The 144,179-nt window shown below is 39.3% G+C and overlaps 1 protein-coding gene across 9 annotated transcripts; it reads right to left on the reverse strand.

Moving 5' to 3' along the window:
* Positions 1-31,705: 31,705 nt before the first annotated feature.
* On the reverse strand, positions 31,706-90,612 carry IL1R1 (interleukin 1 receptor type 1). 9 transcript variants are annotated; one of them, XM_028515597.2, is made up of 12 exons: positions 90,368-90,612; positions 68,604-68,774; positions 64,426-64,492; positions 51,355-51,589; positions 51,062-51,251; positions 50,005-50,173; positions 47,873-47,938; positions 39,584-39,698; positions 38,657-38,808; positions 36,479-36,622; positions 35,528-35,695; positions 31,706-34,974 (listed from the first exon to the last, which is right to left on the reverse strand). In XM_028515597.2, exons 3-12 carry the CDS (start codon positions 64,484-64,486, stop codon positions 34,553-34,555), a joined length of 1,722 nt encoding a protein of 573 aa, XP_028371398.1. In that variant the 5' UTR covers positions 64,487-64,492; positions 68,604-68,774; positions 90,368-90,612; the 3' UTR covers positions 31,706-34,552. The 9 variants fall into 9 exon arrangements, with proteins under 9 accessions (XP_028371398.1, XP_035884247.1, XP_035884249.1 ...); XM_036028354.1 differs by having other exon boundaries at positions 68,716-68,774; positions 90,368-90,606; XM_036028356.1 differs by having other exon boundaries at positions 68,699-68,774; positions 90,368-90,606.
* Between the last annotated feature and the right edge of the window lie 53,567 nt (positions 90,613-144,179).

The raw sequence follows: 144,179 nt of genomic DNA on the forward strand, positions 1-144,179 counted from the left end.
GCTTAATTCACTTAGCATAAGTTTCTCCAGGTCCACCCATGACATTGCAAAATGTAAGCATTCCTTCTTTTTTACTGCCACATAGTATTCCACTGTGTAAATGTACCACAGTTTTGTTTTGTTTTTTTATTGACTCATGAATGATTGGCACTTAGACTCTTTCCAAATGTTGGCTATTGTAAATAGTACTGCTATAAACATAAAAGTGCATTTTTTTTGTATTGGCATTTTGGGATCTTTAGTGTATAGTCCCAGAAGTAGAATTGCTGGGTCGAAAGGGAACTCCATCTTTAATTTGTTAAAGATACTCCATACTGCTTTCCACGGTGGCTACACCAGTCTGCATTCCCACCAACAGTGCACTAGGGTTCCCTTTTCTCCACATCCTCGTCAACACTTGTCTGTTCAGTTACTGATGGTAGGCAATTCTGACATGTGTAAGGAGATATCTCCTTGAGGTTTTAATTTGCATTTCTCTGATGATTAATGATGGCATTTTTTCATGTGCCTACTGGCCCTCAGTATGTCCTCTTTGGAGAAGTGTCTATACAGGTCTTTTGCCCATTTCTTACTTTGGTTGTCTTCCTGGCATTAAGTTGTATTAGCTCTTTGTATATTTTGGAGATGTAACCCTTATCAGATGTATCATTGGTGGAAATGTTCTCCCATACAGTGGGTTCCCTATTCATCTTGCTTGCTGATAGTTTCTGCAGTTGTACAAAAGATTTATAATTTGATGGAGTCCATTGTTTATTTTCTGCTTTGCTTCCACTGCTTTAGGAGATACATCATCAAAAATATTTTTATATTGAATATCTAAGATTTTATTCTCTATGCTTTCTTTTAGGATTTCTATGCTTTTATAATTTATATTCGACTTTTACCCATTTTGAGTTTATTTGTTGTGTATAGTGTAAGTTGGTTTCACTTTATTTTTTGCATGTACCTGTCCATAAACTCATTATATATGAACATATCAGATATTTTATGAAAAATAACAATACTTTCCAAAACAAACAGACTTACTGAGAAAAGTGATATTGTTCCACAAACCACTACATATATTCGGCATTTGGAAATCTCTTCAACGTCCAGCTTAATAAAAGACAACTGAATTCTCATATCTGCTTCTACATTTAATTTCTATGATAGAACATGTCATGTAGCCTCTGTAAAAGTCCTCTATCCATTGGAGAGAACCCCTTTGGTAAGCCATTACTGAAAATCTTCATTATGCTCCCCTCACATCACCATTGAATGAGTTTCTTCTATATATATACATTTTACAACATTGTTACCTCTACCCAAAACGAAGCAAAGATGTTACTATAAAAAATGTCAAGTGACTAGCATTTACAAATATTGCTATAAGCAGTGTTGAAACTTGTTTCTAAATCTTTTTATTTTTGTATTTTTCAGTTTCTACCTTATGAATAGACAAACGTATTCCTTATTTCATGTTTTATGGCTTAGGATCAGTATGTGTGCCAAGTCCAATCAATATCCAAAGTCTAATCAGTTGCCCCAAAATTTATGAAGTTAAGAGGTGTTATCCCAGACCCCCTTCGGCATCTCTCTCTTATCGGACATTTCTGACACTTCACTTTACTGGTGAGGCTTCAGACCTAACACTTATATTTCCAGAGATGGTTTCCACACCAAATCTGTTTCTCATACGTGGAAAGTGAACCACTGGCTTTGAAAACAGAAGTTATTTGAGGATTATGAACTTTGCAATTAAAAAACCGAAACCCAAAATTTACTGCAGATTCTCAATCACCTTGGAAAATTGGAGAAACTGGAGAGAATTGTTTGCTAAGGAGAACAGGGATATAAGGAATTCAAACAGGATTTGTTTATCGAGGTTCCAGGTAAAAACGCTCAGGTTTGCTTTGTTATGAACACAAGGAAATGCTCTTTTATGTTGAAATTTCCTAAATTGAATTACCTTACTTTCTAACTTTCACTTTTTGTATTTTTAAATGTGTATCTTGCAATATTTAAGAGCTAAACAACTCAAAACAAAGCGTTAAGTTATATGAGCAAGACCCAGCCACAGAAATAATAGCAACTTTTCTGTGTATACCTCCCCGACTCCCTAGACTCATTGTCCTAAGCTTAGTGCTTATTATCGTGATGTGTATGTGTGTGTGTGGGAGTGTGTTCCTTAAGTAACAGAAATTATTCATATGTAGGATCTTTTAGTCTTTACATAAAAAGCACTATATACTTGTATAATTTGCCTTTTCTCACTCAACACTATATTTGTGAGATTCAAAAACTTTAAAGAAGTGTAGCTCTCATTCACGCAAGTTCACTATAGTATTCCATTGCATAAATATACCCCATTTATGTTTCTATTTCTTTCCGACATTTAAGTTGTTTCAAAACCTCTTGTGTGGGTTTTTGAGAGGCAGACATCTAGGGTAAGGGCTCTCCTCATACAAGGAACAAGAAAAATCTCTGAAGGAAGAAAGACTTTGGAAAATTCAAAGTAATAGAAATGAAGTCAGTGGAGAAGAGTGAATAAGCAGGAGTGTTGAGTAAATAAAGTCACTGAGACAGGAAAAAGTCCAGTGGCCTGTGGGCAATAACAAGAACATTAGATTTTATTCTAGGCAAAATTAAAAATTGTTAGACAACTTAAAGCCTAAAAGATATAATCTAATTCATTTTAAAAAATACCATGCCAACCATTAAAATCCCACTAAAATGGCTAAAGTTACAAAACCTGGTAATACCAAGTGTTACAGAGAATGTGGAACAACTTTAGTTGACATGTACAACACTTAGGAAAACTACTTGGTATCATATACTACAGCTAACTCCGAAAGAAATTCATATGTATGTTCACCAAAAGAAGTATGTGCTGCAATGGTCATAACAGTAGTATTCATAACAGTCAAAAACTAAAAACTATACAAATTGCCATCAACAATAGCAAAGATAGAATGATGTCATCATCATGGGGAAGTAGGATGACTCTTCTGTATCTCCTCCTTGATCTACAACTGGGACATTTATAACTCAACAAAGTTTCCTCTGCTCAGCATACTGAGTCACCTGATCTACACATCAATACATCTGAAGGTGGGTGTTTTGGCACATGTAATTGAGGCAGAATGGGGGGAGGACAGAGATAAAGCCCATATCCCCAGTTCCCTGGGCTCAGCCCCAGCCCCAGCCCCAGCCCTCACAAATGGTTTAGTGAAGGAGTTGGTGCCCGCACCACAGCCCAGCAAAGGATAAGGAGGACAGCAAGTGTCACCAAAGAAGAATCTGGCTTCCTCCCTTGATTGCAGTAGTGCTCATATCACTAGAAAGCCTGGTAGCAGCAGTAGAGATGAATGTCAAAATTCCTAGCCACAGCACAGTGGCACCAGTGGCCATGGTAAACCAGGTAGCAGCAAGGCAGTCATGCAAACTCAGCTCCTCCATAGACACAACTGTCAGATCCCCACCCCACTTTTGGTTGTGCTCCAAGACCCAGACAACCTAGACAGTAACTGGGTCACCTATCATCCTGGTCACCCAGGCAGCAACTCTAAGGACCACAGGGCGCCATGGATCTCAGAGACAAAAGTAGCACACAGGTAGGAGAAAAGAAAAGGTTGAACTATAGCACCATCTACTGGTAAACAAACAAAAAGACCTTTATTAACCTACTGAATTGGTTTTTTAAAAAATATTTTATTGATTATGCTATGACAGTTGTCCCATTGTCTTCTCCCCTTTATTCCCCTCCACCCTGAACCACCCCCCACTCACCATCATTCCTCCACTTTAGTTAATGTCCATGGGTATTATATATAAATTCTTTGGCTTCTGCATTTCCCATACTATTCTTAACCTCCCCCTGTCTATTTTCTACCTACCATTTATGCTTCCAATTCCCTGTACCTTTTCCCCCATTCCCTCCCTCCTTCTCCCTGCTGATAACCTCCATGTGATCTCTATTTCTATGTATCTGTTCCTGTTCTAGTTGTTTGCTTAGTTCGTTTTTGTTTTTGTTTTTGTTTTGCCCTTCCATTCAAATGATAGCTTTGCTGGATAGAGTAGAGAAAGGTCCTTGCCTTTCATGACTTTGAATACTTCTTCTCAGCCCCTTCTTGCCTGCAAAGTTTCTTTTAAGAAATCAGCTGACAGTCTTATAGGCACTCCTTTGTAGGTAACTCTCTTCTTTTCTCTTGCTACTTTTAAGATTCTTTCCTTCTGTTTAACCTTGGATAATGTAATTATGATGTGCCTTGGTGTGTGCTTCCTTGGGTCCAACTTCTTTGGGATTCTCTGAGCTTCCTTCACCTCCTGGAAGTTTATTTCCTTTGCCAGATTGGGGAAGTTCTCCATTATTTTTTCAAATAAGTTTTCAATTTCTTGCTCTTCCTTTTCTCTTTTTGGCATCTCTATGATTCGGATGTTGGAATGTTTAAAGATGTCCTGAAGGTTCCTAAGCCTCTCCCAATTTTTTTGAATTCTTATTTCCTCATTCTGTTCTGGTTGAATGTTTATTTCTTCCTTCTGCTCAAAATGGTTGATTTGAGTCCCAGTTTCCTTTCCTTCGCTGTTGGTGGTGCTTCAGCACGTGGTGTTGTATGTGGGGGAGGGATCCAAGAGGGAACAATACTGCTTGCTCAGCTCTCAGTGGGTTTTCATTCACTTCCTCCGCTACCCACAAGCAAACTGAGCCCTTCTGATGCTGATTCCCAGGTTGGTGGTTTTGTGTATGTTCTAGGACTCTGTGAGTCTGTCCAACAAACTCTCCTATGAAGCTGAAACCCCCTGCCACCACAACCCCCACAGTTTTTCAGTCAGAGGTTTTGAGGCTTTATTTCCCCACACTGGAACCCTGATTTGTGCTGTCTGTCTTGCTCCCCAATTGTTCCTCCCAGTTTATCAGCACACAAATGTGGAACGGCCCACTCTGCCAGCCACTGCCTCACCTGCCCTGGTCCTCCACCTGCTGCCTTGCTGCTAGACCTCTCTATCCAGCTACCCATCTCCGCTCCTCCTATCGGTCTGGATGAATATATCTTCTCTAACTCCTTGGTTGTTGGACTTCCATACAGTTTGATTTTCTGGCAGTTCTGGTTACTTTTTATTTTTGAATTTGTTGTTATCCTTTTGTTTGTGTGAGAAGGCAAAGTGTATGTACCTACGCCTCCATCCTGGCCAGAAGTTCCTTAGAACCTACTGAATTGTTAAAAACAAAATGGTACCTAAATAAGAAAAGTATTCACTACTTCAAATGCACTCACAGAAGAACAGCAGCACACTGTAAAAAAAAATAAGGTAACATGGATATTACAAAAGGAAAATGACAATTCTCCAGAAACCAAACTCAAAGCCATGGAAAATTATGAGATAAATGATAGAGAATTTGAAATAGCAGTAATGAAGAAACTTAACAGAATACAAGAAAATTCACAAAGACAATTCAATGCACTGAGGAACAAAATTAATAAACAGGAGTCATTTACCAAGAATGTAGAAACTTTTAAAAAAACTAAATAGAAATATTGAAGCTTAAGAACTCAATAAATTAGATGAAGCAGATCATGTGAAAGACAAAATTCATGAGCTCAAAGACAGAAATCCACAATTGATTCAAGTAGAAGAGGAGAGAGAGCTAGGATTTTTTAAAAAAATATAAAGGAACAAATCTGACTCCATTAGAAAAAGGGACTTAAGGATAATTAATATTCCAGAAGGAGAAGTAAAGAAGGGAACAGAGAACCTACTCAAAGAAATAATAGCTGAGAAATCCCCAAACCTGGGAAAGGAACTGGACAAACAAGTACAAGAAGCTAACAGAACACTTAATCATCTCAACTCAAAAAGATTTTCTCCAAGATACATTATATTAAAACTGTCAAAAGGTGGCAATAATGAAAGAATTCTTAAGGCAGCCAGGAGGAGGTGGGGAAAGAGAGCAACTACAAGTGAAACTCCATCAGGCTTTTCTCAGATTTCTCAGCAGAAACTTTACAAGAGAGGAAGTAGAATAATATATTCAAAATATTGAGATAAAAATCACTAGCCAAGAAAACTATATCCAGCAAAATTATTTGTTAGATATGAAAGAGAAATAAAGGTTTTCCCTGACTAACAAAAACTGAGGGACTTTACTACCACAAGTTCAGCATTATAAGAAATGTTGAAAAGGACTCTTCTACATGAAACAAAAATGACAAAAGTACACAAAACTGAGTAAGGTGACAGACAGACAGAAGCAGAAAACAGCAACCCTATTTCGGGATAGGGTGTTAAACACTTAATTATAATCTATAGGTTAAAGGGAAAGAAGCATTAAAATACTATAGCTACTTCAATTTGGCAATAAACAAACAACATTAAAAAAGTTCATATGTGACAACAAAACATATAAATGAGAAGAGGAAAACGGACAACACTTGTACAGATGAATGAAGATAAGATGGTACCAAAAGAAAAATTACTATTTTATCTATGAGACATTTATACAAACTTCATAGTAACCAAAAAAACAAAAATCCATAGACACAAACATAAAACAGAAAAAAAATATCATAGAAAACCACTAAACTGGGGATTCAGAAGATGGAGGTAAGATAGGTGGCAGCTTAACCACGTGCTGGTGCACCAACTGGGACAGACACCTAGCTGATATTCCAAGTATCAGAGTAAACAGCCAACAGAATTCCAGCTGATATGAAGTTTGGAAGCCAAAGGTTGCAGAAGACATTTAAACACAAACGATAAGGAGAGTTTGTAGGCCAATGGGACGATCCCTGGATCCTGAGCCTGTGACCGTGGCTGCTGCCACAGCTTTGCAAAAGAGCTGGATCACTGATTATGTCTTGGAGGATCCCTCCCCTCTCAGAGTGGCCAGTTCACAGACCCATGCCAGGAGATACCTGGATGCTTAAAGTTGCTGGGGGAATAAAGATGCAGTAATGGACACACAGCTGGTGGCATACCCCAGCTGGGACTCCGCTGTCTGGGACAGTACTAGAGAAATTGGAGAACCAGGTTACACCTGGAAATAGGAGAAGAGATGGTCTGCAAGTGACCATGACCCGGTATCTACAGACTGGTCAAAGAGTTGGTCTGTGTGGAAAGCGGGGAGTGCATTAGGAATGGCCTGCCACAAACAAGGGGAATTTGCTCAAAAAGGCTCTCAGTGACTGTGCAAGGACTGCTCACACACTGCAGCTGGACTTGTGAAGAGGGAGGAGAGGGACTTTGATTTGCTCCCACTCGGGACACCTCAGGGATTGATCAAAAAGGGGCAGCAGGGGCTCAGAGAGGTAGCAGCACCAGAGATACTTAATTCAATAGGGGAACCAAATTGCTCTGAAGAAACTTTGTGCAGGCCCAGGTCAACAAAGAGGGAGGAGGAGGGGTACAGTTTGCTCCCACTCAGTGCAGCTCATGGACCAATCAAAGGGTTGAACAATGAGGTGGACCAAAGGTGCTGGCCTGTGCATATGTGCAGTGAACAGTGTGGGCTGCACAATTGTTCTGAGGGTGTGGAATGGAAACTGGACACGTGTGAATATTGTAGCTTAAACTGAGCTGATATTCTCATGGAAACACAAAAAAGAAAAAAAAAAAATGGAGCCCAGCCCACTTCTGCCTACATCATCCAGGAAAACCAGCAAAACCTGCTTGGCAGGTTTAATGTCAGCAGGAGGCTTCCCCCCCACCCCAAGTGTAAGACAGTAAGACCTGGACCTGTGAGAAAACCAAACACAGGTACAAAAAGAAATCAGAAGGCTAACACCAACAGCTGAATAAATGTCACTTTGCTATCCTTTAGAACTTGCATTTTATATTATTTTTAATTTTCATTTTATTATCTCTTTTTAATTTCTCTTCTTTCCATTTAGTTTTTTTTTGTTTGTTTATTTGTTTGATTTCATTGTTTGATTGGTTTTCTTTATTCTCCCTTTCATATTGCATTCTAATTTTCCTTCTTTCACTTCACTCATATTCCAATAACCCACAACTCTTGGTATTTTACTTTTTATTCTTTTTATTCAGATTATATATTGCCTATTGTATTATTATTATTCCAAATCTCACACAGTACTGTTTCCTGGTCTTAATCCATTTCTCCATCTTCCTGAGCTTTATTGCTATTGTGGTTACCTTTATTCTCTCACATACTATGCCAAGTTTCTATCCCCTACTCTCACTATATCTCACCATCTAACCTCACATAAGTGCTCTGATTTCTAAAGTCAGCTCCCACTCTTTTTCCCTTCTGATAGGAGTCTTCCCTTCTAATGAGAGTGTTTTCACCTTTTATAAAAAGTGGCTAGTTGGGCGAAATATCACAGTTACTGCTGTACTTCTCCAAAGGATCTCCCATCTGTTCTCTACTTGTTAGTACCATAGAATACTCTCACACTGTCTTCCTCCAATTTGCTTTGCCCTGCCCCTGATCACATATGAAATAAGGTGGGAGTTGTGAATACCACCCACTGGAGGGGAGAACCCATTAACAAAGAAGCCAGCAACAGATAAAGCCTAAGTACAACAAGAGAGCCCACACGAATGGAAGAAAGGGCAACCCTACAGTATCCAGACAAGTAGATAAAAAAGACTGTGCCACTGAGTCCCACAGAACTCCTACCACAGAAGCTCACACTATGAAGACAGCTGGCAAAGCAGATCATCAGGAATTACAGAAACAAGCAAAATGAGTCACATAAAATGAGGAGACAAAGAAAGAACCCTCAGTTGAAAGGAATGGAAGACTCCCCTGGAAAAGAGCTAAATGAAATGGACCCAAGCAAATTATCAGATATGGGATTCAAAAGAATGGTGATAGGGATGCTCAAGGAACTCTCAGACAACTACAAGAAACTGAGTGGGAATTACAACAGTATGAAAAAAGAAATAATAACTATAAACAAGAATGAGGAAGAAATGAAAAATACAAATTCTGAAATAAAAAATACCCTAGAAGGAATTACAAGCAAGATAGATAAATCAGAGGACCAAATTAATGATCTGGAAGACAAGATAAAAAGAAACACCCAGGTAGAGCAGTTGCATGAAAAAAGACTAAAAAAAAAATGAAGATAGCTTAAGAGAACTGCAAGACAACATGAAATGCAACAACATTCGAATCATAGAAATACCAAAGGAGAAGAAAAGGAGCAAGGGATAGAAACCCTATTTGAAAAATAATGACAGAAAACTTCTTGAACCTGGAGAGGGGAAAAGCAATGCAAGTTCAGGATGAACAGAGGATTCAAATCAAGATAATCCCAAAGAGGCTTACTCCAAGACACAACATAATTAAAATGCAAATTTTAAAGACAAAGAGAATCTTAAAAACAGCAAGGGAGAAACAAGAAGCAACATACAAGGAGCTTCCAATGAGGCTAGTAGCTGATTTCTCAACACTACAAACCAGAGTGGAATGGCAAGAAATATTCAAAGTAATGAAAAGCAAAGGCCTGCAACCAAGATGAGAAAAAGAGCAAGGGACATAAAGGAAAAATAAACAGATGGGGCTTCATCAAAATGAAAAGCTTCTCCATAACTAAAGAAAACATCAGCAAAATGAAAAGGGAACCAACTGTATGGCAAAATATATTTGCAAATGGTACCTTGGACAAAGATTTGATCTCCAAAATATATAAAGAATTCACATGACTCCACTCCAGGAAGACAAACAATCCAATTAAAAAAATGGGCAAAGGACCTGAACAGACACTTCTCCAAGGAGGACATACAGAGGGCCCAGAGGCATATGAAAGGATGCTCAGCATCACTGGCCATCAGAAAGAAGCATATTAAAACCACAATGAGATACCACTTCATACCAGTCTGAATGGCCATATAACCAAATCCACAAACAACAAGTGCTAGCAAGGTCGTGGAGAAAAGGGAACCACTGTTGGTGGGAATGCAGACTGGTGCAACCACTGTGGAAAACAGTATGGAATTTCCTCAGAAAACTAAAAATTTAACTGCCCTTTAAGCAGTCAATTCCACTGCTGGGATTATATCCTAAGAGTACTGAAACACCAATTCAAAAGAACCTATGTACCCCAATGTTTATAGCAGCACAATTTACAACAGCCATGTGCTGTTGTAAAGCAAACTAGATGCCCGTCAGCAAATAAATGGATAAAAAAACTGTGGTACATTTACACAATGAAACACTATGCAGTAGAAAGAAAGAAGGAGCTCCTACACTTCATGACAGCATGGATGAAACTAGGAAGCATTATGCTAAGTGAAATAAGCCAGGTGGTGAAAGACAAATACCAAATGGTATCACCTATAAGTGGAAACTAATCAACAAAACAAACAAGCAAGCAAAATATAACTAGAGACATTGAAATAAAGAACAAAATGACAGTAACAAGAAGGGAGGAGGGAGAGGGATAATGGAGGAAAATAGGGGAAGAGTCATCAAGAAACATATGTAAAGAACACATGGACAAAGCCAAAGGGAGTAGGTTTGATGGTGGGAAGCAGGAATGAGTAGGGTGGGGAGGAATGTGGGGACAGAATGGAGGCAACTGTACTTGAACAACATTAAAAAATTTAAAAGGATAAAAAGGAAGAAAGGAATGGAGAAAGAGAACCACCAAACTAAAACAGAAACATAAAGGAAAAAAATGGAGCTACAGCACAATCAGAAAACAAAAGATAAAATGGCATTAGTAAGTCTTCATATATCAATATCTCTCTAAATGTAAATGAACTATACTCACTGATCAAAAGACCCAGAGTAGTTAGATGGATAAAAAGGAAAGACCCAACTATAAACTGCCTTCAGGGTATACATCTCAGGTCTAAAGACAAACATAGGCTAAAAGTGAAAGGATGGAAGGTGGTATTCCAAGCAAATGATATCAAAAGAAACCGGGTACAGCCATACTTATGTCAGATAACATAGAAAAAAAAAGGCAACAAGGGACAAATATAATAAAGGGGGAAATCCATTGAGAAAACATAACATATATTAATATATATGTACCCAGGTTTGAAGCACCAAAATATATAAAGCAATAATTAACAGACTTAAAGCAAGAAATTTACAGAAACAAAACAGTAGGAGATTTTAACACCTTACTTATACCAATGAAGAGTCAACAAGGAAATATTGGCCTTAAGTTATATATTAGGCCAGATATACAATAGATATCTACAGAACTTTCCATCCAAAAGAAAGAGAATACACATTCTTCTCAAGTACGCATAGAATACTCTCAAGGATAAAACATATGTTGGAATACAGAACAAGCTTCAGTAAATTTAAGATTGAAATTGTATAAAAGTATGAAATTAGAAATCAACTATAAGAAAAAAGCTGAAAAAATCACAAATGTGTAGAGATTAACCAACATGCTACTGAACAGCCATTGGGTTAATGAAGAAATAAAAGAAAAAATCAAGATACATAGAGATGAATGAAAATGAAGATATTACATATTGAAATTTTTTGAATGCAGCAAACATGTTCCCAGAAGAAAGTGTATAACAATACAGGTCTATCTTAAGAAATGAGAAAAATCTCAGATAAACAACTAACATTATACCTTAAGGAACTAGAAAAAGAGCAAACAAAGCCCAAAGACAGTGGAAGGGAGAAAATGATAAAAATAAGAGCAGAATAAATAAAATATAGACTAAAAAGACAATTGAAAAGAACAATGAAACTTAGATCTGGTTCTTTGAAAAGGTAAAGTGGACAAAAATTTAGCTAGACTCACTAAGGAAAAAAGGGAAAACTCAAGTAAATAAAATTAGAAATTATGGAAAAGTTACAATGGATATCACATATACACAAAGAATAATAAAAGAATATTAATGAAAGTCTATATACAACCAAATTGGACAACTTAGAAGAAATAGACAAATTCTTAGAGTCATACAACCTTCCTAGACTGAATCATGAAGAAAGTGACAATCCAATAGATTTCCATTAGTAAGGAAATTGAAACAGTAATCAAAGATATCCCAAAATTCCAAAGTCCTGGACCAGATGGCTTCACTGATGAATTCAATGGAACATTCAGGAGATTTAATACCTATTTTTCTCAAATTCTTCCAAAAGAATTGAAGGGGAAAGAATGCTTCCTAATCCATTTTATGAGGCCAACATTACCCTGACTACAAAACCAGACAAGGAAAACACAAGAAAAAGAAAAGGTACAGTCCAGTATCTGTGAAAAGAAATGCAAAAATCTTGAACAAAATATTATACAGCAATACATTAAAATGATCACACACCACCAGCAACTGAAATTGATTCCAAAGATGCAAGGACAGTCCAACATCTGTAAATCAATTAACATGATATTCCACATTAACAAAATGAAAGGTAAAATTATATGACCATTTCAATAGATCCAGAAAAAAGCATTTGACAAGACACAACATCCATTTATAATAGTAAATCTCAATAAAATGGGTATAAAAGGAAAGTCCCTCAACATAATGAAGTCCATGTATAAAAACACACAGTTAACATCCCAATGGTAAAAATCTGAAAGCTTTTTTCTAATATTGGGAACAAAACAAGAGTGTCCATTCTCACCTCTTTTGTTCCATATAGTACTGGTCCTAGTGAGAGCGATTAGACAAGGGAAATAAAGGCAACCAAATTGGAAAGGAAGAAGTAAAACTGTCACTATTTGTGAATGACATGATTTCACATATAGAAAAAAATCCTAAAGAATCCACCAAACAAGCTATTAGAAATAAACAAATACAGTAAATTTTCAGATATAAAATCAGTATGCAAAAATCTGTTGTTTCTATATACTAATGAACTATCAGAAAAAAATGAAGAAAACAATACCATTTACAATCACAAAAAAGTCATAAAATACATAGGAATAAATTTAGCAAAAGAGGTGAAATACCCATATACTGAAAACAAGACATTATTTTAAAAAATTGAAGAAGACAAAGAAATTAAAACATACTCCATATTCATTGATAGGAATAATTAATATCAGTAAAATGTCTATAATACCTTAAGCAATCTGCAGATTCAGTGTAATTCCTATCAAAATCCCAATGACATTTTTCAAAGAAATAAAACAAAAAATTTCTAAAATTTGTATGGAACCACAAAACACCCCAAATAGCCAAAGCAATCCTGGGGGCAGGGGAACAAAGCCATAGGTATCACACACCCCGATCCCAAACTATACTACAAAGGTATAGTAATCAATACAGCATAGTATTGGGGCAGGGGAAACAAACACGCACAACCCAATGGAACAGAATTGAGAGCCCCAAAATAAATCTCTACACATATGGACAACAAATTTATGACAAAAGAGCCAAGAACATACAGTGGAAAAGGACAGTCTCTTCAACAAATGGTGTTGTGAAAACTGGACAGCCACATGCAAAAGGATAAAACTAGACCACTATCTTACAAATATACAAAATTTAACACAAAATGGATTAGAATTTAAAAAGATTAAAAACTGAATAAAATGGCAATAAATACATACTTTAAGTGTGAATGGATCAAATGCTCCAGTCAAAAGACAAAGAGGTTAAATGGATAACAAAACAAGATCCTTACATATGCTGTCTACAAAAGACTCACTTCAGATCAAAAGACACACACAGACCCAAAGAAAAGGGATAGAAAAGATATCTCATGAAAATGGAAGCAAACAAACAAAAAGCTGGAGCAGCAATACTTATCCTAGGCAAATAGACGTTAAAACATAGCCTATATGACAAAAGTCATAGAAGGACCTTACAATTCCACTTTTGGGTATTTAGCCAAAGAAATAAAAAAGACATATGCACCCACATGTTCACTGCAGCATTATTTTAAACAGCCAAGATATGGAAAGAACTTCAGTGTCCATTAATAGATAAATGGACAAAGAAGTGGTAACTATGGAATATGACTCAGCCATAAAAAAAGAATAAATCTTGTCATCTGCAACAAAATGGATAGACCAAGAGATTACTGGGCTAAGTGAAGTAAGTCAGATAGAGGAACACGAATGCCAAATGATTTCACTTATACATGGAATCTAAAATCAAACAAACAAACAAAAAATAAACAAGAAGAACAGAAACAGGCTCATAGATATACAGAGAACATTTTGATGGTTGCCAGATGGGAGGGGTGTTGAAAAGATGTGTGGAAAAGATGACGGGATTAAGTACAAATCAGTAGTTACAGAATAGTCATGGGAAAGTAAAATACAGCATAGAGAATATAATCAATAAATTGTAGTAACAGTCCAATGGGTACTTGATTTATCAAGGTGATTGATCACATAGTAAGTTATATAATGTTTAATCTCTGGGTTGTACACCAAAAGTAATATAACATTGTATATAACTGTAGTTGAAAAGTAAAAAAAAATATATTTAAAGTCAAATTAAAAAAACACAATAGCATAGATAATATAGGTGTGTTACAATCACATAATGGAACATTACAGAGCTATGAGAAAGAACTACGTACACATCCAGACAATAATAATATGGATGAATCTCATGGATGAATCTCACAAATGAATCTCACAGATAAAGTGCTGAGCAAAAGAAAATATATTTTTTAAAAAGATCATATACAATTTCATTTATACAAAATTCAAGAACAGGCAAAATTAATTTATGTTGCTGAAAGTCAGGATGATGGATTCCCTTGTGGCAAGGGCAATAAGAAACTTGAGGGGGACATAAGAGGGATGCTTCAATGCTGGTCATCTTCCCTTCTTGATCTAGGTGCTGGCAGCATAGGTGTGTTCTGTGAAATTCAATGAAGCTGTTTACTTATGTGCTCTTTTCTAAATAAGAGTTATACCTCTATGAAAAGTGAAAGGATGCTCTGGATGCTGTGAAAAGAATTGTCTGAGGGGTGGGATGGCCAGAGGAGAAATATGGACCCAGTTCCAGTTCAGAAACTACTGCAGCAGACCAAGGAAGAGGTGATGTTGGTAGGTCTAAGCCAATGTCAGTGGAGATGAACATGTAGAGACCTGTTTGGGATCCGATTGAATGTCGCCCTGTTCTTTTAAAATCTTAGATCAAATTCGGAGAATCACAAAATCATAGGAATGAAACAGAACCTAAGGTATGACTATCACTCGGGTACAGCAGTAAGCACTTATACATGGGGCATTGAGGAGTACAGTCATCACCACTTTAAGCCCCCACAATTTAATGACTTTTTGTTACACCTCTAAATATAAATGGCTGTAATAGTACCCCCACCCTCCCCAGCACTGGTGATTTGGCCCTGTAGTTATTCCTGCTACAAATAATATAGTTTAATCACACATCCAGTGTTCATATCTCTTCATGTTCTTGTCAAGAGTTAGGCTTCAAGGAACTTATTTTCACCATTCCGTATTGTGGGCCTGTGAGTTCTTCCTTAAGGGAAGAGGAAATCTCATACAGTTTTGGATGTTTGCTATATATACCTTTAAGTCCTTAGAAGAAGGATCTAGTCTTCCACATTGCCTCACACCTAATGTTGCTGAAGTTCCTCCAGTGACCCTTCTTTCCAGACCAAGTACCTGGAGTCAGAGACTCCAACAGGCCTTGGCCACTCAGCTGCTGGCTTGCCTCTGGTCTCTTAAACATGGAGTTCATGAAACCATTATTTCTCAATTTCAAATGTTAGATTTGTGTTAATATAACCAATAGTCTATTTAGGTTCGTATGTGCTGATTTTGGTTTGTTTTTGCCCCCACATTGCTCGTTCATTCATTCTAGGATTATTGCACACTAATATTCTAAAAAAAAATGTTTTCATTTTTATTGCTGCTAAGCCATAATTTCTCCAACTGTGCTTACACTTTCCTTATTGCAAGTCTCACATTTATCCCTAGTCAGTGTCATCTGGTAACAGTGGTTGGTTAAAAAGATCACTTATCTGGGAATCAGAAAATCTCTGCTCTATTCTCAGGCCTCTTGCTAACTAGCTGAAGGTTGTAATAAATTTAGGGGCAAGGGGTGGCCCTAGGAAAAGTCAATATTAATTGAAACTTTCAACCAAATTATTTAACTTACAAAAAATCAATCATTAAGGATACATTTTTATTTATCAAATTGGCAAAGATTTAAAATGAGTATTACAGAACACAATCAGTCAAGAACCCAAAAAGGTCTATTACCCTCCTACCTACTGATTGTAGTAATCTATGCTAAGCAAATCCTCAGGGAAGTGGACAAAGATATTTGATGACTATTTCACTTTGACCATTGATAGCTAAAAACTGGAAATATGTCCAACCAAAGCAGACAATCTAAATTATGGGCCATCCATTTTGATAGACTTAGTGATCACTCAGAGATCATATTTCAATAATAGTAATATGAGCAAATATATTTACTAAGTAAAAAAATTAGGGTACTATCCTCCAAATGTTATAAAAAGACAATAAAGTGTTAATAATTACCTTTAGTTTGTGAGGTTGAACGACACTTCCCTTCCTTACAGTTTTTAGAAATCTCTTCATTCTCTCCAACTAATAGTGCTTCAATAATACAAAAAGTTTTTTTTCAAGTTATTTAAGAACAATGTTTCTAATATAATCAACTCACAGAGGGATTACTATATATACCAGCTTCCTAATGGCCTCCCTCTCTAACCTTTTACTCCTTCCTAATTCCCGTGCAAAATAGTGCCCATCCAGTCAGCTTTCTTTATTCCCAGTGTTCTCCTATCCATAACCTCCAGTAACTCCCATATACCAATTCCAAATGATAAAATCTACATATTTCAGTCAGGGATTTTAAGATTCTATAACAGATGAGTTTGTTTCCTGAACAACTTTCTCTTCATACTACTCTCTATAGCTAGATTTAAGTTTTGTCTCACCTTGTCTTTTTCTCAGCATCTAGTATAATGCTGGGCACCTGGTTAGGATTTTTTAAACAACTGAAAAGTAAACTTGAGTGTTGGGAACCACCCTGCCTGGTTTCAGAAACTGTAACCTCCCATGGCTAAGGCTGAGACCATAAGACCTTCAGACCATAAGCCACTCAGGCTTTCACAGAAAAATGGGGGATTTGGCATAAAACAGGTACCCCCTATAACCCTACAGGTCAAGCAATTGTTGAAAGAGCTCACCAGACCTTTAAAACATTATTAAACAAACAAAAAAGGGGGAGCCAAGAAACATCCCCCAGGAATTTAACCATGCTAGCAATATATATGTACAGTTTTTTGAATTGTGATGATAATCTGAAGTCACCCATAGACAAACACTTTGTACAAAACAGGCCTGCAGGCCCACACCATTTGGTCTTGTATAAAGACCCATTAGGGGAAGGAAAATGGGAGGGCCCAGTTGAGCTATTAATATGGGGAAAAGGGTATGCTTGTGTTTCAGTTCCCACAGGCCCACTGTGGCTCCTGGCAAAAATAGTGAAACCATACCATACCAGACCCACCCTGACAACAGATGTGGCAGCTCATCAGGATTCCACAGCTTGAACAGAAAGTAGATTGGCTAAAGGAACAGATGGAGCAGATGTCCCCAAGGACTATGGCACAAGAATGACACCACCAGGAAACACACACTCACAAGAGCAATTCCCCAGATCAACCTCAGGGAGCAACTTGGGGTGACCTAAAAACCGTTAAAACAAGAGCAGGGCAGATTATCCAACAATTAAGAGTCAGGGATACTCTAAAGAACAGGTTCCTAGCTTATTTTTTCAGTTGTTTCTTCAAACTTCACCAAGGTGGCCCTAATCTTGGGCCTGATCACCTGCCTCAGAGGGCTAGGCTTAGCCTCTGAAACTGACCATATATATTGGAGCCATATTATAGACCCACCTGTATTTAAGCTCCATACTTGGTGGAATCCTGTGCCTCCTTCATCTAGTAACGATACCGAGTGGACCAGAGGCATCTGGCTCCCTCTGGACAGACCCCTAGAGGAAAAACATCATTTGCTGTCCACCTCAGAAGGCACTGTATATGTCTCTAACCATTTGCCTGCTTGCTTTTCTGTGTTAACCAATACCCTCTGTTTGCCTATGTCTATGTGGTATGCCTATGCAATAACTAATTATACCACTCAGCAGTCTCTGCTTGCAGTAAATCTTTCCTTAGTTGAAGCAATAGGATTAAAGGAGAAAGGCCAGTGATAGTACCAAACCATCCAATCTTCATTTACGTCAAATAGATGGTGGATCTACCAAACCAGGCATTTGGAAATTATGCCATGATCAAGCACCATCATTAATATCATCAGCACCCCACTAGTAGCAGAAAACTGGGGTGCAAAATGGAAGATATATGCCATAGCAGGCTTGGCAACAGTGAACCCAACACCACTCAAAATGTACAATAAACTTAGTTGGCATAGCAGAGGAGCAGGAGCCCCTATTCTCAGAAGAAAAAGTCCTAATCATACTAGTCCATGGCATACTTCTAGTTGGAAGATGGGGCTCCCTTTTGATGACTGTCAGACGGGACAATTTCAACTCATCGGAAGGAGAGATAATGTCTTTGGTTACTTTAACATTTGGAGTATTAAACATACTGGGTTACTGTATGTACTTCTCATCCTTATCTATTTGTAGCCATCCCTGGTACCCCTCAACTTATATATAATGAGACTTCTACTGTATATGCTTTTACTACTACCCCCGGCACTATATATACCAGCTGCTTAAGCCATGCAAATGTCACTCAATTAAATCTTACCACTATATTTGTCATTTGCTGACAGGCTTAGGCCTGGGTTCCTCTTAACCTTACTCAGAAGTGGGCCAATCCAGGAGGATTAAGTGCTCTCAATAAGGCCCTTGCCCATGTCAGAACCCGCCAATTTATAGGCATGCTTATTGCCTCCACAGTTTCTGCTATTGTAATAATTGGGGCCACAACCACTGCATCTGTAGCCCTTACTGAATCCATTCAAACTGCTCAGGCAGTTGATGTTGTTCTCACTAATACTACTCAACAAATGATTCAACAAAGCCAAATTGATCAGGAAATTCTTACTCAACTCTCTGCCAAAGAATCTGCCATTGTCTGGCTTAGAGAGTGACAGGATGCTCTTGCCTTAAGGCAACAGCTTACTTGTGATCCTGGTTTTTCTAAACTCTGTGTTACTTCATTAAGGTGGAATACCAGTCAACATTCCTGGGCAGATATCCATCATTGCCTTCAGGGCACATTCTCTACCAATCTCAGAGGACAAATTGATCAGCTCCAGCTTCACCAGCAGCTCAGTGACATCAAATGCCTAACTGAACAAAAAGTGTTCCAGACTCTACAATAATCTACAATGGCTGAACCCTAAAAACTGGTTTGATGGAATGAATTTATGAGTTTGGGTCATGGCAGCCCTTGGGTGCCTCCTTGTCTTAATCCTTATTTGTGCTTATGATGGATATGGAGATGGTTCTCTCATGATCGCATTTGAAAACAGCAAATAGTAGGTTTCACAGGCTTAACAACTACAACTGATTTCACAAACAGAAAAAGGGGAGATGTTGGAAACCGCCCTGCCTGGTTTCAGAACCTGTAATGTCCCCATGGCTAAGGCTGAATGAGCCACTTTCGGACCATAAGCCACTAAGGAGACAAAGCTTATCTCCTTGGCAGGGGTGCTGCCTCTGTCCCTTTTACTTCACCCTGGCTGGCTCCCAATGCATGATCGGTTAGCAAATGATGGGTAAGATTCCTCAAGGGAGGAAGTATCTAAGACAGGCATGATCAAGGGGCCCCAGGGAAGGACTTGGGGGGCTATAGCAAAAGGGGTTGATGTACCCTCACCCCTTGGCTTTGACATAACCTGAGTCCTCATTCTGCCTGCAAGAAGTCTCCTAATCTCTTGGCTGCCTTACTTCCCCTGCCTGACTTAAGCCTGAAACAATGACAGAGGGAGATGTAGCCCTGGGTAGGAATGGGTGTTCCTCGGACCATCAGGCCAAGGAAGGATACATAAAATCGTATGAAACCTGCTTTGCTAAGAATGCTTTCAATTAAATGATAAGGGTCCAAGCAGGAAATGACTTTGTTTCCCAAAGTTGTGTAGCCCTTTAGCTAACAGACCCTGACTCAGAATAAGCCCTGGTAGTTGTCTGCTATGTACTGTTTGATCCTTAGTGCCTGACAATGATTAATGAGCTTTTACCTGTATTCCTGTGCAAAATGAACCCATCAAAAGCCCATTGAGGAAAAGGGTCTTGGCCCTTCTCCTTTGAGAGATCGGCCACCTTTCCTCCCCAAGCAGATCATGTCTTAGTTGACTTATTCTCATCTCTGGTGGCTGGGGGCACACTGTGGGTGGAGCCCCCAACATTTGAGAACAAAAATATTTCCCCTACACTTCGGAATTTGATGTTGGGAACCACCCTGACTGGTATCAGAAGCTGAAACCCCTGCCTAGGCTAAGGCTAAGGGAACACCCTTGGAACCGTAAGCCAGCAAGGAGACAAAAGCTTATCTCCCTGGCAGGAATGTTGCATCTGCTGCTTTATTCATAACTGAACCCCAAAAAGCTTGGTCGGTTAGCCAATGATGGGTAAGATTCCCCAAGGGGGAAACTACCTAAGACAGGCACGATCACTTGGGAGGCCCCCCAAAAGAAGGACTTGGGGGGCTGCAGCAAAAGGGGGTAATGGACCCTCGCTCCTCGGCTTTGACATAGCCCGAGTTCTCATCGTCTGGGAGAAAATCTCCTTATCTCTTGGTTGCCTTAGTTCCCTTGCTCCACCTAAGCCTGAAACAATGACAGGGTGGTGCAGCTCTGTGCTGAAAAGGGCGGATTCCCCGGGTGATCAGGCCTAAGAAAGAATATGTAAATTACTGTGAAACCTCCTTTGTTTAGAATGCTCTCAGTTGAATGAGAGGGGTTCAAGGGGGAAGTTAGTTTGTTCTTCAAAGTCTTACAGCTCTTTGACCCCGACTCAGAATAGACCCTCAGATTTCCTTGTTTTCTATGGTTCCTTACTTCCCCCTAATGAGTACTGTACTTTACCTGAATTATTATGCAAAATGAGCCTAATAAAAGCAGGTATGGACAGTAAATCGGCGCGCTCCCCACTAGAGGGGGTGGCCATTCCATCCCTACTCCTCCACAGAAACTGGTCTGTCTCTGTGCATGGTTTTTTCTCGTGTGTTTTCGTCGAACCATCCGCAGCATTCCGTGATCACTGCTGGCCAGTGACCCACGCATCAATTTGAAGGTAAACCCAGGGTCCAGAAAGATTTCAGAAGCAATCAAGCATAGTGTAGAAGGCAGGATTATGCAATATCATGTAACAAAAAAAGTGTTCAAAGCCCTGGCTGGCGTAGCTCAGTGTATTGAGCGCAGGCTGCGAACTAAAGTGTCGCAGGTTCAATTCCCAGTCAGGGTACATGCCTGGGTTGCAGGCCATGACCCCCAGCAACTGCACATTGATGTTTCTCTCTCTCTCTTTCTCCCTCCCTTCCCTCTCTGAAAATAAATAAATAAAATCTTAAAAAAAAAAAGTGTTCAGATAGATTACCACTGCCCACAGCCAGAAGGCAAACAAAAACCTAGACTCTGTCACAGAATAAGCAGGATAAGCAATGTACCCGGAGGAGAGAGAAAAGTGTTGGCCAGATTGAATTATCACTTGGGCAAAAAGTGAAGTGGGTTCCCACAAGGACTGTTAAACATGCAATGCTCTCCCACTAAAGACATGGGAGGAATCTCATATCAGCATAAGTTTAACGAGCAAAAACTAATGAACACTGTGGAATGATATCAATGTAACCTGTCCCAGACTCAGAAACATGAACAAGTGACCCTTGGAATCACTTCCAGGTCAAATGCTCTAAGAAAAACAAGCTCGATTGACTTTCTCTCTTGAGTAAATTAAGCTCCCAACTTGCTGAGTGCAGTGCAAGGTAAGTCAAGAGGATCCTGTGAGTCTAGAGTCATGTAGTATAGGTTCAACTGGCCCAACTACTGCAAATTTTAGTAACTGCTGTATTGTTTGGGCTCAGTATTCAATATACAGGGTTTATGTATTCTAAACAGCCAAACCTTAGAAGAAACTTGAGCAATGTATGTTAAGATGGGTATGTTTTTGTTTTGAAAGATTAATATTCATTTTAAATAGTGTCATCTATTTCCTGTAACTCTTGTTCTTCCTAAATCTATCATACACACACACACACACACACACCCCTTCATATTTTCGTTGTAAAATAAATGTTATGACACCAAAAAATTCTTCCCCACCTGTCTCCCCATGTATGTTTTTCAAGTGTAATCTATTTTTCATACATTATAAATACTTGCTATTGTCATGGTTCATTTGTGCATTTTTAGTAAAAAAGAAACGACTTTCCCCTTCCAGCCCCAGATCTTTCTCTTCCCCACCTGCCACCCTCTCTGTGGCCCCCACATAAGCCAAGTCCACCAGGCTCACAGATTCTTGCCTCAAAAGTGAAAAGATTTTCTTCTGAGAAATTAGCTTAAGGAAATCTCTGAATTCATAATTGTACAATGCTTATACTTTAAAATTCTTCAATTAATATTTGGAAAAGCCACTATGTCAAAAATACCAAGATAGATTTGTCCCGCTAAAATTGTATTAAGTAAAAGCTATCACTCTTTTAAATGTTAACACCAAGATTTTATGCTTTGCTCTCCCTCCAAAACCCTAGAATTTGAAAAAAAAGATAACATTTTGGATAAACATAATTTTGTGTTTTATCTGTACTGACAGAGAAAATTAAGAAAATATATTTTGGCCCTGCCAGGTAGCTCAGTAGGTTAGAATATTGTCCTACTATGCCAAGGTTGTGGGTTTGATCCCCATTCAGAGCACATACAAGAGTCAACCAATGAATGCATCAGTAAGAGGCAGAACAAAGCAATGTCTCTTTCTCTCTCCCCCACTAAAAATCAGTTAAAATATATTTTGTTTTGAAATTCTATCTTAATTACTATACAGGGGCTTTTTCACATATAAAAACCTTGAAACATTGGCAGTCCTATTTTACAGATAAAATTGGATTCAAACTGTCCAAATGCTTTGCTCTAGTTTCAAAATTGTGACAATGCAAGAATTTATACTTAGGTCTCTTTCCACCAGTTGGCAAAATTATTCCAAAGACAAATAGTAAAGTAAAAAGTAAAATAAAATAAAAGAATAAAATAAAAGCTGTTCTGAGGAAAAGTTCACTGGTAAAAAGAGGAATAAAAATTCTTATGACAAAAATAAGATATTTAGATGGCTGTTAGTATTGATTTTCTGTTTGTTAAAAAATACTTTAGCTGGCCCTGACCAGTGTGGCTTAGTTGGTTGGTCAGGTCACATGCCTGGCTTGTGGGTTTGGTTCACTGTTGGGGAATACATGAGAGGCAACTGATCAATGTTTCTCTCTCACAGGTTTTTTTCTCTCTCTTTGTCCCTCCCTTGCCCTCTTTCTAAAAATAGAATAAGTAAAACCTTAAAAAACATAGTAGCTGGTAAAATAACCAAAATACTGTCTGGTAAAAGCTCTCTGAACTTTCCCAGTGAAATATTCTGTATGGGCAAGCTTTCATAAGAGCTGATTCTAACAGTTGTATAAGTGCTTATATTTTTATTTCTATTGAAAAGTACCTCAGGAATGTGTTAAAACAAATCTCTTTCTTTATTCAGACCATTAAACATCTTTTAAAGTTGGGGCTGGCAGAGGGTCACTGTGAACATTAGTTGTTGACCGTCGGTGGTCAATGACACAGAAACTCCTGGGGCTGAGGAGAGACAACAGCTCTAAGATTCCTCATCACACAACTTCACCTGGTTATCTTGTACTTTGCCCTTATTTTTAGGATTCCTTTGCTTCCTCCTTGGTGTCAATAGCCACTTCTAGTTTTATCCATTCCTTTTGCAGATTCTACTATGACCTGAGATAACAAGGTTTACTCATAGAATTGCTAATGAAGCTACCATTTTCTGAGGACCTGCTGTATGCTAGGCACTGTGTTTGCCATAATCTATTTCATCTTTTTAACCCTTACACAATGCTATGAATTAGGTATTATATCCATTTTATAGGTGATGAAACGGGGGCTCAAATAGTTTGTCCAAGTTTTCATACCAAGTAAGTGGTGGAGGCAGGATTTATAGTTGACCCCCACCCCAATTCTAAGTTGACCTGCCACCTTAGTAGGTGCCAACAGCATTGTCTGCTTGTTAGAACTGCTATGAGGCAAAATAAAAAGGCACTGACTGTCAGGATGGGCAGGGTAGGACAAGTGGGAATCTAGTCATAATTAGCATTTTGGACTACAAATATGGCCACCATTTGGACTACAAGCAATATGGCAACTGAACTCGGACCCAGAAGAGGTGACTGACATCAGACCAGGAGCCACCAATGCTAAGTTGCTTCTTTGTTCACCAAGACCCAATCCTTGGCTCCCGCTTGAAGTCCAGCCATATAAAACTCCCAGCCTTTCCCTTCTCCCACGTGGTCTTTTCTTAGCCCCTTCTCTGGGCGGGAAAACGTCACCAGGGAGCACAAACTTCCAAAATAAAGCTCATCTCTCTGTTTCCATGGCTAATTGGCTGTTTATTTCCTCAGCGGGGTCTAAGTAAACCTTACATTTGGTGCCGAAACCCAGGAGGAATCATTGTCTCCTGGAGACTGCTCCTCTCCCGGCTCCCCGAGGAGGCCTTATGGCTACCCCACCAGTCTGAGCACCGAATCAGGGTAAGTGCTGCAGTCCCTCAACTTCCTGGTCCCGGGATTTCCGTCCGGGTTCTCCTGTCCTCCGGAGGCACTGGCCTCCTTCCGAAAATAGTGGCGCCACGTCAGGGAACTCTCCGGGAAACACTGGTTCTCCTCTGGGGTTAAAAATCTTGCGGGAGACGTCTTCAGATTTTTGAACTCATCTGTCTGATTTGGTTGGTGGTTTGAGTTGCGGGACGCCAATTCTCAGCCACTAACCTCCGTCCTTGGGACCAGGAACGGGAGGGCAGGGGTCCAAACCAGACCCTAAGTCACCTCTAGGGTGTCTGGCCTTAAACAGAAATGACTGATTTTTCTATTCGATACGGCCTGGCCGTTATATCCGTTCAGTAATTGCAAAACCTGACCCCCCTGAAGGCACTTTCTATTTTGTTTTTGTTACCCTTATTAACTTGAATAGCTTTTGCAGACAGACTGGAAAATAATCTAAGGTCTCCACATTCAGAGCTTCAGAACTTTGTGCTCCCGCCCGGACTTATGCACCCATTGTTCCACGGCACAAGTCCTCTTGCCCCGGAAAAAATGAATCTGCATTCTCTCTCTCTCTCCTAATGACTCCGGAGCTCTCTACCTTCTTTTTCTGCCTCTCCTGAAAATCTTGCTTCCCTCCTCATTCTCCCCCTCCCTCTGAGGGCCTTTATCCCCCCTCCTTTCCCCCCTCCCTACCAGCCCCCACCAGCCAGCAGCCTTCCTCCGGCAGAGGCCTATGCAGGGGAAAAATGCCAAGGCTGTGCCAGAAAACTTAACCCTTTGTCTCCAGACATTTGGAACACAGTGAGTATGATCATCTTCGGAATTAAGGATATGCTGTGCTGTGGGGGTGGGAAATTTTAAAGTGCTAATGTTACAGAACACAACAAGGGGGGCCTGGGATGATATACTATTATTGAAAGAAGGCCCCGGGTCCGTTATGTCCGCCGCTAGAGGAAAGACATCTCTCAATGCCAGAGATTTGTGAAAAGGAAAGGAAATGTTTATTTAATGCTATACTAACTTAAAGTAGTGACCTAATGTCTATCAAAAAATCCTAAAGTCCCTAAAACACCCACAAACACACAGTCCTTCCTTCCTTCCCCCTTTGCCCAGTCCAGAGTACCGTATATCTCAGGAAAGGAAATATAAGTCCATGGCTTAGGCAGTCCTCTGGCTCTTCCCAGTTAGTACTCCATCTCGACTGGGAGACCTCCCTGGGTTCCCGGCACCCTCCGCTGAGTCACCGGGATCTCTGCTAAAACCAGGTGGTGGTTCCCCCTTCTAAAGCTGTGGGGGTCCCCACTCTGCCAAAACTGCATGGTTCTCTCCTCCAGGGCTGCCGCGTGGTTCTCCTCAAAACAGCATGGCTCTCCTCTCAGGGCTGCAGGAGTCTACACTCCATCAAGTCCATGTGCTTCTCTTCTCAGGGCTGCGCATGGCTCTCCTCCCTAAAGCAGCATGGTTCTCCTCCTCACAGTGGCCACCAAGTCTGGGTTTTAAATCCCCGCGGCCAATCTTCTTCTGCAGCCCCATTTCCGACTCCTCCCACACTCGGTTTCACATGCCAGAACTCATATCCTTCCAGCTTTACTGGACTGCAGGGGACCCGCCCCCCTAGTTACATCTGGGTGGGGAAGTTACTTCTGGGTGGGGAAGTTACTTCCATTCCCCTGGCTTAGAGCTGAGCACAGCTACTTAAACATATCTATGCAACCAGTCAAAGGTTATAGATATGCCAAACAACCACGCCAGAGCTTAGCTGCAAGGCTTTTGCTATGCTAAACAGCTCTCAATGGCCCTGCTCCATTTGTCCCTTCCCCCAACCCACACCCTGGGCAGGGGATGGAGACATCTTAAAATCTCCTAGACACCTTAAGTTCTGGGCCCCATTTCAAATGCCTATTTGGGGCCCCCCCTCTTGGCTGCACCCTGTAACACTAAGCCTATCCTCAGAAGTAAAAGCAATAAGATCTGAAATGAGTGCTCTGGTTCTGCCCGGGCTCCGAAGAAAAGAGGCAGCCCACCCCCCACCCCCCACCCCTTCCTCCAGCCCAAATCTTTAAGTGTCCCTGCGTAAGTGGGGGCCTTGCTGGGGTGTCTGAGGTCAATCCCTCAAATGTGCTGGGGCCTCAGGGAATTCCAATCATGGCAATTAAACTCCGGCTGGTCTGGGAAAGTGCACTTAAAGGCTGGTCACCCAGCACTCCAAGCCCCCCTGGCTGTATTAGACAGGGGAGAAACTGAAACATGTAAAAAGTCAGGGATAACCAAAGGAATAACGGCTTTTAAAAGCCCTGCACATAAGCAACACAATCTAATCTATTACTTGGATTCCTTAGCCTTTTCTGCCTCCAAACCTCACCAGAAAAAATCGGTTTCGTTCATTAGCTTGTTGTAAGCTTGCAGCAGCTCTTTCTCCCCAGGTAACTTCTAACAACTCAATTTGTATCCGAATACCCCTTGCAAAAACTGAAGCGGGTAAACAGTGTTATGTCTGCTGGGCAAATGTCTTGCTTTCTTTCTCTCTCTCAAAAAATCGCCGCACCCCAAGGGCACTGGTCAAGTATTTAAAAGCCACAAGGGCACTGGCAGCAACAAAGTAAAAAAAAAAAAAAAAAAAAAAAAACCACTAGGTTTCCCGCCAACTGCAAGCAAATGTCCCCGCAGCTAAAGGCACACTGTAAAAGCATACATGGTCTCATCCCTGTAGTACATTCCCCACTTAGGTGTAGTCTTTCAAAAAACAGCAAGATTTTAGCCTGTAGTAAAAGTTCAGCCTTTTCCAGGCTCTGTTCTCCTAACTGGGTATTTTTTCAAATTTGCCTCAAGTGTTTTCTCCTTGCTCTGACTCCATTTGTATCTCTGGCTACTCTCATGCCTGTCTGCTTTACCAGGTAATTGCTGTGTTTATTTTCTAGCCAGACAGCCATCTAATCTGTAAAACCATGCCTTTGATCCTTATTGCGTGCAGCAGGAGGTGATAATATTCCTTATCTGCCTAACCCAAGCCTTGCATTCAATTTCAGCTTTATATTGGACTTGGCCCTACTATGCCCACATTGCCTAAAAACAAGGGTACAAAAAAATAAAATCTCATTCCATCCTTAACTGTAAAACTCAGAAAGAAAACTGAGGAATTAAGTCTTTGGAGCATTGTAAACTTCTAAACCTAAAAGCTACTGTAGGTCCCCAAAACAATAAAGTAATTAACTGGCCACTCAGAACAGCAGGGTACCTGCCTCTCCAGTGCTGTGGAAAAGGTAACATTTTAAACGGAGGCGTTTTTTTTCCAGCTGTGCCGAAGTCCTAAGCCTCATCTCTTCGGGTTTTTTTTGGTTTTTTCCAGCCTCTGTCCTGAGCAGAGCAGGGGGCGGGGCACCACAGCACCCAGAGTTTTCGTAATGCTGGCAAACAGCAGCTTACGGTAGTTTTTTTTTCCTCCTTTAAATAGGGCCGTACTCGGTTACACGTGCCTTTCTCAATAGCTAATCAACAGCAGTACAAGGGAAGGCTACAAAACTTTTCTAAAAATCCCTCGTAACTCATCAGTAACTTCCGTATTTTAACCCTTGCCTTTAATATGGCCTGCAAAAACCTTTACATAGTTCTAAGTAATTTCAAAACAAAACCCTGCACTCTTCTGCAACAGACTGCTAAAGGCCTTTCAGAAAAACCCTAATATAAACCCATCGTCTCCAGACAGACAGGTGTTAATACGTCAATACCTTATAATTCAGCCCCAGGCATTCAAAAAAAACTAAAAAAGGCAGAAGACAGTGCTCAAACCCCCATCCAAGATCTGGTAAACGTGGCATTTAAAGGTTTTTACTGGGACAGGAATGCTAAGGCTGCTTGCCGAGCGCGCCTGCAACAGAAGGTAGCCCTGCAGACCCAGGCTATAGTAGCAGTCCTGAGGCCAGCCGGAAAACCCAGGACAGCAGCCCAGGGGCCAAGTCAAAGTCCGGGCCACCGAAAGAAACACTGCCAGGAGCCTGTTTCAAATGTGGTCAACCGCCCACCAAACTGCTTCAACTGCTGGCAGCTCGGCCGTTAAAGAGATGCCTGTCCCCTTAAAGGCTCGTTCCTGGCGCCTCTACGCGGGGAACCAGCCAGCCAAGGTGAGGACTCCTCTCCGGCCTTAAAGCTCCTTGGCTTCATGGGCAACTGATGAGGGCCGGACTCAAACACACTCATTACCCTCGTCAAGCCCAGGGTAATGCGGCAAATAGTAAGTCTATCTCATTCCTAGTGGACATGGGAGCTACCTATTCAGCCTTGCCATCACATTCTGGTCCCCTTACCCCTTCCCAGATCTCGGTCATGGGGGTTAACGGAACTCCAACACGCCCCCTATCACTTGTCAGTTTAAAAGCCAAGTCTTTGAAGCATTCTTTTCTTATTATTCCACAATGCCCTATACCACTGCTAAAAAAAAAAACCTCTTGGCCAGACTGGAAAACTATTTTAAAGTTACAGGGAAGCCTCATATAAGGTCCTTATAATTATGCTAGCTTGTAAAGACAAAAAGGAAAATAATATCCCAAAGCAGATTTTACAAAAAATAAATCCCTTAGTTTGGAACCCTGGAGTTCCTGGCCAGGCCAGCACTGCCCAACCAGTCCAAATCTGCCTTAAGCCAGCCCCTGTCTCGGAAAAGTGGTCAGCGCAGTTTGTAGGAAATATCCAAGTCTGCTTTACTCGAACACCAGATTCTCCCGATTAAGTTTTTACTGTTCCTCCTCCTCCTCCTTGCTCACCCATGCCTGTCAGAAACCATTCCTAAACTACAAAGCAAATACATTTGCAGATTCTTCATATGTAAGACCCGTAACAAAGATGGACAGGTGGTTTCTCACCTAGTCACTTCCACGAATTGCCCTCCCTCTGGTTGCTCTACATCCATCCTTCTCTCTGCTTCCATAAGTAGCTTTAAGGGCTAGACTGCTGGACTGCCCCATACGGATGGCATGCTCTCTGTTCCCTCTATGATCAGATGGGTAGTAACTGCAAACTCTGGCTAGACACACATGGAAGGCTGCCCCTACTACTATTGCAAATACCATGAATGGAGTACTCTCCAGCCTTGGCGCTTTGCTATTAATAACCTGTGGGACTCCAAATGGGAGCAGGGAGTAAAGGGAAAACTGTGCCAAAGCCTCTCCTATTTGCATCCCCGGAGTTCCATTGAAATATACTGAGCTCTTATTCCAGGTCCATGGACTAAAACCCTACGTCAAGGTATTTCCCTCCTAAACCTTACTGACACAGGAAATATTACTGTTTCTTATGTGCTTATCTCGACCATTCTCCGATCGCAGCTGTCTCCATCCCTAATCCTCTCAATGTCACTGACTCCCCCTACACCTTTCCTCTTAAAGGATGTACCTCTCCTCCAAGATCCTGGAAGCCAGCTGCAGGTATGTTACGCCACTGATAGCACCTCCTCCTGCAACCAAACTATTCCCATATCAGGAACCACCACCAGCCCCCTGGTACATTTTTTGGTGCAATGAATGCTGCTATGGACCGTTAACTCTGCCTCTGCCTTCCCCTGCTTCCTGACTATGCTGACCCCACAGCTTATGCTTTATAGAGAGGGGAAGCTCAGGGACAAACTAACCAGGCATCAAAAACGGGCCAGTCCTCCTGCTTATACTAGCAGGTATAACCTTCACAACCCTGCCAACAGCTGGGTTAGGCAGTGCTGGGTTAGCGCACAGTCTCCAAGCCACTCGCCAACTATGGGTTGAGTTGGAGCAGGCCCTTAATGCCTCTGCCACCTCTCTAGCATCTTTGCAAAGACAGATAACCTCGGTAGCCCAGGTTGTTCTCCAGAATCGTAAAGCCCTAAACCTACTAACAGCAGAAAAAGGAGGGACATGTCTTTCTGTAGAAACATTGCTGCTTCTATGTGAATAAAAGCAGCCTAGTAGAGAGAAATGTCAATACCCTACAGGATCTCAGGGACAAATTACGCCAGGACCCTACCTCTCTCAAAACAACTCCGTGGTGACATTCTTTACTCTTTACCACCCTGGCCCCGGTCCTAGGGCCACTCATAATAATCTGCATACTATTAATGTTTTGCCTGTTTCCTGAAGTTTCTCCAGGAAAAATTCGTGAAGCCTCCCGGGTTACCTTCAACCAGATGCTGCTTCAGGCCCACACCTACTTGCCCTTGCCTGACGGACCAGAAACAGCCGACCTCTCGCCCCTCCCCTCTGCGCCCATTCTGACAGCACGAAGAAGCCAGATTGACCACGACGCCCCCTTATCCCTATACCAAAGAGGTCGTAATGTCAGGATGGGCAGGGTAGGACAAGTGGGAATCTAGTCATAATTAGCATTTTGGACTACAAATATGGCCACCATTTGGACTACAAGCAATATGGCAACTGAACTCGGACCCAGAAGAGGTGACTGACATCAGACCAGGGGCCACCAATGCTAAGTTGCTTCCTTGTTCACCAAGACCCAATCCTTGGCTCCTGCTCGAAGTCCAGCCATATAAAACTCCCAGCCTTTCCCTTCTCCTATGTGGTCTTTTCTTAGCCCCTTCTCTGGGTGGGTGGGGGGGGGGGGGAGAACGTCACCAGGGAGCACAAAACTTCCAAAATAAAGCTCATCTGCCTGTTTCCATGGCTAATTGGCTGTTTATTTCCTCAGCGGGGTCTAAGAAAACCTTACACTGACCAGGAGGGCGTAAAAGTTTCACTGACCACCAGGATTTGTGTTCTGTAGAGTCTACCACCAAGTCTGCCAATTGTGTTTACCTCCTGGGTCAAACCTTTTGTGAAATATAAAAGTCTATATGAATTTTGTCCTTATTTGCTGGCCTAGTAAAAGGTCCATAATAATATGATGTATATTACCATCCATTTAAAAGGAAGCAAACAGAGTGAGTATGGTTGAGGCCACAAATGGGAGTTAGGGCTCAATATATGGCTAATACCACTGACCTCCCATTGCAGAAGGTGTTCCCCCCATCAGACCTGGGCATGTGTAGGTAAGCCCAGGAGAGGGTGAGCAAGGAAAGATTTTCATGAGAATACTTAATACCAGGTCTTCACAATTTTATTAGAAAACAAGTATAGTCCATTGATCAATGATACATGCTGTGCATGAAATGACATTTTTACTACATAAAAATATTTGGTATCTGCTGCAGAATTATACACATGAGTTTATAAAAAGCCCTTCTTCATTAACCAGTGCAAATATAATTAACCAAAAATGTCCTTTAAAAAACTGGCTCAATACTTTTCCTTTAATTGTAAATAAAAGAGTCAAGAGAATGAAAATATAAATTCTGCTAAGCCAGTGTTGTTAGCAACTTGAAACACTTTAGTGTATGTGCAAACTTCTTAAACACTCAAGACTGACCCTATATATATATTTTATATACATATATATATATATATAAAATCAGAAAATGCAGTAAAATCTAATTAACAGGAAAGTCCTGAAAGGAAAAGCTTAAAAGAGGTTTTGGGGGAAAAACAATAAAACAAAGGAAGTTCCCAGGAGTGTAGCTACTTCCTTCCTCTGGAATCCTCCCCAGGTGATGGGAATGACAGTGTGACATCCCACCTTCCTACTAGGGCCCCTCCTCTGCCCAGGCATATCCCTTAATTCTTGTCCCTCTCAAAATTCCAGGTACAATGCTGGCAATGCCACTGCTCATTCCTGGTTACTTTCCATTCCCCTTACTTTCTGGTCAATTTTGCCACTAATTCTCAGTTTCAAAACTGGCTTTCTGGGAACTACACATGCAAATATATTTTACAGATGACCTACTAAAAATGCTCAGCATGACTTAAAGCTTCTTATCAGCTTTTTTTTGGAGGAGGCACCCACAAAGCTGCAGGGTCTGTATGCTGCCAGATGAAAAGAAGGCACTTTCTTTAAAAACAGCAACTTCGCAACAGAACTGTCACTGAGACTGCTGGAGGGAATCCAAGAGAAAAGAGGTAGGAAGAGGAGAGCCAAGGTATTAAATTCTGTTTCTCTCTAGTTCTTACTACTTTTGAGGGGGGAAGATGACCAAATAAAAGTTTGTGTTCAACAATAATAATAAATGTTAAAAATAACCCCCCCCCCCAAAAGAAAGCCTATCCATGCTCATACAATTTCAGTAAATGGCACATACATGTGGCATTTCAGTTTTCAGGGTTTTCCTCTAATTATCCTAAGGGCTATTATCAAGTTTTTAAAAATATTTTTCTATATCAGAAAAACCCAACTTGTTCTCATTTTTATTTAATTTAACAAGACACATTTATGTTGAGGGAAAGAATATATAAAAGCAGAAAATTTTGCATAAAATCTAACATAATTTTTGTAAATTCCAGCATTCAAAAGTTTGGAATTTGTTTTTTTAATTAGAAGCATGCCTTGACTCAGCCACTATCCTAGAAAACTATCATTTCTTCCAACCAAAGTGCTGGGATCAAGGTGAAAGGGAAATGTGCGGGCCTGAGATCACATCTTCTAAACACCATCCAGAAGCCTGCCCTGAAGATACAAGCCCAGGACAGAGAGTGTAATTGTTTTACCACAGGTCACCTACTCACTATAAAGTCAAGATGATTGCAAATATGAAATAAGGTACTCTGTGGACATTTTTAGACAAAGTACTATACAAATCTATGTCATATGTGCAAATTATTTGTGAAGGCACTGTGGACAGCAAGGCTTCAGGGAGCAGGGCTTCAGCAGGAGACAGAGTGACTTCTCACATAGTGACAGCCAACTATAAGTACCATCAGACTGACTGAGAGGCGTCTGTTGGGAAAACAATTGGAATAAGTTTGAATTCTGGCCAGCTAGGGAAAATTCCAGAAGGCATTCTTCTCAAAGAAGACAGGAAGGAGGCAGAGATAGAGGAGCACTGGGGGCAGGTTCAAAGGCACATGGGCTGACCTGGGAATTCACATAGCAGGTCAGAGAGGAGATGGCTGTGTGGACAGACTGAAGGTTTGGGAGCATTACTGAAATGTTAATGAGAGAACTTGGGCTTTAGCTCCTGAGCCAGGAGAGCCCTGTGGAGGTAGAGCCATCTTTAGCAAGAGTGGGACGCTATGGGGGCAGTGTTTCACACAGGACAGTTAATCTGTGGGCCATGTGTATGACACAGTGGAGACAGGAAGTGACTTGACAGCTGTCCTTCCAAAGAAATAATCAGTCAAATGAAAGGCAGAGAAATAAGGTAGAACAAAATAGTCATTCCAGGGAGAAATGTTAAAAGGGATCAGTTCTATGCTACTCTTATTTTTGAAATTCTCTTTACAGTGGAAAGTTAAGGTTATTTCAAAATCTTAGAATCCTGGAGAGAATCCCTTTGTTCACTGAAATGACAATTTTAAAGGTCTATAAATGAGATTCAGTCTTTGGAAAATGACTGCTGGCTGTAGATGTGTATGAAAAATGCAAGGCAAGTGGAAAGTTCTCCAAGAATACTTCTACATTTTCCTAGGAAGTATCAGTCATCTTGGGACTTCACTGGCCACTCAAGGGACCCTATAATCCCCAGACTGAGCCACAGTCCCACCCTTGGACTGTAAATGATTTCATAAAACTGTCTCTAGACAATATATTTTCTCGATGTTCTTTCCTCTCGTTTGCTCTCCCAGTGCCTTTTCTCAGAAGTTCAAATGTTCACAGAGGGCATTTGTTGCCTTTTTAAAGGCCTTCCCAAGCCCTCTGCCCTGAATTGCCCTGGCCTGCTATTGTCACCACATCCTGCTCCCTTAACAATCAGATTCCAGGTGACCTTGGAGATAAATGATCACACAGGTGCATTTTTTGACCATACAAGTCAGTGGAGGCATGGCCCAAGGTGCAACATCCTAAGACAGGAGTCACCCAAGGAACTCTTAGCCAAGGTCCTCCTTGCTACCCAAAAGGCATGTGCACCTCCCTTTGCAGTTTCTCCTTGGAATCTGGCCTGGTGGCCGAGAATAGCAACTGGGGCTTGGATGAAGAGGGCTGGTGCTGAGCTGGCATGTGGTACCTGACGTTCTTCCAGAACCTGGTCTTTGCAGACTGTGATGTTTCCTCTGAGAAGTCCCCTGACCAGCGTATGGCCCCATGTTTCCGCTTAATGAATTTAATGGATTCTGGCATTTTCTCGTAGTCCTGGATTTTCTCCAACTCCAGTAGGACAACTTTAATTCCATCCTGAATGAGAGCATTGTACATCACTATTTGCTCTTCAGATGAACTCCCCAGCCAGGTGAATCCTGATGTTTCTCGAACCAAAATAATAATCAGCCTTCTGCTTTTCTTTATGTTTTCATTAGTGACTTCAACAAAGTCTGGAAAACATGAAGTATGTCAGAGTAAGTACAATTTCTGTTTATAATCATTCTCTCCAAAACCAAACCTCCAAAAGTTTCATCCCCCATATCTCTAACACTCTTTTCTCTTGCCTTACTTAAGATTAAAGAAGGTTCTCATTTTAGAGACCTGTTCAAAAAAAAAAAAAGACTCACTAAAGCTGAATATTTCACTTAGGACTCAGAACACTTTCAATAGAAATTTAAAAACCTTATTAAACCAGTTGATCTATACCATTCCTATTTATTGTATTGGTTTAAAGCAATTTTCAGATCTAACTGTTAAGTTTTTCAAAATGAAATACAACTCAGTTAATTAATTTCAACAAAACATGAGAAAAGTAAATATTTTACATTAAATAATGTGGAAACCACCATTATGTACCACTGAGGAGGTTCTTAAAATTGTCAAATAAGTGTGGCCTAGACGGCCACAGTTTTCTAGAAAGATGAAATCCAACTTAACCCAAGTAATTTAATAATTAAATTTGTTTCAAAACAAAATTTTTACTTCTTCCCGTTATGTTCATACCTTCCCCAGCGTAGTCATCCCTTCCATAAATGAACAGCTTATATCCACACTGTTTTTCTAAGACCTCAGGCAAGACTTTAAATACAAAAATGTCTGAGTTAGAGGTGGACCCTTCCTCAAGGGTCTTTGGATATAGTATGTATGCATCATAGGTCTTTCCATCTGAAGCTAAAGGGGAAATATTATATATTAAAATCACAAAAAAGAGATTTGGTAAAGTCAATATTACAAAAATGCATTTCAGAATGAATTATTATACAGACAACTGTAATTGAACAGTAAAATAATTTAAATTTAAAAAAATGAGTTATTTTTTCATAAAATGGTATGAATGAAGCCGTAATACCAAATGTTCATACCTTTTAAAAGTGTTCTACTCTTACAAATTTCTACTTATTTTTTTTACTACCAATGTGTTCTTCTATTATTTGATGGTTACCTCACATGCAGAGTTCTTTACCTCTCTGTATGGGAACTATCTTCCAATTCTTATCTTTTTCCCCAAATGCCACAGCACTGAATTCTAGCATTCTCCCTTTTATATGTTATTGTAGTATTCGTTTTTCTTACAAGGCTTAAACAAGAGAATGCTTCTCTGATGCATGAGAATTGAGTCTTATCTTTGATTTGAAGTCAAATCTTGGGTGATCTGTGTCCTACCCAGAGCAGAGAAGGTACTCAACAATGGTTTCTGAATAACTGGACTTATAAACACATGCTCTAAATGCCTGTTTATCCAACCATTACAAACATTAAGGCAGTAACTTGGAAAACAATGCTTTTCAGTCTGTTCAGTTATGAAACTACAATTATATATAAAAATAACTACTATTTTAATGTATATTACATTTCATTTTAAAATTTAAGTAAATCCCTCTTAGTTATCTTCTACATCTCTTAACTAGTCCCTCTCTTCAACAAGAAAACATTCCACTGAATACAAAATTGTACCTTTTTTGGGGAGAAAGTCATAGCAAGAATCCCTGTACCAAAGTACTATGTCAATCTTGAAGATTTTATAAATGAAAACAGAGCTTGTAATTACTACTGTTAACATGGCAAATATACTAATAATGTGCTTCTGGAAATTGGGAACTATAGCAAAAAAGAGAAAAAAATATTAGAACCAAATAAATTAGAATTTGAGCATAACAAATTAAACATCATCATCCCAGAGAAACCATATTTGGGATTAGCCTGCAGTCCCAAATCCCAGATAGTATTAACCCATTCATTATCACTTAATGATAGATATTAATAATGTACAAGGCCAACTAGAATGGATGCTATGTAAAAAAAATGTACTGTATTAAATTTCCACCTAAGTAGTATAATATACAATCTCATAGAAAAATAACAAGGACCATAGGATAGAGTACTTCATAGTAAAATGAGTTAAAGTCACTCAAAAGCCAACAAAAGTTCCTAGAGGTAGAAGAGTCAGAAGAAAAGGTAAAAGCTGGAAGAAAAGGGGGATTAGGGATACCACACAAAATGTTTCTCACTTACATATTCTCCAGGTTTCACTTGCTAATTATTCATTCAGCGACAGATTGCAGAGCAGGTGGGGCAAAGGAGTAAGGTGAAGAGGAGGTAAAAAGGGAGGATGTAAAGAAAAAGAAAAAAGAAGAAGAAAGTGACTTCTAAATGTCAGGGGCCATGCAGGCATCAAGAAGAGAGAATCTAAAGGCTCTCTTATTTTAGTTTTTCAATATAGGCCTTTGATCCATCTGCAATTGATTTGGGTATAAAGTAGAAATCCGGATATACCACTTTCCAGACCAACAATCAATCGGCTAAATTGAAAGTTGATGTTTATAGTCTTCATAACTGTAGCTTCATACAAGATCATGATACCTCTAGTATAAATCTTCCAGACTTGCTGTTTTTATTCAAGACCACTAGGGGTGTCCAACCTGTGGCCCATGGACTGAACACAGCCCAGGATGGCTGTGAATGCAAGCCAACGCAATATCATAAATTTACTTAAAACATTACTAGATTTTTTTGTGTGTGTGATTACATGTCACAATGTATTTAGTGTGTGGCCCAAGACAACTCTTCTTCTTCCAGTGTGGCACAGAGATGCCAAAAGGTTGGACACCCCTGAGAGTATTTTTGGCTCTTTACATTTCCCTATGACTTTTAGAGTAAGCCCACCTAAAACCACATACCCCCACCACCCACATACACCCATACTTGCACAAATTGTGCTGAGATTTTTAGTGGAATGGTTTTGAATCTATAAATTCATTTGGGGACAACTAACATCTTTATAACATTGAGTCTTTCAATATATGAACAATATATATTCCCCCATCTGTTTAGGTCTTTTCCAATTTATCTCAACAATTTTTTTGTTTCTTTCTTTTTTAGTTTATATTACAGAGGTCTTGAACAGCTCTTACTAGATTTATTCCTATGACTTTGACAGTCTTTGATGCTACTTTAAAGGTTATCATTTCAATTTAATTTCTACTGGTATTGGTTTGTTATTGGTACTTACAGACATACATAGTAATACTATGTATATATGTAGACTAGTGTGACCTTGCTAAATTCACTTACAGTTCTAACAGTTTAGATTTTGTTTCATGTATGTATTCATAAATACCCTATTTTAATTTAACTACGACTAATCTTAAAATATTTCACAAATACTCTTAATACTGTGTATAAAGATTATACAACTGATAAAAATCGATGACTTCTGACATCCTCTCCAGAAAGTGGATATTTAGACTTCCCCTGTGCATCCATCATTCACCTGAACACATTCATTAGGTACCTACCATGACCAGACTTAAGATGCTACTAGTTCTGGAAATGGAATAATTAGCAAAATAAATGGTCTATACCATCACAGAATTTATAGTCAAGTAAAGAAAACTAAGTATGATAAATATTGTGATTGGGACATATGGTGCTATGGAAGTACATTTGTTTTGGGAGAGAGCAGGACAGAAAAGCTCCTTAACAGAAGAAATTGTTCAGCCAAGATGAGAAAAAAAGAAGTTATCCAGGTTAACAGGTATCCAAGACCAAGGAAATAGCATTGAAAACTTCAAGGTCACAGAATCTTACCATGCTAAAACAAAATTCCATTCCCAATAAAATTTTGTTGTTTACCTGGGTGTGTTAATTGGATATATGCTGCATTTATACCATATGTATTCCTGGCTACACAGGTAAATGGATATAGATAAAATTTACTTTTCACTTCTGAAATATTAAGCATTAGGATGATTGTATTCCTTTTTTTGAATGAAGGATTTTCCACTCTGTTCAAAAGAGAGAGAGTGAGAAAATAAAGTTATTTAAGTAAACTGCATTAACAACAAATAAGACACATGTGCATGGTTTATCTCTTCATTTGTTGCATAAATTGCAGCAGAAGCAATCACCAGCCCTAAGAACAGGTGTGAAAATCAGGCTGCTAGCCACAATGATGGTAGATGTGATAGCCCTAGGACCACTGTCAATAAAAGACTCAGCAGCAGAGAAATTGAATTAAAATCACCAGCTTTCAAGAAGAAAAATAGAGATATGAGCATGTTGGTCTCCTTGGGGCACAGAGAAAAATATATGGAACAAGAGTAGAGTCAGCAGGTGACTGAGGGTCAGAATGTAATGCTAAGGAGTCAGGAGTTTAGAGAGCTTATACATAGCCACTGGAGACTTGAGAAGTGGAGTGCATGCTTCCTGACCCCATTTAATGAGTCTTTTTTAGAGTACTTAAAAAATAGAATAACATGAAGGTTATTCAGGAAAATTGTTTCATTGGACTGTTGCAACATATATAACTAATTTAAGAAAAAGCCTTCTAAATGGTCCTGAATTTGCACCACAATGACATGTATTTTTATCTTAAATATACAAGACCTCTTAAATTCTGTTTAGCTTTGCAAAACTCAGTGTGGGCAGCAAAGGGATAAGAACCAATCAACTGTAAACTAACTTTTGCTATTAGGTTGAACTGTCAAAGTTATACAAAGTATAACACGCAATTTAGCACCAAAACTTCTCTAATGTAAGGGTGGCTTTCAGCATACTTACGGTCTATAGTCTTCCACAAGCACTGGATCATCATCAATCATTGACCCATTCCACTTCCAATAGACATTGTCACTGAACTGGCCAGTGACATTGCATATCAATTGTAGCTGGGATCCTGCAAAGCAATGTATTTTTAATCATAGTATTAATTGACTTTTTGTGATCTATCAGTATTAACAAATGACTATTGAATAAAAATTTTTAATTACACAAAAGCACAAAGAAAAAGAAAGATCACCCTTAAACCTACCACCCAGAAATGACCACTATTAGTAACATTATTTATCTCATATCTTACCTTCTCTATGCACACATGCACTTTTTAAAATGAGGTATAATGTATATCATTTGTAATGATTATTGCATTGGGAATGCTGACTCATGCCATTAGCCTTTCAGGGCTGCTTAATATTACACAATACAGACACAATATGATTAATTATTGTCCTATTGTTAAATACATTGTGTTTCTAATTTTTCATTACTATGTTAGTATTCCAATGAACATTCTTGTACATCAATATTATACATACCCTTAAGTACTACTTTAAATGAAAATCTAGAAGTAGAATTCAGTTAAAAGGTGATACACATTTGAAAAACTGACCACCCTCTCCCAAATGAGACTGTAAGCCTACACTGTGCCCAGCAGTGTGTGCAACTGCCATTTCCCTCCCCAATTCCCATACCAATCACTGCCAATTCAGAAAAGAAAAAAACTTCATTTAAATTTCACCTGCATTTCTTCAATTAATAGTGAATTGACAGGTTTTTCATAAGTTTGGTGTTCATTTGCCTTTAAGAACTGCTTATTACTCCTATTATCATTAATCACATTCTCATGTTAAACTTACTGATGTGGAAGAGTTCTTTATTCATGAAGGGTATTAATTCTTCATCATACATGAAAACTATTTCAAAAATCCTTCAGCATTAGTCACTTTCATTTCATTTTTATTTATAATTCTTTGGTACAGATATTTTTATTTTTTGTTTGGTCAAATGTATTAGTTTATCTGTTTTTGTTATTTTTTCCCTAAAATATCTACCATCAAATCAGGTAAATATCTATGTACACTTTATTTGGAGCAAATAATACTTTCACTGTTGTACTGTTTTATAGTTTTAAGGGGGCACGAGAATTTTAGCTTTTGCAGTCGTTTGTGACCCTTCAAAGTATCATAGTACATTAATAGATAAACAATATTATCTGTGGTATTAACATGTAAAGAAGATGACGACTAGGGAAAAATGCCTCTTTCAGATCTAAAGGGGAACAACAACACACACAAAAAAGGGGAAATACTGCTCTAGATTATATTGGCCTATATTCTTTTTTTTTAATATATTTTATTGATTATGCTATTACAGTTGTCCCATTTCCCCCCTTCTCTCCCCTCCACCCTGTACCCCCCTCCCACCGACATATCCCCCCTTTAGTTCATGTCCATGTATCATACTTATGAGTTCTTTAGCTTCTACATTTCCTGTACTATTCTTGCCCTCCCCCTATCTATTTTCAACCTACATTCTATGCTACTTATTCTCTATACCTTTTCCCCCTCTCTCCTCCTCCCACCCCCCTGCTGCTAACCCTCCATTTCTGTGGTTCTGTTCCTGTTCTAATTGTTTACTTAGTTTCTTTTGGTTTTGCTTTAGGTGTGGTTGTTAATATTTGTGAGTTTGCTGTCCTTTTACTATACATGTCTTTTCTTTATCTTCTTTTCTTAGATAAGTCCCTTTAGCATTTCATAAAGTAAGGGCTTGGTGATGATGAACTCCTTTAACTTGACCTTATCTGAAAAGCACTTTTTCTTCCCTTCCATTCTAAATGAGAGCTTTGCTGGATAGAGCAATCTGGGATGTAGGTCCTTGTCTTTCATGACTTGGAATATTTCTTTCCAGCCCCTTCTCTTCTGTAAGGTCCCTTTTGAAAAATCAGCTGACAGTCTGATGGGAACTCCTTTGTAGGTTACTGTCCCCTTATCTCTTGCTGCTTCTAGGATTCTCTCCTTCGTTTTTACCTTGGCTAATGTAATTATGATGTGCCTTGGTGTGTTTCTTCTTGGGTCCAACTTCTTTGGGGCTCTCTGAGCTTCTTGGATTTCTTGGAAGACTGTTCCCTTTGCCAGGTTGGGGAAGTTCTCCTTTATTATTTGTTCAAATATGTGCTCAATTTGTTGCTTTTCCCCTTCTGATTCTGGTACCCCTATAATTCGGATATTGGAACGTTTAAAGGTGTCTTGGATGCTCTTAATCTTTTCCTCGATTTTTTGAATTCTTATTTCATCATGCTTTCCTGCTTGGTTGATTCTATCTTCCTTCTGGTCCACTGTATTGTTTTGAGACTCATATTCCTTCCTTTCACTATTGGCTCTCCTCCACGTATCTTCCTGAATCTCTTTTATGGTAACCTGCATCCTTTCATCTAAATTGCGTCCAAAATCAACCAATTCCGTGAGCTTTCTGATCACCAGTGTTTTGAACTGCGCATCTGATAGATTGGCTATTTCTTGGTCGCTCAAAAGGATGAGTCCTGGGGGAATGATCTGCTCTGTTGAAAACATATTTTTCCCCTGTCTCTCCCTTTTTTTTTTTTCAGTCTGGTTGCTCTAGTTATGGTGGGGGACGGAGCCTTAGGTGTTCCCTGGGGCTGGGCACCCCAGTCGCTAGATTGTGACGTTATATGTGGGGGCAGGGCGGGAGCAGGGACGGGAGAAAATAATGGCGGTAGTTCCGTTCTCCTGGATTCAGACCCTTCTCTGGGCTCCCGGGCTGCGAGTTCTGCCCTGGTCCACAATCGCTACCCCTCTGGGTCTGCCAGCTGCAGCTTGCGTACTCAGGGATCACCGCTGCGTTCTTGTGCCCCGGATAGCTGTCGCACCAATTTCGAGCCAAACTTTCCCCAACTTCCGCGCACCGCCGACCCGCGCCAGCTCCGCACCCGCCCAGCTCGTCTTCTCCTGCCAGTCCGGATGAACGCGTCTACTTCAACTTCTTGGCTGCCTGACTTCCATTCAGATAAATCCTCTGCCGGATCTGGGCATTATTCTGACTGTAAATTATTGTTGTAAATTACTGTTGTTCTAATCTTAGTTGTGCAAGGAGGTATGATGCATCCACCTATTCCTCCATCTTGCCGGAAGAAGCCCCTATATTCAATTTTCAATTTTCACATCTTTGTCAGTTTATAACTAAGAATATCTTTATATTACCTTCCTTCATAAATAACAATTCAGCTAAGAACAGAATCCACAGGTAACAAACTCTTATCTTCTAATCTCTGTCTTCATGTAGTTACAGAAAATAATGCTGTATACCAACTTGATTTTTGATCCTCTGATACAAAAATCTGTTTTATATTTATTTTCTTTTTTATTGAATTTATTGAAGGGTGATAGGTTTCAAGTGTACAACTCAATAAAACACTATCTGCACACTGTAATATGTGCCCATTGTCCCAAGAAAAGTCTCTCTCTATCCCAATATTTCCTCCCTTTACCCACCTCCACCTAGCTCTTGCCCCTTTCCCTCTGGCTATGATCACACTTAAATCTGTGTCTATGTGTTATTATATATTTTTTTTTGCTTTAAGCAAAAAATCCCTTCGATTTTTTTCAATCAGTCCCCCCAACCCGGTCCCCTCTGACAGCTGTCAATCCGTTCTGTGTATCCATGCCTCTGTTTCTATTCTATTTATCAGCTTATTTTCTTCATTAGGTTCCATATATTAGTGAGATCTTATGATAGCATCTGTCTTTCTCTGACTGGCTTATTTCACTTAGCATAATAATCTCCAGATCTACTCATGCTGTCATAAAAGGTGAGATTTCCTTTTTGTACAGTCCATTAGTATTCCATTGTGCAAATATACCACAACTTTTATTCACTCATACACTGGTGGACACTTGAGCTGTTTCCAGATATCGGCTATTGTAAATAGCACTGCAATGAAAATAGGGGTGCAAATATTCTTTCAAATTACTGTTTTGGGTCCCTTTATATATGTATTCTCAGAAGTGGGACAGCTGGGTCAAAAGGTAGTTCCATATTTTATTTGTTTTTTTTTTTAGATTTTTATTTATTTTTGGAGAGGGGAAGAAAGGGGGGGGAGAAACATATATGTACAGTTACCTCTCATGCGCCCCCTACTAGGGACCTGGCCCACAACCCAGGTGGGCCCAGACTGGGATGTGCCCAGACTGGGAATCAAACCCATAACCCTTTGGTTCACAGGCTGGCACTCAATCCACTGAGCTACACCAGCCAGGGCCCATTTTTTATTTTTTGATGAAACTCCATACTGTTTACAGAGTGGCTGTACCAGTCTATGTTTCCATCAACAATGCACAAGATCCTCTTTTCTCCACATCCTCATCAGCACTTGTTTGTTGATTTGATGATAGCCATTCTAACAGGTGTAAGGTAATAGCTCATGGCAGCTTTAATATGCATCTCTCACATAATTAGTGATGCTGAGGACTTTCTCATATCTCTTTTGGTCATCTCTATGTCCTCTTTGGAGAAGTATCTATTCTGGTCTTTTGCCCATTTTGTAACTGGATGTTGGTCTTTCTGGTGTTGAGCTGTATAAGTTATTTATATATCTTGGAAATTAACCCCTTATCAGTTCTCCCCTTCAGTGGGTTCCCTTTTCATTTTGTTGATGATTTCTTTTGCAGTGCAAAAGCTTTTTATTTTAATGTAGTCCCACTTGTTTAATTTCTTCCTTTGTTTTCTTTGTCCGAAGAGGTATATAGGCAAAAATACTGCTACAAGAAAGGTTTTTTTTTAATGCTCACCTGAGGATATATTTATTGACTTTAGAGAGGGAGGGAGGAAGGGGCTAGCAAGAAAGAGAGACAGTACAGGGGCAAGACATGTGAGAAAGAAACACCAATCAGTTACCTCCACACACACTCAACTGGGGATCAAACCTGCAACCTAGGTATGCACTGGGGCACCTAGGTACCTTGATTGGGGAATGAACCCACAACTCTTTGGTGTATGGTACAACACTCCAACCAACTGAGACACCTGACCAGGGCAGATGTCTGAACTGTAGCATGTTTTCTTCTAGGATTTTCATGCTTTTACAACTTGCATAAATATCTTTTATCAATCTTGAGTTTATTCTTGTGAATTTTGTATGTTGGTGATCTAATTTCTCTCTCTGTTTTTGCATGTTCCTGTCTAATTTTCCCAACACCATTCATTGAAGTAGTTATCTTGACTCCATTTTATGCTCTTGCCTCCTTTGTCAAATATGAATTGACCATAAAGGTGTGGGTTTATGTGTGCTCTCTGTTCTAGTCACTGATCTATATACCTGTTCTTATGCCAGTATCAGGCTGTTTTGATTACAATGGCCTTTTAGCATGGCTTGGTATGTTATGCTCAGATAATATACCTCCAACTTTGTTCTTATTTTTCAAGATTGCTGAAAACTGGATTGAGATAAAATTGATGTATTTGTTTGTAATAAGATTAAATCTAAAATATCATTTGTGATAAAGCAGTTCCAAGTTTCAAGTTCTTTTTTGGCATGTTTTGCATTTGGTCAAACTAATGAAGTTGACACAAAATATTCTGCAGTTCTTCTCTAATTTGTCTTCTTATTGGATTTTTCCTCCACTTTTTCCCTTATCCTCTCCAAAAAAATACTCTTCATTCATGTCTAAGCCATCTTCACTTTCTTTATGAGAAATATCTTGCTCAGTATCCAACTCCTCTGAACAAACTTCCACAAAATCTTCATCTTCTTTTTTTTTTTAAAGATTTTATTTATTTATTTTTAGAGGGGGAAGGAAGGGAGAAAGAGAGAGAGAGAAACATCAATGTGCAGTTGCCAGGGGTCATGGCCTGCAACCCAGGCATGTATCCTGACTGGGAATCAAAAAATCTTCATCTTCTAAATCACTTTCATTTTCATATTCAACACTATCATTCTCATCATCAGATTCAAATAGAATTTGCTGAAGTTCACCATCTCTTGGACTATTGAACTGATATATTTTTCCAGCCATTTTCAATGGTAAATGAAAAAAAACACACAACACTGACTTCAAAGTTCATGAATAAAACTACACTAACACTGACTTCAGAGTTTGTGGTCTCTCAGATAAAATTTCCTATTGAATATCACATAATCTTATGAAACACGTGATAACCAAATTGATGGCTTAAAGGTATGGCATAACATTAGTCACAAACACACAGCTAGTCATGACCTTGAGTCTATGCACCTGATATATGTAACAATATCTTTAAAAAAGACTTTGTTTGTATCCCTCAGATCAGCTGCAACCACTGCATGGTTAAGGTTATTATTGGTAGGTACTTATTGCCATTTTATTTTTTGCCTGGACTTCCTACAGGCTTATGAAGAAAGGCTGTAGAATGGGCTGGTCATGCCACTCTGACACTTTCTCAAGCTGAAGCCTAGTAGGGCAGGATGACTAGGTTGGGAAGACATGGCTAGTGGGTCCCCTACTTGGGGATAGTGTGGTCAGACACTGAATGGAGAGAATGTGGCTCCTACTCCAGAGCCATACCACACAGTCTCTGTTAGTATCCAACTCTAGCTCCCTCAGGAGGAGCACAATCCGGGTTCAAGTTTGGTGCAGCCAGCCATTCCCACTGCAGGAGCAAGCATGGCAAAACAGGGCCACCACGACTTTGGAAAACAGATCAAGAAAGCCCTTTGTTGGGGGTAACACCAGTGGGGATGTGGGAGGGGGTGAGCTGCATGCTTCCCCTCAGCTTCACAGCCAGGCCACTAGAGACCCTGACAAGGGAGTCTTCTGTTGGGGGTGGCACCTGCCAAACCCTCAGGAGGGGGAAAAGATTGGCTCTCATTCCAAAGCCACACTGTTCAATGAGAGTCTGTAGTTTCTCCAGAAAAAGACCTCAGGTCCCTGTTGGGTGTAGCCAATAATCCTTTCTGCCAGACTTGAGCTCAGCAGGGTGGTGTTGCCAGTATTTGGAGAGTCAGTACACTCCCCTAGCTGGTGCTATAAGAACAGGAGTGCCTGATCCTAGGAGATGGTGCCTGAGGGTGGTGTGGAATAGGGACTCAGAACAGGGACTTCAGCAGCTGACACTCCAGATCTCTATCCAGAGCCACACCACCTAAATCTTCTCTTTATGATTCCTGTATGCTGTGTGTCTCCTTCCTTCTACCAAAGCCCCGTATGAGTGCCCAGAAGAGTGAGCTTCTGTGAGTTGGCCCTTTAAGAGAGCATCTGGATTCTAGCAGACTCCCTCTTCTTCTCAGTAAACAGAGTCCCTGAAGATTTTCACTGCCAGATGCTATCCAGGCTCCTCTTCCCGGCCCTGGTGCTCTGGTTTGGGGGTCATGGTGTGGGGGTGAGACCCCATGCAACCTCGGGGGGGGAACTTTTACAACTTCTCAGCTGCCACACCTGGGTAGAGGGGCCAGCCCTCTCTGCATCTTCACCCTTCTTACCAGTCTCTGTGTAACTTCCGTAAATTCTTGGATATAATACTCCTGTTTAGTTGCCCTTCAGTTGGTCACTCAGATTGATTGCTCTGTAATTTAGCTGTAAATCTGGTTTGGCTCTGGGAACAGGTGTGTGTAGCTTCCACCTACTTCAAAGATATCTCGGATCTCTCTGTTTTTATGTTTAGACCAGTGGTTTCTAACAGAACTTTCAGCAATGGTGAAAATGTCCTATATTTGTATTAATACTGTAGTCACTGGTCACCCGTATCTATTAAGCTCTTGACTGAGACACTAATTTTCAATTGAACTAAGTAATTAATTTAATTTAAATTTACATATACCTAACCATATGTGGCTAGTGCCTATTGTATTGTATAGTGTAGGTCTAATGAGTATGAGATTTCTTCTCATTCTTGAAATAAAAAATGTTCACTAACTTGAAAAAGTATTTTTCTAGAATGACTATCTTTTTGACCTATAGTCTTACTCTTCTGCCTAAAAGCTTAACACCCTGGGCATAAGAAATTCATTGTGTACCAAATAAATTACATTCTTCTTTCCTAGGCCTGTTGAAATTGGCCTTTGGCTGGTGTTGTCACGTGTAATAGGTTTCCACAGAAAAGCAAGGATGGGCAAATCAGACTTGGTTAGAGTCAAGAAATCCAAAGAAACATTTAACATACAATCTATGCCACTTTCTTTCTAAATATAGATATATCCAGTAAACTACTTAAATTTACTACTATGTGTAGTAAAGGTACAATTTATCTTAATCTTGAATTCAAAATAATTATTTCAGCACATCCTAATATGAGGCCACTTACCCAAGACCACTTCCATCGTCTCATTAACTGGACTCACAATCACAGGCCTCATGGGCCTATTTTCCTCTGAAAGAAAAACATCCACAGGGCTTCTCAGTCTCATATAGACTAGAATCTCAAGTGACAACAACACTTGGCTAAATATACCAAAACATACTACACAGCATCCTGCCAGATATTCCCTTAAGTGCCTGAAGCATTTATGACAGGAGACAGAAGACAAGAGGTGAAGGAAGGAGGCTTGAAAGCCATAGCAAAACTATGAATACCCACTAAAATGCCTGCACCCTTCTGAACCCATGGAATTTGATGCTACAGAAAACCACATATGACACCAGGGCTCGAGGCTCCAGACAAGTGCCTCTCTTAAAGTGAATCCAGGAATATGAGCAGTCATAGAAATGTACTTCCCTTGGTGGAGCATTATTCCCTAGAAAAGCCATCCAAGGCTAGATCTGCTTACATTCAGTGCCTTTAATAATGACCCAAGAGTAGTATGCCAAGAAATTTGGTATAATTTATTAAAACAGGCATAAAAATATTAAGTAGCTCTAGAAAGTAACCTGGCTTTTATTTATAAGAAGATTGGTTTCAAGGGGTAACCTGTGGCCAACCCCGGAAAACTATGAACTTGAATGTAAAGTATTAAAAAAAAGGAAGCTCCATCAAGGCAGGATATTGTCTTTTTTGTTTGCTAATATATACCTAGAACAGTGACTGGCACATAGTAGATGCTCAATAAATAATTTTAAATCTGCCTTTAGAAAAAAATTAAAAATGACCTCACCCCTGATTAAGTATATTATTTCTATATAAGGGATCAGAAAAGGAGATGAAGAATATATTTGCTAGTCTAGTTACTAGACAGATGACTAGGTAGATGGATAGATGATAGATAGATAGATAGATAGCTAGACAGATAGATAGACACATAGATAAATACATAGATAGATCCATCTCAGGAAAAACAAACCAGAGCTAGACAATGACCAGATGATTGTGACTACTGAATATTACAATTTACTAATGCTTGTAGGAATTAATTGTGTTCAATAATATAAACTTTGAAAAAAATAAATTACTATTGAATTGAGATAGTTCAGCTATATGTAGGGTGGTCATGTTCTGGGTGACCTGTGATATTCCCTGTTTATGCCTGTTGTCCCAGCATAATTTTTAATAAAAACCTCTTTAACTTTCAAACTCCTGGTTGGAGTAACTCTTTGTATATTAGAGAAAGCTTAAAACTCTGATATTTACAGTAAGATCAAGCATTCTGTCATCCCCAGATAACTTGTCAGAGTGCACTTTGTTGTAAAATAGTTTTTATTTTTTTAAATTTTTTAAGGTTTTTTTTATTTTAATTTTGTTCAAGTACAGTTTTCTCCCTTTTACTCCCATTCCAGCCCACCCACCCTACCCTCCCCACTTCCTTCCCATTACCACCCTCCCCCTAGTTTTTGTCCATGTGTCCTTTAAATTTGTTCCTGTAAAATAGTTTTTAATATGAAACATGCTCAGTAGAGAATTGAAAGCCTCAGGAAATTAACAAGAATCATCATTATGAACCTATTTATTGCTCATCTGTTCTGCATCAAATACATAACCACGTAATTGATCTCTAATCTTCCCAACAACCTAGGAAGGATGTATCATCTTCATACAGAGGAGGAAGCAGGCTTAGAGAGGTAAAGTAATTGGGCTAACAGGGAACTAACAAGAGGGAGATTATGGGGGTGTAACTTATTCCAAAGCCCATTATCATCCTCATCTTCATGCAAATGATCCTCATTGCTAGACATTCAGATTCCCCAAGGGAAGGAGCCCAGAACTGCCTTCATACACCAGCCAGAATCAGCCCGAGTTCTCAGGAAGAACCATTTTTAGCCATCCCAAAGAACAAGTCTCCTAGTTCAATTGGAAAATGCAGCTCATGTTGTCTAATTAGCTCTGCATCTGAAGCAGAAATGAAATACATTTACATAGTATTTAACAACAAATTAAGACAATGTGACCTTTGGCAAGTCATCAAGATTCACGTGGATTTTGTCTCCAAGGACAATGAAGGTAATAGAATTGTAGTCTCTGGGCTTTCCCAGATATAAACTCCTAGGATTGAAACTATGACTCACCTAGAGTTAGAAGTTCTATAACCCGGGAGATGCGATATTGCTTTCCCAAGTATGTGTAGGATGCAAGACAAGTATAGTTCCCTTTATGCGCTTCAGTCACATTCATGATAATGAGCTTACTTGATTCACCAATATAATTTATATTGTCAAGAAGTAGAGGTTTGCAATCCTAGATAGAGGGACAGGATGGAAGTATTGAAAACCAATTAATAACTTGCTCCAGTCAGCCAGGAAAAAAATCTATTTTTTTCATAGCAGCAAATGTTTTATAGATATATATATATATATATATATATATACATTATATTTTATATAAATTTATGTGTATACACAAATATACATATATATGAAAAGAAAGGTTCCTTGCGTACAAGTTTTAATATTGTAATTTTTATGGCAAAAGGCATATTATTCCTAGGATATTAAATGTTTAGGCCTATGAGCCTTGCATTTTGAAAATAAATTTGTATTTGTAAATTAAAAAAACACATTTGAGGAAAGAATGCTCACACTATAGTTTCTCTGTAATGCTGTACTTCCTTTCCTCACTGATGCTATTTATTTTGTGTTTCTTACCCTATACAGGATGATTCTTCCAAGTAAGCTCCAATAACCTAGGTAGATCAAAGGTATCCAAACACAATGTGTTCTCTATATAATGCTAGTCAATCACTTTTAAGACAGTTACATAAACTACTAACTTATTTAAGGACCACAAGATATTTTAAATAAAACACAAAATAATACATTTTGTCATAAACAGTTATCTCTTAAAAACCCTAAATTTATACTCAGTCTTATCTTTAAACTTCTTTTATTCTTACTATATTCTTCTCAACTGTATCTAATTAAATAAAAATAACATAAAGATTTTAGTTAAGCTGCAAATTAAATAGATGTAGTCTTACAACTTATAAAATGTTCCTATTAAATTTTACCACTAAAAAGCAAACAATGTGTCAAATGAAAAGTACTTTTCAGATTCAACATATTGTCTACAACAGAAAGCTATTTTATTTGCTGGAAAAGTAAAATACCATATTTAACATAATATTACCTTATACCACTGTATTTTTGGTAACTCATTGTTTTCATCTTTAAAATAATCCAAATAAGGACATACAAGTTGTCCATCTCCTGCAATAGGCAGTTTCTGTGGAAATATAGCTTGTGCACTGTAACACAAGTTAGGTTCACGTTGTACAAATTTTGCAGTTATTTTAATCTTGAGGCAGTAAGTTGAATTTCTAAAATAAATCAAAATAGGTCAATTAAGCATTATTAAGGGATTTTTCTGTCTTTATTATAGGGACATAGAACATGTTTTTAATACATTAGTTACTTTCTTACCTTACCACACAATAGTAATGTCCTGAATCCTCTACCTTAGCTGGCACAAACCAAAGTTTATCTTTGTGCTGATGAATCCTGGAGTCTCTTTCTGTAGATATGGATGTCTTGCTGTCATTTTTATACCAATTTATAGTGCCTTTGTTTTCATTTGGGTTAAGAGGACATGAACGGACATCTATGTCATATGCAGAAGCGGCTAAAATTATTTTATCTTTACGTTTCTCACATTTACCTTTAAAAGGGAAAGAAAACAAATTCTATATGAAATCTGACAGTGTTTCTTAATATAATATCTACATATAAACTTACCAATTATTCAGTATATCAATTCCTATTTAATATGAGTTTTAGCAGCCTTATTATTAACAACATTATCTTGGAAGTTTAAAAGGTTAATATTCAAATCCAGTTGTGTTACTTACTACCTGAGTGCCCTTGAGCAAGTTATTTAACCTCTTATCCCCTCCTAATCATCTAAACATTGGTGAAAATGTATCAGGTGAGAGACCTACTTGGGTACAAGATGGAGTATCAGGGACTGCATTTACCCTACCATCTGAACAACTGAAAAATGGACAAAATACATAAAACAACAATGTTTAAGACTTTGAACATCAGGAAACAAAGGACAGGAATATCAGAAAGGTAGGAATCAAAGGAGGTGAGCCCTATAATATTCCCAAATTACTGCCTAGAGAGATTCAAGACCATGGCATCGCAAGAAGGAAATGTAAGCAAAGTCCATTGTTCTCTGAGTTGAGAAAATGGAGCTGGAAATTCAGGTAAATCAAAAGTTCACAGGACAGAGCACCAAATAAATTAGCACTGCACAGAGAAAGAGACAGGCAGGAAGAGGGAGATGGAGAAAGAGGAAACAAGTGCTTTGAAGATCACCAGAGAATCTCCCTCAAGTTTTCAGCTGAGTTTGATTGGTGTTAGGATATAAGAAAAACTACCCAAGGCAACAGTGAGAACTGCCATAAGGATTAGAGTAAATAATCTTTGGCGTGCACACACTTCTGGAAATATTTTTGTTGATAACTAATGTGGAAATCCTCATTAATCATGGGGCATTAGGTAGAATACCCAGAGGGATTTGACTTAGTAAATGGGGAAAATTAGGCCTAGAATAACTTTTTTTCTGAACATGACTAATAAAATTTAAAAGCAAGACCTGAAAAGATCAACTACTTTCAAGTAACAAACCTGTGACAGAACAAATGAAGAACATTTTTAGTAATACAAAAATATCCAGCACCCATCATAGTAAAAATCACAATGTCTGGCATCTAATAAAAAATTACTAGGCATGCAAAGAATTAATATATATAACTAATAATGAGGAGAAAATAATACTGACACAGAAAAAGACAGAGATGATAGAATAAATGGAAAAATTAAAGTAGTTATCACTATTGCATTTTACTTAATCAATTACTAGATCATACACATTGAGAAGAGACATGAGAGCTTTTTTTAAAAAACTTAAATAAAATTTCCAGAGATGAAAACTACAATGTTGACTTAAAAAATAACACAGGATCTGATTAATGTCAATTTGTCACTGCAGAAGAAAAAATAAGTGAACTTAAGACATGGCATTAGAAATTATTCAAAATTAAACACAGAAAAATAACATAACAAAATTAACAGGGCATTAGTTAGCTGTAGGACAACTTCAATACATGTAATAAGAATTCCTGAAGAAGAAAGGTGAGTGAATCAGAAAAAAAATATATATTTTAAGACCTACGTGTTGAAATTTTTCAAGATTTTTATGAAAATGGGGAACTCATAGACCCCCAAATCACAATGAACCCCAAGAAAAAGAACCATAGAGGAAACTCGACCAAACAAAGAAACAAATGATGCAGCCTTCTTGCCAGAAACAATACATGCAAGAAGAAAGTGGAATGAAGATAAGTACTGAAAGAAAAAAGATAATCAACTTAGAATTCTATATTCAGTGAAAGTAACTGTCAAAAATAGAGGCAAAATAAACTTTTCTGCATTTATTCATAAAAACTGTAAAAATTAATCACCAGTTGGCCAGTACTATCTGAAAAACATAAGAGGTCCTTCAGAAATAAAGAAAATAGTATCAGATGAAAAATGAATCTACATAGAGGAATATGAACACCAGAAATGTTAACTACATGTGTAATTATAAAATAATTTTCTTAATATTTAGATCTCTTTTAAAATAACTGCATGTTTAGAGCAAAAATAATAGTGTACTGTGAGATTTATAACATATAAAGGAGCAAAATACATGGAAACAAGGTCAAGTTCTAAAATGGATGTATAATGTTTTAAGATTTTTATACTATATGTGAAATGGTATAGCATCATGTAACCAGTGATAAGTTAAAGATGGATACTAGAAACCTGAGAGCGGTTATTTAAAAAAACAGAAACAGTTACTAGTATAAGCCAACAAAGGAGATTAAATGAATCATGAAAATCCTCAATCAATTCAAAAGGCAAGTCAATTAAAACAAAATCCTTATCAATCCAAAAAGAGAAAAAAAACAAAGAATTGATGGGACAAATAGAAACTAAAATAACAAGGTCCTAAAATTAAACCCAAATATATTATTAATCATATTTAAAAATTTTAATGATCTAAACACCCCAATTCAAAGGCAGAGATGGTCAGATAGATGAAGTTAGAAGGATCCAACTGTATGCTGCCTAATGCACACACACATGCTGTCACACTACTTACACACATTTTAAATATAAGAATACAAATATGTTCAAAAGTTTAAAAAATGAGGTGGGGGAGAATACCATGTTAACACTAATCAAAAGAAGGTTTAAATGGTTATTATATTGTTAATAACCAAAGTAGATTTTACAGTAAAGAATATCATCAGGAATAAAAAGGGTCATTTCATGATGATAAAGGAGTCATTCATCAAGAAGTACATAGTAATCCTCAATGTTTACTCACCTACTAATAGTGCTTCAAAAGCACTGCAAGAAGAAATAGAGAAACCCACAATTATAGTCAGAGATTCCAATACCCTACTCACAATAATGGACAGAACAGGTAGAACAATTAGATAAATAATCATTAATGATATAGAAGATTTGAACAATGGATCAACCTATTTGGCATAATTGATTTTTATAGAAAATCCTAACCAACAACAGCAGAATACATATTTTTAAGTAAACACAACAAACTTATCAAGCTATACAATATTCTTGCTCATAAGCCAATGATTGATACATTTAAAAGGATTCAAATCAGTCAAAGCTATATTCTCCAATGAAATGGGATTCAATTAGAAACCAATAGCAGAAAGATAACTAGGAATTCCCAATATATTTGAGAAAACATTTTAAATGAATATAAAATACACTGTTAGCTGGGAAGCCATACAGTTCTAACTTATCAGTTCCATAAAGTACCAGCAGATTTGAACATAACTTCCACAGAATGCAGAATGCAATAATAAAAAGTATTATTCATTAAAAACTAAAAAAAACATACTTCTAAATAACCCATAAGTCAAAGAAGAATAAAAAGGGAGGGAAAACACATGTCAAAATGGATGGTATACAATGGAAACAGTGTTTAAGGAAAACCTGCTGCACTAAATGCCTATATAAGAAAAAATATCTCAAATTGATGACTTCAGTTTCCACTTAATAAATTAGAAAATAATCATACCCAGAGTAAGCAGAAGAAAAAAAGTAATATAGATCCAAGAGATAATCAATGAAATGGAAAACAGAAAAACAATACAAAAAAAATCAGATACCAAAAGCCGGTTCTTTCAGAAAAATCAGTATCACTGATAAAATCTCCAGCCCAATTGATCAGGAAAAAAGAGAGGTGACATCTCTCATTAAAACACTTTAAGCCCTGGCCATGTAGCTCAATTTGTTGGAACATCACCCCCTAATCAAAAGGTTGAGGGTTTGATCCAAGGTCAGGTCATATGCCTAGGTTGTGGGTTTGATCCCCTGCCTGGGTACACACATGTCCGATCCCTGGTCTGGACATGTACAATCCGAGGTCCCGGTGCCAATCCTGTGTCCAGGCATGTATGGGAGGCAAGGGATTGATGCTTTTCTCTCACACTGATGTTTCTCTCCCTTCCTCTCTCCTTTCCTCTCTCTTTAGAAACAATGAAAAAAATGTCCTCAGGTGAGGCTAAAAAAATACTTTTATAGAGATAATAAGGAAGTATTAACAACAATTTTATGCCAATAAATTCAACAACTTATTGTGAAATGACCAAATTCCTTGAAAGGCACAGGCTATAAAAGCTCCCTCAAGAAAAAATAAATATCTGAATGGTCTTAGAGATATTTAAAGAAAATGAATTTGTATCTAAAAACCTTCCAACAAAGAAAATTTCACGCCTAGATGGCTTCAGTGGTATATTCATGGGAAAAACAATTTTACACAAACTCTTCCAGAAAACTGAAGAGTCAGTAGCCTTGTCATTCACTCTCTGAGGTCAGCACTGCTCTCATACCAAAGCCAGACAAAGAGATTATAAGAGAAAAAAGTCTTTATCATGAACATAAATGCAAACTTTCTTTAAAACAGTGTATGAACCAATCCTACTATATATCAAAAAAGGATAACACGATATTATGTACCTAACATCCCTAGAAATGTAAAGTTGAATTCACATTAAAAAATTGATAAAATTCCATATATTGACTTAGTTCAAAAGAAAAACTATATAATTACCTCTATAGATGCAGAAAGAGCAACCTACAGAATCCAGTATCCATTCCTGATAAAAACTCAGCAAATTAGGAATAAAGAGAAATTTCCTGAACCTAATAAAGGACAGTTATGAAAAATCCACAGCTCTCATATATAGTAAGATTAGGAATTAGGCACAGATGTCCACTCTAATTATCTCTATTCAACATTGTACCAGAAGATCAAATTAGCACATTAAGATAAGAAAAAAAATAAATGTCATCCAGATTGAAGGGGAAAGTGAAATGGCTTTCTTTGCAGACATGATCATCTATGTGGAATATACTATGAAATCTACAATAGACCTAGATGGATTAGTAAATTGTAATGTAATATAAGTATGCAAAATTGAATGGGTTTGCATACACAAGTTAAGAGCAATTCAAAACTGAATTTTTCATGTTGCACTTTTATTTTTTAACAATGAGTTTTTCTTATTGTTGTTCAAGTACAGTTGTCCCCACTGCCCCCCCGCCACCATGTTCTACAACCCACCCACCCCCACCTCCCACCCTGTACCTATACCCTTTGGCTTTGTTCATTGGTATTTTATAGATGTTCTTTGATGACACTTCCCCTATTTTCCCCCATTATCCCTATCCCCCTTCCCCTCTGGTTACGATAAGTTTGTTCTTTATTTCAATGTCTCTGGTTATATTTTGCTTGCTTGTGTGTTTTGTTGATTAGGTTCCACTTATAGGTCAGACCATATGGTATTTGTTTTTCACCACCTGGCTTATTTCACTTAGCATAATGCTCTCCAGTTCCATCCATGCTGTTGTGAAGGATAGGAGCTCCTTCTTTCTTTCTGCTGCATAGTATTCCATTATGTAAATGTATCATAGTTTTAAAAACCAAATTTTTAAAAATTCTGTTTACAATGACATCAAAAGATATGAATAATTGAGGATAAAAGTGACAAAAGATGCATCAGACCTATCCAATTAAAATTATAAAATGGTGCTTATATAAATTAAACAAGATCTGAATAAATGAAGAAATGTATATTCAGTTCATAGATCAGAACACTCAATATCATTAAAATGTTAATTGTCGCAAAATTGGCTTATATTCAACTCAATCCCCATCAAAATCAGAAAAGGACATTTTGTACAAAGTAACAAACTCATTCTAAAATTTATATATAATTTATATATAATTACTCAAAACAAATGATTAAAAAAACAAAATGGAAACAGTTACACTTCTTTAATTCAACATTTATTATAAAGCCACATGAATTAAGACAATATAGTATTGGCATAAAGATAAATAAGTCACTGAACAGAAAAGAGGTTCCAGAAATAAATTACACAAATATATTCAACTGATTTTTTTAAAAGACACAAAAGAAATTCAGTGGAGAAAAGATAGTCTTTTCACAATTGGATATCCTTATGTAAACAACAACAATAAAAAATTTCTGAGCTCTTAAGGCAGGATTTGCAGAATGGCCAAGTGAGAGTCTCCATACAATTCACTCCTCTGCAAAGACAACAAAAAGACTGGAAATTATTCTAAATCAAAGGGTTGCAAAAATCAGAACATTTATTTTAAAAAGTAGCAGCGCTCTGGCCATTATGGCTTAGTTGGTTGGGCATTATCCCACAAACTGAAAGGTTGCTGGTTTAACTCCTGGTCAGAAAGCACACCTAGGCTGCAGGTTCAGTTCCAATCAGAGTGTGTATGAAAGGCAACTGATGGATGTTTCTCTCTCACATTTGTGTTTTCTCCCTTTCTTTCTCCCTCCCTTCCCCTCTCTTTAAAATCAATAAGCATGTCCTAAGGTGAGGATAAAAACAAACAAACAAAATACCAGCAACAGGTGAATCTCAGTAGAACAGCAGAATTTGTGGCTCTGTTACTTAAACTATGCTTATCCTCCTCTCTTCCCAACTCTACTTGGAACTTGAAAACTAGCAGTCTTACAAACACAGTAGCTGTAAAATCCACTAGGCTGGCGAGAGCAAACCAAGTTTGGGGCCCCTCAAAAAGTTCCATTCCAGAGTACTGCCACAATTTGACCTGACCGACAGCATTGTGGAAAAGTCTCACTCAGAGAGTGGTGTTGTTACTATCCTGACTCAGAGGTCCACAGGAAAAGCCCTATTCCAGAGTGTTCATAAAAAAAAAAATCAATCACTGGCAACTGTTTAAAACTGCAGCTGCCTGAAACCATGATACCAAATGAGACAAGAGTCTGGCCAAAAGAAAAAGGAAGATCTGGGGAATTAAATATCCATGGGAAGATTTGAAAAGCTCTAATATATTCCTGGATAATCTAAGAGTGCATATGTATATATGGCTGTGTACATGCCCAGAAAAGACCAGAGAAGTCACTGGTCTTTTAAATATGGATGACCTGAAGGTTACACATAAGCAGGAAGTCAAGACTAAGGCAGAGTTGTGAACAGCCTAAGTGTTGAAAGCATACCCCAACACATACAGGGTCCCTCAGCAAAAGGTAGAAGACTTATTGGGTCAAACAGTCTAAGGAGCCCTGACCGAGTTGCTCAAGTGGTTATAGAGTGTTGTCCCAATATGCCAAGGTGGCAGGATTGATCCCTTGTTGGGGCACAAGAATCAATCACTGAATGCATAATAAATGGAACATAAATCAATATCTCTTTCTCTTTTGCAAATAATTACTTAATTTTTAAATAGTCTAAGGAAATTTCTGATCAATCATTAGATGATGACCATGCAGGGACTTCAGTAACCATACACTATAGGAAACACCAATCAACAGGAAACTTCAGAAACATGGATGTATGTTTTTAATCTTGATCACGATGACGATTTCAGGGGTAGATATATATGTCAATACACCAAAGTGTATATTAAACATTTGTGTCAATTATAACCTCAATAAAGCTGTTTAAAAACATAGAATCAAAATAAAGGTGGCCAGGCAGTCAGCATACTACCTGTGCAGATCAAGGACTCATAAGTATTTAGACAATGGGAAAAGCAGTAGCAATAGCAATAGTAGTGATAAAAAGTGTAAACCTAAAGTAAGGTCTTAGCTATACATACACTTTTATTTATCTGGGGTTTGCCCCACCACTCAATCAAAATTGTTCTGATCAATGTCACCTATTTCTTTTAAGTTCCTAAATCAAATAAACAACTATCAGCCATCATTTTACTTAGCATATCTATATTTGACACTATTATTGCCCAAATCCTTTATCATCTCCCTCATCTTTCACTCTGTTCCAACCATAGTGGTATTTTAGTTTCTGGAACATGTCAGTACTGTTGTCCTCAGGACCTTGGTACATGATGCCTGGAATATTTTTTTCATCACCAGCCTCATATTTGTATAGGTCTCTCCTTCACATTTGACTCAAAAGTCAACTTCTCAGTGAGCTTTTTCTGATCAGACTATCAAAAAATTTAACCTTCTGAAAAAATGGCAATGAATAAGTACCTATCAGTAGTAACCTTAAAGGTAAATGGATTAAACACTCCAATCAAAAAACATAGGGTAGCAGAATGGATAAGAAAACATGACCCACATTTACTGTCAACAAGAAACCCTCCTGAGAACACAAGACCTACACAGACTGAAAGTGAAGGATTGGGGAAAAATATTCTAAGCAAATGCATAGGGAAAAAAAAGCCAAGGTAGCAATACTTATACCAGACAAAATAGATTTCAAAACAAAGACCATAAAAAGAGACAAAGAAGGTCATTTCATAATTCTAAAGGGTAGATCCATCAGGAAGCTATAAACATTGTAAACATATATGCAACCAACATTAGAGCACCCACATATATAAGGAAAAATCTTAGATGACTTTCAAGAAAGATATAGACAGCAACACATCTTTAGTAGGAGTTTTTAACACCCCACTGTTCAAAAATGGATAGATCTTCCAAAGAATCCACAAGGACATTGTGGCAGTGAATGACACACTAGATCAAATGGGCTTAACTGACATATATAGAACCATGCACCACAAAGAAACAAAATATACATTCTTTTCAAATGTACATGGATCATTTTCAAAGACAGATCACATGACAGGACATAAAACAAGCTTCAACAATTGAAGAAAATTGAAATCACATCAAGCATTTTCTAGGATCATAATGGTTTGAAGCTTAACAAACCAACCTCAAGGAAAAAACTCAAAAACATTCAAATACATGGAGACTCAATAACATGTTATTAACAAATAAATAGGTAAACAATGAGATCAAGAAAGAAATCAAAGTTTCTGGAAACAAATGAAAATGAACACAAAAAAACCCAAAACCTAAGGGACATAGTGAAGGCAGGCCCTGAGAGGGAAGCTCATAGCTTACAGGCCTATCTAAGAAAGATAGAAATATTTCAAATAATGACCTAACCCTGTATCTACAAAAACAAGAGGAACAACAACAAACAAAGCCCAAAGCAAGTCAAAGGAAGGAAATAAGATCAGAGCAGAATTAATGACATAGAGACTAAAAGAACAATCCAAAGATCAATAAATCCAGGAGCCGGTTCCTATGAAAAGAGAAACAAAATCAATAAGCCCTTAACCACACCCATCAAGAAAAAAGAGAAAAGGACTCAAATAAATAAATCAGAAATGAAAGAGGGAGAAATTAGAACTGATACCACAGAAATACAAATGACTGTAAAAAATTACTATGAACAACTATATGCCAAGAAATTTGAAAACCCAGGACAAAATGGAAAATTCCTAGAAACATAATTCTCCAAAACTTAGTAAACAAGAAGCAGAAAGCCTGAGTAGATGGATATCAGCTAGTAATATTGAAGAAGTAAGCAAAAAGTCCTCTCACACAAAAGTCCTAGACAGGACAGATTCACAGGAAAATTTTACCAAAATTTAGAGAAGAGCTAACCCTCATTCTTCTCACATTCTTCTAAAAAAATCCAAGAAGGGGGAGGACACCCAAACTCTTGTCATGGGGCCAGTATTATCCTAATTCCAAAACCAGATAAAGACATAACAAAGAAAGAAAACTACGGGCCAATATCACTGATGAACATAGATGCTAAAATCCTCAACAAAATATTGGCAAACTGCATCCAGCAATACATTAAAAAGATCATACACAATGACCAAGTGGGATTCATCCCAGAGATGCAAGTATGGTACAATGTATGCAAATCAATAAGTGTAATACACCACATAAACAATACAAAACACAAAAACCACACGATTATATAAATAGATGAAGAAAAAGCATTTGATAAAGTACAGCACCCATTTATGATAAAAACACTCAGTTATGTGGCAACAGAGGTAGCATACCTCAATATAATAAAGGCCATACATATATGAGAAACCTACAGCCAACATCATATTCAATGTGCAAAAACTAAAAGCTTTCTCACCAAGATCAGGAACAAGGCAAGGGGGTTCACTTTTACCACTTCTATTCCACATAGTAATGGAAGTTCTAGACACAGAGATCAGACAAAAAAAATAATTAAAGGTACCCAACTGGGAAAGGATGAAGTATAGCTGTCACTGTTTGCAGAAGACATGATAATGTACATAGAACACTCTATTATGGACTCCACCAAAAAAACTAGTCGACCTAATAAGTGAATTTGGCAAAACAGTGGGATATGAAGTCAATATTCAGAAATCAAAGGCATTTTTTACACCAACACTGAATATCAGAAACAGAAATTAAGAAAAGAATCCCATATACTATAGCAACAATAAAAATAAGACACTTAGGAATAAACTTCACCCAAGGAGGTAAAAGACCTATGCTCAGAAAACTCAGAACACTGAAGAAAGAAGAAAGACACAAATGGAAGCATATATCATGTTCATGAATTGGAAGAATTAACATCATCAATGTCCATACTACCCAAAGCAATCTATAGATTCAACACAATCCCTATCAAATACTAATGACATTTCACAGACACAGAACAAATATTTTAAAAATTTATATGGAACCATAAATAACCCCAAATAGCCCCAGCAATTTTGAGAAAGAAGAATAAAGTAGGAAGGATTACAATACCTGATATCAAACTATATTACAAGGTCACTGTAATCAAAACAGTTATGTTTTTGCATAAGAGTAGACATATAGACCAATGGGGACAGAATAGAGAGTCCAGAAATAACCCATGTCAATACAGTCAGCTAATATTTGACAAAGAGGGGCAGGAACATCAAATGGACTAAAAATAGTCTCTTCAATAATGATGTTGGGAGATCTGGACAAGTACATGCAAAAAAAAAAAATGAAACTGGACAACCAACTTACACCATACACCAAAAGAAATTCAAGATAGATAAAAGACTTAAAAGACCACAAAAGTCCTAGAGGAAAACTTTGTAGGCAGGAATATTTCGGATATCCATACAGCAATATTTTCACTGATACATCCCCTAAGGCAAGGGATATAAGGAAAGGAAAAAACAAATGGGACTACATCAAACTAAAAAACTTCTGCATGGATAAAAAAAAATCAACAAAATGGAAAGGGAACCAACTGTAGGGGAAAACATATTTGCCAATGATACCTTGGACAAGGGTTTGATCTCCAAAATATATAAAAAACTCACATGACTACATACTGGTAAAACAAATAATACAATTGAAAAGTTGGCAGAGGACCCTGGTTGGTGTAGCTCAGTGGATTGAGCACAGGCCTGTGAACCAAAAGGTTGCTGGTTCAATTCCCAGTCAGGGCACATGCCTGGGTTGTAGGCCAGATCCCCAGTAGGGGATGTGTGAGACACAACCACACATTGATGTTTCTCCCCCTCTCTCCTTTCTTTCCCCTCTCTATAAAACTAAATAAAATTTAAAAAGAAGAAAGAAAAGTGGGCAAAGGACCTGAACAGACACTTCTCCAAGGAGAATATACAGAAGACCCACAGACACATAAAAAAAATGTTCAACATTACTTGCCAACCACAATGAGATACTACTTCATACCAGTCAGAATGGCCATCATTATTAAATCAACAAACAACAAGAGTTGGAGAGGTTGTGGAGAAAAGGAAACCCTAGTACATTGTTGGTGGGAATGCAGACTGGTACAGCCACTGTGGAAAACAGTATGGGATTTCCTCAAAATACTAAAGATGGAACTACCTTTCAATCCAGTGATCCCACTGCTGGGGCTATGCCCAGGAATACTCAATAACCAATTTAAAAGAACCTATGCACCCCAATGTTCACAGAAGCACTATTTACAATAGCCAAGTGCTGAAAACACCTAAGTGCCAATCAGTAAATGAGTGGATTAAAAAACTGTTGTACATTTACACAATGGAATACTATGCAGCAGAAAGAAGGAAGTCCTACCCTTCACAACAGTGTGGATTGAACTGGAGAGCATTATGCTAAGTGAAATAAGCCAGACAGTAAAATACAAAACCACATGATCTCACCTGTAAGTGGAACCTAATCAACAAAACAAACAAATGAATCAAATAGAACCTGAGACCTGGAAATAAAGAACTGACAGCGACCAGAGGGGATAGAGGAGGGGGATAATAGGAGAAAGAAAGGGAAGCGGCAAACAAAGGAACACAAATAGAGGACTCATACACATGGACAATGGGGAGGGATTGACTGTGGGAGTGTGAGGGCAGGACAGGGTAAGAGAGAGCAATTGGGGAAAAGGTAGGACAACTATAACTGAACAATAATAAAAAAATTTAACCTTCCACCCACCACAATCTCAAAACTTTATATCTTTCATCCCTGCTTTTTTTCTCTCTATATTTATCACCATATGACAATAAATATTTACTTTTCGAAACTTACTAGAATGTAAACCATCTGCAGGCATATATTTCTGTCCAAATTAGTTACTCCATTATCCCCTGCACCTAGTGCCTGGCACATGGTAAAGGCTAAATGCATTTGTAGTAAGGAAGGGAGAGGGAAAGAGTGAAAATGAATAAATAAAGAAAACAAAGAAATGTCACTTGATGGTGTTCAGCTGTGGGCTCATAAGGACTATATTTAACACCTCTTTGGAATGAAAGTCAGGATTTCCTGTATCATACTCTCCAATTGGCAATACAGTGGGAAGAGGCCTGGACTGGGCATGGGAAACCTGGATCTTAATTCTTGCTCTGAAACTAGCAACATGATCTTGGGCTCTTAACTTCACTGGGCCTTAGTTTCCTAATATGTAAAAAAGAGAATAAGAAGTAAAGATGCTGAAAGAAATACCCAGCAGTACAGTTTCATTACCAGGAGGCTCTGTGTACTGGAATTCAACAGAAAAGTTAAGAAAAATGTCTGTTAAATAAAGTATTTCATATTTCTAAATAATAGATTCTCTTAGCAAATAAATAATACATGGAAATGCTTAACTTACCAGCCTCCAGAGAAGAAATCTGTAGAGCAATGAAACAAACAAGTCTGAGTAACACTTTCATATTCTCCTAGAAAAACAGAATGGAAGAAAAACAAAAATAAAAATGTCCACCATTCCAGAAAATCTCTAAAACTATATACCTGTCCCCACCCTTACCTCCAAGTCACAATGATGGGTAAATCTCTCTACATTAATATAATCATGTTTCTGGATATAAAATGAGGGCGGGGGTATAAACATTTTTTAACAGAACTGAGGACAAATTCAAACAACTTAAAAATAGTAAAACTTCTATCATCTGTCCCTATATTCATTTGTAGTCTTGAATACCACTTTAATTTCCCTGAAATCTTATCTAAACTACATCCAAAGTGACTATTGACTAGACCCTAAACCAGCTTGCAGCTCTTACATGGATTTGTTTCCTACCTGGAATGTACCCCACTAACAGGCCCATGTGCAAAAGTCTCCCCACACTTCCAGGTCCAGCTCAAAGGTCACACCTTCATCTTAAAAGGTAAGACACAAAATCATTTGTATAAAATTGTATAGCTACCTGAAAATACACCAAAAAATGACTAAAAAAGATAATAAAAATATATTAATATTGGGTTGGTTCTTGTGGTTGGGTGGTTTCCCCTTCTCTGAAGCTTTTTATCTAAAATTTCTACCATAAGCATGCATCAATTATATCACAAAGTAGCTAAACCTCCACAGTTCCCCTTCCCTCCTTGTGGCTTAGAAGGTATGCCAACATAGGATCAGCTACAACAGCATAGATCAATTATAGGACTATGTATCAAACTGAGGTCCTAGTAACTTATTATTTTAATTATATAATGCTTTGTCCACACACAGGCAGAGGTGTAATCAGATTAGGCACTTGTTTCATGCTGGAAGGAGACCATACTATTGCCTTATCTACAAAAACAAGATCACTAAGATAGCAATTGAATGCGAAAAAGAAAAAACTCAACCTTGCCTACCTTTCTAAACTCCTCAAGCCCAAGTGAAGCTAATGTTCAGTACAACCTCTTTTCCTTTTTGAGTGTTCCTATTAGCTGCACTCAAGTGGGGACCTTAATGTACAATAAGTTCCAGTCTTGGACCTCCAGGGAACTTTTGCACAAAGCTATTCAAGGGCTCCTAAGTATCTCAAACTCAACAGGCCCGAAACCAAACTCTCTCCACCAAACTGACTCCCCAACCCCAGTGACAGACACAGTACTGCCCTGCATCCACCACCTCTTTTAAGGGCAGAAACCACTATGCCCACAGCATCTGGCACTGTACTTGGAACCCGAAAGCCATTAATAAGTTCTCATGGAATGAGTAAAAAATAAGAACAAAAGAAATAGTTATCCTCTACCTGATTTCACTAAATCCAACAATGTCCAGAGCAAACCAAGTTTGATAATTTCATGCTTTGAAAAAACCTGCCCTTTGATTTTTACAGGATATTACATTGGCCTATATTCTTATCAGTAGGTATATGTTAATTGCAAACACAAAATATTTTAACCAAGACATCACTAATTTAGACTATAATGACATGCAATCATTTAAATAGTAGCTAAAAATGTTCTATTTAAGAAGTGGCATTAAAAGATATAAAAATGTTATAATGTCCTTTTCCAATAAATGTAGGAAAAAAGATTCCAATTATGAGAGACACCCCCACTCATGTTCTCAGATTACCCCCAGTGTGAGAAAAAGGATCCATATGCCTGGCTCAAGCCTAGACACCTACCAAGAGCAGTAAGACTGCATTCCTTACATGTCCTATAATTTTGACTTTTATACCAATAAACTGGCCTTCTCCCAAATTGGCTACTTTGTAGATTCATTGTATTACCAAATTTACCTTTAAACTATACTCAGTTTATTAAAATAAGATAGAAGGCTTTGACATTTTATAGCCTGTGTTTTAAGTCCCTCTGCTAGAGAAGAAAAAAAAATAAAGGATTAAAATGTTTCCCAATAACTAGTTCCAGGATAGTCAATAACTTTGTGTTACTTTATCAAAAACAAAATAAAGGAACTATAAAAATAATGAACATGCCAACTGTTACTTCACTTAAGTTACAAGATCAGGCTTGTTTGACTACTAGTCAGGCAAGTGAAAGGCTGCACTCATACAGAGAACATTTCAAAATAAAACTTCAAATTAACTGTGAGCAAAGAGCATTTACTAATTCTAAGTCCAAGTCAGCATTCTGCTGCCACAGAGCAGTATAACCTTGGACATGACTCTTCCCTGAGCCTCAGTTCCCTCATGTGCACAGGTGGGCAATGAGTCAGATGATCTTGGACCCCCTCCTGTTCTAAAGCCCATGAAATGTGGAAAGCAAGCCCCATGGATCCAGGTTTTACTTAGCCTGCCCGAGGACTGATCTTCAAAAAAGCAGGATGGGAAAGTGGCTCCTTCCCCCAGAGCAGGGGACTTTCTGAATCCATATCAGTCCCAGGGCCCTAAGGGCAGACATCAGCTCCAAGCCATGGGAATGGAGTTAGGGTTACGTGACCAAAGAGAATAAGAACAGTGGAAAGGAAAAAGGGAAAGATGCAGCCAAGACTAAACAAACCATGCCACCAACAAAATAAGCACAAACCCATTATACTCTAAAGCAAGACAGAAATCCCAAATGTGAAGCCAAACCTGCCCAACCCTCATACTACCAGTCGGTGAGAGGCAGCCAAGTCAGAAAGTCCCTCAACAACATCTGTGACCTACTGTATGCCAGGCAGAGTGCGGGTACCAGAGACAAGAGTAGTAAAAAAATCAAATAAACAAAATAAAATATTAGAGGAGAACCTTCTTTTCAAGAGGGTCACAATTTAGGTATCTGACCACATGTGATTGATTGCAAGGTATGTTCCATATACTCCAATGGCACTCAGCCTCTGTGCCTCAGTTCCCCCATTTGACAAAACAGGGAGAATGATAACAGTATTCACTGACATTTTTTGTGAAGATTAAATGAGTTGTCCTCATTGAAGGGATGATAAAATTGTCTAGCAAATGGTTACATTCAAATGTTAGCTATCATAAATCACCCCATGCTCTGATGACAGAGGTTTTGATAAAATGCCTTTAGATGTTCATTCATTTTTTATTCACTAACTGCCAAATTCAATAGTTGTTTATTGACTATCTACTACATACCTTCATCTATACTTGGCCCTAGGAACAAAAAGGAATAATAATGACCCAAGGCCTACCTCAAGGAGCTCATCAGTCAGCAGGGAAAATGGGCATGTCCACAGAGAATTATATTGGAATGGCAGTGTGTCCATGGGAACAGAAGTGCCCAGGCCATGAGGGAGGCAGGACCCTAACTCAGCCTGGATGGGGTCCCTGGAGGTGTTGGGGTGGTAGGGAGGGCATGGAAGAGGTCAGTTTGGAGCACAAACCAAAGGTGAGGTATCACCAGGCAAAGCTGAGGCTGAAAGTACCCCAAACAGGAAAAGCCTTGCTGGGACACTGGGACTACACTTTCTAGGTGGCCAAAAACTCGCTTGAAGATTTTTATGCCATAGGATGGGATACAATCAAACTTTCATTTTCTTCAGAAATGTTGGCACCTAATGTGTGGCATATAAACTGGAGACAAGAGGGGAAACAGGGAAAGCAGGCTTCCATGAGGAGGTCCTGATGAGAAAGAATGCAGACATGAGTGGCTACAGCACCAGACACACAGAAGGGGTGCAGCTCAGACCCCTCAGCAGCAAAGGAGGGGTGACCAAGTGGGTCTGGGATTCATCAGCCCTGATTCACTCAAGTGGGGACCAGTATGGGCAGATCTAGGTAAGGAGGGCAGGTTCTGGCATCCAGATAGCCTGAGGAAATGCCCAGAGGAGATCACACTGGCATCCCTGGGCCTGGGTCTCCTGGGACTAGGTGAGCAGTGTTGCCTCCAAATGAAATCAAGAATTTGAGTGTCAGGTGAAAGGTAAGTCAAATGGACAGAAGGGTTTGGAATGCATTGGAACTGAAGAGGGTAAAGACCCTGAACTGGACCTATCATCACACATTAAGAGTCACAGCTGTGGCTCTAGGAAAAGTAACCCTGGGGAAGTGGGTGAGCAGTGGCTCTTAATGGGTTGCAGACACCTTCAGAAATCTGATAAAATCACATAATTGTCCCAAAGAAAAAATGTACCAAAAAATAACATACTTTGTATTCAATGGGAGGTATTCTGGGACCACCTAAAACTGAGGCTGCAGGACTTCAGCTGATGGTGGGCACCTGGGGCGAACCAGCCCTGTTACTTCCAAGAAGGCCTTACTTGTAGAAAGTGGTCCTGCTGCTCAGGAGAGAGTCACCATCTTTAAGGAGCACATCTACCTGAGGAAGGAAGAGGACATAAGGGCATAAATTTAAATAAAGAATCTTAAAGTCAGAAACTACAACACAGATCTCAACAAGTATCAAAAAAAAAAAAGCTTATGAAAATGAGTCAGATGTTTATGGGGTGTACATTAAGGAGTGTACATAGTTCCAGAAAATCTAGTCATGGGGGTAAAGAAATCCAAGAGTTCCACACCACCAACTCTTTCTGATTAAATACACATACCTGGGACTCTGCTAGACACAGATACACAGATACAATGAATCAAACACCTCTGGGGACTTCACAGACTAATGCACTTGAAGAATAAAGCTCAAAAAAATGCACCAGATGCCAAAACAAAATGAACAGGCCCTTTTTAAGAACAGGCACACTCTCTGAGTCCTCGCCTTCCCTTATAACAAGCACAGACTACACCTGCATTGCAAATTACATAATCTGAAATAATTTCAAAATGGGTTAGCTGTGTCTGCCCTCCCATTATGTCCTGGAGACATCTCACCATTTATTCTCTACCTCTGCAGTCTACCATTAGCACTTTGGTGTCTCATATTTTTTGAAGTGTGAATCATTTCCTGAGGCCTTTGAAAAGCTTGGGAACCCTAAGTATAAGGCCTTTTAATGCTCAATACATTTAACAGCCTGACATTTTGATTAGACAAAATGAGCTAAATACCATTTTATTATTCATTTTAGACTGATGAGAAAGGACACAGCAAAACATAAAGGTTCCAGAGATACAGTGGCTCATCAACATGCCTCATAACATACCATGAAATCAAAGAGAAGACTTGGTGATCTGCCTCTTCACAGTACCAGCATGGTGTCCCCCAACCTCCCATAGTGTGCCTCAGAAATGACTTCAATTGATGGGAATTACATGGAGAACAACAGAGAAATTAATAGATTGAGGGAAGAGGAGGACAAGGATGAGGAATGAGTTTATTTGGAAGACCCAGAAAACCTTTTACAAATGAGTTAACACCCTATGTCCCCCTAAACACTTTACTTTTCCTCTTCTTCTTCACAAGAAACTTTATATTCCCTTCCTCCACTACTTGTCCACTGCTAAGCAACACTACCAACTTTCTCTTCTGCTCATTGTTCCTCTGTGACACACTGCTGGGCTACCACCAGCTCAGAGTCCCTCAATGCAAAGGGCTCTCAGTCTCCATCTTCCTGGACAGTACCTGAATGCCTGGCCTTACCCATCACCTCCCTTCTATCTGACTCCCTGGGATGAGGCCATGCCTACCCTGCTCTTCTACCTCTGTCTTCCAACTTTCAGGGGCCTTCTAAGCTCTGCTGTTTGCCTGTATTTACACACTGTGCCATTCTGCCTCTGCAAGGCCTCCATATTGCTTCTCAGGACTGTTGTTCCATTCTACCAATCCGAGCTGGCCAGCTTCTTCTGTCATTCTGCCCAGCCCTAAGCAGATTTTGATCAGAGTCTCTCCTAGGGACCCCTGTAAAATGCCTTCCTCCACTGCCAGGAATGCCAAGTCACACAGCTTCTCCCTTTGGCAGCAATGAGTGGTGCCCCTGCTTGCCAGCCTTCCCTAGCTGGGCCAGAGGGAAAGGTACAAGACAGCACTTCTCCTTTCCCACACTCGTATGAAGAAGGCTCCATCCTATACATCTTGCATATGGTTAAGAGCAAAATAAATAGTTGTGAAGGAAAGGAAAGAAGGAAGGGAAAGGGAGGGAGGGAAAGGAATCCACCCACCACCTTTGCATTAGACATAAGGACAAAAACCTGGCCTAGAATCAAGGGGGTAAAGGATGAACTATGGGTATCAAGCATAAGTTAAAAAACGGAAAAGCAAAGGGAGCCATTACTGGAATCCAGAGATGGCCAGGAATCATTCTGGAGAAGGTAGAAAACCAAAGGAGTTAGATAAACGACTTATTGCCAGAAGTCTAGGGAAGAGCAGGACTAGAGACCGAAGCTATCAATGCCATAAGGAACAGCAGGTAAGTAAAACCTCCATTCTTCAGAAGTGACTTTGCAAAGTCCATCATGATTTTTAAAATTGGTTTATGGTAAAATTCAAAATATTATTTTAGAAAATATCAATGATAATAGGGACTTCTAATCAAGAAGTTGGCATATGCACACTTGGCTCACCTCTTTGTACAACCACATCAAAATTACATCTAAAATATAGAACGATCACTCAAAACCATCAGAATTAAGTTGAATGGAAGTCTGACAATTACAGACTTAAGGAAACCACACCCATCCAGACTGGTAGGAAGAGCACAGACTCTGGATGGGCTGGTCCTCCACATGTGTGGTAGATAAAAACTTGGGAGGGTTATCTCAGGAGAGAGGAGTCCCAGGCCCAAATCAGGCCCACAAGCCAGGGTTCCAATACCAGGAAGCCACAGCTTCTGACTGCAAAACTAGAAGCCACCAGAGCTAGTTCTAGAAAACTACCCAGCAAGGACTGAGTTGGTCGAAGAAACTGCCCAGCTCCAAGCAGTTCCTCTTAAAGGACCCACACATGGACTCACCTACTCAGACTCACTCCCTCTGGGCTCCAGTGCCAGCGTGGTGACTTACGGGGAACCAGTGGAATGCAAGGGAAGGCTGAGGTGTCTGGCATCAAGGCAAAAAGAGGCCATTGTCCCTTTTCTGGGCCCTCCAACCACAGTGCCAGGAGGCTGGTGCCGTATCTGAGACTCCATCAAACTGGCTAACACTGTTTGACCCACCTTGGAGATCCTTAGAGACTCCACCCCACCCAATTTATGGGCCCACCCAAACTGTTTTTCCATATGAATGGTTGGTCTTGGCTCTTGCTACACAACTTCCTAAATCTTAAACAAGCAACAACTAGCCTCAGTGAATTCCAGGCTCAGTACTAGCAGCAGCCAGCCTAGGTTCACAGCTTGACTTTGCCTGGGAATCTCCAAGCCCACCATAAGTATCATCCATCTCAGATTGCTTTATAATTCATGCAGGGTGACCCCAGGCAAGACACAAGTGAGGACAAACTTTGGCCTTTACCACCCAGGAAACCCCAGGGCCAACAAACCCAGTGGACAGCTACAGACCATATCAGAGGAACACCACCCTGCCCCTACACAGCTGATCCTCCACAGAGGGCAGAGGTTGGGGTAAGTGGTCACAGCCAATTCTTGCAACTGACTGGTCTAGGTAAATCTCTCCCATTGATCTGCCAACAGCAACCAAGGCTCCACTACAAGAGAAGGGTGTACTCAGCCCACATGGAGGGTGCACCTCAAGTACCCAGCTTGGGTGACAGGGAAGGCTGTGCCACTATACTCTATAGGACACCTACTACATTAGCCCACACTACCAAGACACTGAGTCATAGCAGCTTTACCTGATACATAGAAACAAACACAGGGAGGCTGCCAAAATGAGGAGACAAAGATGCATGGCCCAAATGAAGGAACATATCAAAACTCCAGAAGAAGAGCTAAACAAAATGGAGATAAGCAATCTCTTAGATACAGACTTCAAAACACTGGTTATAAGGATTCTCAAGGAACTTAGTGAGGACCTCAACAGCTTAAAAAAGATCCAGTCAAAAACGAAGGTTACACTAACTAGAAGAAAGACCAAGTTACAGGGAAACAACAGTGGAGTGGATGAAGCCAAGAACTGAATCAATGATCTGGAATATAAGGAAGCAAAAAACCACCAATCAGAACAAGAAGAGCCCAACTAACAAGGATAGTATAAGCAGTTATTGGGATAACTTCAAGAGGTCCAATATTTGTAATATAGGGGTGCCAGTAGAAAAGAAAGAGCAAGAAATTAGAAATCTATTTGAAAAAATAATGAAAGAAAACTTCCTTAATTTGGTGAAGGAAATAGACATACAATTCCAGGAAGCACAGAGAGTCCCAAACAAGGTGGATGCAAAGAGGCCCATTCCAAGACACATCATAATTAAAATGTGAAAGGTTAAACATAAAGAGAGAATCTTAAAAGCAGCAAGAGAAAAGAAGTTAGCTCCCTACAGGGGAGTTTCCATAAGACTATCAGCTGATTTCTCATAAGAAACTTTGCAGGCTAGAAGGGATTGGCAAGAAATATTCAAAGTCATGAAAAGCAGGAATCTACCTGTTGGGAACCACCCTGCCTGGTTTCAGAAGCTATAAACCCCCCATGGCTAAGGCTGAGTGAGCCACCTTCAGACCATAAGCCACTAAGGAGACAAAGCTTATCTCCCTGGCAGGGGCACTGCCTCTGCCCCTTTTACTTCACCCTGGCTGGCCCCCAATGCATGATTGGTTAGCAAATGATGGGTAAGATTCCTCAAGGGAGGGATGATATAAGATAGGCACGATCACAGGGGGCCCCCAGGGAAGGACTTGGGGGGCTATAGCAAAAGGGGTTGATGTACCCTCACCCCTCAGCTTTGACATAGCCTGAGTCCTCATTCTGTCTGCAAAAAGTCTCCTAATCTCTTGACTACCTTACTTCCCCTGCCTGACTTAAGCCTGAAACAATGACAGAGGGAGATGTAGCCCTGGGTAGGAATGGGTGGTTCCTGGGGTGATCAGGCCTAAGAAAGAATACATAAAATTCTATGAAATCTGCTTTGCTAAGAATGCTTTCAATTAAATAATAAGGGTCCAAGCAGGAAATGACTTTGTTTCCCAAAGTTGTGTAGCCCTTTAGCTAACAGACCCTGACTCAGAATAAGCCCTGGTAGTTCTTTGTCTGCTATGTACTGTTTGATCCTTAGTGCCTGACAATGATTAATGAGCTTTTACCTGTATTCCTGTGCAAAATGAACCCATCAAAAGCCCATTGAGGAAAAGGGTCTTGGCCCTTCTCCTTTGAGAGATCGGCCACCTTTCCTCCCCAAGCAGATCATGTCTTAGTTGACTTATTCTCATCTCTGGTGGCTGGGGGGCCTTGCAGGTGGAGCCCCCCACACCTACCTACAGCCAACATTGCTCTATCTAGCAAAGCTATCATTTAGAATCCATAAAGGCCAGATAAAGAGCTTCCCAGACAAGAAAAAACTAAAAAAATTCATCATTACCAAACCATTATTATACGAAATGTCAAAGGGATTTATTTAAGAAAAAGAAAAAGACAAAAGCTATGAACAGCCCTGGCTGGTATGGCTCAGTGGAATCAGTGCCAGCTTGTGAACCAAAGGGTCACCGGTTTGATTCCCAGTCAGGGCACATGCCTGAGTGGCAGGCCAGGTCCCCAGTTGGGGGCACGCAAGAAGCAACCACACACTGATGTTTTTCTCCTCATTTTTCTCTCTCCCATCCCCTCTCTCTAAAAATAAATAAATAAAATCTTTAAAAAAACTATGAACAATAAAATGGCAAAAAAATACATATCTATCAACAACTGAATCTAAAAAACAAACTAAACAATCAAGGAGAACAAAGACAGAATCATGGATATGCAGAGTGTTTTGATGGTTTCCAGATGGGAGACAGATGTGGGGGAATGGGTGAAGAGGTGAGCAGATTAAGAAGTACAAATACATAATCTCAGAATAGCCATGGGGATGTAAAGTACAGTATAGGAAATGGAGAAGCCAAAGAATTTACATGCATGATCCATGGACATGAAGAATTGGTGGGGGGATTTCCTGAGGGAGTGGGGGGGGGGGTACTGGTTGGAGGAGGGCAAAGGGGAAAAAATTAGGACAACTGTAATAGCATAATCAATAAAATATAATTTAGAAAAAGAAAATATTGACAATAATAAAAAGTCACAGAATTGTTTCACTGTGTGACTATGTGGATGACTCTTCCACATAAAACAATTAAAGAAAAGCAAAAGATTAACTCCCCCACAAAATTAACCAGAAATTAACCAGCACTAACACACTGCTCCACTTTCCTATCTGAAGTGCAGTAATACCTATGTTATCTATGACATTTCCTGGATCCCCTAACACCCTCTCTAGAGCAGCTTCCATCTGACATGCACATGTATGTGTAGAGGTGGTGCACACAGGTACTGATGCCCAGCACAGAGAGGTCACCTTGGGCCAGTCACCCCCACCTCCAGCAGCCTGGTCCATTCACTACAAGATATCAAGTATGGAAACAGGAAGCACAGCTTTCTGCAGCAATCACATGAAAAAACTGGCCATTATAAACCTCCCAAGTATAGTTCCCATTACTTTTTGGTCATTATGGCATATTATCAAACATCAGTACATGACAACATGACCATTTGGTACATGGAACTTACCTACAAAGCTACTTGTTTATTAAAGATAAAATGAAAATGCACATCTGAGACATGAAGAAATTTCCTACTAGACCCAGAATGAGAAATTTCAACATGAACTAATTTACAAAAGCAGATATTAGATATAAGAATTAACAATGAACAAACTGGCCCCCAAAGGAAGCCCTCATTTCTAGGAAGGACTGACTTTATCTATAGCACTGTCCTGTCACTCTTTAAGAAACTCCATACTCAGTGCATACACATGAAAAGTGACTGCTGGGGAACAGAGTGGTGTCACAAGAACCCAGGCAGCTTCTTCAAGACCCCAGGTTCCAGTGCAGGGGCAAGGGGCATTTGTTCCTCCTTACGACTGTATGGCACCTATTGTCTCTTTCTTATTCTTGAGGAATTTCCAACAACCTTGAGGAATTTCCTTCTTATGCCTGAGGAATTTTCCACACATTGTGAATCTTGCCTTCCAAGACAGAAGCCAGGCATGGGACAGAGTGGCACACATCAGACATACCCACAACATCCTGCAGATATGTGAACAGGTAGCACAAGTGTGGGGCCAGTGGCAGCAGACATCTGGCACTGGGACAGTGTCCGAGTGAGCACAGGCTGCACTGTTCCACAATGCGTCTGCAGACAGCAGTGTCCCATGCTGTTTCTACCTACATTAACCTCTAAGCCTGATGCCTCACCCTGACTCCAGCTACATCCCACACAGTGAGTGGCCCTGAGCATACAGAGGTATACATCCAAATCCACATGTCCACATCCATCACTCCAATAAGGCCCTGCCCACTCATCACATCAGAGAGGCACACAGACAGAGGATTCCATGAGAAACGGCCCAGGACAGAGGCCTGCAGAGTTCCTAAAATCAGAGTCTAAGCTAGTTGGGCAGAGAATTCCAGCTGTCCCTCTGAGTCCATGGGTCATAGTCAAGAAGGAGGTGCTGGTGGGTTCCAAGTGGGCACCTGGTCTTGGCCTTCACACTCCTAGCATGCCAAAGCATGCCACTGGCTGAGGAGTAGGACAGGAACACTCCAGGGCCTGGGTACAACCTCTCTTATGTGGGTCTAAGGGAAGGTGCAGCAGCCAAACCTCTCCAGAAACCCAAGAAGAGAGATATAATAGTAGGTGACTCCTCCTTCTTCCAGGGGGCAGAAGTAGCAGAGCCCCACTTCTGCAACTAAAAGAGAAATCCTAATGGTAATTTCCACATTCCACCTTATACCAACTCACTCTTCACACTGAGTGTCTCAAAAATACACACACGGCATAATTTAATAAGCTTCACGTCTCAAACATTAATTAGCATGGGCATATATGTATAGTTGACATGATGAAGAAATGTTCAGAGAATTAGGCTCCCACTAATTGACTTAACTGAGAAGTGACTGTGAATAAGTCCCTGGAAAAAGCAAGGACTGAAGCAGGTTCTTTAGCTCACGAAATGTCACAACCTCCATTTCCCATTGAGAATCAGTAGAAACATGAATGGGGAATAGGTTATGGTATTAAAACAAAACCCGCTGGATCTAAGATGGCGTCGGAGTAGGAAGGAGCAGATTTGGCTTTCCTCTGCTCAGGGGAGAAAATCCTGACCAATCTATGGAGTAGAAAGGCAAGCAACCAACATATTTCAGCATTTTTGAAAACAGAGGACCAAGGATTGTGGCAGAACTGAAAGAACAAAGAACAGATCCTAAGGGGAGTGCTGCAACAAGGTAGGGTCCCAGGACAAGCGTGTGGTCCCGGGGCTGCAGCCCCAGGCCCGGGGGCCGCGGCTGGGTTTACCATAGGGTTATTGGGAGGGAGCCAGGTCAACTGCTCCCTCCCCAGCCCAGCAAGGTCTGAGCGGCTCTGGGAGGAATCCAGGTGCTGGCAAACACACCGGGGTGGTGAGCAGCCTTGGAGGCAGTGGACACCAGAGCCGAGTCGTGCAGCGGACCCAGACTCCCACGGTCACCGTTCTGGCTGGAGCTTTGGCGGTGAGAGAAGCCAGGCCACTGTGGGGAGCGGCGGGCTCGATAGGGAGGAATTTCTCAAGAGGAAGGAGTGAATAGACACAGACACTGTTTGGGGAATTCTCCTAAAGTGATCAGTGGCTCTAGCCTGTCTGCTCCCCAGCTGTGAGAGCACAGGCGGCGGAAGGGCCGTGCCCGCACACGGGAGCACCGGTCACACCGATGGCGGACGGCCGCGCCTGGGCGGAGGGGCGGCGCCTGCAAGGAGAGCATCCCTGCACACCAGCCCACAGCAGTAACCCTGGGGAAAGACCTGATTCCCACACCCAGGGCCCAAAGCTGAGGAGCCAGTGCGAACTCCACGGGCCAAGGAAGAAAAGCCAAACAAATCATCCTTCAGCATGACTCAACAAGCAAGAGCAGAAAAACCGGTTTGGCCACTTTGAAATCAAGAGACTTTTTAATTTGATTCTATTTTTTTAACAATTTTTAATTTTTTAAGTTTTATTGTTTTTATTCTCTTTTGATTTCTTTTTCCTCTCTTACCTGATTTCTTGTTTTATTCCTTCCTCTTTCCTGTCCTCCAATTTTATCTCTTCTTCCTGCCTTCGTCTGCCTTTTCTATTTTTTACTTTTTTAAATTTTTTCCTAAATACCTACAAGTGAGACAAAATCCTGGATCGGTGAAAAGACCAAAGTTGAACCCAAAGAAGGGGCATCACAACAGCTGGGACAGTGAGATAAATGTCACTCTGCTATTACAGAGAACCTGCAAGTTATTGCATATTTGTATTATTATTATTTTTCCAGTGTTCCTACATCTTTCTTTTAACAGTATTTTTATATCCCTCTTATTTTTGTATAGCCTGCTTTGCTAGGCTGGTTTTATTGTATGACCTGACAGCTTTCCCCTGATATCTCTTTCTATACTGTATTACTAATCTACTGTCCACTAACTCACCTGTGTCCCATCAGCATACTACTCGATGTTCTGTACTCCCTATCCTTGTTACCTAGATCTCATAGACTCTGCCATATGAATGTTCCCATAATATTATTGTAAATAATTGCTGTTCTATGCAATTGTAATTACTTCACAACACCTCCCCCCCAGATCTTAGCCCATTTCAAAGTTTCCTGAACTCTATTACTGTAGTGGTTAACTCTATTCTCTCACACACTACACCTATTTACTATCCTTTACTCTCACCTTACCCCAGAATCTGACCGCCCACAACCTTTCTGCTTTATAGATCCAACTCACAATCCTTCCTCCCCCAACAAGAGTCTTATCTTCTTTCCATCCTTTCTAAAAATCAGCTAGCTGGGTTGAAGACCACGGTTAACACTATACATAGTGAAAGGATCTCCTATATCTTCCCTACTTGCTACTACTGTAAATAGCATAGAATTCTCTGTTGCTGTCTTAAACCATTTTGCCTTCCCCCTCCAACTGATGACAAAAAAGAATAGGTGGAGGAGGTGAACACCAGGATACCCACTGGAAGAGGAAACCCAACAACAAAGGAACCACTAACAGATAACAGCAGAAGAAGGTGAAGGAGGGAGTAGTAACCACACAAACCTCAATCCAGGACTTATCTGGAAATACAACTAAACAGTAGAGACAGTACCCAATACAAACAACTGAACAAGATTTCTTTAAACCTTGTACACACAGAAGAACCAGCTTCAACACAACCTGCCCTCACCAGCACAACAAAATACAGAAGGGGGTGGACAAAGTGACCCACATTTAACCAGCTGGCGGGAAGGAACCACCAAAGAAAGACTCAACAACAATCAAAACCCAAAGGCAAACACAAAGCCAACTTAAACGACAGCCCAAGACCAGTGAGCTTGGGGGGTCAAGGAAACAGCACCACTGAAACTCACTGCTACTCTACTAAAGAAGTTCACATCATAAACCCAGGGAGCCAGAACAGATCAATATAAGAAGCTGAGGTGAACAAGAAGAGTCTCACAAACAATGGGAAGACAAAGAAATAATCCCCAAATGAAAGGAAAGGAGGAAGCCTCAAAAAGAATGCTAAATGAAACAGAGGCAATTCAACTATCAGATATTGAATTCAAAGCAGTGATTGTCAGGAAGCTCAATGAGCTCACAATGAGCTACGAGAAACTACAGGGAAGCTACAAGGAACTCAATGAAAACTACATCAGCATAAAAAAGGAAATAGAAACTCTCAACAAGGGCCAAGAGGAAATGAAGAATACAATTTCTGAACTGAAGAACACAGTAGAAGGAATGAAAAGCAGGATCAATGAAGCAGAAGATCGGATCAGCGAGCTAGAGGACAAAATAGAAGAAAACACCCAGAAAGAGCAAGAAAAGGAAAAGAGGCTCAGAAAAAATGAGAGGGATTAAGAGAAATGCAAGACAATATGAAACGTAATAATATCCGTATCATAGGGATACCAGAAGGAGAAGAAGAAGAACAAGGGATAGAAAACCTAGTTGAACAAGTGATGATGGAAAACTTCCCTAATTTGATGAGACAAAAAGTCACACAAATACAGGAAACACAGAGAGTCCCAATCAAGAGGAACCCAAAGAGGCCCACCTCAAGGCACACCATAATTAAAATGGCAAAATTTCAAGACAAAGAGAGAATCTGAAAGGCAGCAAGGGAGAAAAAGGAAGTAACATACAAGGGGGCCCCAATAAGGCTAACAGCTGACTTCTCAATGGAAACACTCCAAGCCAGAAGAGAATGGCAAGAAATAATCCAAGTAATGAGAACCAGAGGCCTGCAACCATGACTACTTTACCCAGCAAGGCTCTCAATTAAGATACAAGGCCAAATGAGAAGCTTCTCAGACAAAAGAAGTCTAAAAGAATACACCTCCACTAAACCAGCTCTGCAAGAGATGCGGAAGGGACTGCTTTAAGGAAAGAAAGGAAAACAGAGAGGGAGAGAGGATCACACGTACATAAAAGGCAATGAACAAGTACCTATCAATAATAACCTTAAACGTAAATGGATTAATTGCTCCAATCAAAAGACATAGAATAGCTGATTGGATAAGAAAACATGACCCACACATATGCTGTCTACAAGAGACCCACCTCAGGATAAAAGATCTGCACAGGTTGAAAGTGAAGGGCTGGAAACAAATTTTCCAAGCAAATGGACAGGAAAAAAAGCCGGGGTAGCAATACTCATATCTGACAAAATAGACTTCCAAAGAAGGTCCATAAAGAGAGACCCAGAAGGTCATTTCATAATACTCAAGGGAAGAATTCACCAAGAAGACATAAATATTGTAAATATATATGCACCCAACATAGGAGCACCCAAATACATAAAGAAAATCTTACAGGACTTCAAGAAAGATATGGACAGCAACACAATTATTGTGGGGGATTTTAACACCCCTCTATCAAAAATGGACAGATCTTCCAAACAAAACATCAACAAAGATATTGTGGCATTGAACAATACCCTAGACGAGCTGGGCTTTACTGATATTTACAGAACCCTCCATCCCAAAGAAGCTAAATACACATTTTTTTCAAATGTACATGGAACATTTTCAAAGACTGACCACATGATAGGAACCAAAACAAGCCCCAACAATTTCAAAAAAATTGAAATCATACCAAGCAATTTCTCAGATCACAAGGGACTGAAACTAGAAACCAACCCCAAGGAAAAAAACCCAAAACACTCAAATTCATGGAGATTAAACAGCATGCTATTAAACAATGAATGGGTCAAGAATGATATTAGGGAAGAAATCAAACGGTTTTTGGAAACAAATGAAAACGAACTCACAACAACCCAAAACTTATGGGACACAGCCAAGGCAGTCCTGAGAGGGAAGATCATAGCGATACAGGCCCACCTAAAAAAGTTAGAAACATTTCAAACAAACAACCTAACCCTACGTCTACAAGAACTCGAGGAACAACAACAAAGACAGCCCAGAGCAAGCAGAAGGAAGGAAATAACCAAGATCTGAGCAGAATTAAATGATATAGAGACTAAAAGCACAATTCTAAAGATCAATGAATCCAAGAGTTGGTTCTTTGAAAAGATAAACAAAATCGACAAGCCTTTAAGCAGACTCATCCAGAAAAAAAGAGAGAAAACCCAAATAAACACAATCAGAAATGAAAGAGGAGAGATTACAACAGATACCACAGAAATACAAAGGATTGTAACAAATTACTACAAAGAGCTGTATGCCAAGAAATTTGAAACCCTAGATGAAATGGACAAATTTCTAGAAAAAATATAACCTTCCAAAACTCAATAAAATGGAAGCAGAAAGCCTCAACAAACCAATAACAGCAAAAGAAATCGAAGCAGTAATCCAAAAACTCCCAACACACAAAAGCCCTGGACCAGATGGTTTCACAGGAGAATTCTACAAAGCATTTAAGGAAGAACTAACCCCTATCCTTCACAGACTATTTCAAAAAATCCAAAAAGATGGAAGACTCCCAAACTCTTTTTATGAGGCCAACATCATCTTAATCCCAAAACCAGATAAAGACACAACAAAGAAAGAAAACTACAGGCCAATATCACTGATGAACATTGACGCTAAACTCCTCAACAAGATACTGGCAAACCGCATCCAACAGTACATTAAGAAGATCATACACCATGACCAAGTGGGATTCATTACAGGTATGCAAGGATGGTACAATATTCACAAATCAGTAAATGTAATACATCACATAAACAAAAGCAAAGACAAAAACCACATGATCATATCAATAGATGCAGAAAAAGCATTTGATAAGGTACAGTACCCATTTATGATAAAAACACTCAGTAAAGTGGGAATAGAGGGAGCATTCCTCAACATAATAAAGGCCATATATGAGAAACCTACAGCCAACATCATACTCAATGGGCAAAAATTAAAGTCTTTTCCACTAAGAACAGGAACAAGACAAGGATGTCCACTTTTACCACTTCTATTCAATATAGTACTGGAAGTTCTAGCCACAGCGATCAGACAAGAAAAAGAAATAAAAGGAATCCAAATCGGAAAGGAGGAAAACTGTCACTGTCTGCAGATGACATGATAGTGTACATAGAAAATCCTATAGAAAATCCTCCACCAAAAAACTGCTTGACCTAATAAATGAATTTGGCAAAACAGTGGGATACAAAGTCAATATCCAGAAATCAAAGGCATTTCTGTACACCAACAATGAAACAGCAGAAGCAGAAATCAAGAAAAAAATCCCATTTGAAATAGCAAAAAGAAAAATAAAATACCTAGGAATAAACCTAACCAAAGAGGTAAAAGACCTGTATTCAGAAAACTACATAACACTGAGGAGAGAAATCAAGGAAGACACAAACAAATGGAAACATATACCATGTTCATGGATTGGAAGAATTAATATCATTAAAATGTCCATACTACCAAAAGCAATCTACACATTCAATGCAATACCTATTAAAGTACCAATGGCATATTTCACAGACATAGAACAAACACTTCAACAATTTATATGGAACCATAAACAACCCCGAATAGCTGCTGCAATTCTGAGAAAGAAGAGTAAAGTAGGAGGGATCACAATACCTGACACTAAATTATACTACAAGGCCACTGTAATCAAAACAGCCTGGTACTGGCATAAAAACAGGCACATAGACCAATGGAACAGAACAGAGAGCCCAGAAATAAACCCAAGCCTCTACGGTCAATTAATATTTGACAAAGGAAGGAGCAACATAAAATGGAATAAAAATAGCCTCTTCAACAAATGGTGTTGGGAGAACTGGACAGCTACGTGAAAAAAAATGAAACTTGAGCACCAACTTACACCTTATACAAAAATAGATTCAAGGTGGATAAAAGACTTAAATATAAAGCGTGACACCATTAAAGTCCTAGAAGAGAACGTAGGTAGGGAAATCTCAGATATTTCACGCAGAAACTTTTTTACTGACTTGTCTCCTAAAGCAAGGGACATAAAGGAAAGAATAAACAAATGGGACCTCATCAAAATTAAAAGCTTTTGCACAGCTAAGGAAAACAGTATCAAAATAAAAAGAGAACCAACTGTATGGGAAAACATATTTGCCAATGATGCCTCAGACAAGGGTTTAATCTCCAAAATATATAAAGAACTTACGCGACTCCACTCTAAGAAGACAAGTAACCCAATTAAAAAATGGGCAAAGGACTTGAACAGACACTTCTCCAAGGAGGACATACAGAAAATCCAAAGACACATGAAGCGATGTTCAATATCGCTAGCCATCAGAGAGATGCAGATTAAAACCACAATGAGATACCACTTCACACCAGTCAGAATGGCCATCATAAACAAAGTAGCAAACAACAAGTGTTGGAGAGGATGTGGAGAAAGGGGGTCCCTAGTGCACTGTTGGTGGGACTGCAGACTGGTACAACCACTATGGAAAGCAGTTTGGAACTTCCTCAGAAAACTAAAATGGATCTGCCTTTTGACCCAGCAATTCCATTGCTGGGGCTCTAACCTAAGAACACTAAAACACCAATCCAAAAGAACCTTTGCACCCCGATGTTCATAGCAGCACAATTTACAATAGCTTGGTGCTGGAAGCAACCTAGATGCCCATCAGTAAATGAATGGATCAAAAAACTATGGTACATTTACACAATGGAATTCTATGCAGCAGAAAGAAAGAAGGAGCTCATACCCTTTGCAACAGCATGGATGGAGCTGGAAAGCATTATGCTAAGTGAAACAAGCCAGGCAGTGAAAGACAAATACCACATGATATCACCTTTAACAGGAATCTAAACAACAAAACAAAACCAAAAAAACTAGCAAAATATAACCAAAGACACTGAATTAGGGGATAGTCTGACAGTGGCCAGAGGGGAGAGAAGAGGGAATTTCAGGCGGGAATGGGTAGGGATTGCAGGAACAAATTTGGAGGACACATGGACACAAACTAGGGGTGGAGGGTAATGGGGGGAAGGGGGGAGGGTTGGGTGGATGGGCAGGAATGGGAGTAGGGGGGAGAAAACTGTACTTGAACAAAGATTAAAATAAAATAAAATAAAAAAAAACAAAATTATGACCTCCACCAGTTACAAGGATTCAAACAACTATTAAACAGTCTCCAATACTGTTAAAACCAAAATGTCAGTTTTAAAGAGTAGGCATAAAGAAACTTATTTATAAAGTTCTTGAAGAAAACATTTGAGAATTCTGTACTTACCTCCAAGGAGAAATTATAGGTACCCAGTGAACTCAGAGTCTGTGACTTTACCCAAAGATTTTTCTGGGGGCAATTATCATTTTTATATTAGAGAAAACATGGCTATATTTTGAAGTGAAAAGCAAAGTCTCTAAGGGATAAAACATAAAGCATCAAAGAAACAGCTCTTAAGGTGAGGTACTAATTTGAGCATTTATTCTTCATTTCCCAAGAGGAGTCCTTTGGTGGGAAAACCTAAGAGGCACTGCCTTCTGTCAACACTCAGTCATCTCTATTCACCTCAATTATGAGAAATGTTAGCACCAGGGTCCAACAAACTCACACCCATGGGGTCAGACAGGGCACCTAACCCTAACTACTGAGGCAGCTTCCAGAATGGAAGAGAGGGAAGGAGAACATGAAAGTGACCCTAGAGGAGTTTCCATATGTGGCATGGCTGTTTCCATTCTGCAGAGATGAGTGGCATACATTCCACCACAGACATCCTAAAACCCAACTGCGTATTCACCAGCTCTCATGTTTTCCCCCCAGAAAAAACTTTACAGAACTATGAACAAACAAAACTACTCCAAGACAGAGGCAAGAGAAACATTCAATATCTCAGAAATCCTGAAATCCTAAGGACACTGAAAGCTTGGCAATCTTCCAACAGCAGATGGATCCCAAAGCCTGGCTCACAATAGATTGATGTGACCATTTACCTGTACAAATGAGGGAAAGAGTGTTCATTAGTCATCAAAGGATAGCATACACAAGGATATTAAGACAAAGCAAAGATAGCCACAGAGCTTTTAGTGCTGCCACGAGCTATAAGTTATTCAGGTATTAGAAGGCATGAAGCCACCAGATGGGTGGTCTCACATGGGCTTCGGGGGCACAGAGGGATAGGATTACTGTCACAAGAGGGGTACAGAGAGGAATGGGCACAATCAAGCCTCTTGGCTACAAGGCTGGAATTTAACAAGGTCCCCATTTTGCCCCTTGATACCTCCTAGGGCCCCTGGCCAATAGGAACTGGACCAAGAGACAAGAATAATTCTGGTCTCTGGTCTCCAGTCCTTTTTTCAATGTTCTGCCTAGCCCCTTCCAGCTTCCTTTGTTCCTTCCACACATGTCCACTCAACTGTCAGAATTTCCCAAAGCACTGCCTTCCATCAGGTGAGAACAGTAGATCTATAGTAATCTCAGAAAACTAGGCATCCTCCAAAAGAATTTTTATTGTTTTCCTTTCTGTGGGTTTTCTATTAAGGTAAAATACGCATACAGTAAACACACAACAAATCTTAAGTGCACAATTCCATTAACTGTGACAACTGTATACACCAGGAATATTTTTTCAAGATATAAACCATTTACAACCCCCCTAAAGTTACCTTGTGAGCCTTAGTTGTCACCCACTATTGCACCTGACCCCCACTGTTTTCATTTCTATCATTATTTCCATGATACTTGAACAATTAACATGAGTCACCCTGGACAGCTAGCTTACACCCTATCCATACCCTGCTTCTTAAAGGCACACATGTAGGTTAACACCACTCATTTCCTAGCAAGTGATGTGAGGAAATCACTGGTTCTCAAAAGGCCAATATGGCCCCTGAAAAAGCATTTTGGAAATTGTGGGGAAGAGTGCATATTCACAAATATGCATTTAGTGCTGAAAGCCAGGGATGCTACATTTCTAGAACAATGAAAGGCAGTTCTGCCCAGTAAAGACTTGTCCCTCATCCTGCATGACTGCAGACATCACACAGACACTCATGCCAATGGAAAACATCATTTATCATTTTTGAGCCCAGCAGTTCACTCCATCCTACACTTATACAAAATATATGCAGGATAGGTCAAGAGTAGGTTTATGGTTCTGAGTACATGAAACACAGAGTTCATTCTTGTATTAATAATCAATTATTGTATTTGCCATATGAACACTGTAAATCTACTTTTGACCATTCCTGTATTGTTGGCACACCTTTCATACATACTGACCTTTCCAACAATGCACTCTGAAAATTGAGACACTGGCCTTTGAATACCATTAAAACTTTGACCAAGAGTCATTCATCATTCAGTGGTATCTGGATCTCCACCAGGACTCATCTATTCCACACTGTAACTGTGGCCGTCCTACAGTCAGTCAACATGGAGCACCTGGTGATCTTATGAGTTTCTAGCTTGGCTCAGCCCAAGCACCCACACATCAAAATACACAATTTTAATACAAATTACTTCTATATACTTTCTACATCTTGCTATTATATTAATTACATATTGTAGGTTTTATTATATGACTTCAGAATTTTTACAAGGATGTTTTAAAATATTTGCATTAAAAGGGGGTATTAGGTTTTGAACCAGGTACACAGCACTAAACTAAAGTGACAGCATCTAACTCTTAATTTAACTCCTATTCAAGAATCACTGGCTGCATTTTCAAAGGTCACACATTCTCCAGTCTGGGAAGCCAGATGCGCAGGGCCCATGGGGCCTCAACAGCCCCCCCACTACGTTAGCACACTGAGTCCAGCTGAAATGCGGTTACCAAACTCTACTTTCACTGGGAGTCATTCCAGGAGGCAGACTCTAACTTGTTCTCAAAAGGGGACCTTCATAAGAAAATTCTGGCTTCTCTGTACCAGGAATGCTTTCACTTCTGAGCACTTTTTTTCCATCTTGAAAACACAGCAATTATACCCAGACAGGATTCCTGTCTCCCATTGGCTACAAGAATGTGTATTGGTGTTGTCAACCTTGGGGTACATGTTAGAACCATTTGGGGGCTTTAAAAACACCAGCGCCTGGGCACACCCCTGGAGATGTGAATCTATTTGCTCTGTGATCCAGCCCTATCTCCAAGAGTGTCAAGATAGAGACAGGATCTGAGCACCAGGTTCGTCTCCCCATTTGTAGCCTCACTTGGCAACATAGATAGCTCAGTCAGTGAGGTTTACACTTTACAATAGTCCTCTCTTATTCATGGGGGATACTTTCCAAGATCCAGAGTGGATGTTTGAATCCATGGATGATACCAAACCTTTTCTATAGTATGTATTTTACTCTACATACATACCTTTTAACTTAAAGGAAGCAATTTATGGCTTCTCTTTAGCATATCCAAATTGCCAGCATCACTACTCTTGAGCTTTAGGCAATTAAGTAAAATCAGGGTGAGTTGAACAAAAGCACTGTGATACTGTGACAGTCAATCTCATAAGTGACTATGACTAATGGACAGGGAGTGTATAAAGCATGGAGACACTGGACAAAGGGATGATTCACAGCCCAGTGGGACAGAGTGGGATGGTGAGAGATTTATCACGCTTCTCAGAACAGTGCACAATTTAAAACTTATAATTTATTTCCGGAAATTTGCACTTAATATTTTCAGACTGTGGTTGATTATGGGTAACTGAAACCATAGAGAGTAAAACTGTGGACTACTGTATTCATTTCTAGACTCAGGCTCTGCTTTATCTCTACCCTTTGTCTCCATTTGGTCTCTACTCTTGATTCTGTTTCATTATATTTACTTATTTATTTTTATTGTTGTTCAAATACAGTTGTCTCCATTTTCCCACCACCACTTTCCACTGCCCCACCTACTCCCACCCCCACTCTCGTTCCTTCCCCCCTTTGGCCTTGTCCATGGGTCCTTTATACATGTTCCTTGATGACCCTTCCCCTTTTTTCTCCGTTATTGCCCTCCTCTCTCCACTCTGGTTACCTTCAGTTTGCTCTTTATTTCAGTGCTTCTGGTCATATTTTGCTTGCTTGTTTGTTTTGTCAATTAGGTTTCACTTATAGGTCAGATCATATGGTATTTGTCTTTCACTGCCTGGCTCATTTCACTCAGCATTATGCTCTCCAGTTCCATCCATTTATGGCATTTTATAAATCCCTCCCAGAACAGGTGGGAATAAAAAAAAATGTCTCTATTATTCCGCCACATGCATGAAAAGAGAAAACAGTGACCACGGGCCTTGAGTAATCACAGCCCCTTTCATACTTGGTGGGATCGTTTTGGTGCCAGAGCCCCTTTGCATGCTCCCACATGCTCAGCACGGCCAGGAGGTTGCAGCAGTACATTATGGCCACAGCCTGCAATCAGTGGGGGAAACAAAGCTGCTGACATTGCAGATTTTGTCAGCCCACCTGATAGCTTCAAAGAGAGGAAAACACAAACCAAACACCCATGGATAGCAACAAATGGGAAACATGGGTCTGGGCTATGGCCAAGAAGTCAAGTGAACACTGATGACTTTTGTTCTCAAAAGAACAGGGTCTGTCATGTAGCATAATAATAAAATCTCTGTACCTCCCTACCCACAAGGCTATGGTGGTTTCACGGCAATTATTTAGTTTTGCCACTTTGAACATGGGACATTCTTTCAACATCTCTACCTTCTTCCAGGTGGATACCCACCTCCCCCTGGTACATCCGAGCCACAAGTTTCCCATCTGTCCTGGTCCAGGTGCACAGCCAAGCCACAGTCTATCTCAATATCCCTTCTATTTTTTAGGGAATCAAGGAGCTGTACCTGTGTCCATTGTCTTCTTGCTCCCTCCACTGGAGATGCTGAGTAGTATCCAGCCTATGGGCAACTAGTATACCCACACCCTGTTCAAAGGGGAGAACTTTATAGCAACCCCTCATGCAGAGCAACTGCATATGTCCTGTGACTTCACCCAGAACATTCATGTCTCTTAGAGGTTATGATTTTCATCTATGTTAGTCATTGCTCTATCTTCAGTACTTTGAACAGTATCTGGCATATAGCAGACATTCAATAAGCATTGGCTAAATAAATAAATTATTCTAATACTAAGAAGTGTTTCACAAATAATAAAGGAATTACTCAAAAGATGGTGCTTGTCTCAAAGCCATAAAGAAAGACTTGTTGCCACATTGTGTCATACCAGGCTCAGTAGAGCCTACTGGAAATGGAGGGCCAGTCGGTTTTCCTTTTTGGGACCCACATGGAGGTGACCCAAAGGTGGACGGACAGGTACGGGTGATCTTCACACAGAGTCGAATGTCAGTGAGCCAAATGAGACAGGAAACAGACTGGTGGTCCACATCCTTACCCCCATCAAATCCCCATCCCATAGCTGCATAGTAAATTGGGAGAAGGGGAAGGTAATCAACTTCCCTAGCACCACTTCTGCCTCCCCTCAGTTCATCAACAGGCACAAAAAGGTCCCATTTTGTACACTTCAGCAAGCACCTTCCAGAAGCTTGGCACCAAGCAAGGTGACCCAGACATCACATTCCATGTTGGATGCATCTCAGCTTATCTTTTCTCCATGGCATCGGTGGCCCTTACTAGGTTTCTAAGGTCTGGAGCTAAAACCACTGGAACATGCCCATCTGACGAGCATCCCCTGCATCCAGGAAACTCTGCAGACAACTGTCCCTGGCAGGAATCCGCACACCCTGTTGGCAGCATTCCTCCCTTCCAGCTGAACAGGGGGAAAAGGCTGGTAAACAGGAATTGTTGGGAAGCATTCTGCTTCCCCACAGTAGAAGGCATAGTGTTTGAAGTTCAGAATTCTCTCTCTCCTTCTGGGTGCCCATTCTCCAAGTTAATCACCTTGCTAAGCTTCTGCTTCCTTTGATGTAAAAGGAGGGTGTTAGCATCTCTCTCACAAGACTGTCGGAAGGATGAAAGAGCAACAAGTGTAAAGGGCCTTATAAAATGTAAAGTTCTAAACATGCCTGTTGTGAATAACGAAAGTCTTGGTGTCTATAGCTATATCACCCAGCATCGTCCTTTAAGTGGGGGGTCCACAAGTTACCCTACCCCACTGTGGTCAGGGCATTCATCCCTCATTTTGTTAAGGAGCCTGATCATTCTGAGCCTAAAAACGCTTAAGAGGTAAACTCCTGTACCCCTAAGAGGGTCACTCCTAAACCAGTTGAACTTGGTCGGATTACAACGCCTGGAAGCAGTTTACACACACACACACACACACACACACACACCCCTTACATAGACACCTACAACAATTTCCCAGAAAGATCGCCAAGTCCCCTCCCCCAAAAGGGATGTGAACCTTTATCTTGCTCCAAACAGGAATAGAAACAAAGAACCCCCCTAATACAAATTGAAGACCAAGGGTAATAGGACGCTTTCTCCGCCCATCAGAAAGAAGAGGTGATTCAGCGAAGCCACACGCCGTCCACCAGCGACCTCCACCCGCCAGCTTCCTACCTGGGCAAGCCTCGTGGGGAGTGCGGGGTCACAGCCGGCCCTGCCGGACACCCTGGGAGCCAAGACGGAGAGCTCCGGACTCAGTGCAGGACAGTCACATTCCCGCCGTTCCTGGGGGCGCTGGCCGGCACCAATCTCTCCTCCAGCCGCCGCGGCGCCAGTTCCGGGCGTATTCCCGGCAGAGAGTACGAGCAGACCTCAATCTGCCGACCCTGACTGCTGGCCGACTACTGGCTCCAACTCCGCCCGGCGCGGGGGCGGGCAGAAGGCGGAGACTGCAAGGCCCCGAAAGACCGGACAGCCAGTGAAGTGGCCTGGTGCTCCACCCCCTAACCGACCCCTTCCGGCCGCTGCCACACTGGCGTCCCCACACCCCTTCGGTTGCCGGGACCCTGGGAGGCTGCTGCGCATTCCCAAACCACAGCCTGGGGGGCAGTGACTGTGGCCCCCCCTCAAAGCAATTTGGGACTTCTCACCTAGACATCGCAATCGGGCTGCCACCCTACTGCGAAGTCCCTGGGCCAGAGTTCCAGCCGGACGGAAAAACTCACACTTTTGTTCCCGGAGCCTGAGAGAGAGCCTGTCCCCAGCTCTTTGTGAACTTGGACAGGTCACTAACTTCGTTGTCCCTGTGCTGTGAAAAGGTATCCTAAAAGCTCCTATCTCCTGGAGTGATTGGAGAGATTAAATGAGTAATTAGTGTAAATCCGTGCAAACAGTTGACGTTACACTAGAGTCACCTGATACTTTTATTGTTGTAGGTATATTCCATCTGAAAAAGCAACTTACAGGTGGCACAGTCTTCATACCAATCTTCTCTGCCAGACGTGGTATTCTCTTAAGCTTAAAACCCACTTATCCCACTGACTCGTTTTGCAAAGGACGTTCTTACTCAGATAAATGCAAGGAATGGCCAGGGCCACACCTAAAACTCCATGCAGGGCGGGAAGGGCTAGAGTCTTGGCAGAGCCTGAAACCTGCTCTTCCCAGGCCACTGCAGCAAGTGACTGGAACCCTGCTTGTTCTGAGGGCTTACTGGGCCATCTTCCCAGGAGGCAGTGAGTAAATGATTGCTTCCTTCCTAACACAGCACACCATCCCTTCCTGTATCCTTTCCAGGCTGGGCAGGGTCTTGCTTCCCTACTCCATGCCTTGACATCCCCATCAGAAACTCAAGAATCGCATTAACCTTGGCTGCCCCAGAAATTCTGGGCTGGAGGAAAATGTAAAGGAACAAGCAGCAGTAATTCATTAGCCCTAACATTGCTTTGTAGCCTGGCATAATGACAGTTTCCCATGTTTTAAAAATATGATTCCAGAGCTTGTATGGTTCCTCTTTCTCAGGGGAACAGGTTCAAATCTGAAGCTGGTGACATAATATTATCATAATTTATCAGAAATATCATCTCTTAGTATCCCTTTTTAGAGTGCTGATTCTCACAACCTTGATTACACATTAGAATCACCAGGGAGATCTGGACCACCAATGTCCAGATCAGTCTTTCCAGAATCTCTGGGACTGAGGCACACACATTAGTGTTTGTGAAGCTTACAGGCAATTCCACAGTCCAGCCAGGGTTGTGAACAGCTGTTCCTACAAGCTCCCTAGTGATATCCTTACTCAGAACCCTCCACCTGAAGCTACCTCAGCACGTGTGTCCAAGTCGCAGTCAGTGAATGCTGAAACAGGTGAGCCTGGCTCCATGTGACAGAACTAGCCTGAAGCCATATGCTAATGAACATGAATTGGTCTTACTGTTTACGTAATGAAGCTTTTTGAATAGTTTACAAGTGGAAAGTAAAGTTGATTTGTGTGATAATGTTAAAATGAAATTATACTTTCATTTTTCTTTACATTCTGACACCTCCCACCTACCCCTACCCCAAATACCCTGCTAAACACTTGGGCCCCTAGGCTCAAGTGGGACTCTCAAACACTCCCAGAAATAGAAATGGGATTTGGAGACCTCCCCTTCTCATCTTCTACCACTGTTTTATTTGAGACCTCGAATTTACCTCCTCCCTTACTCAGCCATGCTGAGCACTTTTCCTCTCTCCTCCCTTTGTTTCCTTTCTTAGGTAACACAGGTGTCCACCTGCCTTGCTCCACCCTCTGGGTTGGAGTCATACTGTCACTCCTATATCACTTTCTGCTGTGTTTCCAGCACTGCACAAATGCTCTGAATGCAAGTGTGTGCTTCTGTGTAAAACACACCACTTCATGAAGATGGTGACAGATGTGTTTGCTAAAAACTTACAAGAAACAGAAAGAGTTTTCATAGCCTTGGGACACCTTCTGGAGTGTGTCTTCCCCACTACTAACCGCTACTCTCCCACCTGTGAAACTCTAATCAAGTGGAAGACCTGATTGTCTGCCATTCCTGGGACTACATTCCTTATGAGAGACCATGTTCCCTAAAGATTTTCAGTCTATCTCTCACCTGTCAAGCTGCTCAGATCATGGAATCATTTTCGGGAGGAAACCTAATAATGCACATGAAATAAAATCACATTGACCAGTACAACCTGATCTGATGACCTGAAAAATAAAACATTTCCTGTGGCCTATGTGGCAGAACATTTTGAAGGATTGTTTGTTATAAACATGAACCCTGGCTTGAAAGCTTTAAAGAGGAAGCATCACTATGCTTGTTTCCTTGAATTCCCCAAAGCCAAGTGTTGAAGAACTTTGAGCATTGACTCTATACCATAAACCATTGACTTCAGAAAAATGTATGCTGATGTGCAGGTATTGTTTTTCCTAGTCAAAGGAGCATAGTTGACCAATGGATGGGAAGAAAAGCAGAGGGGAGATGACTAGTGTTTATGGACCCCAGAAGGTGTCTGAGAGGTGGCACAGTTCCCCCATTTTTCACCACCACCAAATAAGAGAAACACTGGCCTTCTCCTAAGAGGGAAGAATAATGGGAATCTTGGAAGAGAGGAGCATTGCTGGGCTTTCAGAGTGTAGTCTTTGACACCACCAGTGTCATACAAAAGCCCTGTGTCCAGCATGGCCCATGCCAAGGCACCACATTAACAACAGAACTCCTTGGGTCTGAGGACAAAATCCAGTGCATCCCAGAGTACTCAGAGTGCCCAAATTTTCAAAGGGGTTGCAAGGGGTTGAGAAGGCCAACACCAAGAGGAGCTCTGATAGTTGAGGGCTATAGGACAATGGTGATATCAGGGGCAATGGTGATAACAGATGAGGTCAGTAAATACAGAGAATGACCTATGAAATATAACCCCTCCCTGGATGCCAGACAGCACAAGGCTTAAGCCTTGACTATGCCCTTCTCTTCCACCAACCCCAAAGAACTCCAGTTACCATCCAAAGGAAGAAGGCATTTGGAAAGGAAAGAATTTTGAATAGATTGTGATATTGCCCTAAGGAGACTGGGTCTTGAACTAGTGGAGTCTAAACAACTCTGAATTGGCAAGATCTATTTTTCCTGGCACCAGATGGAAATGAAGATCCATGAGTCAAATTGACTTTAATTGTGGAAAATTAAAAAAAAAAAACATTTTTGCTCATAGGGCCTCCATGATTCTTGCTACAGCTATTGTGTGTGTGTGTGTGTGTGTGTGTGTGTGTGTGTGTGTGATTTATGGAACTTCTAGTAACCACTCATAGAGCTGCAGTGTTCCCTGAGATAGATTTAAAAACCACTGCCCTAGAAGAACTTCCTTATACAGTCTAGTTTCCTGCGCCTTTCACACATTTTCCATCTGCTGACCTGCAAATAACCACTTTTTGAATCTGTGCCGTTTATTAGTTTTTCATCACTGCAAATTCTCAGTTTTAATCAGATCATCACCTCCCCTCTCTCTAAGCAGTTGTATGTGTGCTTCTATGATCATCATTCTATTTAGGCTCGTCTGATTGTCAAGACCTCAAAAAATCAGAAAATCACATGTGAACTAGGTGAGAGCTGCTGAGAAACTATGAAGTATGAGAAGAATGCCATGGGTAATAAACTTTTTCTTAACCTCCTTTGGGAGCAGTGGAAGAAAAGATGGACATGTGGGAAGCCCAGACAATGTGTTGTTCTAATTGCAGCTTTAATGCTCAATGTGGCAAATGAATGAAAGAGGCTTCTTGCACCTTATTTTTTCCCGTGCTAACACAGAAACAGCAAGTTCCAGAGGAAACAGAATTAGTAACCTCTAAGAACTGCTGCATCTAGCAGAACAGGACTGGTAGACCCTCTCTTCTGCCAACAGTCTTTGATATGGTGATTGCTTCAACACATGAAATGAAAAGCAAAAATAACCAAACCATCCATTGCCATCCAAAAGGCTTATGAGCCATTATTTTTTTATTCTTCGAGATGGTGGCAGAGTAGGTGGAAGCTTCACTCACCTCCCCTAGGGCCAAACTTGAATTACAACTAAATTAAACAACAACCATCCTGACTAGCAAACTGAAGACTAGATGAAGAGGAGTCTTACAATGAAGTGTTTACAGAAGAAGTCACGTTGAGACTGATAGGAAGAGTGGAGATGTGGAAAAGGCTAGCTCTGCTCCCATGAGCAGCAGCTCAGGTTCCAGAGGAATATCTCAGCTGCAGGGGATCCCCTGAGAGGTGTGGGGCCTAAACCCCAAGCTAGGCTCCCTAGCCCAGAATACGAGAGCCAGGAAGAGGTACCCACATAACATCTGGCTATGAAAAGCAGCAGAATTTATATCCACCAGAAAGAGAAAGGAGCCCACTGGAGACACAGACACCCTCTTAAAGGGCCAACACAGAAAAAACTTTTGGCCCTTCACCCTGAATGGCTCTCTACAATTCACCCTGGGTCCCAGCAGGGTGTGGACAAAGCACACTAGAGTCGTGTGAGGAGAGTATTGGGTTTGTGGCTCTGAGGAGAAACCTAGGGAGACCAAGATCCCTGTGCTGAGTCATGTTCCTATATGGCAGTCACCATCTTTCCTGGGTGAAGCACTCCCTTCTCTGTGGCATCAGCCTGGGGGAAAGCAATAGCCCAACTTTCTGGATTCCCTCTCACCCCACCGTGAAGAGCTTAGGCCCTGCTGAGGAATCAGTTGTCTTGCCCAGGTTCTAGAGGTCTGGGCAGACTCAGAGGATGTCAGTGACTGAGTTGTCTGGTTCCCCACTTTCCTATGAACCTGACTGTCAGTTTTCTCTCATGGGAGATCCAACAGAACCACCATCCTGGCATCTGGTAGAACCAGACGCCAAGAAACAGATACCCCAGCTGCCTGACTCCTAGCAGCTCTGCTGTGCAGAGGTCTGGACAAATTTTGGGTCAGGCTGAGTTGTGTGGCTCTGTGGTGAGGACCATACCCACTTCCTCCTCTGAAGCCTGACTATCACCTCCCCTTAGGGGAGATCCACCAGCCTCATTCCACCAGAGGCCCTTTTAGTAACAGAAACTAACAGGCAGCTGGCAGCCAGAGGCAGCCAGAGGTGGATTTTGGAGAGCCTTGGAACTTTTGCTGAGCTGCTCCTAAAACTGGTGCTGGTAAAAGCCAGGCTAGATGTGCTGCCTGGTTCATCCCAAATGCAACCAAGCCCAGCACAAGCAGCCACAAACTGTGGATTGCTTATACCAGGCACAGACAGCATCTGACATTGGCTTGCACCAGAGTCCCTCCTAAGTATCCCAGAACCAACACATCCAGTAGCCAAATTCAGACAATATCAGAGCAGAATCCAATAAGCTTCACAAGCTGCATATCCAAAGGGAGATCTTGGCAAGCACAAAACTCTGCTGAGGCAAATCCCACTTTGGGTGTTCAGCACCTGTACAGCAGCTCATGTACCATCGTTGGGTTTAAGCCTCACAGTCAGCCAGCCAGAAGGTCGATCCCACACACAAATGGGCCAATGGCCATCAAGAGTCAGTTACAACAGAAGAGCCCATGTAACGCACACAAGGGACATTCCTGGAGCACCCAGCTCAAGTAATCAGAAGACTGTGCCACTGTGTCCCACAGGAGACCTACTACGTAAAGCCACCCCAAATGAAATTGGCTGTCATAGCAGATGTATCTAATACATAGAAATAAACATAAAAAGGCAGCCAAAATGGGGAGACAAAGAAAGAGGCCCCATATGAAAGAACAGGAGAAATCTCAAGAAAAAGAGCTAAATGAAATGGAGGCAAGTAATTTATCAGACATAGAGTTCAAAGTAATGGTTATAAGGTACTCAAAGAACTTAGTGAGAAATACAACAGCATGAAAAAGGACATAAAAATCATAAAAGAGGACCAATCTGAAATAAAAATCCAATATCTGAAATGAAGAATACAATATCTCACAACAAGAATTCACTGAAAGGAATAAATAGTTGGTTACATGTAGTAGAGGACCAAGTCAGTGATTTGGAAGATAAGGTGGAAAACACCCAATCAGAGCAGCAAAAAGAAAAAAGAATTTAAAAGAATGAGGATACTTTAAGGGACCTTTGTGACAACATAGCACATAACAATATCCACATCATAGGGGTACCAGAAGGAGAAGAGAGAGAGAGCAAGTGATTGAGAACCTATTTGAAGAAATAATGACTGAAAACTCCCCCACCTGCTAAAGTAAAAAAAGACACACAAGTCCAGGAAGGACAGAGAGTCCTAAACATAATAGCTTAAGCTCAAAGCTTAAAGACAATAAAAGAATATTAAAAGCAGCAAGTGATAGGCAGTTAGTTACCTGCAAGGGAGTTTCCATAAGGCTGTCAGCTGATTTCTCAACAGAAAGTCCAGAAGGGACTCGCATGAAATATTCAAAGTAAAAAGCAAGGACCTACAACCAAGACAACTATACCCAGCAAGGTAATCATTAAAAATTAAAGGAGAAATGAAGAGCTACCCAAAGAAGAAAAAGCTAAAGGAGTTAGTACCACCAAACCATAATTACAATAAATGTTATACAGCCTTCTTAAAGGAAGAAGAAAAGAAGAACAAGGAGAAGGAGATGGAGAAGAAGAAAGAAGAAGAAGGAGGAGGAAGGGGGGGAGGAGGAGGAGGGGGAGAAGAAGAAGAAAGAAAGAAGAAAGATAAAGAATAAAATGTCAATAAATATGTACCTATCAATAACCACCTTAAATGTAAATGACTTAAATGTTCCAACCAGAAGATGTAGCATAGTTGAATGGATAAGAAAGTAAGATTCATATACATGCTGTCTACAAGAGACCCACCTCAGAACTAAAGCACACATAATAAAAGTGAAGGGATGAAAAAAGATACATAATGCAAATGGAAATAAAAATAGCTGGGGTAATAATATATCTGACAAAATAGACTTTAAAACAAAGACTATAGTAAGCAGCAAAGAAGGACACTACATAATGATAAAGGGAACGATTCAATAAGAGGATATAACCCTTGTAAACATTTAAGCACCAAATATAGGAGCACCTTGGTGAACAGATCTAGGAGCTAAGATGGCGTCGGAGTAGGAAGGAGAAGATTCGGCTTCCCTCTGCTCAGGGGAGAAAATTCTGACTGATCTATGGAGTAGAGAAGCAAGCAACTAACATGATTCAGCATATGTGAAAATAGGGGACCAAGGATTGTGGCAGAACCAAAAAACCAGACCCTAAGAAGAGTGCTGCAACAAGGTAGGGTCCCAGGGACCAGCGTGTGATCTGGGGGCTGCAGCCCCAGGCCCAGTGCCCACTGCTGGGTTTGCCACTGAGTCCTTGGGAGAGAGCCGGGACAACTGCTCCCTCCCCAGCCAATCAGGGTCTGAGTGGCACTGGGAGGAATCCAGGTGCTAGCAAACACAAGGGCTGTGAGCACCATTGGAGGCTGTGGACACTGGAGGGGCTGGGTCGCACAGCAGGCCCTGATCCCCACAGTCACTGGTCTGGCTGGAAATTCTGGCTGCAGGAGAAGCCATGCCACTGTGTGGAGCGGCAGGCTTGAACAGGAGGAATTTCTCAAGAGGAAGGAGTGAATAGACAGACACTCTTTGGGGAATTCTCCTAAAGTGATCAATCACTCCAGCCTCACTGCCACCCAGCCGAGGGTGCACGTGCTGGGAGAGTATCCAGGCACCCCAGTCCACAGCAGTAACCCTGGGGAAAGACCTGATTCCCACACCCAGGGTGCAAGGCTGAGGAGCCACGTTAGCTTCCCAGACAGCACCTTAGCCAGTGTGAGCACCGCTTACTGAGGAAGGAAAGCCATACCAATCACCCCTCAGCCTGCCGCAGCCAGCAAGAGCATAAAAACGAGTTTGGCCACGTTGAAACCAAGAGACTTTTTAATTTGAATTCTATTTTTTTTAACAATTCTTAAGTTTTTAATTTTTATTGTTTTTATTCTCTTTTGACTTCCTTTTCCTCTTGTTCCTGATTTCTTGTTTTATTCCTTCCTCCTTCCTTCCCTCCAATTTTATCTCTTCTTCCCTCCTTCATCTGCCTTTTCTATTTTTTTTTTTAATTTTTTCTAAATACCTACAAGTGAGCCAAAATCCTGAATCTGTGAAAAGACCAAAATTGAATCAAAGAAAGGACATCACAACAGATGGGACAGTGAGACAAATTTCACTCTGCTATTACAGAGAACCTGCAAGTTACTGCATATTTGTAATATTATTATTTTTCCAGTATTCTTACATCTTTTTTAATAGTATTTTTGAATCCCTCTTCTTTTTGTATAGTCTGCTTTGCTAGGCTAGATATATTGTATGACCTGACAGCTTTCCCCTGCTATCTCTTTCCATAGTGTATTGCTAATCTACTGTCCTTTAACTCACCTGTATCCCATTAGCACCCTACTTGAGGTTCTGTACTCCCTATTCTTTTACCTAGATCTCATAGATTCTGTCATATGATTGTTAACCTAATATCATTGTAAATAATTGCTGTTCTATGCAATTGTAATTACTTCACAACACCCCTCCCAGAACTTAGCTCATTTCTAAGTTTCCTGAACTCTATTACTGTAGTGGTTAACTCTATGCTCTCACACACTACACCTATTTACTATCCTTTACTCTCACCTTACCCCAGAATATGACCTGCCACAACCTCCCTGCTTTATAGATCCAACTCACAATCCTTCCTTCTCCAACAAGACACTTATGTTCTTTCCATCCTTTCTAAAAATCAGCTAGCTGGGTGGAAGACCATGGTTAACACTATACATAGTCAAAGGATCTCCTATCTCTTCTCTATTGGCTGCTACTGTAAATATCATAGAATACACTCTTGCTGTCTTAAACCATTTTGCCTTCCCCCTCCAACTGATGACAAAAAAGAATAGGTGGAGGCGGTGAACACCAGGATAACCCACTGGAAGAGGAAACCCAACAGCAAAGGAACCACCAATGGATAACAAAAGAAGAAGGTGAAGGAGGGAGTGGTAACCACACAAACCTCAATCTAGGACCTATCTGGAAATACAACTAAACAGTAGAGACAGTACCCAATACAAACACTGAACAAGAGTAAGAGAGAATTCTTTAAACCTTATACACAAGGAAGAACAAACTTCAACACAACCTGCCCTCACCAACACAACAAAATACAAGAGGTGGTGGACAGAGTGACCCTCATTTAACCAGCTGGTGGGAAGGAACCACCAAAGAAAGACCCAACAACAATCAAAACCCAAAGGCAAACACAAAGCCAACTTAAATGACAGCCCAAGACAAGTGAGCTTGGGAGATCAAGGAAACAGCACCACTGAAACTCACTGCTATTCTACTAAAGAAGTTCACACCACAACCCAGGGAGCCAGAACAGATCAATTTAAGAAGCTGAGGTGAACAAGAAGAGTCTCACAAACAGTGGGAAGACAAAGAAACAATCCCCAAATGAAAGGAAAGGAGAAAGCCTCAGAAAAAATGCTAAATGAAATAGAGGAAATTCAACTATCAGATATTGAGTTCAAAGCAATGATCGTCAGGAAGCTCAATGAGCTCACAATGAACTACCAGAAACTACAGGGAGGCTACAATGAACTCACTGAAAACTACATGAACATGAAAAAGGAAATAGAAACTCTCAACAAGGGCCAAGAGGAAATGAAGAACACAATTTCTGAACTAAAGAACACAGTAGAAGGAATCAAAAGCAAGATCAATGAAGGAGAAGATCGGATCAGCAAGATAGAGGACAAAATAGAAGAAAACACCCAGAAACAGCAAGAAAAGGAAAAGAGGCTCAGAAAGAATGAAGAAAGATGAAGAGAAATGCAAGACAATATTAAACGTAATAATATCTGTATACTAGGGATACCAGAAGGAGAAGAAGAAGAGCAAGGGATAGAAAAACCTATTTGAAAAAGTAATGATGGAAAACTTTCCTAATTTGATAAGAGAAAAAGTCACACAAATCCAGGAAACATAGAGAGTCCCAAACAAGAGGAACCCAAAGAGGCCCGCCTCAAGACACATCATAATTAAAATGGCAAAATTTCAAGACAAAGAGAGAATAATAAAGGCAGCAAGGGAAAAACAGGAAGTAACATACAAGGGAGCCCCAATAAGGCTAACAGCTGACTTCTCAATGGAAACACTCCAAGCCAGAAGAGAATGGCAAGAATATTCCAAGTAATGAGAACCAGAGGTCTTCAACCAAGGCTACTTTAACCAGCAAGGCTCTCAATCAAGATAGAATGCCAAATAAGAAGCTTCTCAGAAAAAAGAAGCCTAAAAGAATACACCTCCACCAAACCAGCTCTGCAAGAGGTGCTAAAGAGACTGCTTTAAGAAAAGAAAGAAAAAGAGAAAGAGAGAGAGGATCACACGAACATAAAAGACAATGAATAAGTACATATCAATAATAACCTTAAATGTAAATGGATTAAATGCTCCAATCAAAGACATACAATAGCTGAATAAATAAGAACACATGACCCACACATATGCTGCCTACAAGATACCCACCTCATGATAAAAGACCTGCACAGGCTGAAAGTGCAGGGCTGGAAATAAATTTTCCAAGCAAATGGACAGGAAAAAAAAGCCGGGGTAGCAATACTCATATCTGACAAAATAGACTTCCAAAATATGGCCATAAAGAGAGACCAAGAAGGTCTCTTCATAATACTCAAGGGAAGAATCCACCAAGAAGACATAAATATTGTAAATATATATGCACCCAACATAGGAGCACCCAAATACATAAACAAAATCTTAGAGGACTTCAAGAAAGATATTGACAGCAACACAATTATTGTGGGGAATTTTAACACCCCACTCTCAAAAATGGAGAGATCTTCCAAACAAAATATCAATAAAGATATTGTGGCATTGAACAATACGCTAGATGAAAAGGGTTTTACGGATATATACTGAGACCTCCATCCCAAAGAAGCTAAACACACATTCTTTCCAAATGTACACGGAACATTTTCAAGAATAGACCAGATGATAGGATACAAATCAAGCCTCAACAATTTCAAAAAAAATGAAATCATACCAAGCATTTTCTCGGATCACAAAGGGCTGAAGCTAGAAACCAACCCCAAGGAAAAAAAAACCCAAAACCCTCAAAATCATGGAGATTAAATAGCATGCTATTAAACAATGAATGGGTCAAGAATGAAATTAGAAAAGAAATCAAATGGTTTCTGGAAACAAATGACAATGAACTTAAAACAATGCTAACTTATGAGACAGAGTGAAGGCAGTCCTGAGAGGGAAGTTCATAGAGATGCAGGATCACCTAAAAAAGTTAGAAACATTTCAAACAAACAACCTAACCCTACGTCTACAAGAACTCGAGGAACAACAACAAAGACAGCCCAGAGCAAGCAGAAGGAAGGAAATAACCAAGATCTGAGCAGAATTAAATGACATAGAGACTAAAAGCACAATTCTAAGGATCAATGAATTCAAGAGCTGGTTCTTTAAAAAGATAAACAAAATCGACAAGCCTTTAAGCAGACTCATCCAGAAAAAAAGAGAGAGAACCCAAATAAACACAATCAGAAATGAAAGAGGAGAGATTACAACAGATACCACAGAAATACAAAGGATTGTAAGCAATTACTATGAAGAACTGCATGCCAAGAAATTTGAAAACTTAGATGAAATGGACAAATTTCTAGAAAAATATAACCTTCCAAAACTCAATGAAAAAGAAGCAGAAAGCCTGAACAAACCAATAACAGCAAAAGAAATTGAAGCAGTAATCAAAAAACTCCCAACACACAAAAGCCCTGGGCCAGATGGTTTCACAGGAGAATTCTACAAAGCATTTAAGGAAGAGCTAACCCCTATCCTTCACAGACTATTCCAAAAAATCCAAAAAGATGGAAGACACCCAAACTCTTTTTATGAGGCCAACATCATCCTAATTCCAAAACCAGACAAAGACACAACAAAGAAAGAAAACTTCAGGCCAATATCACTGATGAACATTGACGCTGAAATCCTCAACAAAATCCTGGCAAACTGCATCCAACAATACATTAAAAAGATCATACACCATGACCAAGTGGGATTCATTCCAGGGATGCAAAGATGGTACAATATTCGCAAATCAGTAAATGTAATACATCACATAAACAAAAGCAAAGACAAAAACCACATGATCATATCAATAGATGCAGAAAAAGCATTTGATAAGGTACAGTACCCATTTATGATAAAAACACTCAGCAAAGTGGGGATAGAGGGAGCATTTCTCATCATAATAAAGGCCATATATGAGAGACCTACAGCCAACATCATACTCAATGGGCAAAAATTAAAATCTTTTCCACTAAGATCAGGAACAAGACAAGGCTGTCCAATTTCACCAGTTCTATTCAATATAGTGCTGGAAGTTTTAGCCACAGCGATCAGACAAGAAAAAGAAATGAAAGGCATCCAAATCAGAAAGGAGGAAACAAAACTGTCACTGTTTGCAGATGACATGATAGTGTACATAGAAAATCCTATAGAAAATCCTCCACCAAAAAACTGCTTGACCTAATAAATGAATTTGGCAAAACAGTGGGATACAAAGTCAATATCCAGAAATCAAAGGCATTTCTGTACACCAACAATGAAACAGCAGAAGCAGAAATCAAAGGAAAAATCCCATTTGAAATGGCAAAAAGAAAAATAAAATACCTGGGAATAAACCTCACCAAAGAGGTAAAAGACCTGTATTCAGAAAACTACATAACACTCAGGAAAGAAATCAAGGAAGATACAAACAAATGGAAACATATACCGTGCTCATGGATTGGAAGAATTAATATCATCAAAATGTCCATACTACCCAAAGCAATGTACATGTTCAATGCAATACCTATTAAAGTACCAATGGCTTATTTCACAGACATAGAACAAACATTTCAAAAATTTATATGGAACCATAAACCACCCTGAATAGCTGCTGCAATTTTGAGAAAGAAGAGTAAAGGAGGAGGGATCACAATACCTGACACTAAATTATACTACAAGGCCACTGTAATCAAAACAGCCTGGTACTGGCATAAGAACAGGCACATGGACCAATGCAACAGAACAGAGAGCCCAGAAATAAGCCCAAGTCTCTGTGGTCTGTTAATATTTGACAAAGGAGGCAGCAACATAAAATGAAGTAAAAGTAGCTTCTTCAACAAATGGTGGTGGGAGAACTGGATAGCTACCTGCATAAAAATGAAACTCAAGCACCAACTTACACCTTATACAAAAATAAATTGAAGGTGGATAAAAGACTTCAATATAAAACATGACACCACTAAAGTCCTAGAGGAGAATGTAGGTAGGAAACTCTCAGATATTTCATGCAGAAACTTTTTTTACTGACCTGTCTCCTAGAGGAAGGGACATAAAGGAAAGAATAAACAAGTGGGACCTCATCAAAATAAAAAGCTTCTGCACAGCCAACGAAAACAGTATCAAAATAAAAAGAGAACCAACTATATGGGAAAACATATTTGCCAATGATACCTCAGACAAGGGTTTAATCTCCAAAATATATAAAGAACTTACGTGACTCTAAGAAGACAAGCAACACAATTAAAAAATGGGCAAAGGACTTGAACAGACACTTCTCCAAGGAGGACATACAGAAGATCCAAAGACACATGAAACAATGTTCAATATCACAAGCTATCAGAGAGATGCAAATTAAAACCACAATGAGGTACCACTTCACACCAGTCACAATGGCCATCATAAACAAAGCAATGAACAACAAGTGTTGGAGAGGTTGTGGAGAAAAGGGGCCCCTAGTGCACTGTTGGTGGGACTGCAGACTGGTACAACCACTATGGAAAGCAGTGTGGAACTTCCTCAGAAAACTGAAATTGGATCTGCCTTTTGATCCAGCAATTCCACTGCTGGGACTATATCCTAAGAACACTAAAACACCCATCCAAAAAAACCTTTGCACCCGATGTTCATAGCAGCACAATTTACAATAGCCAAGTGCTGGAAGCAACCTAGATGCCCATCAGTAAGTGAATGGATCAAAAATCTATGGTAGCCCTGGCTGGCTTAGCTCAGTGGATTGAGAGCGGGCTGGGAACCAAAGTGTCCCAGATTCGATTCCCAGCCAGGGTACATTCCTGGGTTGCAGGCCATAACCCCCAGCAACTGCACATTGATGTTTCTCTATGTCTGTCTCTATCTCTATCTCCCTCCCTTCCCTCCCTAAAAATAAATAAATAAAATCTTAAAAAAAAATCTATGGTATATTTACACAATGGAATTCTATGCAGCAGAAAGAAAGAAGGAGCTCCTACCCTTTGCAACAGCTTGGATCGTGTTGGGAATCATTATGATAAGAGAAATAAGCCAGGCAGTGAAAGACAAATACCATATGATCTCACCTTTAACAGGAACCTAAACAACAAAACAAAGAAACAAGCAAAATATAAACAAAGTCAGTGAAATACAGGACAGACTGACAGTGACCAGAGGGGAGAGAAGAGGGAATTTCAGGGGAGAATGGGTAGGGTTTACAGGAACAAATTTAAAGGACACATGGACAAAAACTAGGGGGAGCGTGGTAATGGGAGGGAAGTGGGGAGAGTTGGGTGGGTGGGCTGGAATGGGAGTAAAAGGGAGAAAACTGTACTTGAACAATGATTAAAATAAAAAAAAATAGAAAAAAACGAAATAAAATGAAATATTGTTGAACAAAAAGAAAGGGATTGACAGTAATGCAGTCATAATAAGGATTTTAACACCCAATTAACAGGTAGATCTTCCAAACAGAAAATCAACAAGGAAATGGTGGCCTTAAATGACACACTAGAATAGATAGATTTATTGATATCTTCAGAACATTTCACCCCAAAGCAGCAGAATATACACCCTTTTCATATGCACATGGAACATTTTCTAGGATAGATCACATGTTAGAACACAGAACAAGTGTTAACAAATCTGAAAAAATTGAAATTATACCAAGCATCTTCTCTGATCATATTGGCATGAAACTAGAAATCAACCACAAGAAAAAAATTTAAAAACACACAGACATGGAGGCTAAATAACAGTTAGTGAACAATGAATGTGTTAACAATGAGATTAAGTTAGAAACCAAAAGGTACCTTGAAGGAAATAAAAGTAAGAACAAAACAACCCAAAATCTACGTAGGACAGTGAAAGCCATCCTTAGGGGAGAATTCATACTATTACAGGGCTATTTCAAGATACAAGAAAAATCGGAAATAAACAATCTAACTTTACACTTAAAGGAACTTAAATAAGAGCAACAATAAAAAAGGCCAAAGTGGCTGGCAGGAAAAAAACAATAAAGACCAGAGTGGAAATTAACAAAATAGAGTGCAAAATATATATATATAAAAGTTCTATGAAACCAAGAGCTTATTCCTTGAAGAGATAAACAAGACTCACAAACCTGACTCATCAAGACAAAATAGAGAAGACACAAATTAATAGTTGGAAATGAAAGAGAAGTAACAACTGACACCAAAGAAATACAAAAAAATAAAAATATATATATTATGAACAACTATATGCCAACAAATTGGACAATCTGGACAAAATGGATAAACTTCTAGAAATGTATAGTATTCCAAAACTGAATCAGAAAGAAACAGAAAATCTGAATAGACTAATTACAACTAGTGATATTGAAATAGTAATAAAAAAACTCCCAACAAACAAAAGTCCTGGACAGGATCACTACACAGGTGAATTTTATCAAAAACTCGATGATGAACTAACACCTATTCTTCTCAAACTACTGCAAAAATTTTAAGAGTAGGGAAGGCTACCAAGCTCATTTCATGAGTCCAGCATTATCCTAATTCCAAAAATAGATGAAGACATTACAAAGAAAGAAAATTATAGGCTTGATGATCATAGATGCTAAAATCCTCAACAAAATATTAGAAAACCAAATATAGCAATACATTTAAAAGATCATACACCGTGATCAAGTGGGATTTCTGTTAGGGATGCAAGGTTAGTATAATATCTGCAAATTAATAAATGTGATACACCACATAAACAAAATGAAGAATAAAAGTCACATGATTATGTCAATAGATGAAATAGAAAAAAAAATTTGATACAAACCAGCACCCATTTACAATAAAACCTCTCAGCAAAATGGAAATAGAAAGACCATATCTCAATGTAATAAAGGCTGCACATGACAAGCCATTGAGTATGAGTCAACATGATACTCAATGGGCAAAAGCTACAAGTGTTTCTGTTAAGATGCAAAAAAGACTATCTTTTTTGGACCAATATCTACTTGGTCCAATCTTATTCAATATGGTACTGTAAGTGCTAGCCATAGCCATCAGATAAGAAGAAGCCATAAAAAGTTTTTAAATTGGAAAAAAAAAAAGAAGTAAAACTGTCATTATTTGTAGAAGACATGATACTGAACATAGAGAATCCTAAAGATTCCACCAAAAAAAAAAAAAAAACCCTACTAGAATTGATGAATGAATTCAGTAAAGTAGCGGGATACAAAGTAAACATCCAGAAATCAGTTGCCTTTTTTATACCAATAATGAACTATCAGAAAGAAAAACTCAGAAAATAATTCTATTCATGGTTATTTCAAAAAGAATAAAATACCTAGGAATAAATTCAACAAGGATGTAAAAGAGCTATACTAGATAATTACAAGACACTGAAAAAAGAAATTGAAGACAATACAAATAGGTGGAAGCATGTATCATGTTCATGGATAGGAAGAATTAACACCACCATTAAAATGCCCATGCTATCCAAAGCAATCTATAAATGCAACATACTTCCTATCAAGATACCAGTGCCATATTTCACAGAACTAGGACCAATTATTCCAAAAATTTATATGGAACCAAAAGAGGCCTTGAATAGTCACAGCAATCTTGAGAAAGAAGAACAAAGTTGGAAGAATCATGCTACCTGATATCAAAATACACAAGGCCATAGTATGCAGAACAGCATGGTACTGGCATAAAAGCACACACATAGATCAATAGAACAGAATAGAGAGCCCAGAGATAAGCTTACATCTTTATAGTGAATTAATATTTGACAAAAGAGGCAAAAATATACAATGGGGCCAAGACAATCTATGCAATAAATAGTATTGAAAAAATTGGACAGATAAATGTAACAAATGAAACTAGACCACCTCCTCACATTATACACAAGAATAGACAAACAACAAAATAAAGACTTAAATGTAAGAGTTCAAACCATAAAAATTTTAACATAAAATATAGGCAGTAAAATCTTGGACATTTCTCATAGCAATAATTTTTCTGATATATCATTTCAGGGAAGGGAAACAAAACAAAAAATACACAAATGAGACATCAAACTAAAACACTTTTGCACAGCAAAGAAAACCATCAACAAAATGAAAATACAACCCACTAAATGGGAGAATATACTGGCCAATACATCTTATAAGGGCTTAATATCCAAAGTTTTTAAGCACTTAAAAAACTCAACACAAACAAACAATCCAGTTAAGGAATTGGTAAAAGACCTAAATAGACACTTCTCTGAAGAGAACAGATGAATAACCAATATACATATGAATAGATGCTCAATGTCATTAATCATCAAAGGAATGCAAATTGAAATCACAATGAGATACCACCTCACACCTGTCAGAATGTCTATCAATAAATCAACAAATAAGTGCTAGCAAGTAAGGGAACTCTAATGCACTGTTGGTAGAAATGCAGATTGATGCAGCCATTGTGGAAAGCAGTATAAAGTTACCTCAAAAAATTAAAAATGGAATTGCTTTATGACCCAGCAATTCCACTTCTGAGAATATATACAAAGAAACCTGAAACATTATTTCAAAAGAATATATTCACTCCTACATTCACTGCAGTGTTCTTTACAAGAGTCAAGATTTGGAATCCCATCAGTAGATGAGTGGTAAAAAAAAACTGTGGTACATTTACAAAATGGAATACTACTCATCCATAAAAAAGAAGGAACTCTTACCTTTTGAAGCAGCATAGGTGGACCTGAAAGAGTATTATGCTAAGGTGAATAAGCCAGTAAGAGAAAGACAATTACCATATGATTTTACTTATATGTGGAATCTAAGGAACAAAATAAACAAAATTGAAATAGATTCACAGATACAGAGAACAGACCGACAGCTGTCAGAGGAGAAGGGGTTGGGGGCTGAGTGAAAAGGTAAAGGTATTAAGCAAAAAAAGATATAGTATGGTAATTGTAAGAGGGAAATGGGGTGGGAAGATGGAAGAAGGTAAACGGGATAAATGGTGATGAAAGGAGATTTGACTTGGGATGATGATGAACACACAATAGAATATACAAATGATGTATTATAGAACTGAAGCCTATATAACTTTATTAACCAATGTCACCCAAATAAAAGTTAATTTAAAAAAGGTTTACGAGCTTACCCACATCATCCAAGAAAGGCCTATTAAAACCTTTGTGCTTAGTCATATGTGAGGCACATAATAAGAGTACTGCCTTCCATAGTCAATATTAAATATAATATTCTTTCCTTTATAATTCTATAAAGCCTCACTATCTTTGGTTCTCTGCAAGTTTCTGTAATTTGTCTCTAAGTTTGGCCAGTTTTTCTTTCCCACAAGCACCTTCCAATATCCAGATTTTGACATTGCAGCCTTTCAACTCTTTGATTTTTTCTGAATATAACTGCCAATATATTTTTCTCTAAATGGTTTCCTTTTAATTATGATCACTGAAGTAGATTAAAAACGGCTGAAAATTCTTTGTCTTTCCTCTAGTTAAGAGGAGAAGCCTAATTTCCGTCCCCTTGAGTCAGGGGGTGGCCTCAGTGACTTATTCAATCAACTTTAACCAATAAAATAAAGTGGAATTGACATTCTGGGACTTCCGAGTCCAGATCATCAAAACCTCCCCAGGCTTCTTGAAATACTCAACTCTTAGTGCCTAAAGCTGCCAGTAAGAAGTATAATTATCTTGATACTACCATACTATTAGAAATCCCAAGCCACATGGAGGCATTGCTGTCCACAGCCCCAGCTGACAGCCAAAACCAACTCCAGTTGTAAGAGTGCACTGCCACTCTCTAAAGGAGAACCACCCAGCTGAGTCCCATTAGCCCACAGAACCATGAGAGATAATAATATTAGTGGTGTTCTAAGTTGTGTTTGTAGCTCAATAATAGATAAGAAAGCAGTGAATACTGCTTTCTTACTCAGTATTGTGTCAACATACTCAGAAATGTGTCAACATACTCAGAAATGTGTCACGATTCTCCATGGCCCAAGCTGTACCATATGGAGTAAGCCTATCATGCAAGATCTCTCAGAATTAAATTGACACCTCTATCATCACCTCTGAACATTGCCTAGTTACAGAGGACTTCTTTAAAATTATTATTATGACTATCTCACCAGCAAATGAAGGAAAAATGGGAGTTAGGGGATGGCCAAATAAACTTAGCTTTAAACATACTTCGAATTTTTAGACAAACATTTTTAGAATGAAAGAAATAACTATAACCTTGTTCTTTTCAACAAATGTTAACTGCAAGAATAATTTAGTCTCTAGAGCTGTTATTTATGATTTTCTGAGACATAGTGCAACCCTTGAGAAATAAGCCTCCCTCAGCAAAAGTAGTTGAAAGGGTAAAGAGTAGGTCACTACTTCTGACAACAGAAGCAGAGGAAAAATCTGGTCAGACTCAAGAATGTCATATTATTGAATCATTTACCTAATGTCCAAAGATTTTGTTAACACTTAAATAAAGATTCCTTTCTTCCCTCTTTCCTCAGAACAAATAACTCAGCAAGTGAACTACTGTTCATCAATAATTGCTGTTTTCCATGACTGCTCTGAGGGAGGATGAGAGCTGGATAGTTCTCTGCCTTGTTTTCAAGAGTTGGGAGAAGAGGCCAAGGATCCAGTGATTTCTTCTTCACCTCTGGGATCCTCATATTAATTCACTGAATTAAGAGCCTGCATGGTGGATACTGGTTTGTTCCTACTCTGGGATAGTTAGATCTGCTGATGAGCCCAGCTTACTGTCTAGCATATAGCTGGCATTGGAGGCCAGTGTCACTGGGACTTGAGTGGCAACACTAGAAGCCTAAGATCACAATTACCCAATAATGGCATAAAAGATTCAGGATCCAGATTGGACCAGACTTTGGTCAGGAAACCAAAGTTCCTGAGTGTGACATATGTATGGGCCCTCAGAAGGCATATTCCTCTTAGATCTGTTATCTGTTCATGTAGCTTCTAGAAACATGAAGCTTTTAAAATTATTTATAATTAAATAAAATTTAAAAATCCAGTTCCTGAATTCCACCAGCCACATATCACTAGTGGATACCATATTGAACAGTACAACCATTGCACGTCTCCACCACTGCCAACTCTTCTAAGGGACATTGTTGCTCTAGGATAGAGTCTGGACAATTTAGGGCCTCTTCCTTAAGTGTTTGGTGGAATTCAACAAGGAAATTATTTGAGCCTGAAGTATTCTTTGGAGGAAGATTTTTAACTACAAATTCAATTTCTTTAATTGATAGAGGGCTATGCAAGTTATCTATTTCTTCTTGAGTTAGGTGTCTTTCAAATAATTTGTCCATTTCACCTCAGCTTCAATATTTTTTTGCATAATTTTATTCTTAATATTCTGCTATTATCCTTTTAATATTTATAGGTAGTGCAGTGATATCACCTAATCCCTGCTAATTCTTAAGCATTCTTGCTAGATATTTGTTAATTTTATTGGTCTTCTCAAAGATTGAGCTTTTGGTCACTGATTGCCTTTATTGTATTTCTGTTTTCTACTTAATTGCTTTCTTCTTTGATCTTTATTTTTTTCTTTCCTCTGCTTGCTTTGGGTGTAATTTATTCTTTTTCTAGTTATTTAAGGTAGAGGCTGAAGTCATTCATTTGACACTTTTTTGCATTTTTAATTAGATATTAAGTGTTGAAAATTTCTCCATTAGTGATATATCAGTCTATATAAGAACCCTACAATACTATATTTCCATATTTCCCTCCTTGGCCTTTGTGCTATTTTTGTCATTCATTTTACTTTTATATATGTTATCAATCTCATACTATACTGCTATTACTTCTATTTAAAGAGATCATTTTCTTTTAAAGAAATTTATGTAATAACGTCATTGCCATTTCTTGTGCTCTTTATTCTTTTGGACAGATCCAGAGCTTTTTTCATTTTTCTTCTGCCAAAGGATTTCACTTAATATTTTTGTAGTACAGATCTGCAGATGATTAATTCAGCTTTTTAATATTTGAAACACTTTAACTTTGCCCTATTTTTAAAGGATATTTTTACCGTGTATAAGTTTCTAGATTGATAATTTTTTCCTACAGTACTTTAGAATAAGGGTCCTAAGTCTTCTAGCTTGCATTGGTTCCATGAGAAATCTGTTTTGTCATCCTGCTTCTGTTTTTTCTCAGACTGCTTTTTAGATTTTTTTCCTTTATCACTTTAAGTAATTTGATTATAATGAAGCTTGGTGTAATTTTCTTTCTGTTTCTTGGGGGTTATTGAGCTTCTTGGATCTGTGGGTTTACAATTTTCATCCAATTTGAAAAGTTTTGGCCATTGTTTTCAAATATTTCTTCTGTCACCTCCCCCTTCTTCCTTTTAGGGACTTGAATTACATGTGTACTTGGCTGCTTAAAATTGTCCTACAGTTCACTGATGCTTTATCTTTCCTCCTCTGTGTTTTGTTTTGATAGTTTTTATTGCTGTGTCTTTTAATTTATTAATCTGTTCTTCTGTAGTGTCTAATCTGTTGTTAACGTCATTCAGTATATTTTTTAGATATTCTAGTTTTTATCTCTAGAAGTTAGAGGTGGGTCTAGGGGGTTTTTATCTTTCATTTATCTGCATAGCTCTTTGAACATATGGAATACAATTATAATAACTGTTCTAATGTCCTCACCTGCTAATTTTAACATGTGTGTGTTTTTATTTGGTTGTGATTGATTTCTCTCCTCATTTTCCCAATCTTTGCACACATGGTAATTTTTTATTACATGCCAAACATTGCGGACTTTAATTTTTTGGATGCTGGATATTTTTGTGTTCTGGGATACATTTGAGTTCTTAGAAATACTATGGTTATTTGCATTTTGCTTTTATGATTTCTTAGGCAGGCCCACAGCAGCACATATTTGGGGGCTCATTTTAGCCTGACTGCTGAAGCATGATTCTTCTTAGTCTTCTTCCAAATGCTTGTGAACTATGAAGTTTTCTGGTCTGGCAGGTAGGAATAGAAATTATTCTTGGCCTAGTACACTGTCTACTATTTAATCTAATACTTTAGGGTAGTTCTTTTTCTGGCCACAAGTAGCTGCCTCACCCACATGTACTGATTGGTACACTGCCAAATTCCTAAAGGAGACCCTCTACATATATGAAGTTTTCTCTAATTTCAGCTCTCTCCTATCCAGCATACTTCCTGTGACCTGGAGCCACTGCTCTTCCTTGGCTCTCAGCTCTGTCTCATCAATTCAGGAAGATTTCTGAGTTGTGTCTGGGTCCCCCTCCCCTGTGGAAATGGCTGTACACTCTTTCATGGCCTGGACATTCTTTTTTTTTTAATACAGTGGCTATTTTTTTAAAGATTTTATTTATTTATGTTTGGAGAGGGAAGGGAGGGAGATAGAGAGAGAGAAACATCAATGTGCCGTTGCTGGGGGTTATGGCCTGCAACCCAGGAATGTACCCTGGCTGGGAATCGAACCTGTGACACTTTGGTTCGCAAGACTGTGCTCAGTCCACTGAGCTACGCCAGCCAGGGTGCTCCTGGACATTCTTTTAAGTCAGTAAGCAGGAGCAATAGTAGGGCTCACCTCATTTGGTTCCTGCCTCTTAGGGATCACTGTCCTTCATTGGCTAGTTTCCAGCATCTTAAACACTCTAGTTTCATGTATTTTATATGATTTTGGAGGCTGTCTGTGGTAAGAAAGCAAATCCAGGCCCTATAACTCAATTTTGGCTGGCAACAGAATTTGGCTACATAGTTTCCAAAGTTGGCTGTAAACATGCCTAAAATTCTTTACACATTTCAAAAAATGTTTCTTTTAATTTTGCTTGGAAAACTTTTAAAAATATTTATAAAATGTAACCCAGAATTAACAAATGTTAGCCAAGACCAAGACTTTTGAGGAAGTAAATTGAGAATAATGCCAGATAAGGAACAGCTTAGCAATGGCCCCAAAGGCAGAGGGACCCACTGTGATGAATTTATTGTTACTTTAAATGATCAATAAAATTTACTTCTAAATTTGTTTTCATTTATAATCTACCTAATATCAATAGAGTTAACCATGGAAACAAATCTTTTTAAAGCTCTCAATAATTTGTAAGAGTGTAAATGGGTTCATCCTGGAGGCAAATGTGCCCAAGGTGTGCCACAAAGAGTGGGAAGGAAGAATAATTGAGAAGGAAGAAGAGATGGAAGGAAGGAAAGGGAGAAGGGAGGGAAGAAAGGAAAAAAGGGGGAAGGATGGAGATATATGAAGTCCAAAGAACACAATCCTTTATCTCCAGGTTTGCCAAACCCAAGACTTTTGAAGAAGAAACTACTGGCAACTGTAATTAGTTGGTTAAATACAGCCATCAGAAGGGAGAAGTTGAGAGGAAATTCTAGGAATGTTTAAAAAGTGTTAAAAAGAAAAAGATAGTCTACATGAGCAGCTCTCAAAGGTCCCTGAGACTCTTTCACAAGGGTCCATGAATCAAAACTACTTTAATAATAATTCAAAAATATTATGTGCCTTCTTCCTGCACATTCCCTCACAACTGAACATTTTCAGAGGCTATATGATATATATCTCAAAGGTTTAATGCAGAAGAACTTTTCTAATTTTTGTTTTCAAAATACATATTTTATAAAAATAATGGTATGTTCGCTTGGACAAAACCAAGGGGGAGGGTGGAAGCAAGGAAGGGAGGTGGGTTTGGAGGGGTGGGGAAGGGGTGGAGAGAAAATATAGACAACTGTAATTGAACAACAATAAAATAATTTAAATTAAAAAATCCTGGTCTTGTGGAAGCTATATTTTACCAAAGAATATAGTCACAAAGAGCAAATAAATAAATAAATAAATATTTATATATTGTAAAAAAATGTTATGTTCAAAGTAATGAATTTATTGTTACTTTAAATGATCAATAAAATTTACTTCTAAATTTGTTTTCATTTCTAATCTAGCTAATATCAATAGAGTTAACCATGGAAACAAATCTTTTTAAAGCTCTCAATAATTTGTAAGAGTGTAAATGGGTTCTTAGATCAAAAGTGTGAGAACTTCTGTTCTACAAAAAGTTTTTGCAATCCTCTGAAGACCACTGTAGTTCATGGAAACATCCTCCCAGGAGCAAAGACAAAGAGCAAATCGAAAAGGCTGAAGAGAGAGTACTCTAACACCAGCAGCTTCACCTATTACCCAGACTCTGAAGTGATGTTTCACAGAACAGCAACCCCTATAAGCCTCACCCATAAGGAATCATGCCCTAATTCACCACTGAGATCATAACTGCTCTTTTTCATAGCACAGATCCCACCTGAATTTTTCAAGTGGTGTGCAAAACTGCCAGTGCCATTTCCAGTTTATTTCACCACATATTCCTACTATTCACCTAATCCATGGTAATAATTGATCATCTAGGTATGAAGGAAATGTAAAAACACAAAGCACCTACTTATATCTGATAAGAAGTTAGATATTTTAATAGGACATCTTGTATCATGCTCAGAAGCTTTATTAGGCATAAACTCCTAATGTGATGGGATTTTTCTGGTAAAGAGTGGATCAGTATTTCAGGTTAAAAGAGTTACACTAGTCAAAACAGCTGATAAATTCCTCATTCCAAAAATACCAACAAAAAACACTTTTATACATCAGGGTGTTTCTTCACAAACACTCAATTCTAAAGTAACCAAGTGTAAAATGTATAAATAACTTGGTCTCCGTCTGATAGGAAAGTGAACTTAGTCAATATTGTGAAGGACTATCTGGAACTGAAATCTGAAAAGTACTCAGAGGTAATGAGAGACTTGGAGGAAATGAAAGGTCACTTTGCAATCAGAAGTTTCTCAACATTCCTTACGTAAATGCAGAAATTTAATTATTACCATGCCACAGTGGTTCTGTTTCTTTTTTTTTTTTTCATTGTTAAAAAGTTTTACCCAGACTTGAATCACTTCCCGTCTTGACAACTGCAATATCTCTTTCCCGTACCCCTCTACACTGCTAAACTTCAGATCGCTATTGCCAAAGCAATTACTCTCCTCATTGCCTAATAGATATCACAAGCCACTAGATGGCACATGCATGTGTGCACTCACATACACATGCTCAAACATCCCCATCTGAAATCTTTCCTGGCCCTTCATAGCACATGTCACCACCTAACATAGTGTTTTGTGCTCTTATTAACTATTTGTCTCTACAGAATGTGAGCACCATGAGGGAAGAGTTTGGGCCTGTTTTGTTCACTGCTATATTATCACTGTCTATAAGAAAGCCTGAATGTGCTAAGTGCATTTAAATTATTTACTGACTGACTGACTAAGTGAATGAACAAATCACTTAAATTTGTACATTGGAAGTCCTTGTACTGATTTCAGTATGTTTTATCCTTTCCATTTAATAATACTTTATCTTCTTTACCCTAACTTTTTTACAACAGTTATCTGTTCTCTCACCCATTTTTATTTTGTCTTGCCATGCCCTATCCATGCATATATGTAGGTTATTAGGTTTATGACAACTTTCCTGTCCTGGATCTTTCTAAAGGTAGATGGGAAGCTGACTAAACTAATGGGATATCAAAAGATGGAGAGCTGGAGAAAGTATTTCTCATTCTTGACAAAGTTAGGGGTCTGTATATGAGAAGAAGGAAAGCAGAGAAAGCTGAAGTCCAACTTACCAACCAATCATCTTCCAGGCTGCCCCACCCAAGACCTAAAAGAAGGATTTACATAGAAGCTTAGATCACCTGCTCCAATTCATGGCTTGCTTTCTGGGCTAATAAATGAACTGGGAGAAGACCTGATACTAAAACCCTCCTCTTTCAAAACCACCAGTCCCAGTTATGGAAAACCCCCGTTATGAATCAGATAGGGAAATGGCTGAATCAGTGGCCCTCATACCTAGTTCTGCTACAGAGTCTCCTTAACCTTCTAAAGCTCTACCTCCTGAACAGACTCTCTGGATTTTACCTGGGAATCTGTATGTTTAAAAAGCTACTAACTGCTCCTTAGACAAACACTTGGTAGCTAGCAAGACAATAAGACCCCTGAGGGCTTTTCCAACCCATGTCTATGTGACAGGGGTCTACAGAGGAGTGGCACAGACACTAGGGAAGTTTTAAGTACAGGTGGAAGTATTTGAGGTTGTCTATTTCAGGAGTGTGCTTTATTTGGTGGACAGAAGTTGAGGCTACTAGAGGTTCTATAGTAACTAACCAGGACATTGCCACACAAGAAACTGTCCTCCATTCTACAAAACTTTCAAATATTCCATCAGACCAAAATGCAGGTAAAATCTGACCCTGGAGCATAACTCTGTTTTTCATAGATACCAAAAGTATTTTTTGTAGAGCTTTAGTATGTATTGAATTTTCCAGAAATGCAACTACAATGAAAATTAAGGGGAAGTATGACTTTATTTTTTTCTGGAACTTTAAAAAGATTTTCACCACAGAATGAAATCACATCATGGAAAGCAATGACACTCATGACATTTGAGTTTTAAGAGAGACACAGACTTTCCAGCTGCACTTACACTGCCAGGTTACAGACTCTTCTGTGTGCCATTGCATCTAACAGCTTCTCCATGTTGCCTAATTCAGTCAGGCCCGCCTATGTACATAATGGACTAAAGAGAGAATGACTTCCATTCCTCCTTCATATTATGGTTAGTATAATATAGCTAAAGTTTTAATATCATGTGTAGGTTGGCTATGTGATCAATAAATTTCATTATAGGATAGTAAAGAGAATCTTATAAAATATTTATTAAGAAGAAGAGTGTTAATTCTTTTGAAATTACAAACCACTGATTTAAACATTTTAATTCATCTCTCAAAACAAAGCTAGTGGTTGGAAATGAAGACACTATATTTTTTGACTTGTCCTTGTTGTTTACTTGTTTATCCTTGATTTTATTCCATTCCCCATCCATGTTATATGGCCAATTTCCCAAGAAGTCAGTCACATAGAAGAATCTTTTCAAGTTCCAAGTCTTGCAGCATTGAGATTATTACCAAAAAAAGGACTTTTTCAGAAAGACTATCTCAGCTTTGCTCATCTTTCCTTTGGAAGCCCAGGTAACTAGAGCTTTCTCTTTAGAACTTCTTTTTAATTTATTTTTGAATATATAATCTTTATTATATTTTTTCCATTACCATTTAGTCCCCTTATACTCCCCTCCCCCTGGCAATCACCACCTGTTGCCCATGTCCATGAATTCTTTTTCTTTTTTGCTCAATCCCTCAACCCCGTATCCACACCCTGCCCTGCCACCTTGTTTTGGGTAGTATGGACATTTTAGTGATGTTAATTTGTCCTATCTATGAATATGTTATGTGCTTCCACTTATTTGTATCTTCTTCAATTTCTTTCTTCAGTGTCTTATAATTTTTCAAGTAAAGGTCTTTTACATCCTTGGTTAGGTTTATTCCTGGGCATTTTATTATTTTTGAAGCAATTGTAAATGGGACTGTTTTCTTAATTTCCTTTTCTGTTAGTTCATTACTGGCATACAAAAATACAGCTGATTTCTGAATATTAATTTTGTATCCTGCTACTTTGCTGAATTCATTTATCAGTTCAAGTAGTTTCTTGGGGTTCTCTATATATGGTATCATGCCATCTGCAAATAAAGGTGGTTTTACTTCTTCCTTTCCAGTTTGGATGCCTTTTACTTCTTTTTCTTGTGTGATGGCTGTGGCTAGGACCTCCAGTACTATGTTAAATAAGACAGGTGAAAGCAGACACCGCTGTCTTGTTCCTGATCTAAAGGGGAATGTCCATTCAGCATGATGCTGGCAGTGGTTTTGTCACATATGGCCTTTATTATGTTTAGATTGCTCCCTCTATCCCCACTTTGCTGAGAAGTTTTATCAAAAATGGATACTGGATTTTATCAAAAGCTTTTTCTGCATCTACCAATATAGTCATGTGGTTTTTATCCTTCCTTTTGTTTATGTGGCGAATCAGATTTATTGATTTGAAGATGATATACCACCCTTACTTTCCTGGAATAAGTCCCACATGATCATGGTGTATGATTTTTTGATGCATTGATATATTTGGTTTGCTAATATTTTGTTGAGGATCTTAGAATCTTCGTTCATCAGTGATTTGGCCTATAATTTTCTTTCTTTGTAGTGTCTTTATCCAGTTTTGGAATTAGGATAATGCTGGCTTCATAAAATGAGTTTGGGAGCCTTCCTGCGACTTAAATTTTATGAAATAGTTTGAGAAGGAGCGGTGTTAGTTCTCTTTGAATGTTTGGTAAAATTCACCTGTGAAGCCTTATGGTCCAGGGGTTTGGTTTGTTGGGAGTTTTTTTATTACTGCTTCAATTTCATTAGCTATAATCTGTCTATTCAGATTCACTGATTCCTACTAATTTATTTTTGGAAGATTGCATGTTTCTAGGAATTTACCCATTTTGACCAGATAGCTGAATTTTTTTGCCATACAGTATTTCATAGTATTTTCTTACAATCTTTTGTATTTCCTTGGGTTTAGTTGTTTCTCCTCTTTCATTTCTGACTTTATTTATTTATTTTATTCTAATCATTGTTCAAGTAGAATTTTTTCCCTTTTACTCCCATTCCAGCCCACCCAGTCAACCCTCCCCACTTCCTTCCCATTATAACCCTCCCCTTAGTTTTTGTCCATGTGTCCTTTATATTTGTTCCTGTAAACCATTCCCATTCTCCTCTGAAATTCCCTCTCCTCTCCCCTCTGATCACTGTAAGTCTGTCCCCTATTTCAGTGTCTTTGGTTATATTTTGCTTGTTTCTTTGTTTGTTGATTAGGTTCCTGTTAAAGGTGAGATCATATGGCATTTGTCTTTCACTGCCTGGCTTATTTCGCTTAGCATAATGCTTTCCAGCTCCATCCAAGCTGTTGCAAAGGGTAGGAGCTCCTCCTCTCTTTCTGCTGCATAGAATTCCATTGTGTAAATGCACCATAGATTTTTGATCCATTCATTTACTGATGGGCATCTAGGTTGCTTCCAGCACTTGGCTATTGTAAATTGTGCTGTTATGAACATTGGAGTGCATAGGTTCTTTTGGATTAGTCTTTCAGGGTTCTTAGGATATAGTCCCAGTGGTGGGATTGCTGGGTAAAAAGGCTATGACCTTTTTAGTTTTCTGAGGAAGTTCCACACTGTTTTCCATAGTGATTGTAACAGTCTGAAATCCCACCAACAGTGCATTAGGGTCCCCTATTCTCCACAACTTCTCCAACACTAGTTGTTTGTTGCTTTGATTATGATGACCATTCTGACCGGTGGAAAGCGATATATCATTGTGGTTTTAATTAGCATCTCTCTGACAGCTAATAATATTGAACATCATTTCATATGTCTTTGGATCCTCTGTAAGTCCTCCTTGGACAAATGTCTGTTCAAGTCCTTTGCCCATTTTTTAATTGTGTTGCTTGTCTTCTTAGAGTAGAGTCACGTAAGTTCTTTATATATTTTGGAGATTAAACCCTTGTCTGAGGTATCATTGGCAAATATGTTTTCCCATATAGTTGATTCTCTTTTTATTTTGATACTGTTTTCGTTAGCTGTGCAGAAGCTTTTTATTTTGATGAGGTCCCACTTGTTTATTCTTTCCTTTATGTCCCTTGCTATAGGAGACAGGTCAGTAAAAAAGTTTCTGCATGAAATATCTGAGAGTTTCCTACCTACATTCTCCTCTAGGACTTTAATGCTGTCATGTTTAATATTGAAGTCTTTTATCCACCTTCAATTTATTTTTGTATAAGGTGTAAGTTGGTGCTTGAGTTTCATTTTTGTGCACGTAGCTATCCAGTTCTCCCACCACCATTTGTTGAAGAAGCTACTTTTACTTCATTTTATGTTGCTGCCTCCTTTGTCAAATATTAACAGACCACAGAGACTTGGGCTTATTTCTGGGCTCTCTGTTCTGTTGCATTGGTCCATGTGCCTGTTCTTATGCCAGTACCAGGCTGTTTTGATTACAGTGGCCTTGTAGTATAATTTAGTGTCAGGTATTGTGATCCCTCCTCCTTCACTCTTCTTTCTCAAAATTGCAGCAGCTATTCAGGGTGGTTTATGGTTCCATATAAATTTTTGAAATGTTTGTTCTATGTCTGTGAAATAAGCCATTGGTACTTTAATAGGTATTGCATTGAACATGTACATTGCTTTGGGTAGTATGGACATTTTGATGATATTAATTCTTCCAATCCATGAGCACGGTATATGTTTCCATTTGTTTGTGTCTTCCTTGATTTCTTTCCTGAGTGTTATGTAGTTTTCTGAATACAGGTCTTTTACCTCTTTGGTGAGGTTTATTCCCAGGTATTTTATTTTTCTTTTTGCCATTTCAAATGGGATTTTTCCTTTGATTTCTGCTTCTGCTGTTTCATTGTTGGTGTACAGAAATGCCTTTGATTTCTGGATATTGACTTTGTATCCCACTGTTTTGCCAAATTCATTTATTAGGTCAAGCAGTTTTTTGGTGGAGGATTTTCTATAGGATTTTCTATGTACACTATCATGTCATCTGCAAACAGTGACAGTTTTGTTTCCTCCTTTCTGATTTGGATGCCTTTCATTTCTTTTTCTTGTCTGATCGCTGTGGCTAAAACTTCCAGCACTATATTGAATAGAAGTGGTGAAATTGGACAGCCTTGTCTTGTTCCTGATCTTAGTGGAAAAGATTTTAATTTTTGCCCATTGAGTATGATGTTGGCTGTAGGTCTCTCATATATGGCCTTTATTATGTTGAGAAATGCTCCCTCTATCCCCACTTTGCTGAGTGTTTTTTATCATAAATGGGTACTGTACCTTATCAAATGCTTTATCTGCATCTATCGATATGATCATGTGGTTTTTGTCTTTGCTTTTGTTTATGTGATGTATTACATTTACTGATTTGCGAATATTGTACCATCTTTGCATCCCTGGAATGAATCCCACTTGGTCATGGTGTATGATCTTTTTAATGTATTGTTGGATGTAGTTTGCCAGTATTTTGTTGAGGATTTCAGCGTCAATGTTCATCAGTGATATTGGCCTGAAGTTTTCTTTCTTTGTTGTGTCTTTGTCTGGTTTTGGAATTAGGATGATGTTGGCCTCATAAAAAGAGTTTGGGAGTCTTCCATCTTTTTGGATTTTTTGGAATAGTCTGTGGAGGATAGGGGTTAGCTCTTCCTTAAATGCTTTGTAGAATTCTCCTGTGAAACCATCTGGCCCAGGGCTTTTGTGTGTTGGGAGTTTTTTGATTACTGCTTCAATTTCTTTTGCTGTTATTGGTTTGTTCAGGCTTTCTGCTTCTTTTTCATTGAGTTTTGGAAGAATATATTTTTCTAGAAAGTTATCCATTTCATCTAGGTTTTCAAATTTCTTGGCATGCAGTTCTTCATAGTAATTGCTTACAATCCTTTGTATTTCTGTGGTATCTGTTGTAATCTCTCCTCTTTCATTTTTGATTGTGTTTATTTGGGTTTTCTCTCTTTTTTTCTTGATGAGTCTGCTTAAAGGCTTGTCGATTTTGTTTATCTTTTCAAAGAACCAGCTCTTGGATTCATTGATCCTTAGAATTGTGCTTTTAGTCTCTATGTCATTTAATTCTGCTCTGATCTTGGTTATTTCCTTCCTTCTGCTTGCTCTGGGCTGTCTTTGTTGTTGTTCCTCGAGTTCTTGTAGACATAGTGTTAGATTGTTTGTTTGAAATATTTCTAAGTTTTTTAGGTGGGCGTGTATCGCTATGAACTTCCCTCTCAGGACTGCTTTCCCTGTGTCCCATAAATTTTGGGTTGTTGTGGGTTCATTTTCATTTATTTCCAGAAACCTTTTGATTTCTTCTGTAATTTCATTCTTAACCCATTCATTGTTTAATAGCATGCTGTTTAATCTCCATGATTTTGAGTGTTTTGAGTTTTTTTCCTTGGGGTTGGTTTCTAGCTTCAGTCCCTTTTGATATGAGAAAATGCTTGGTATGATTTTAATTTTTTTGAAATTCTTAAGGCTTGTTTTGTGTCCTATCATGTGGTCTATCCTTGAAAATGTTCCGTGTACATTTGAAAAGAATGTGTGTTGAGGTTCTTGGGATGGAGGGCCCTGTATATATCACTGAAATCCATTTCATCTGGAGTATTGTTCAATGCCACAATATCTTTATTGATATTTTGTTTGGAAGATCTGTCTATTTTTAACAGTGGGATGTTAAATCCCCCACAATAATTGTGTTGCTGTCAATATCTTTCTTGAAGTCCTGTAAGAAAATGTTTATGTATTTGGGTGCTCCTATGTTGGGTTCAGATATATATTTACAATATTTATATCTTCTTAGAGGATTCTTCCCTTGAGTATTGAGTGACCTTCTGTGTCATTCTTTATGTCCCTTGTTTTGGAAGTCTATTTTGTCTGATATGAGTATTGCTATCCCAGCTTTTTTTTCCTTGTCCATTTGCTTGGAAAATTTGTTTCCAGCCCTTCACTTTCAGCCTGTGCAAATCTTTTATCCTGCGGTGGGTCTCTTGTAGGCAGTATATGTGTGGGTCATGTTTTCTTATCCATTCAGCTATTGTATGTCTTTTGATTGGAGAATTTAATCCATTTACATTTAAGGTTACATTCAATCAACCAATCTTCCAAGCAAATGGACAGGGAAAAAAAGCCCGGGTAGCAATACTCATATCTGACAAAATAGACTTCCAAAATAGGGCCATAAAGAGAGACCCAGAAAGTCACTTCATAATACTCAAGGGAAGAATTCACCAAGAAGACATAAATATTGTAAATATATATGCACCCAGTTTCCAAAAACTAAAAAGTTTCTGCACAGGAAAAGAAACCATCAACAAAATAAGAAAAGAACCCACTGTTCAGCAGAACATGTTCGCCAATGCTACATCTTATAAGAGGTCAATTTCCCAAATATGTAAAGAACCTATACAATTCAACACCAGGAAGAAAACTATCTAATTTTTAAAAAATGGGCAAAGGACCTGAATAGGCATTTCTCCAAAGAGAACATACAGATGGCCAATAGACATATGAAAAGATGCTCACATCACTAATCATCAGAGGGATGCAAATTAAAAACCACAGGGAGCTACTACCTCATGCTTGCCAGAACTGCTACCACAAATAAATCAACAAACAACAAGTTTTGACATGGATGTAGAGAAAAGAGAACACTAGTACACTGTTGGTGGGAATGCAGAGTGGTATAGCCACTGTGGAAAACAATACGGAATTTCCTCAAAAAACTAAAAATGAAACTGCCATTTGACCCAGCAGTTCTACTCCTGAAAATATATCCTAAAAATCCCAAAACACCAATTCAAAAGAATATATGTGCCCCTATGTTTATAGCAGGGTTATTTATAATAGCTAAGATCTGGAAACAGCCCAACTGCTCATCAGTAGATGAGTAGATAATAAAATTGTGATACATTTACAGAATGGAATACTATGCAGCAGTAAAAAAGAAGGCACTCTTACCTTTTGCAACAGCATGGATGGACCAGGAGATTATTATGCTAACTGAACTAAGCCAGTCAGTGAAAGAAAAATACCATATGATCTCACTTACCATATTTTTCAGACTATAAGGGTCATTCCCCCCCACCAAATTTGGGGGGAATAATGGTTGTTAATGCTGCTGTTGAGTTCTGTTTACATTTCCATTGGTGAAATATTGTGTTATTTATGTTATTAAATATTTTACCACATTTTTTTGCTTCAAATTTTTTTTCCTTTTTTCCCCCTCTGAAACCTAGGTGTGTCTTATGGTCCAAAAATACAGTATATGTGGAATGTAATGAACCAAATAAACTGACAAACAAAATAGAAACAGAGGCATGAATACATGGAATAGCCTGACATCTGTCACAGGGGAAAGCAGAGGAGTGAGCTGGTTGAAAGAAGGTGAAGGGATTAACCAAAGAACACATGTGAATAACCCAAGGACACATACAACAGAGTGGTGATGGCCAAAGGGAAGGTTCTGTGAGGGAAGGGGTGAAAGGGAGGTGGGTAAAGAGGTTGGGGGAATGGGGACATCTGTAATAGTGCAAACAATAAAAATGAAGTAAAAAATAATAAAAAATAAAATTTAATTTTAAAAAAATTCACTGAAGATCATTGAGGTGCAATAAAATTAATCCAGAAATATCACCTACGGAAGTGTGTTGGCCATTTATGCCAAGATCTGGCTGATCTTTAAATTTTATTTTATTTTTTTGAAAAGAAGAGAGAAAACAGTTACCATATTTACTGAAGAGTCAATATGGCCAAAATTGTTAATTATACTCCATGCTAACTATCAAACCTCTTAAGGGCCACACAATCTTTTTATACTCAGAGTTTCAGTGTTACTCATTGAGAAATGATTTTGTGTTTGGGATGAGGGGAAAGTGCTTACATTTCTTCCTCAGGAGGATTGGGAAGAGACAAAGATTGGAGAAAAGAAGAGATGAATAGAGCACCAGTTAGGAAAAATCCAAACCACCTCAGCTGCAACCTTGTCAATAAAAACTCTGTGTAGCCTACACAGGCTTCTTTTCCACCCTGTCAAACCAGATGGTTAGACAAAACACAATTTTCTTCTAAACTATACACACTAGCTCAATGAAGAGTGCTAGGCTGGGTGGCTCAGGTGGTTAGAGCATCATTCTGATGCTCAGAGATTGCACAAAGAGTCTTGTGTCAGGGCACACAAGAATCAACCAATGAATGCACAAATAAGTGGAACAATGAATCAATGTTTCCCTCTCTCTTTCTCTCTCTCTGTTCCACTCTCTCTTTCTTTCTCTCCCTTCCTCTCTCTAAATAGGCAAGTCCAGACTTGCCCTGTGCTTCAATCTTGGCTGTCAAAACCAGCCAGGTAGGGTTCCCCACTGTCTCTGGGATAAAACTCAGGTCACTGGATATCACATTCCAAATCCACCTTGACTCTATTTTTTTTTTTTTTTTTTGCACATTTCCCTCCTGGCCCTTGATTCTTCTTTGGCTTGAGTCAAATGACACACCAATTCTCTTTATAGTTCCTCCAACTCAGTCCCTACCTTCTTATCCTTCCAGGCCCACTCTAAATCCTATATAGCTTTTCCAGAGTGTATTCTAGGGTCTTCCTATCCATCTAAACAGGGGAAAGAGGCAACCATCTCCCCTCCTCTAACTCTGGTGCTTCACCTCCCCCTCCAGAGAGCATTTGCACCCCCACCTCGTAGCCTCGTATTATTTGGATTCTCTCCACTGACACAGTCCAATGCTGAAAGGTAGGCTTTTCCCCATTAGCTTGAACAAAGCAGACGTTTAAACATTGTACCAAATGAATGAAAGTGGTTACATTAACAGTACAGTTGAGCCTTGAACAACACAGGTTTGAACTGTGCAGATCTAGTTTTCCATGGATCTTTTTCCATAAATATTGTAAATGTATTTTCTCATGCTTATGACTTTCTTAGCAACATTTTCTTTTATCTAGCTTACTTAATGGTAATAATACAGTATATAATGCATAAACATACAAAATATGTGTTAATTGACTGTTTATGTTATTGGTAAAGCTTCCTTCTGATCAACAGTAGGATATTAGGAAAGGTTATGGGGAGTCAAAATTTATTCGTAGATTTTCAACTGCGCCAGGGTCAGTCTCCCTGACCCCTCATTGTACAAGAGTCAACTGTATTTATGACTGCTGTGCCTTAGACAATTCAGACCACACTGACAAGATAGAGAGCCTTTGATAAATTGCAGAGACAAGGTTTTCTGAGAAAGGGACTTAAATTCCACTGGCAGGCAGGGTTTGGCAGTCACTCAGGACAGCCTTGTTCTAGCCAGCTTCTTGTTCACTTGGTAATTTACTGGATTTTTGACTGTCTACTTCCTAGGTCAGTGGTTCTCAAACCTACTTTATTATACAAGCTGCAGAGTATAATCGCCTGGCAAGTTCTTTAAAATCCCTGTGCCCAGACTCCATCCTAGAGAAATCACATCAAAGCTCAGAGGCAGGAGGCAGAAGAATTTTTTAAAGTCTCCTCAGGTGATTCCAATATACATATAGTTAGGACTGACAACAGCTGATCACAGAGGTGATTATATTCAGCAAGATTTGCTCTGTTTGTATGTAACTGAGTGCATTCACTAATGCAGAGATATCTATTTCTACACCGGTGGCATACACAAGGCCTGTGGGCTGAATCCAGCCCTCCTCTTTGTTTTATCTAGCCCGGCACCTTGTTTCTACCGGGAGGCAGCTCCATGTCGGGAGATCTCACTTAACTGTTAAGGAGTAGTTATATTTATACAGTCCTAAAATTACATTCGGCTCTTTGAAGGCAACCGTGAGGCTGATGTGGCCTCAGGTGAAAATGAGTTTGACAACCCTGTCTACACTGACGCAGCAGAGAGGAATTTGGTGGGGAAAAAAAAAGGCAGCTTAGCCACACACAGCAGGTTTGCCTGGAATAATAATTGGTTACCTGGATATCAGTTCCAGACTAACAGATGTGCCTGTCTTCTCCACCCCTTCCCCATCTACATTTTTTACTTCCCTATGAACCTAGTTTCTATACACTAAGTCACATTACCTTACAAAATTTCTTTAAAATTTCAGCCAGGAAAAAAAAAGTTCAGAACTCTGATCTTGCAGTTAAATAATTCTCAGAATTTGAGGTTGATGATAAATATTCAAACATGGTGAGTGATATTGGGTATAAGTTCCCATGTTATTACAATAGCAAAAATTATACCTCCCCTTCTCCCTATGAGTCACCTACAGAATTAATCTAGAGAAATGCTTAAAGCTTGGGGAAGATTTATTCAAAAGAGTAGTCATGGAAAGTTCACATAAGGTTTTTGAAGTCAACTAAGTCTAAATACACATTCTATCACCACTGACTATAAATCATAGTTTCCCTCCAGGAAAGAAATCCTGTGAATCTTTGCTAAAAGTTTTACAGATTATCCTCTTTTTGTTTGATTGTTTTGTTTCCAGCTTTTAAAAATATATAATTAACATATAACAGTGTATAAGTTTAAGGCTTATATGTATTGATTAGATACATTTATATATTGCAATATGATATTAGCTATGACCTCTAGCATATCACATAATTACTACTTATTCTTTTTCCATAAAACACTTAAGATCTACTCTCTTTGCAACTTTCAAGTGTTATTATTATGCAGCATTGTTAACTATAATTCCCAAACTTGATAATCTTGTAGCTGGAAATTTGTACTCTTTCACCAACATCTCCCCATTTACTCCACCTTCTGTCCCTGGTAATATCACTCACTGTTTGTTTCTCTGGGTTCAGCTTCTACAAATAAGTGATATTATTTGTCTTTATCTGGCTTATTTCACTTAACTTAATGCCTTCATGTAGCAAATGGCAGGATTTCCTTCTTCCTCATAACTGAATAATACTTCATTTATATATACATATATACAAAGGGGGGACCTCAAATAACTTGGAATTATCTTCTGGAGGGTGGGCCCCTTTGGTACAGGCTCCCCAACCCCAGGTGAGTGTTCTAGAAACCCATCTGTATTAGCATATCAGCTGGTATTGTGGTGGAAGGTTTTGTTTGGCTTCAGTGGACTTTTTTTTAAGATTCTTTCCATGCATTTCCGCTTTCATGATGGGTGATTTACGAGTGCATCTTCACATACCACACTGCGTGTTTAGCAGTTTTTAACCAAAAACAGCATGACCCCTGTGCCCCATCATCCCTATTCACCCAATCTCTCCCCAGGTGACTTTTGTTGTTGTTTTCCAGGTGGAAAAAATCCTCAAAGGGAAACTTTTTGCTGAGGTGGGACAGGTGAAACAAAAAGTAACAAAAGTGCCCTGAAAGGTGTGGCTCAGTGGATTGAGTACCAGCCTGCAAACTGAGAAGTTGCTGGTTTGATTCCCAAACAGGGCACATGCCTGGATTGCAGGCCAGGTTTCCAGTGGGAGCATGCAAGAGGCAACTGATCAATGTTTCTCTTGCACATTTATGTTTTTCTCCCTCTCTTGCTCCCTCTCTTCCCCTCTCTCTAAAAATAAATAAATAAAATCTTAAAGAAAAATGTTGTAAGCAATAAAAGGCATCAAAATCAATGAGTTCAAAAAACTGTTTTGAGCAATGGAAAAAATGTCTCAATAAGTTTATTGCATCAAATGGGGAGTACTTGAAGATGTCTGAAGTTTAAACATGTAAGAACAAATACACAATTTTTTATAAATAAGTTCCACATTTTTATTTATCTATCGACAGACACTTAGGTCATTTCCAAATCTTGGATATTATAAATAATGTTGTAATGAACATGAGAGTGCAAATCTGTCTATTGAGATCCTACTTTCATTTCCTTCAGATAAATACTCAGAAATGGTATTGCTGGATGATAATATAGTTCTGTTTTAACTTTTGAGGACCTTTTGTAATGTTTTCCATAGCCACTTACCAATTTACATTCCCATCAATAATGACAAGGGTTTTCATTTTTACATATCTTTGCCAACTCTTATCTCTTGTATCTTTGATGTATGAACTATTCTTTAGTAGATAGGACATACTATTTGTAAAACCAGGTTTCTCCTACCTATTCCAGGCATGGTCTGTTTAATCATTCCAGAGAAATATCGATAGAGTCCCTATTATACTTGAATTTGTACTTTATTACTATTGCATTTCACTTATACTGATTTTAGCTTAAATGTTATCTACTGGCCATTTCAGAGGCTGGAAAGTAACCCCTGCACATAATGTGTTTTTTTAAAAAACTAGCATACAGTTAACATGTGCCAGCTTGAATGAAAAATTCCACAAACTCTGAGAAATGTTAGTGCTCATACAGATCTGACTGTTCCAACTACATCTAAAAGAGAACTATTCCATAAACTAGTGCTATCCTCCTTTGAGTGCCCTTATAATTTCAGCACGATGACATGTAAAGAGATATGGAAGTCCAGCAGACCCATGTCCAAATCCTGACTCTTATTCATTTGCTACAATCTTAAGAAACTGCCAGCTGTCTTTGGGCTTCAGTTTCCTTCAGGACAACTTGAACATAATAAAACCTGTGCAAGGAACATAGGTAATGTTGGAAAAGCACCTAGACATCACCTGCAGGAGATGGATGACTCCAGGGAGGCCAAGAACTGCTGGTACCTCCAGAATGAGGTAGCTCCTGATCAATCTAGGGTGAAGAGACCGAGGGGCTAGCAAATGAAATTGCACGTAATAGAAGGTCTAAAAATGTTGCCTTAGGATTTCCAGTCAAGTTCTATTCTCTCAATAACTCTGGGAATAGAATTAGGGAAGCAACATCAATCTTTGAGGGGCTAACACATGGCTTTGGAATGTGTTGGAATGGATCATGTTGAAATATATTGTTAGCATAAATGACTGAGCAGCTGCAGTCATTAAAAGCAACACTACTAATCGCAGCCAAGAAGTGCTTCTTTGTCAAGAAGTTCAGCATGTTTAGAAAAAAGACAGGGAATAATTTATAAGCACGTTCATTTCCAATACTTTCCCCCCAAATTGTTAAAAAAGAGGCAAACTTCTACAAAAGACACAAACATGTCATTGCCTAGTTCTATAGCAATGTCATCATTTCTTTGTTCATTGATTTGGGCTATGTCTGAAGGTTTCAGACATCAAACTTACTAAAGTCCTCACTGAAATTTTAGTCTTTGAAACTAGTCATACCATTGTCATGGACAGATTGAACACAGATATAGGGAAACCAAAAGCCTAAAACATCTGTGAATCCTAAAATATTTATTTCATTTATGGTTAGCATAGATAAATTTCAAGTTTTATAAATATGTTTTGAGGTTTTCTTTTGAAAATATCCCTTTGAAGCCCTTTTTTACCTATCGTTATCACTTGATGTTGTGTTCCCTTGGGCAGTTCCATCTGGGTGGAACACCTAAAATGCACCTGCAGAGTCCCTTCTTCTCAGAAGCAAACCCTGTCCTTTTTTCCCTGGAATAAGAGGCAAAGCTCCCTGGGGTATTAACTGACCTCAAAGCCTTCCCACTTTCTGCCAAGATGTTCCTACATCCATGAAAACCTGCATCCATTAATATCTCTTCTGGCCAGCAGTTCCTGAGGCATTCATCTCAGTCACCACACATAGACACACACACACTAATCCCCACTTAGCAGTGACTACAAATGACAGATGGGCCTGAGTGCCCTATGTGTCTTTACAAGATGGAAGTACCTCCCAGCTAAGAGACTTACCAAAGGCACCCAAGGTGGTGGTCCAGTTCAGACCCTTTCTGTAGGGCCCTTGCCAATGTTATAGACTGGTAAACAAAGCAGCTCTGAAATAATGGAAGCAGAGGAGCCACAGGGAAAGAGGATGCATGGTATATTGAGATCCTCTCCTGAAGGCCTTTCCAAGAAAGTAAGAATTTTGCTCTATCCTAGAGCACAGAAAACCATGGCCTTCACATTTATGAGCCAGTCCCAGCTCCACCCTTTGTCTACTCAGTAGCCTGGAGTGGAGTAGTCTGGAACGTTCTTATTTCTTCAGCTCTAAAGTTAGATAATAAACCTTTCTATACCTCCAGAGAAGGATGTAAGAGAAGCTATAGCCCCAGTGGGCTCCCAATACTACCAAGCTGGTCCCCGAGGCAGATTTGCACATGCCCTGCACTGTAAGGCCATAGTTCTCATCTGGAGCACAGAAGCAGTCTAGCTTTCTTTGCTATCCCCTTCCTGCCTTCCTTCTAATTGCTAATATTTGATTCTATCTCAAAACTAGACTAAGCAGCTTCACCTTTTCTTCTTCTTTGTCTCTTCCTCTTGCCATCTGTACCACCAATCACAAGGCCTAGTCCAGACTGGACACTCCATAATAATTTGTCTATAATAATCAGTCCTTTTAATAATGCATGAGATTATGAATGAGAAAGCCTTTTATAAACCGTCTTATTTCTGGGAGAGGCACAATGTATTTTTGTGGAATGTTTCCATAGCCATATTTAGCTTTAGCCAAAGTTTGTGTCGCTTGTCAAACACAGGAATTCAGGGCTGGGCACCAGAGTGCCAGGTCCTGGTTGCCAGACTTATACCAAATGTTACCCCTACCACAACCCTAAATTCAATGACATCCCTTGTCATTGTCTTGTGCATGGAAGCTGTGCCTCCCTAATATCATGCAGTGAGCATTTATGGTCTATGAAGTAAGGCTTACAGACCCCCTCCTAAGACTAAAGCGACCTGAAATCTAGAAGAAAATCCCAAGTCCTTGCCATGGTCCCAAATCCCCATGGTGATCTGGCCCTTGCTTCTGTCTCCCATTCACTACACAGCCTTGGACAGATCCTCTCTCTGCTCCCCCAACAAGGCTTTAATGCTGTTCCATCTACCCTTGGCCTGTCTGCTCAGACTTCATCCCTCCCAACTGCAATGCCCCATCACCAGGCTACTGTAGGGTTTGGCTCATTAGTCACTGTCTCAACATCCATATCTCTCTGTCACATGCATGCCATGTGTGCTGCTGTCTGGCTGTTTTCTGTGACCCCTACAGGCAGCAGCCAGATCCCCATTCCCCACTGTGGCATACCACAGCTGGACTCACAGCCAAGGTTTAAAAAATAAGCACTAAACAAACCAAAAGTTATGATCAAAAATGGTTTTAAAATAATCTCAATACTTACACACTTATTAGAGTGTCCAAAATGCAGAACACTGGCAAGTAATGACCAGGCTCTCAAGCAACAGGAATTCTCATTCGTTGCTAGTGGGAAAGCAAATTATACAGCCACTGTGAAAGATAGTGTGATGGTTTATTGTAAAACTAGACATAGTCTTACCCTACAACCCAACCATCACACTCTTTGGTATTTTCACAAAGGAGTTGAAAACTTAATGTCCACACAAACCTGCACATGGATATTTATATAAGTAGTATTCATAATTTCCAAAATGTTGAAGCAAACCAAGATATCCTTCAGTAGGTGCAAAATAAACTATGGTACATCCAGACAGTAGAATATTATTCAGCCTTGAAAAGAAATAATCTATCATGCTGTGAAAAACAAAAAACAGAAAGGAAACTTAAGTGCATGTAACTAAGTGAAATAAGACAAGCTGAAAGGGTCCATTCTATAGGATTTCAACTTTATGATATTCTAGAAGACAAAACTGTAGAGACAATAAAAAGATCAGTGGTGGCCAGGGTAAATAAGCAGAACACAGATGGTTTTTTTAGGGCAGTGAAACTACTCTGTATGATACTATATTGATAGATACATGTCATTATACATTTGTCCAAGCCCCGAGAATATACAACACCAATAGTGGACCCTACTGTAAACTATGGACTTTGGGTGATTATGATGTGCAGGTTCATCAATTGTAACATACGTGCCGCTCTAAGGAGACAGCCATATGGATAACTGGCAGGGAGGGTCAGGTAAAACTTCAAAATTCTCTAGACCCTCCTCTCAATTTTGCTGTGAACACAAAACTGCTCTTTAAAAACCTCAATCAACTTCCGGCCAAGACGGAGGCATAGATAGACACACTGTGCCTCCTCACACAACCAAGATAGGGACAACAATAATTTAGAAACAGAATAACAACCAGAACTGACAGAAAATTGAACTGTATGGAAGTCAGACAACTGAGAAGATAAAATAGACCTGTTCATCCAGATGGGTAGGAGGGGTGGAGTTGGGCAGCCGGGCACAGGTCGCAGCACAGAGAGCAGAGAGCCTTGTGACAGGGTGTGTAAAGCATCCAGGGTGCACAAGGCCACAGCAGGTGGACCCTGAGCTTGAAAGCAGCAGCTGGCAGACCCCAGCTGAGAAGTGGCAACTAGCAGACCCAGTGAGGTGGCGATTGTGAAGCAAGGCACTGTGCGCAACCCAGAATCACAATGCTGGTAAATAGAGCCTCAGGATACTGATTGAAAACACCTGTGGGAGTTGAGATGCAGTGAGAGACTCCCAGCTTCATAGGAGAGATCCTTGGAAAGTCCCACCATGTGCACAAGCCCACCCACATGGGAATCGGCAGCAGAGGGGCCCAGTTGGCTCTGGGGAAATGGCAGAAGGGACAGAGGCCCCACGAAGAGCGGAGCAAGCACCATTGTTCCCTCTCAGACCCCACCCCCACATACAATGTCACAACCCAGTGACTGGGGTGCCTTGCCCTGGTGAATACCTAAGGCTCTGCCCCTCATGCATAACAGGCACAACCAGACCAAAGGCAAAAAAAAAAAAAAAAAGATGACTCAAAGATGGCTCAATAGAACTGAAAGCACTACAACCAGTACTTTTAAGAAACCAAGAAATAGCCAACCTATCAGATGCACAGTTCAAAGCACTGGCAATCAGGATGCTCACAAAATTGGTTGATTTTGGTCGCAAATTAGATGAAAAAATGAAGGCCACAATAAGTGAAATGAAGAAAAATGCACACAGAACCAATAGTGATGGAATGAAAGCTGGGTCTCACATCAATAGAATGGACCAGAAGGGAGAAAAAAAACTTACAATCAGAAAAGAATGAAGAAATAAGAATTCAAAAAAATGAGGAGAGGCTTAGGAACCTCCAAGGCATCTTTAAATGTTCCAACATCCGAATTATAGGGGTACCAGAAGGAGAAGAGGAAGAGCAACAACTGGAAATTTGTTTGAACAAATAATGAAGGAGAACTTCCCCATTCTGGCAAAAGAAATAGACTTCCAGGAAGTCCAGGAAGCTCAGAGAGTCTCAAAGAGATTGGACCCAAGAAGGAACACACCAAGGCACATCATCATTACATTAGCCAAGGTAATAATGAAGGAGAGAATCCTAGATGCAGCAAGAGATAAGGGGACAGTCACCTACAAAGGAGTTCCCATAAGACTGTCAGCTGATTTCTCAAAGGTGACCTTGCAGGCAAGAAGGGGCTGGAAAGAAGTATTCCAAGTCATGGAAGGCAAGCAACTACATCCAAGATTGCTCTATCCAGCAAAGCTTTCATTTAGAATGGAAGAGCAGATAAAGCGCTTCTCAGATAAGGTCAAGTTAAAGGAGTTCATCATCACCAAGCCCTTACTTTATGAAATGCTAAAGGGACTTATCTAAGAAAAGAAGATAAAGAAAAGACATGTATAGTAAAAGGACAGCAAACTCACAAATATTAACAACCACACCTAAAGCAAAACCAAAAGAAACTAAGTAAACAATTAGAACAGGAACAGAACCACAGAAATGGAGGGTTAGCAGCAGGGGGGTGGGAGGAGGAGAGAGGGGGAAAAGGTACAGAGAATAAGTAGCATAGATGGTAGGTAGAAAATAGACAGGGGGAGGGTAAGAATAGCATGGGAAATGTAGAAACTAAAGAACTTATGACACATGGACATGAACTAAAGGGGGGAAATGTGGATGGGAGAGGGTGTGCAGGGTAGAGAGGAATGAGGAAGGAAAATGGGGCAACTGTAATAGCATAATCAATAAAATATATTTTAAAAGTTTAATTCCAAAATCTTATTGAAAAGTTTAAGAGAAAAAAAAGTAAAATACCATTTTAAATTATATTCTTGTCTCCATTTTAAAACTGCAACAACTAAGCAAAGAGAAGATAGATAAATTGCCCAGGAGAAAAGGAAGCTGGGCCTCCACTTCTAAGCTAGCACCCACCATACTCCAAACGCAGCCCCTTGGAGAAATTCTTAGGACTTCCTTGGAGCAAAATTTTAGGCTCAAGATATGAAGTGTAAGGAAAGTGTCTCTACATATTTTAAACACTCGTCATGTCTGGGTTGACACGATGAATGGGATGGTCCTGCGAGGGAGCATCCAGCCTGAAAATTAACTGTTGGAGCCATTTCCCACTGGCCCATGTAGATTCAGAAAGACTGAGGTTCAATTCCTCCCTGTAACCTCCATGTAAGGGGATGATTTGATTGAGTTTCCAGGCTCAACACCTCCAAATGAAGCAGCACTGGACCCTAGCACCTTTGGATGAAGAACCAAACACATCAGCACTCAACTGTCCAGACCAGTGTGGCCCATGAGCTGTGAATTTATACAGACTTGATGTACATTGATGGTTCCTTGATTCCTAGCTGCCACCTTTGGGCCACATACTGAACCTCTCAGAGTCTTATTATGTTTGGCCTTAAAGCTGGAATGATATCAGTCTTGCAAGTTTGTGAGAAAGATTAGAGATAAGGAATGTAAAGAACCCAAAACAGTGCATATTCCTAGTGGGAATGTAGTAAATGGTGACCATATTATATACCCAAGTGAACAGCACAAACCACATTTAGCTATCCTAAAACCACATGTTAATATCTCTCCAGTTCTGTCTATCCTACCCTCACCTTTGCATAGACTCCAGAGTAGACTGTTTGCATCATAAGTCCCAGCAGTGCACCAGCTACTGGTGTGACTTAGGCAAATTGGGTTTCTGTGCTTCACTTTCTTAATCTGCAAAATCAGATAATAATACTAACTACTTCCTCTATGAGACACTTAGAAGCAGGCCTCACATATAGTATTATCTATTAGCCACCATCATTATTTATTCAGTACCATTTAAACCATTGCTAAATGTTAGCTTGGTCTTGATTTTAACAGCCTAACACTGAGCTGAGGATCAGAGTGAAATGCTGTACTCACTGTAAAACTATTCACATTCATACCAAGTCCAAGAGACTTGTACACACCAAACCTGTGGTCTCCACTTTCCTGGCTCTACCCATGGCTTGTATTTATTTGCCTAATATCCATTAAGAGCTTTAAAGATTTACTCAATAGAAATAGAAATCAACCCAAACCAAACTAAACAAATAAAATCAATTTGCCTCCCAGAAAATCTCCACTTTCAAAATCTTCTGTAATCTCTTTTTGGGATATTCCTGTCTTTGCAGAATTATGTAAAAATATTCCTGGCTCCCTTCTGTTGACTCATTCAAGAAACACTTACTGAGCTCCCACAGAATGTCAGACCCCAAACCAGGTCCTGGAAAGAGAAACACATATAAAACCAGTCCCTGCCCTGGAAAAGTTATCACTAGGAGTCAGAGCAAAGCAAGTGGATGATGAAAATGTGATATAAGAAGAGTAGAGTAAACTTTAACAAAAATTTAATTCACAAATCTTATTGAAAAGTTTAAGAGAAAAATAAGTAAAATACCATTTTAAATTATATTTTTATCTCCATTTTATAACTGGAACAACTAAGCAAAGAGAAGATAGATAAGTTGCCCAGGAGAAATGGAAGCTGGGCCATGTTGTACTGTATGTGAGTAAGATAAATAAGCAACCAAATAAAAACCATTTTATGTTCTTTAAAATATGTTTGTGTGCTGCTGGAACTCACCAAAGACTGCTGCTGAACCTAAGAACCAAGAAATATGTTGTCATACATACTCACAACTTTCTAAATTTAGAATTAGAAGTCATTGTCAGAATTTCAGCATTTATATATTTTATAAAGTAAGAATATAAATAAACTTCATAGTGACAATCATAGTAATAGTGCCATTTTGTATTTTTATTTTTTTCTATTTCCTCTATCTTGTCTCTTTATGTTTCCAGTATGACCATGTGGTGAGGCAGAAAGTCAGTTCTAATCTCTACATTTTAAAGATAAAAAGGAGATAAAATCACAAATACTGAGGTTTACCCTAGGTTGTTCAAACAGTAAAAAGTCAGATCAAAAGCATCTAATTCCCTCACACTCAGCAGACTTGCCTAGCAACATCAAATGAGGTCAAAGGGCTCAGAAATTAGGTTAGCATAAGTTATTTTAAGAGGAGCTTGCTTTGCTACTGGAAAAGGAGCTTTTTTGGCTATTCATTAGCTTGCTTTGCTTTGCTAATGAATAGCCAAAAAAGGCAAGACAGTGAACCGAAAAGGGCAGAATAAGAAGCCAGAGGTTTTACAAATTGTTTCATTAAAGTACATTAAGAAAACAAAGTAGCCTTGCCAGTTATTAGTATTAGTTTTTTAATGTTAAAACCCAATGTTGGTGAAAGCATAGGAAAATGATATTCATACCATGCTGGAGGGAATATAAATTAATATCATTTTCCTAAATTAGTTTATAGCAAGTATCCAGAGCTTCAAAACTGCTCGTGCCCTTTGACCCCACAATTCCACCTCTGAGAACTGGTCCCAAGGAAATAATCCAGCAGTGATACAAAGTTTTCCTACAAAGATGTTAGTTTTGGTAATATTAACAATATTAAAAAATGAAATATATACCAACAAAAGTGAATAAATTATCTGTATAATGGGATTTAAAAGCTTTTGTAGAAAGAAAATCATTAACATGGTGAAATGTTCACAATATGTTATTGAAAGGGAAATAGGTAATAAAACAGCAGGTACAGTACAAGTATACTCTCTCAAAATGTATATGTGTTCAGGGAAAAAAACATACCCACCAAAATATTAACAGTGTTTATTTCGCAACGATGGGGAACATTTTGCACACCATTTAAAAACCATTTTTAAATGGTTTGCATTAAAAAATATTTCTTTTTCTTTAAGATTTTATTCATTCACTTCTTAGAAAGGGAAGAGAGGGAGAAAAAGAGAGAGAGAGAAACATCAATGTGCGGTTGCTGGGGGTCATGGCCTGCAACCCAGGCTTGTACCCGGACTAGGAATCAAACCTACGACACTTTGGTTCGCAGTCCGCACTCAATCCACTGAGCTATGCCAGCTAGGGCAAAAAATATTTCAATTACAGTTGACATTCAATATTATTTTATAATTTTGGGTGCTATAATTGTCAGGGGGATAACTTGTTAAATTATGTAAATATCTTATAACTATGATATACAGTAATATGTTTTTATTTTTCATCTTTTTAAGTTATCTATTGGTATTCTACTTTAGTTTTATGTTTGACATTGAACATGTGCTGTGTAAATTTTTTTTATTTTAATCATTTTTCAAGTACAGTTTTCTCCCTTTTACTCTCATTCCAGCCCACCCACCCAACCCTCCCCTCTCCCCTCCCATTACCACCCTCCCCCTAGTTTTTATCCATGTGTCCTTTAAATTTGTTCCTCTAAACCCTTCCCATTCCCCCCTGAAATTCCCTCTTCTCTCCCCTCTGGTCACTGTCAGCCTATCCTCTATTTCAGTGTCTTTGGTTATATTTTGCTTATTTCTTTGTTTTGTTGTTTAGGTTCCTGTTAAAGGTGAGATCATATGGTATTTGTCTTTCACTGCCTGGCTTATTTCGCTTAGCATAATGCTGTCTGTGTAAATTTTTAAGGATGTGGTTCAAGAGTGGGTCTTAGCCAGTCCTTGTCCACACCTGCCAAGTTTTTCTCCTAAGTAAGCAACAGAAAGGGGCCCAAAGGTTTTGAGGGTTAAAAGATTAACAACTGCGGGTTAATCTGAGAAAGGCCATTGGTAATTTTTAAATTCATCCCCCCTATCAGGAAGATCAAACTCATCTCATGAAGTGTTTTCTGATTGTCTGGGGAGCACTGTCCTCTTCCTTAGCCCATATGACGCATACATTTACAGTGAACACACTCAGCCTCTAACATACAGATGGTCTCCAGTCACCTGGGGGCGAATACTGTGATTTCCCAAACCAGCTAGTCACTCTCTGTATCTTTCAAAACATCCTTCCCCACCATCCAGGTCTTCCCACTTTCAGAGCCACAGTGCAAGCTAGCATTATGCTTAAGAGTGAGGAGTTTAGATTTAATTAAATTAAATGATAAACCTTATTTTGTTCTTCTTTTTGCTTTATTTCCTTTCTTGAACCTGCCATATTCTGTTCCATTTTCTTATTCTTCCCACAACAACAGTATTGATAGAAATTATGGACATCAATGGTATCCAATAAGAAATACAGGGCAGTGTTTATCACCTGCTAAAAGAGTGCACAGCCTTCCTTATAGCTAGCTATAGGTGTCACATTTGTAAAGCCTTTGAAAAAAGCATGCTCATGCTTTTAAGGTTACATTTTAAGCCCTTATTGAAAGAAGCAGATACATGCCTTGCTAAAACAATACATTATAACTTCAAGTGCAACCAGGGGAGGTCTGTTTATAGTACTGCAACACCTTCAGTCAAACACTGGGCTAAATTATGCCCTTCTAAAACTAGAGAAGCTTAATGGAAAGTGATAAAATAAATCTAATTCTAACATCAGCAACAAACAGCATTTTAATAAAACTTTATTACAGTATCTTTCAATTAAACCTCACAATTTACCAAAAGTCACATAACCATTTATAGTTTATAAGTAGCAAAGAGTAATAAAAGATATTTCCCATATCTTTTATAGCATTCTTATCTTAATATTGCATTGTTAGTCTTTGATAGAATAAAATATCCATAATCAAAGTGATCTTTTAATATGACTCCCAGACACATCTTAAGGTTAAATATGCCCACAGAGCTACATAACTCCAAGAAAATATTCAAATCTTGTTTCAACAAGCAGTATAACTTCATCAGTCTCATCAGATTCCATTTGTCCCTTCTAAATATTGCATCAATGCACAAGTAAACAAACAGGAGGAAAGAATACAGGAACACAAACCTGAGAAACAGTTTATCTTGCCATCTCTTCTTCTCATCACTTGGGCATTTGGGCATGGCCAGCTTCACAGGAGGTGGTCACTCTCAGAGGAGGCCTTTGGGTTTCTTCCCCAAATGGAGCCAGCTGAGCTGAGGTTGGTATTTAAAAACAAATGTGCATTTTGAAGTCATACTTGGATAAAGGGACTAATTCCTTTTTTCTTTGCCAATGAGCTCTGGATCTGGTCTGTGCAGCACAAGAGTTTTACCTCACATCTTGTCAGATGACCCAACTGTGCTACAGCTAAAAGAAAGAAGAAAATGGGCTCTGGGTGATGCCTGTGTCAGAGCCTATAGAGCTTTAATCCTCAGCAAGACACATGTAAGGAACTATAAGCAGGAAACTCACAACCAGGCCAACAGCCAGAATCATTCAGAAAATGTGCCAAAGCGTTATGAAACACCAGCACTCTGTATTGCACCATCACTTCTTGTGTTTCATAAGGCCATGTCTCTCTCCTAATATGACTTTGCATTAAACCTGGACAAGACTTGTCAAAATGTCTAGCCTGTCATATGTTCCTGTCATCCAAGTCTGGGGTCTCACACCTTCTCCCTATTCTGCCAACCTCCCAGCCTTTCTTATAACAACATCTACAGGCATCATGATACAGGACCTTTAGTTCAGTTTTTTCTATATTTCACACCCAGGTCCTCTTTATGGTGCCCACCACCCCTTCCATGTGCCCTGACAACATACCTGATCCATTCACGACAGATAGTGTCATCTGATTACCTCTTTTATTTTTCTCTTATGGCCCCTCCTGTATCCCGCATTCAGATTCATGTTCTCAAAATGGCACAGGGTCCAGCTTATCATAGTGCTACTCAAAAAGCTACAGCACAGAAGGGGAAAAGGCCCAAAATTCTGTTCTACACTCAAGGCCTTCCATCAGCTGGCCTTAGCACACCTTCCTGCCTTGTTCCAGGGGTCTTTAAAAAAAAGCCTTTGCTCTTATTGGAATTATACTAGAAGGCACCGTTCAAACCTTTGTTTGCACATACGCTGCAGCCGTCATACTGTCGTTCTCTCTCCTTATCTTTTTTAGTGTGACCCCACCCACTCTCACAACACTCCTCACTCTTCTTTCCCCTCCTCACACTTCAGTCTGTACCACCATTCTCTCAAGCATAACACCTGACGTATCCTGAGTGATTGTCCTTGCTCTGAACCTGTGTTGTCTCTCTGTAATAATAACAGAGACAGCAAGTATGGGCACTTACAATGTGTCAGTTTTCTAGGAAATATAAACACTGTAGGCCAGTGAAAAAACAGATGCTTAGAAAAAGTAAGTACTTTCCCCAAAAATCCCTTAGTATGGCACTGCTCTTCAAGTTCTACCTGGGATCAGGCCTATTTATTTGAGAATGGGATTTACATGCTCAGGGACAGTGCAACTTTCTCACTTTTCTTGGAACCCTTTCCAGAGGCCACATCAGAATGCCTTCTCATTAGAGGTAATTACCAAGTAGCTATGATTAACTGGTAGATTAATGAGCTTTAATGGAGAGACAAAATATTCCCCTTTAGCTATGGACAGGGATTTCAACAATGTTAAGAATAAGCAGAAGGATTTTGAAGTTTAAGGTAACATTCCTATAGTGCTTTTGCTGACATTGTTCATCTTTCTATAATGTGAGTATTCAGGTCTAGGCCATATGGAGAACCAAAGTACCTCTAAAAACAATCTCATTGAAGTATCCGGGAAGCCCATCTAATGTCAGGGGAAACTTTCTACCTTCCCTCATATTGTAGAGTAGCTGTGAAGCTGGGGAGACGAACTCCATCCCCAGCTCCAAGGTTGGTCCCAGTGGTCTGAGCCAGCCAAGGTCATCACACTCTTTCTTCCAAAGAGCTCAAGGATGGGCATACCCTAAGCAAACCTGGGAAGTGCACAGGGTCCTTCTGGCTACAGCAAGAGCAAGGTTTAGGGTTTTTTTTTGGTTTTTTTTTTGCTCAACAGAGCTGGGAAGCACGCTGTCAAGAGGCTGCCATGGGTACCTCTCTTAACAAGAAGGAAAATAATTCTGAAGATTAAGCTCATGCACAAAGTAGGGTTTCCAGAGAACTACAAAGTGATAGAAACTGATTCAACCCTTATTACTTCTGGAATGTGCAATGACCAGAGCCAATATGTGCTTTTTGGTGTTTTTAAGTCAGATCAGTAGAGCTGAATTTTCAATTACAGCCAAAAGTGTCCTAACTTGCTTAGGCTCCTACAGCAGACAGCAGCAGTAGCTGGGGAGCCAGAAGGAGGGATGACTCAGGAAAAGAAAGGGTCTGAGCTCCTTTTCCTCTGTACCAGCAGCTGGTCACAGTTCCGCCTCTGGCTCCTCCATTCCTCCCCACTCCTACTCTCCCCTCCCCCTCCCTACCGCTGTTTCTCTTTTTTTCTTTTGCCCTCTTTTAATCTTTCTTATTATAAAAAGAGAGAAAGCCAAGTAGGCATTGAGTGGACAAAACAGCCAGTAAAGGTAAAGGAGAAGCTACAGTCAGTGGTGGTTTGAAACTTTTAGACAAATAAATACCACCTCCTGAGTTTCCAGATTTGGTTGTTACACTCAAAAACACACTAGGAGTACCTAGAGGGCAAATGATATTTCATTTACAAGATACTTCTGGCCTCCCACTGGGTACAAGTCCCTCCTCTAGGCTCTTTGGAAGGAAAAAGAAAAGATCAGGAATACTCAGCCTTGGCCCTAAGAAGCTTACTGTCAAATATATAGGCAGACCTTGAATGTGACCTTATCAGCTTAACTCATACAATAGTTATTCACCTCTCAAAATGGGAGTTTGTGACCACAATTTTTAAAATCAGTTTAGCTTATTATCTTTACTGAACTTCTAGCAGAAAAAGAGATTTCATTCCAGGGGCTTTCTTGACCCACTTTTCCACTCAAGACAGTTTCTTCCCCTTTCCTCCTTCCTGCTTCTCAGTGAGGAGAAAAATGTCAGGAATCTGTATGGTTTAGTTTAACATGTGTGAACACACACACACACACACACACACACACACTTGCCTGGGATTTGTCAATTGCTTAGTTCCCCCACAGAGTCTAGGAAAAGCAGTTATAGCTGGCAAGAAAAATTCAATTATCAAAAGTTAAAAGAAAATCTCCAAAACTCCAGGCTTATTTGTGAATGCTGGAGCACAGGATTCACAAGCCCAGAGCCCAGAGTTAATGTTAAAATTATTGGAATGACATCATTATGTCTTCCATAATTTTACCTGGTTTACCAGAAACATGGTCTTTGTAGAACTCCAGAACATCTGTATTTACACTTAAGTGAACAGAAATAATTTATGTGTTGTCCTAGAATATTTTAATAGAAAAGTTTACACATTCAGACTAGACTTGCATTTAAGAGTATCTTTAATGTGGTTGGAATCCATGTGTTTTCTGTGATCCACAAATAGTTCATGTTTGCTAAACATCACAAATGATGAGAAAGGAGAACATGAAGAAGCACATATAATATGTGTGTGCATGAATGTATACCTGTGTGTGCCTATGTGCAAGCATGTACATACCTGGAATCTAACCTCAGTTCTTCCTCCACATGCTATGGGTTTTTAAGAAAGGGTTGTAAACCTCTGTTTTACTAAACTCAGCAACTTTGTA

Source organism: Phyllostomus discolor, chromosome 6 (assembly GCF_004126475.2).
Source record: "Phyllostomus discolor isolate MPI-MPIP mPhyDis1 chromosome 6, mPhyDis1.pri.v3, whole genome shotgun sequence".
Classification (NCBI taxonomy): domain Eukaryota; kingdom Metazoa; phylum Chordata; class Mammalia; order Chiroptera; family Phyllostomidae; genus Phyllostomus; species Phyllostomus discolor.

What these genes read in the sequence shown, in the direction of transcription:
- IL1R1 (XM_036028351.1), bottom strand. Translation starts at nt 86,216, where the DNA reads ATGACTCTTGGTCAAAGTTTTAATGGTATTCAAAGGCCAGTGTCTCAA. An exon ending in CATTACTATTGTGTGGTAAG is followed by an intron (nt 51,252 to 51,354) that starts GTAAGAAAGTAA and finishes GATTTATTTTAG; the next exon opens with AAATTCAACTTACTGCCTCA. An exon ending in GACGATGGAAGTGGTCTTGG is followed by an intron (nt 39,699 to 47,872) that starts GTAAGTGGCCTC and finishes ATTGCTTTGCAG; the next exon opens with GATCCCAGCTACAATTGATA.